Genomic DNA, 144,179 nt, shown 5'->3' with positions numbered 1-144,179 from the left:
ACTGGTTAGTAACTTTCACTTTACACCACTTCCTTTAACTCTGGCTGTTGTGGTTGGTGGTTTCCCTGGAGGCCAACATCACGATATGATACCAGGGGAGAGGGGTGTCACTACCTTTCCTCTGACACGCTGGCTGGAAACCCTTTTCCGACCAGGCAACTCTTGCATGGTAAGTCTAGTCCTGTGGTGATCGACGTAGTGCGCACGTCAGTTCATACAGACACTTACCAAATTCCCCAGAAACAAAGGTCAAAGTTCTTCCGTAGTGACTGGAAATAGAAATAGAAATAGAAAGTGGTGCTGGGGTTCCCAAACGCCTTCATGCTGAGAACGAGTCCCCACACATTCATGTGTGCGGTAAAATCCCCAACACGTACCAATTGCCATGCCAAAACCTACCAAGGCGCTCGTATACGTTTTTGACATTTTTGAATAAGTTTGCTCTGGTGTTAACCCCAGAATAATCCCTTTCACCCTAGTGGAGCTTTTGGCAGTCTCCCCAAAACCCCAGGGTTAGTTATGAATGATATGAAACCTTTGACAGGCTGCAGGTTTGAGACCCATGATCAAGAAAGCTATGAGTATTTGGCACTCTTCTTATGGAGGGCAAGGCACACAATGCAATGCAATGTGTTTGAATTACTAATAACTAAACTTGTCCTGGGGCCTCATTACAGAAACGTCCTAACTCTGAAATCCTATCCTAACTTAAGATAGGAAGTTTTTGGTATTACAGAAGGAGGTTTCCTAACTTAACTTAGGAAGAAATCCTATCTTATCTTAAGATAGGAATTTATCCATTACAGAACTATCCTAAGTTAGGTGGCCATACACCCTGTCCTAAATTCAAAATAACTGTCAATAACTGAAAGAAATGGCAGCAGCACTGCTAGTAGGTCTGCTTGACAATGAAGACGAGGATCAAAACAACAGAAACGTGATGTCTGAAAGGCTACCGAGGCTGCGTAATGATTTCTTAAATTTTCCTGACCATATTTTAATTTCATTTTATCGCCTGCACAGACATGAATTTGGTGGAAGAATTACTTTACTATTTTATAACTCCTCTTCTTGTTCCCTGTATCAATACCCGCCAAGGCGTCGTACTAGTGCAACTATCTTGCCGTTATTAACAAAGATCCTTTATCAACAGTCTCTGTTAATGTTCAAAGTAACTCGTTCTATCAATCACATGCACATTCTGAGTGCAGAAACTGACGATTGCAGATCGAAAATCTGATTTACAGAGCAGTTAGGATTACCTAAGTTAAGATAAGATAGGAGGCCAAAGATAAGATAGGAAACGGCAAACAGGCTAGGGACTGCTTTTGTAATAGGAAGTTAGGATTTTTCCTATCTTTGAGTCCCTAACTTAAGTTAGGATGAGAAGTTAGGATTTTTTCTGTAATGTGGCCCCTGGTTCATTAACCGATTTGACTATGCCCATTCCCAAAACCATTCTAGTGAAATGACGAGAGATCAGTGTAGACAGGACGATTACTACAGATGTAATTTATTGATTCATTCATAGTATGTTCAATAAAACAACATGTGCTGGGTTCACTTCCTGGTTCTGAGGTCACTTCCTGGTTCAGGGGTCACCTGTCCGGTGTGTCCAGAGGGATCTGAACCTGTCGGTGTGTTCTGAACACCTACTGGTGTTTGTGAATGAAACCACTCGCCATGATGACTACCACCGCCTTGCCCCTAGGCTACGACAGTAGCTGACCGTCCCCTCTACAATATGGTGACGTCAAACAGACGCTCCTCGGCAGCATGAGGAGGTCCTGGTGCTACTCCCGAACCTCCTCCCTTTGGGTCCTTCTGCTCCTCTCCTCCAGCCCGGGCTGGCTCCTTCTCGCCCGCCTCCTCCTGCTTACCCCCCCCACCGTGGCCTCCGCCTCCTCGCTCCTCCTCCTCAGCGTCCCCACGGAAGTGGAGCTCCAACAACTCCTCCATGTTGCCGACTCGGTCCGTCATCCGCGAGAGCGCCCCCCATAGGCGCGTGGGGGCGGAGCTGCACCTGTCGGACGGGCGACTGGCGCAGAACTCGTTGAAGATGCAGAGCAACAGCGCGAGCACGATGATACTGACCAGGATCGGCAGTAGGACAGCCTTCGACCCCGTTAACCCGGACTCCGCGCCTTTTGTGGAGGAGTTGTTGTTGGTTGAGGAGGAGGAGGAGGAGGAGGAGGAGGGGGGGACAGTGTGGGTGGAGGAGGTGGTGGAGGAGAGGGTGTTAGTGGAAGGCATGCTGGTGGGGTTTGGGGTTAGGGAGGAGTTGGGTGGAGTGGAGCTGGTTGCTAGGGAGGTGTTGGGTGGAGGGGAGCTGGTTGCTAGGGAGGAGTTGGGTGGAGGTGAGCTGGTTGCTAGGGAGGTGTTGGGTGGAGGGGAGCTGGTTGCTAGGGAGGAGTTGGGTTGAGTGGAGCTGGTTGTTAGGGAGGAGTTGGGTGGAGTGGAGCTGGTTGCTAGGGAGGTGTTGGGTGGAGGGGAGCTGGTTGCTAGGGAGGAGTTGGGCGGAGGGGAGTTGGTTGCTAGGGAGGAGTTGGGTGGAGGGGAGCTGGTTGCTAGGGAGGAGTTGGGTGGAGGGGAGCTGGTTGCTAGGGAGGAGTTGGGTGGAGGGGAGCTGGTTGCTAGGGAGGAGTTGGGTGGAGGGGAGCTGGTTGCTAGGGAGGAGTTGGGCGGAGGGGAGCTGGTTGCTAGGGAGGAGTTGGGTGGAGGGGAGCTGGTTGCTAGGGAGGAGTTGGGTGGAGGGGAGCTGGTTGCTAGGGAGGAGTTGGGTTGAGTGGAGCTGGTTGCTGGGGAGGATGTAGCAGGAGCCACCAGAGGAACCAGGCTGAAGGCTACGAGGAGGTGGAGCAGAGCCATCTTCCTCACCACTGTGGAAGGAGAACAGCAGGGGATGCATGAGAACAAGGGTCACATAAGAGCTGTCTACCAGAGCTGGCCTTCGAGTACTGTGTACAGCGCGTTCTCAATGCCTGCATTAGTGCTTCTACGTCACGTGAAGGGGGCAGTATTGTCATATAATCATGCAATGGAATCCTGAGACCGAGTCTGCCCCATTGAAAATATGTAAAAGAAAAATATGGAGTTAGAATCATGCCAAAACCCCACACACACGCAAAACGTGTTTTACTCACGCACAACGATTCACACACACACAAAACGTGTTTTACGAAAACTTTTCTTTCTTTTAAAGAAAGAAAGAAAGAAAGAAAGAAAGAAAGAAAGAAAGAAAGAAAGAAAGAAAGAAAGAAAGAAAGAAAGAAAGAAAAAAAGTAAGAAAGAAGGATGGATGGATGGATATATAGATAGATAGAGAGAGAAAATACCTGACCACTGTGACCTAAAGCCAAACTAAAACTAAGAAAATCTTTGACCAGGTGCAGACTTAAGTCCCGGATCAAGTTTAAAATCCTCCTACTCACCTACAAGTCCCTGCATGCTCTGGCCCCCCGTTACCTCTCTGACCTCCTCCATCCCTACACCCCCCTGCGGTCCCTCAGGTCCTCTGCTAAGGACCAGCTGGAAACCCCCCGCACCAGACTCAAGACCTTTGGGGACAGGGCCTTCTGCGCCTCTGCCCCCACTCTGTGGAATCTGCTCCCCATCCACATCCGCTGTGCCACTTCAGTGGAGTCATTCAAAAAGCTCCTGAAGGCACACCTCTTCTCAGAGGCCTATGGCCTTTAACCTGGCCCCCCCCCCCTGTGTACACCTCTTGTTAAGCGACCTTGGGTACCTTGAAAGGCGCTATATAAATTGAATTTATTATTATTATTATTATTATTAACAAACACAGCCTGCCTGAAAGACTGCCATCTCTGTTGAGAGAAATAAAACAATACAACACAACAACCTCAAACTTCCCATAAACAGCCTCATCCCACTGGACTTCAACTTCACTTTTCTGTCTGTTCACAATGATTGCACTATTGCCCACATCTTCCACATTGTAAATACTGTGTATGTCCAGTTTATCTTTAATTTATCTGTTTAAAGGAGATACTGGACCTGTTAAAGTATTCCACATTTTACTTTTTATGAGTATTTAATATTCTAATATTTTATATATATATTAGAATATATATATCTATAGAATCAATATTTATATACTGTTTTAAACGTTTGATAGTTGAACTTTGACCTACTACTTGTTGACCTGCTTTTGCCATGTTAAAGTTTGTTTCTCGTGCCCATGAAACTTTTTTGAATCAAATTTAATCAGAGACAGAGACCGAGACCAAGAGCGAGACAGAGACAGATAGACAGAGAGAGCAGATTTGCATGCAAGAGGATATAGAAGGGAAAATAACGACAGTATGAAGAAGCATTATAGTTATAGTTATGTATAATTATAGTTTGAACCTGATTGTCTTTGTGAGAGAGATACGTTTATGAGAAGTGAATATATGGACCAGTAAATAACGATAAGTATGTTAGACCCACTTGCCTGTTCAGGTGCTGGAGATGTTGAAACCGTGGTGTTCGAGAGGACACGATGGAGAATTAGGCAGGGAGGGGGGTGGGGCTGAGTATTTCAGAGCGAGAGAGAGACAGAAAGACAGAGAGACAGAGAAGCAAACTGCCCCAAACCTGATTCTGATGTTGTGTCACTAAAAATCAGAAATAAAATAAATCAAAAAATTCTGTGGTACCGTTGTGGAATAGTATTGTAGTATTAATCTATACCTAATACGAAATAAAGGAAAATATCTGATGGTACTTATTTGTTTTTAATAAGGTACAATTGTGCTGTCCTCTAGTGGTCAAAAGGGAGAATTGATCCGTTGCAAGGCGATACTAAAAACGTTACTTTCCCCAGTCCTTCAAAAACAAGAGGTGCCATTTGAGGTGTTAAATAATACATTTCCCTCCAAAGACTTTCGAAGTTTGCAGTTAAAGGTGACGATTGTCATTATTTCAAAGAAACGTTTTATTTATTTGGGAAGTTTTGGGAAGAGTATACTAATATAGACAATAACAGAAGGTTTTATTTTTCAGACTTCATGTAGATTTACAGTAAAAAAATAAAAATAATGTCAGGTCCAGTGAAACGTTTACTGGACGTCATGTCATAACACAACACATACTCTAACATGTTGAGAGTTTTGGCCTTTCAAGTTATACTCAAATACTACATAGATCTTGGTTTGAAGGTCAATTATCCTTCCCCCTTAATGTCTGGGAGACATTAAGGGACTCTCTTGATCAGTGGGGACGAGATTAAAGCAGAAATATTACCATCAAAACAGTCAAAAAAGATTTATAAGAATGATACACATCACACCAACACATTGTACAGTAATTACCACCCACGCTAAGGTCTGTAGTCTTTACATTAGCCTGTAATTATGTGAGGGGTAGGCTACTGAAACAAGGCTTTCTTCCTTCAAGCATAGGCCGACTGTGCCACCTGGTGGCAAGAGAACAAATCCGCCAGCAGTCATGGGATCTCTCTTTAAACTTGGCTTTGCAGGAGAGGAAAGACTGCATTATTTTCGATATAAGATCGGTAAACACATTGCAACTAACATACCCTTCATTCAAACTACCTCATACCAAAGAATGGATACAACTGAATACATTCAATTTGATTTTAAGATTAAAGATACTGGGTTCAGTTTGCAGAACCCGTTCTGTACCTTTGTCTATACCAAGGCTATGAGTCTGTACCTTTCTTTAGAGCAGTGGTTCCCAAACTTTTTGTGCCCAAGGCACACCAAAGGACAAATAAAAATTTCAAGGCACACCTATTGTGCAAAATAGCCTTATAACACGTGTTATCACTAATATCATCTGTTTATCTGTTAAGTTTATAATTATTTACTAATGCCAAATAAGATGTGACAAAGACAACTATTCTACTCATGAAATATTTATAAAAAAATACTTCACAAAAATATTTAAACTTGATCAAATTGGGCTTAATCAAACACACCCATTTCAACCAGACAGGTGAGGCAAATGAAACAGAAATTCAGCAGAGAACTGTCCATGAGAAAGCTGCATGGTCCTGAGTCTGACCCACAAATTATAACTAACATTTAGAATCAGGCTTTTTTTGTAAATATTCTGCCTACAAATAACAAATCAGTGGGAAACATGTGCCTGTCGGGGCGCACAGATTTTTTTAATCCTTGATGGCACGGAGGAGAGGGCCACTCGCAAGTCCTGCTCAACAGAGAGCCGTGACCTGGTCTTGTTCTTCATGTAAACAAGTGTGTCTCTCTCACAAGGTAGGTGGTGGGGAAATGAAGAAGTTGGTCGATAGTGTGGTGGGAGATGGTTGGATATTCTGATGCACAAGCCAACCAAAACTGATCGAGTGTGAGCTCACTAAATTTCAGTTTCAGCGTGAGATCCGCACGGAGCTCTGCGCTCTCCTCTCTCTCCTTCATAGTGAGCTTCTCGTTTGAGGACTCGGACTCCTGGTTGAATGGGTCTCGGATCCAGTCATTGTCCTCGATGTCCGCCACACGTGGAAAATAGCGCTCAAACCTCTCTTTTAAGGTCTGAAGGTGTTCGGCATATATAGCGCGCTTACTGGCTGCCTGTGGCGCAGCTGCATGGAGCCCTGTTCCAAAGCAACTGCGCGAACAGCGAAATGTGGGATCCTCTTTGAGGATTTTTTAAATAGTTTTTAGATAAAGAGTTTGCCTCTGTATTATGGAATGAGTACATTCAAAGTAGTATATAGTAAATTAAAATAATTATTTTTGTATTGTTGTATACTATATTGCAGTAGGCTATGGTTGTCACAAAATCCCACGGCACACTTGGACTTGCCTCACGGCACACCAGTGTGCCGCGGCACACAGTTTGGGAACCACTGCTTTAGAGCTATGAGTCTGTACCTTTCTCTAATGCTATGAGTCTGTACCTTTCTCTATAGCTATGAGTCTGTACCTTTCTTTATAGCTAAGTCTGTACCTTTCTTTAGAGCTATGAGTCTGTACCTTTCTCTATAGCAGTGGTTCCCAAACTGTGTGCCGCGGCACACTGGTGTGCCGTGAGGCAAGTCCAAGTGTGCCGTGGGATTTTGTGACAACCATAGCCTACTGCAATATAGTATACAACAATACAAAAATAATTATTTTAATTTACTATATACTACTTTGAATGTACTCATTCCATAATACAGAGGCAAACTCTTTATCTAAAAACTATTTAAAAAATCCTCAAAGAGGATCCCACATTTCGCTGTTCGCGCAGTTGCTTTGGAACAGGGCTCCATGCAGCTGCGCCACAGGCAGCCAGTAAGCGCGCTATATATGCCGAACACCTTCAGACCTTAAAAGAGAGGTTTGAGCGCTATTTTCCACGTGTGGCGGACATCGAGGACAATGACTGGATCCGAGACCCATTCAACCAGGAGTCCGAGTCCTCAAACGAGAAGCTCACTATGAAGGAGAGAGAGGAGAGCGCAGAGCTCCGTGCGGATCTCACGCTGAAACTGAAATTTAGTGAGCTCACACTCGATCAGTTTTGGTTGGCTTGTGCATCAGAATATCCAACCATCTCCCACCACACTATCGACCAACTTCTTCATTTCCCCACCACCTACCTTGTGAGAGAGACACACTTGTTTACATGAAGAACAAGACCAGGTCACGGCTCTCTGTTGAGCAGGACTTGCGAGTGGCCCTCTCCTCCGTGCCATCAAGGATTAAAAAAATCTGTGCGCCCCGACAGGCACATGTTTCCCACTGATTTGTTATTTGTAGGCAGAATATTTACAAAAAAAGCCTGATTCTAAATGTTAGTTATAATTTGTGGGTCAGACTCAGGACCATGCAGCTTTCTCATGGACAGTTCTCTGCTGAATTTCTGTTTCATTTGCCTCACCTGTCTGGTTGAAATGGGTGTGTTTGATTAAGCCCAATTTGATCAAGTTTAAATATTTTTGTGAAGTATTTTTTTATAAATATTTCATGAGTAGAATAGTTGTCTTTGTCACATCTTATTTGGCATTAGTAAATAATTATAAACTTAACAGATAAACAGATGATATTAGTGATAACACGTGTTATAAGGCTATTTTGCACAATAGGTGTGCCTTGAAATTTTTATTTGTCCTTTGGTGTGCCTTGGGCACAAAAAGTTTGGGAACCACTGCTCTATAGCTATGAGTCTGTACCTTTCTCTATAGCTATGAGTCTGTACCTTTCTCTATAGCTATGAGTCTGTACCTTTCTTTAGAGCTATGAGTCTGTACCTTTCTCTATAGCTATGAGTCAGTACCTTTCTCTATAGCTATGAGTCTGTACCTTTCTCCATAGCTATTAGTCTTTACCTTTCCCTACAGCCAGGCCATGAGTCTGTGCCTTACCCTACGAGTCTGTGCCACTTTTGGAAGACCATTTGTTCAACTAACTTATTCATGAACAGTTGCTCAAGGTTACAGATTTAAAGACTACATCGACTCAGCTAAAACACCCTGGACATGATTTGGTCCTGATTTGTCCCTTTATGAATTGTCATTTACTTTCATGTTTAAACATCTCTCAGAGTTAGAGGAAGAAAGACTAAGTGTGAAATAAACATTTCCCTCCTCCAAGGACTTTCAAAGTTTTCAGTTGAGGGTACCGATTGTCATTATTTCAAAGAAACGTTTTTTTAATTTGCAAAGTTTGGGGAAGAGTTGGACGAGTGTGTGTGTGGGTTTGTTAGAGTGAGTGAGAATGAGAATGAGAGAGAGAGCGCGAAAGAGAGCAAGCGCGTCTGTCGTCGGTCAGATTACAGGCGTGTGTAAATCCTGGTAAAATTACCAGGATTTACTCTTGTAGTTATATTTAATGCATACAATCTGCGATGTACTCTTTTCTGTCCCCCGCCTAGACTAAAGAGTTTGTCTCATTTGGCTTCCTCAAAAATAACCCCCACGCCACTGTTCACCATAAGAAATCACCATAGCGGACATGAGCCTCAGAGAAGGCACCACCCTCCTTTGTTCTGTTTGATGGAAATGTTCTCCGGAGGACTTCTCCTGATTTTAGGTAAACTTTTCCCCTTTTATAGATTATTTGTATATTTCATTGTTCGGCTTCTGCACAACAGGTCTGGTATTTATTTTCTTAAATGTAGCGAGGTCTTCTGTCCAAAACCGGAAGCGTTTATCCGATTTTATAACTTAATTTATTTTGTTCATTTATGTAAACACATTACTTAACGCCCGTTCATTTATGTAAACACATTACGTAACGCCCGATTTTTATTTTATTTTCCGATTTTTATTTGTTATTATCCGATTTCCGGCGTGTGGGTGGATGGTTCTGTCTGCAGCGGAAGTGCGTGTGGGTGGATGTCTGGAGCGTGTGGGTGGATGTCTGCAGCTAGACTCTCTTGTACAGTGGCGGTTTTAGTCACCGGTGAACGGGCGGCATTCTTTCATGAAACGTGGTGCCACGAGAAGTCCAAAAAATAAAAATCATCTGCGCCGCAAAGCGGTTTTCTATGATGCACAATATCATAACATTATGTGGGCATGGGGTATTGGTATATTGACGTCGTCTGCTGCCCAGGAAGTCAAGCAGAACCTGATCTCCACTGTGGGAGGAGAGGTCACCATACCTGAGCCGTGGATTTCTTGTGAAAGATAGACTTGTGATCGCTCTAGTGAGAGATAGGGTGTTGGAAATAGATGATGAAGGTTTCCTGGACAGAGTGTCCTGGGACGGAGACACTGGGCGGTTCACCATAAGAAGAATACAGAGCAACGATTCAGGGATTAAATTCTGTTAATCAAGGAGGAAAATCTGAATCATTCAAGCTGAGTGTTTGTGGTAGGTCTCATTAACTCTCTCATTGTGATGACCTTGCTCTTCTACTGTCTCCAGAAAATGCAAATTGTATATGTGTGGAAGGTAAGGACATGTCCCAGAGTGGTCAAGCTGTATACTAGAAGGTAGAGGTCATGTCTAGGAGTGCTCAAGCTGTATTCTAGAAGTAGCCAAAAGTAGCCGTAAAAAAGTATGTCATCTTTGGCAGCGTTAGCAAATACTTAACGGCGTCTATTCGCTTTTTTTATTTGAGCCGCTTGGGTAACTTTATTTCCTAACCCTTAATGTTATTTTTGCATTAGGCTTGTCTTGCTTCGTCTTTGCGTACTAAAAAAATGAAAAACGTTTTTTGAGCCTGTTTGGGGGCCCCCTACTATGGGGGCCCCAAGCGGCCGCCTACCTATGCCTCTATGTTAAGACCGCCACTGTGTGTAGTCGACCCTGGGCCATTGACATTCACATTGAAACATCCTTTGAAGGTAACATCCCAGTCAAAAGGTTGTCGGGGGGGGGGGGCGGTTTTGGAACAGAAAAATTGGGAGCTATCGGATAGAGAACACTGTAGATTGTCCTCTACATTGTCTGATAGAGTCACAGTGTGTGACACTGCAGTGTAGAGGACACTTTACACAGTGTGAAGCCCCAAAGGGCTTCCCAGACCATCTTCAACCTGTCTAAACACTTCTAACCTCCACCTGCTGAAGCCTATTGTGCAGCTGTGACTGAACATGACGGCTGAGCAAGGTGTGATAAACATTTGTAACCTTTTGGACAAAGCCGTGGGCTAGGGGAATATGTCAATTTATATTTAGTGTGTTTATCCGGTGCTGGATGTACTGTATAGTATAGTGTATTGTTATTGTGTATGTACTGCACTCTTTTTGTAGTTATATTGGTGTCTTGTAATCCTGTGTGGGATGGGCCACTTGTGTGCCATGACACGAAAATAAACATCGACCTCATCATCATATAGGACGTATATAAGACTTACATTTATTTAAAATATAAACTTCCATTAAATATCCAGAAACTTCCTGGGACACTGGTGAGCCTGGTGATGCTGTTCATTGGCTGATTCTGATCAGTGCAGTCCGCCTTCACTACAGGCTATGTACGAGGCTCGTGGAATAGGCTAATAATTTATTTGGCTAAATAAAGATTTCTGAAAAACATTCTCTTTAGAAAATGTTGCGGTTTCTGAATGGATAACCCAGAAACCCACCATTTAACAGGGGAGGCTTGAAAAAAACATCCCTTGAATTGCTAAAAGGCCCATAGAAATGCCCACATCTTACCAGCTAACACCCTGCGGGTGCTAACAGAGACAAGAGTACCAGTAGGATACTAAAGTATGGTACAACAATAATACAGTAGGAGACTTCAATTGTATAGTATGGTACTACAATCGTATAGTAGGGTAAAACAATACTACAGTAGGGTACTATAATACTACAGAGTAGGGTACTTCAGTATTGCAGAAGTTAACTACAGTACTACAGTAGGTTACTAGAGTATTTCATTAGGGTACTACAGTACGGTTACAGGGCTGTTTGACTGAGCGATGTCTCCTGATCTGTTACAGTGATGACGTCGTCTGCTGCCCAGGAAGTCAAGCAGAACCTGATCTCCACTGTGGGAGGAGAGGTCACCATACCTGTGCCTGTCAAGAGTCGTGGATTTCTTTTGAAAAAAGGACGTGTTATCGCTAGAGTGAAAGATAGTGTGTTGGAGATAGAAAATTATGATTTCCTGAACCGAACTTCCTGGGACCGAGCCACTGGCCTGTTCACTCTAAGAAGACTGCAGAGCAAGGATTCAGGGGATTATTCTGTTGATCTTATCGTGACTTTTGTATCATTCAAGCTGAGTGTTTATGGTAGGTAACATTGACTTCTTCTCATTATGATCAAGACCTCATCTACTGTATCCAGACAACGTGAGTTGTACACGTTTAGAGGGGCAAATGGTGAAGCTGTATACAAGAAGGTAGTGTACATGTGTATGATCAAGCTGTATACTAGAAGGTAGAGGTCATGTCTAGGAGGGGTCAAGCTGTATACTAGAAGCTAGAGGTCATGTCTAGGAGTGGTCAAGCTATATACTAGAAGGTGGAGGTCATGTCTAGGAGGGGTCAAGCTGTATACTAGAAGGTAGAGGTCATGTCTAGGAGGGGTCCAGCTGACCTTGTGGTCTTCTGTCCCCAGACGCCGTCCTGGAGCCCGGTGTCACCGTAACGTCTGTGAGCAGCGAGCGCTGCACCCTGCTGTGTGCTGTGGACCAACTGAGTGGAGGGACTCTCTCCTGGTATCAAGGAGAGGTCCTGGTGAACCAGAGCAGCACCCAGCGCTCTCTCCCTCTGACCGTGGACAGGCTGGGTCTCCGGTCCTCCTACCGCTGTGTGTCTGCCAACCCTGCTGGTAACCTCACCCGGTCGGTCGACGCTAAGACGTCCTGCACAGTACAGCAGCGCACTGGTAAGAAGTCCTCACACACCCTGAAAGCTCAAAGACACTGCTCATGTTGTGGAGCTTTTAATGACGTGAGTGTTGTTACTCTTATGTACAGGTGATGAAGATGAAGAGGAGTCTAACAGGCTGGTCCGGATTGTGATTCCGATCGTCTGTGGTGTTGCATTCATCCTATTCGTATCTGTCATCATATTCTTTGTTGACAGACATCTCCAAGGCAAGGCATTTTTTTTAACCAGCTACCTCATAGCAATCATTAATGAATAATGCATTAGTCTGGCATTACAAGCCATACTCATTGTTATACTGATTTCTGTCTGTTTAGTTTCTTCCGTCGTATTTTCTTCCTTACTCCTTCTACAGTTGTTGTGTGTCTACTTTATAGAGTGAATATTGTTTATTTAATTTTATCAATTTAAGTAATATTATTTATTATCTATCTATCACTCTTTATTTTCTATCACTATCTGTCAATATATCTCTATATCCAGATCTCTAGATCTCTATAGATATGTTAGTAATCAAAATAAGCATTAAAAAAATGAAGAAGATGTATTGAATCTCAATTTGTAGAAAAATACATTTAGAATTGCATATCATAGAACCAAGTTCTTGGCACTTCCAGCAACCTGAAGGGAAACTGTCTCTCACCTCATTCTAAAATCCGAGTATACTGCTTGATGCGTGTGAAAACATTGTGATCTGCAACTCCCACTCTCTGTCCCTGTAAAGGTGGCAGAAACGTTTCCGTCCCCAGTGGTTTGATGTGGAAAAATGACGTTAATTGTCCGCAATCTTTCACACTGACTGTGTTTTTCCCCAACGCACACATGAAGCAGCAGTCCCTCATGGTAGAAACAGCCATGGTGTCTGAGCTTCCCCTTATGGATATTCAATAGATTGAGTGTCTACATGCTTCCCATGGCGGTGTAGGCATCAGGAAGATAAATGAATGTGGAAATCCTCTCTGTACAGCAGACCCTTCTACTGCATGACTTATAGTGGTGCTGTTTTATTCATTAATTTTGGCCTTCTTCTGTTTGTAGCTTCAATCCAACAGAAGGGTGGCGTTACACAGCAGGTAGGTGCTCTGTGGGTGCATATGTTGTACAGTCTAGTCAATATCACTACAGCCCGTCATTATTACATTATTATTAGTCTCTATTTTAACTATAAGCGTCTATTTATGAATTAGCACTTTGCATTTATTGTATTTATTGCATTGTCATTATATCCTGTGTCCTTCCACTGCTGCTGGGCTGTTTTTGCAACAAACAAATTTTTCCTATGGGGGATTAATAAAGTTGTATCTTATCTTATCTTACACCACCCTCCAAACCAAAAGCCTCTGTGCTTGTTTGTGTGTGTGTGTGTGTGTGTGTGTGTGTGTGTGTGTGTGTGTGTGTGTGTGTGTGTGTGTGTGTGTGTGTGTGTGTGTGTGTGTGTGTGTGTGTGTGTGTGTGTGTACTATAGGAGGAGTTTGAACACGGCAGCTGCAACACGTACGTCAGATACAACCAGATACAAGGCAAAGAGAACTTAAAGGAATAAACGTTCTTGGATCAAACCATCGTAGCCGCCTCTCCTGGTGTGAGTAAAACATTTGTTACCAAAAATATTTGGCAGGATGACTCTGTTTGCAATTAGTGTGCACCCCCCGGCACGAATATAACAACAGCACAAATTTAGCAATATAGCACTTCAGTCTTTTGGACCCAAGTGATCAATGTGCTTCAGCCCATATGGACCCATCTAATGAATCACCCTACAATTATAGTGATCTCCCTGCAAGTTCAGTGAATCACCCTACCAGTAGAGTAGGGTAAATTTGAACATTGGCTTCCTGTAGGAAGACCTTCCTGAGACCAATCTATTATTTATCCCCAGAGTATACAAAAAACATGGGAAAGCAGGATTTAGTTATGCAACAAATAGCTGGAATAAACTCCCTGAGGATTTAAGACTTGCCCCAACTCTGACAACTTTTAAAACAATACCGAAGACTTTAATGTTTGCTTTAGCTTTCTGCTAATCTTAAATACATTGCACTTTAAAAAAAAAAATGAAAAAGGCCGTTTAAGCTTTACCTTTATTTTCTATTTTTACCAGAGAGATACATGATCTGAGAAAGGATAAGGGTTTGAGACCCGAGTTTTGTCTGGGTTTGAGTCCTAGAATCCGGGTTGGAGTCCCAGAATCTGGGTTGGAAACCCAGAGAAATACCCAGAGAAAGGACCAAGTTCCTTTAGGTCGGGTTGGAGTACCAGAGAGAATGTTGATCTGATCTTAAACACATTGCACTTTCTAAAATGCTTTTTTAACTTGGTCTTTATTTTCTTTCTCTATCCAACTAATTATTTGCATATGTTTTATTTTATTATTACATTTTATTGTATGACAATGTTTACATGTGAAGCACTTTGAGTCTGCCTTGTGTATGAAAAGTGCTATATAAATAAAGTTGCCTTGCCTTGCCTTGAATCACCATCAAGTAAAGTGAATATCTATGTAGGAGAACACTCTTGAGTGTTTGTGCAGATGGCTTGTTTAACCTGTGCCCACAGTGCGTTCAGTGGTCTGGCTATTGCCAGAGATTGAGCTTGGTCTGGGGAAGCTTCTGCCATTTTCTTCAGCACAAGAGGCTTGATCAACGGGCCTAGTTCAACTGACTCGGTACGCAATTGGCTGCATGCCGGAATTCTCCATGGTGGAGAAGAAAGAGAAAGATTGTTGCCGTATGCGGACTCCTGGAGAAGCGGCTCCGCCGCCCCCGGAGGAGTCCGCATACGTTGTTCCGAGTGGTCGGAGAAATGACATGGACCCAAAGTGACAGCGAGTGACAGCTGTCTACTGAAACATCTTTCTCGAAAGCCACGTTTGTTGTTGCTGGTGACGTAAAGAGGTCAGCCAGTGGCTCTATTACCACTAGTTGAAATGGGTACAGCGCCACCTATCGTACCGGGGTATGAAGTGCTTCAGCCAATGAATCGATTTTCTCACCGCCATGTATAATCGGACAATTGCATTTGTCCCATTGAGGAGTATAGTCGAACTATGGTTTTAATCGGATTAAGTTGTGCATGTAAACGTATACTCAATGGCAACAGGTGTGCAGCCTCACCCAGCTCCAGGGTCCAATCAGACTCGGCCAAGTGAGGTTTCTAAACCAGCCATCATCCACACACACTCCCACAGTAGGCTTATGGTGCTAAACTATTGTTTTCTACCATTACATAACAGGTTGATCTCTCCTCCATCCTCCTTACTGTTATAAAATCCAGCATCCAATAGTACAGGGGAACGGTTGATGCCTGTTTAAATCAGCCTCACCTGACCTGAGTCGGCCTGACTAGACTCGGGCTAGGGGAGGTAATTACTGGCTGCACACCTGTGCAGCCAGTAATTAAGGCGCACAGGTTAAACCAGCCATCACCACACACACGCACACGCACACACACACACACACACACACACACACACACACACACACACACACACACACACACACACACACACACACAGAGCTCCGACATGTCAGTATTCATCTCCGGCTCTGCATGCAACAAACCTGCCAACACTGCAATCAATTTTTTCTCCACACCCTCGAGAGCAGTGCCAACCGGACCCTGTTGCCGGAGGAGCCCATGAAATCAGGAACCCAGTTTGTGTAAGGCGGCAGCCAGTGCTGCAACAGGTATTTGTCATCCTCTCATAGTTCCACAAATGCTTTTAGCAAGGCTGACCAAGACAATTTATGTTGTCTAGGAAATTCACACAACACACCGTGGTGTCTGAGATGCTTGACCCTCTCTCACCCGTCCTCGATCATCCTCATGCTCCTTATTCGAAATTTGCTTTGACGTCACGTAAAGAACTGTCAGTAACATAGGATTCTAGACCAATTCTCTAAATGAGGCTTATTATCAGTGTGAGAATGGCATAGACGACTATGTTAAAAGACCATATAAGAAAAAACATTTTGGGTTCACCACCCCTTTTAATTAATTTTTTAATAACCTACAGTAAAACAAATGAGACGTTTCAACCACTAGTGAGTAGATCAAAAAGTCGCTGAGTTCTTAACTGTACAAATAACCATATCCGCCTTCAATTCTGAGAATGAAATGGAGCTTCTTTTATTTCTATTTTTAAGTCCGACCAGTTAAACAGGCCATTAAAGGAACTACATAGTCACTCTGTGTGTGTGTGTGTGTGTGTGTGTGTGTGTGTGTGTGTGTGTGTGTGTGTGTGTGTGTGTGTGTGTGTGTGTGTGTGTGTGTGTGTGTGTGTGTGTGTGTGTGTTTGTTAGAGTGAGAATGAGAATGAGAGAGAGAGCGCGAAAGAGCGAGCGCGTCTGTCGTGTCGGTCAGATTACAGGCGTGTGTAAATCCTGATAAAATTACCAGGATTTACTCTTGTAGTTATATTTAATGCATACAATCTGCGATGTAGGCTACTCTTTTCTGTCCCCCGCCTAGACTAAAGAGTTTGTCTCATTTGCAGGGCCGTCGATAAGGGGTGAAAGGTGATGACGATTCAGGGGGCCCACAAAAAAAAAAAAAAAAAAAAAGTTTTTATCCTAAATTATTATTATATCACCAGCCCATAGTACTTCCATAGTACACCCCCCCCCCCCCCCCCCCCGTCAACAATTGCTTTCCCCGGTCAACAATGTGCTCCTTCCACCCCCCCCCCCCCCCCCCCCGTCAACAATTGCTTTCCCCGGTGAACAATGTGCTCCTTCCCCCCCACCCCCCCGTCAACAATTCAGCGCAGGGGGGCCCATCAGTAAATCTTGTCTAGGGGCCCAGGAATTGTAGCAACGGCCCTGCTCATTTGGCTTCCTCAAAAATAACCCCCACGCCACTGTTCATCATAAGAAATCACCATAGCGGACATGAGGCTCAGAGAAAGCACCACCCTCCTTTGTTCTGTTTGATGGAAATGTTCTCCGGAGGACTTCTCCTGATTTTAGGTAAACTTTTCCCCTTTTATCGATTATTTGTATATTTCATTGTTCGGCTTCTGCACAACAGGTCTGGTATTTATTTTCTTAAATGTACTTGAGTATTCAGCAATATAACGGCGCTGTGTGTGTTGGATTGTGTCTGTGTGTGTATAAGTAGGCCAACTCTACGTTATGCTTGGTAATATATGTCGTTTATAGTTGGAATGTATTATTATTGCGTAATAATTTTGTAATAGTTGGCTATTAATCAAGCAATAAAAGCGGGTTTAGAACGGTTTGAAAAACAAACTATTTCTGCGTTTAAAAAGCGGGCGCAAGACCACAATACCCACTGATATTAATGGGTGAATAAACTGTTACAGAACTGGCAGGGATGTGTGGTCCTATCTGGGTGGAGAGCTCTAAAAAAACTTAACAAAAAGCTTAACTAGCCTACTGGTGAAGGAATGGTTACTATGGTAGCCTACTATTCACTCAAAAAGCTTAACTAGCCTACTGGTGAAGGAATGGTTACTATGGTACTATTCACTCAAAAAGCTTAACTATTGGTGAACGAATGGTTGGCAAAGAGTAACAACTCATTATGATACATTTACATGAAATGTGTCCTTCCCTATTACTTCGGCTAGGAAAGTGGAAACATGTTTATATTCTCAATATTTATTATTAATGATATGAAGTAAGCAATGAGTAAAAAAAAAAGCACTTATAAGACAGAGTGTTCATTTTAAGTAGGGGATACATATTTTGGCAGGTCGAAATTATACAATTGGACAAAATATGTGTCCCCCTATAACATTGTCTAGAGAAGAAGAATCATGTATATTCTTCCTTATTCCTCATTCCTTAAGGCACCATAAGGCCCTACTAATAATAATGGGTTCTTCAGTGATATAGCCTACAGTGGCGGTTTTAGTCACGGGTGAACGGGCGGCATTCTTTCATGAAACGTGGCGCCACGAGAAGTCCAAAAAATAAAAATCATCTGTGCCGCAAAGCGGTTTTCTATGATGCACAATATCCTAACATTATGTGGGCGGGGGTATTGGTATATTGACGTCGTCTGCTGCCCAGGAAGTCAAGCAGAACCTGATCTCCACTGTGGGAGGAGGGGTCACCATACCTGAGCCGTGGATTTCTTGTGAAAGATAGACTTGTGATCGCTTTAGTGAGATAGGGTGTTGGAAATAGATGATGAAGGTTTCCTGGACAGAGTGTCCTGGGACGGAGACACTGGGCGGTTCACCATAAGAAGACTGCAGAGCAACGATTCAGGGATTTATTCTGTTAATCAAGGAGGAAAATCTGAATCATTCAAGCTGAGTGTTTATGGTAGGTGTCATTAACTCTCTCCTTGTGATGACCTTGCTCTTCTACTGTCTCCAGAAAATGCAAATTGTATATGTGTGGAAGGTAAGGACATGTCTGAGTGGTCAAGCTGTATACTAGAAGGTAGAGGTCATGTCTAGGAGTGCTCAAGCTGTATTCTAGAAGTAGCCAAAAGTAGCCGTAAAAAAGTATGTCACCTTTGGCAGCGTTACCAAATACTTAACGGCGTCTATTCGCTTTTTTTTTTTTATATTTGAGCCGCTTGGGTAACTTTATTTCCTAACCCTTTTCCTAACCCTTAATGTTATTTTCGCGTTTAGACTTGTCTTGCTTCGTCTTTGCGTACTAAAAAAAAGAAAAACGTTTTTTGAGCCTGGTTGAGCCCGGCCGCCTACCTATGCCTCTATGTTAAGACCGCCACTGGTCGACCCTGGGCCATTGACATTCACATAGAAACATCCCAGTCAAAAGTTTGTCGGGGGGGGGGGGGGGGGGCGTTTTGGAACAGAAAAATTGGGAGCTATCGGACAGAGAACACTGTAGATTGTCCTCTACATTGTCTGATAGAGTCACAGTGTGTGACACTGCAGTGTAGAGGACACTTTACACAGTGTGAAGCCCCAAAGGGCTTCACAGACCATCTTCAACCTGTCTAAACACTTCTAACCTCCACCATAACTGCTGAAGCCTATTGTGCAGTTGTGACTGAACATGACGGCTGAGCAAGGTGTGATAAACATCTGTAACCTTTTGGACAAAGCCGTGGGCTAGGGGAATATGTCAATTTATATTTAGTGTGTTTATCCGGTGCTGGATGTACTGTATTGTATAGTGTATTGTTATTGTGCATGTACTGCACTCTTCTTGTAGTTATATTGGTGTCTTGTAATCCTGTGTGGGATGAGCCACTTGTGTGCCATGACACGAAAATAAACATCGACCTCCATATAGGACCTTTTATGAGACATAAAAGGTCTTAAAAAAGACTTACATTAATTTAAAATATAAACCTCCATTAAATATCCAGAAACTTCCTGGGACCCTGGTGAGCCTGGTGATGCTGTTCATTGGTTGATTCTGATCAGTGCAGTCCGCCTTCACTACAGGCTATGTACGAGGCTCGTGGAATAGGCTAATAATTTATTTGGCTAAATAAAGATTTCTGAAAAACAATCTTTAGAAAAAGTTGAAGTTTCTAAATGGATATCCCAGAAATTCACCATTTAACAGGGGAGGGTTGCAAAAACATCCCTTAAATTGCTAGAATGCCCATAGAAATTCCCACATCTTACCAGCTACAATAATACAACAACAATACAGTAGGGGACTTCAATTGTATAGTACGGTACTACAATAGTATAGTAGGGTACAACAATACTACAGTGGGGTACTATAATACTACAGAGTAGGGTACTTCAGTATTACAGAAGTTAACTACAGTACTACAGTAGGTTACAGTAGTATTTCATTAGGGTAGTACAGTACGGTTACAGGGCTGTTTGACTGAGCGATGTCTCCTGATCTGTTACAGTGATGACGTCATCTGCTGACCAGGAAGTCAAGCAGAACCTGATCTCCACTGTGGGAGGAGAGGTCACCATACCTGAGCCTGTCAAGAGTCGTGGATTTGTTTTGAAACAAGGACGTTTTATCGCTAGTGTGAAAGATAGTGTGTTTGAGATAGAAGATGATGATTTCCTGAACAGATTTTCCTGGGACCGAGCCTCTGGGCTGTTCAGTATAAGAAGACTGCAGAGCGAGGATTCAGGGGATTATTCTGTTGACGTTAACAAGACTGCTGTATCATTCAAGCTGAGTGTTTATGGTAGGTAACATTGACTTCTCCTCATTGTGATCAAGACCTCATCTACTGTATCCAGGCAATGTGAGTTGTACACGTTTAGAGGTGCAAATGGTCTAGGAGTGGTCCAGCTGTATACTAGAAGGTAGAGGTCATGTCTAGGAGTGGTCAAGCTGAATACTAGAAGGTAGAGGTCATGTCTAGGAGTGGTCAAGCTGACCTTGTGGTCTTCTGTCCCCAGACGCCGTCCTGGAGCCCGGTGTCACCGTAACGTCTGTGAGCAGCGAGCGCTGCACCCTGCTGTGTGCTGTGGACCAACTGAGTGGAGGGACTCTCTCCTGGTATCAAGGAGAGGTCCTGGTGAACCAGAGCAGCACCCAGTGCTCTCTCCCTCTGACCGTGGACAGGCTGGCTCTCCGGTCCTCCTACCGCTGTGTGTCTGCCAACCCTGCTGGTAACCTCACCCGGTCAGTCGACGCTAAGACGTCCTGCACAGTACAGCAGCGCACTGGTAAGAAGTCCTCACACACCCTGCCTCCACTTGGACTGCACAGAAAGCTCAAAGACACTGCTCATGTTGTGGAGCTTTTGGTGACGTGAGTGTTGTTACTCTTCTGTACAGGTGATGAAGAGGAACCCATATGGCTGTTCCGGATTGTGATTCCGATCGTCTGTGGTGTTACATTCATCCTGTTCCTATCTGTCATCATATTCTATGTTGAAGGCAAGGCAAGGCATTTTTTCTTACAAATGTTTTTGTTGGATAATGACAATGGTCTGGAGGCTTAACATATCATTGAGGCTAGATGTTTCCTGTGAGAGATGAATCCGATGTTGAATAGCAGCTTGTCCCCAGGGTTAGCCGCAGCCGAGCGGACCAGCTGTCCTCGGTACGGGGGTGTTCTCCTGTTATCGTTCTCCCTGCTGTGCTGCAGGTTGCACCAGCTACCTCATAGCAATCATTTATCAATAATGCATTAGTCTGGCATTACAAGCCACACTCATTGTTATTAGGATTTCTGTCTGTTTAGTTTCTTCCGTCGTATTTTCTTCCTTACTCCTTCTACAGTTGTGATGTGTCTACTTTATAGAGTGAATATTGTTTATTTTATTTTATCAATTTATATAATATTATTTATTATCTATCACTCTTTACTTCTATCACTATCTGTCAATATATCTCTATATCTAGATCTCTAGATCTCTATAGATATGTAAATATCTATACAGTTTCCCTTCAGCAGCCTGAAGGGAAACTGTCTCTCACCTCATTCTAAAATCCGAGTATACTGCTTGATGCGTGTGAAAACATAGTGATCGGCAACTCCCACTCTCTGTCCCTGTAAAGGTGGCAGAAACGTTTCTGTCCCCAGTGGTTTGATGTGGAAAAATGACGTTAATTGTCCGCAATCTTTTCACACTGACTGTGTTTTTTCCCCAACGCACACATGAAGCAGCAGTCCCTCGTGGTAGAAACAGCCATGGTGTCTGAGCTTCCCCTTATGGATATTCAATAGATTGAGTGTCCACAAGCTTCCCATGGCGGTGTAGGCAGCAGGAAGATAAATGAATGTGGAAATCCTCTCTGTACAACAGACCCTTTTAATGCATGACTTATAGTGGTGCTGTTTTATTCATTAACTTTGGCCTTCTTCTGTTTGTAGCTTCAATCAAACAGAAGGGTGGCTTCACACAGCAGGTAGGTGCTCTGTGGGTGCATATGTACAGTCTAGTCAATATCACTACAGCCCGTCATTATTACACCACCCTCCAATCATAAGCCTGTGTGTTCATGTTGTGTGTGTGTGTGTGTGTGTGTGTGTGTGTGTGTGTGTGTGTGTGTGTGTGTGTGTGTGTGTGTGTGTGTGTGTGTGTGTGTGTGTGTGTGTTTCTATTCCCTATAGGAGGAGCTTGAATACGGCCGCTGCAACACCCACGTCAGATACAACGAGATGCAAGCCAAAGAGAACTGAAGGGACTAAACGCTCTGGGAACAAACCATCGTAGCCGCCTCTCCTGGTGTCAGTAAAACATTTGTTACCAAAAACATTTGGCAGGATGACTCTGTTTGCATTTAGTGTGCGCCCCCCGGCACGAATATAACAACAGCACAAATTTAGCAATATAGCACTTGGGTCTTTTGGACCCAAGTGATCAATGTGCTTCAGCCCATATGGACCCATATAATGAATCACCCTACAATTACAGTGAATCTCCCCGCAAGTTCAGTGAGTCACCCTAGAGTAGGGTAAATTTGAACATTGGCTTCCTGTAGGAAGACCTTCCTGAGACCAATCTGTTATTTATCCCCAGAGTATACAAAAAACATGGGAAAGCAGGATTTAGTTATGCAACAAATATCTGGAATAAACTCCCTGAGGATTTAAGACTTGCCCCAACTCTGACAACTTTTAAAACAATACCGAAGACTTTAATGTTTGCTTTAGCTTTCTGCTAATCTTAAATACATTGCACTTTAAAAAAAATAATTAAAAAGGCCGTTTTAGCTTTACCTTTATTTACTATTTTTACCAGAGAGATACATGATCTGAGAAAGGATAAGGGTTTGAGACCCGAGTTTTGTCTGGGTTAGAGTCCTAGAATCCGGGTTGGAGTCCCAGAATTTGGGTTAGAAACCCAGAGAAATACCCAGAGAAAGGACCAAGTTCCTTTAGGTCGGGTTGGAGTACCAGAGAGAATGTTGATCTGATCTTAAACATATTGCACTTTCTAAAATGCTTTTTTAACTTTGCCTTTATTTTCTATTTTCTATATCTATTTTACTCATTTTTTGCATATGTTTTCTTTTCTATCATTTAATTTTATTGTATGACAAATGTTTATATGTGAAGCACTTGTGTATGAAAAGTGCTATATAAATAAAGTTGCCTTGCCTTGCCTTGAATCACCAAACAAGTAAAGTGAATATCTATGTAGGAGAACACTCCTGAGTGTATTTGCAGATGGCTTGTTTAACCTGTGCCCACAGTGCGTATTGCTCCGCCGCCGCCGGAGGAGTCCGCATACATTGTTCAGAGAGGTCGGAGAAATGACATGGACCCAAAGTGACAGCGAGTGACAGCTGTCTACTGAAAACATCTTTCTCGAAAGCAGCGTTTGTTGTTGCTGGTGACGTAAAGAGGTCAGCCAGTGGCTCTATTACCACTAGTTGAAATGGGTACAGCGCCACCTATCGTACCGGGGTATGAAGTGCTTCAGCTAATGAATCAATTTTCTCACCGCCATGTATAATCTCACAATTGCAGTTGTCCAATTGAGGAGCATAGTCGAACTATGGTTTGAATCGGATTAAGTTGTGCATGTAAACGTATACCAAGTGAGGTTTCTAAACCAGCCATCATCCACACACACTCCCACAGTAGGCTTATGGTGCTAAACTATTGTTTTCTACCATTACATAACAGGTTGATCTCTCCTCCATCCTCCTTACTGTTATAAAATCCAGCATCCAATAGTACAGGGGAACGGTTGATGCCTGGTTAAATCAGCCTCACCTGACCTGAGTCGGCCTGACTAGACTCGGGCTAGGGGAGGTAATTACTGGCTGCACACCTGTGCAGCCAGTAATTAAGGCGCACAGGTTAAACCAGCCATCACCACACACACGCACACACACAAACACCGAGCTCCGACATGTCAAGTAAATGTGGGGCTAGACTGTCTTCAGGAAGGTTAGTCTCTAGAAGACAAGATACGGTCACCAAATATTTATGCAAATTATGAATAAATAAAACACCACTACACACAAACCAAATGAAAACGGTTCCACAGAACCATAATGAAACTACTCAAGGCAAGCACGGGTGACTCAAACCATTCGTTAAAACACCCATACAAGATGCCTACTCTAGACTCTGCCTCATCTTATAGCCTCCAGCAGAAAGCCCCGCAAGAAAACAAGGCCTGTTCAATTGATTCATGAAAGGCCCATTGAAATCTAAGATATCTGGGACAAGCAGTTGTTGGCTCCCCTTGTCTTTGTCTAAAAACTTACTGAACTGGAACACCTGCCCATCCAACAGTTAAAGTTGGTGACTGCAGGTGAGTGGAATCTCTTTTTGTAAAGAAATCAAACACCAAACTAAGGCTAGCCTCAGCTGCTCTCTCCGGGGGTACAAGAATGGCCCAAGTGAGTGTTCCGCCCCTTTATAGATGTGATTTTTCACTTGTGTTTGTTACAACCCTTATAAATTGCTGCTTGGGCGCATGGGTGAGCCTGGCTCAGTCTCTACGGCAGCGACCCGGGTTCGACTCCTGCCCTTGGTCATTGTCTGCCTGTCCTTATGTCTCCCTTTCTCTCATACCTTCATGTCTAACTCTCGGTGTTTCTACATGAATATTGCGAAATAAATCTTTAAATAAAGAATATGCTGCTGGCCCCAGTCAGATCGATATCATCTTTGAAACATAATATAAATAGAGTAGATGGCATTTGAGTAAATTTCTGATTAAAAAAATTATTAAAAAGATCCTTTCATCATCAGTGGCGTTTTCTCCCGGAGGCCATTGGCTTCCCTGTTTTTTATGTCAATAAAAACATTTATATTAAAGGTCCCATGACATGCTATTTTATGTATTCTTTAATATAGGTATTAGTGGGCAACTAACACAGTATTCAAAGGCGTTCCTGAAATTCAGCCGTGGTGCAGAGTTACAGCCACTCCGAGCCAGTCGCACATTGAGCTTCCCCCAAATGCGCTGTTTCGGTGGGCGTGTCAAGGAGGAGGGTGGGGGTGTGGCCCTGAGCAGCTTGCAGCCACGTGCGGTACCATGGGCTCTGTTTACAGTGGATGTATCGCAATGGCGAGGCGCACACAGCCTTTAGCCGTGTTCTGTAAATATTCTAGAACACACGGGAGTCCTGGAGCTCTATATCTAAATATTATCATATAGCCTACACAGATATCTATATCATATAGCCTAATATATATTATCACGGCCAAAAGCTGTGTGAGCCGATATTATGAATCTCAAACGACCGCGTTGGGTTCTCCGACGTTCCTGGTTCTTCAACGTCCACATCAATGTGAATACACACACTGTAACGCAAGTGTTGTACACTTCCTTGTTATTTGGATAACCGTTCTGCTGTTGGTGTGATGGCGCATAACACGTCGGACTCTCGTCTCTGGTATTTCTACAACGAGACTCGTATTGGGGGTTATCTCAGCCAAAGTTGAGAATGAATTGGGGGGAAGGAACTTTGGCTTTGACTCCCTCAAGAACATGAACCACGACATGGAGGAGAAAGGGATTGTTGGCGGCGAATGTCTCCCGCTTGAGCCCGCTGAGGGACCACCGCCGGAGGCGGAGGTGCCTAAGCGCTGCCCGGCAAAGATCCCTTTCTCCTCCTTGTCGTGGTTCATGTTCTTGACTTGAGGGAGTCAAAGCCAAAGTTCTTTCCCCCCAATTCATTCTCAACCTTGGCTGAGATAACCCCCAATACGAGTCTCGTTGTAGAAATACCAGAGACGAGAGTCCGACGTGTTATGCGCCATCACACCAACAGCAGAACGGTTATCCAAATAACAAGGAAGTGTACAACACTTGCGTTACAGTCCTGGAGCTCTATATCTAAATAATATCATATCATACATAGATATCTATAACATATTGTGTGCGCCTCCAGACGATATTATGAATCACAAACGACTTTGTCGGGTTCTGCGACGTCTCTGGTTCTTCCACTTTCACATCAACCTGAAGTCGACTGAACCGCGCGCTGCCGGCTGCCCGCTGCCTGGCGATGGTGCCTCGCGGCAACCGGCGGCATGTCGCAGTTCATGTACTTCAGCGAGTCAAACCAAAGTTCCTTTCCCCCAATTCCTTCTCAACCATGGCTCAGATAACCCCCACGACAGTCTCGTTGTGGAAATACAAGACACGTCAAAGAACCGACAAGAAACACTTGCGTTACAGTGTGTGTATTCACACACACACACGTGGCGCTCGCACGGTCGAGTCTCATTGGCGGGCCAACGTCTCTGGGCGGGCCAGGCAGAGTAAGGGGAGGAGCTGAGATTCCTCATGACGTCATGAGCACAGACATTCCAAATCAGCGCGCTTGAGCCTCCGTTTTTTCAAAGGCGAGCAGAACAGCTAGTGCTCGTTTTACACCAAACGCAAGTTTTAGCCACTGGGGGACCATAGGCAGGCTAGGGGAACTCATATTTATGATAGAAAACCTCACAAAGTGAGATTTTCATGAGGCTACCGTCATGACACTGCCCTCCTGTGATTAGTCAGCAGGGTGCCAAGGGAAGCCACACCAATCAAATCAAAGCATCAACGTCAACGTAAACAAATAGCGGGAGATACGATTTTTTACCATATTATCGTATAGAGTAGGACTATTTGGTAACATTTAACCAAACTGCCACATGGGCAGCAACAAAAAAATAAATCTGACTGCCGGTCAAGCTTCAGCTGCTTGTGGAAAAAGAAGTGGTTATCGCACTTTCAATGAGGATAATTATGTCCGCACCGAGTTGCTAGCTGGTAGCGCTAAACTTCAGCTATTTTGCTGACCATGCCTTCTTTTTTACAAAGATTCATGCTCCCTGAACAATCCTTGGGTGACAGGGATCTTATTGACCTCTTCGCCACCATGAAAGACAGGAGAAAGGCCTTCCTCTACAATAGGGTGAGTAAAATACGCACCTCTCGGTGCGGCATTACTGTTCCCTGAGCAGTCCGTTTATTTTTTTTGTGTTCTTATATTTCTAATTGTGCCTTGATTGTCTGGAATAAGTTGCATTGGTCAATCAAATGAAGTTGTTGTTTTATCACGGTTGTTAACGCTGAGAATCAGCACCAGGGACAGAAGGACTCACCTGCACAGATGCAGCTGTGGTTGTTTATAGCCGCTTGTTCTGGGTTCTCTTGTGTTGTCTTTTAAGTATTGTTATAAAAGGGAAAACAATTAGGAGGGCTGTGTGTGTGTGTGTGTGTGTGTGTGTGTGTGTGTGTGTGTGTGTGTGTGTGTGTGTGTGTGTGTGTGTGTGTGTGTGTGTGTGTGTGTGTGTGTGTGTGTGTGTGTGAGAGAGAGTGAGAGTGGTCTGAGAGAGAGAGAGCGAGCGCGTATGTCGTGTAAAGGCGGCTGCATGCTTCAGCGTTGGTGTTACGTTGTTGCGCAAAATTTACTCAAAGCAATTCATGCTCCCTTTTAGGTTGCGCGTGTTGCCAAGCAATTTACCGCCAGAACAGTAGGTGGAGTAATATGTGGAGTAAAGTTTTTCGTTGAAGACGACCTCGAGAATGACGTCTTTGTCTGTGGGAGTCGTTGGTTTGTTTATGTGCCAAAGTTTGATGATCTCCTTTCGCGAGTCATCCGATATCTTCCCGACTCTCACCAAAACCGGCCCTTGTCAGGGAGCAGCTGGCAGATTATTTTTTGTCAGATGCTGGCGTGTTTCCCCACCAGTACTATTGGGTATGCGCACTGACCAATAGGCAAAATATATATATAAATATATATACATTGGTCACTTGGAAGCATGACTTTTGATTCATTAGTTATCATGTTACACAAGTTACCTAATTTGGTTTACGTCAAACTCATTAATTCATATCCATATAAAATGTTTATACAACAGCTACTGCCTTGACAGATGAATGAATTATTTAAGTGTAGGCCTATAGCCAAAGGCTTTAAGCTATAGCACATAATGTCCACATAAATTAGCAGCATTATTAGAGAAAAGGGGTTTATTTATCAAATACAGAAAATAGTCCCACCATACACGCACACATTTTTCATTCACTAAACACTCACGCTTTCAAATTTCATTCACTCAAAGAGGCTACTGAACTTATGTTTCACACAGAACATGAACACTTATGTTTCACATAGAACGTGAACACAAAACATTACGTAATTAATTCAAATAGGCTAACACTAAAACAAATAAGGCCAGTAGGCCTAATAGAACGAATATCGGGTGACAAGATCATTAAAATGGCTCACAATCCCGCATCAGCTGTTTGATGTCGCGCATCAAAATAGCACTTTGCCCCTGTGGAAGGGTTCGCATAAAGGGTTCGCATAATTATGTGCCAGATCGGGTGGTAGGTGGCGGTATGAAAACAGGAAATGTGATACTCCAGACAGGAAGTAGTAACCAGACGAGCAGACCAATCACAGCCTTGCAGGCTGCGCGGCTCGCGTAAAAGCTTACGTAAAAAATGACGCAAGTCTAGAAAAATCGCCCGACGCACGCAAGACGTGAGAAGTCGCGCAAGGGGTGCGCAAGGGCGCGCAAGGGCCTCTTGCGCTTGCGCTTACGCTTACGTAACTGAGCATAAATCGGCCTTAAGTCTGATTACAGGCGTGTGTAAATCCTGGTAAATTTACCAGTAGCAATAGCTCTTGTAGTGATATGTAATGCATACAAGCTACGACGTACCTACTCTTTTCTGTCCCCCACCTAAAAGCATGTAGAGGTTTTGTATCATGGCTTCCTCAAAAATAATCCTCACGCCACGCCGCTGTTCATCATAAGGAAATCACCATATAGGCCTACATATAATAGCGGACATTTGGCTAAGAGAATTTGGCTCAGAGAAAACCCTGTTCTGTTTGATGGAAATGTTCTCCGGAGGACTTCTCCTCATTTTAGGTAAACTTTTTCCCCTTTTATAGATTATTTGTATATTTCATTGTTCGGCTTCTCCACAACAGGTCTGGTATTTCTTTTCTTAAATGTATTCAGCAATAGAACGGCGCTGTGTGTGTTGGTTTGTGTCTGTGTGTGTATAAGTAGGCCAACTCTACGTTATGCTTGGTAATATATGTCGTTTATAGTTGGAATGCATTATTATTGCTGAATAATTTTGTAATAGTTGGCTATTAATCAAGCAATAAAAGCGGGTTTAGAACGGTTTGAAAAACAAACTATTTCCGCGTTTAAAAAGCGGGCGCAAGATACCACAATACCCACTAATATTAATGGGTGAATAAACTGTTATAGAACTGGCAGGGATGTGTGGTCCTCTCTGGGTGGAGAGCTCTGAAAAAAGCTTAACAAAAAGCTTAACTAGCCTACTGGTGAAGGAATGGTTAACTATTCACTCAAAAAGCTTAACTATTGGTGAACGAATGGTTGGCAAAGAGTAACAACTCATTATGATACATTTACATGAAATGTGTCTTTCCCTATTACTTCGGCTAGGAAAGAGGAAACATGTTTATATTCTCAATATTTATTATTAATGATCTGAAGTAAGCGATGAGTATAAAAAAAGCACTTGTAGGACAGTGTTCATTTTAAGTAGGGGATACATATTTTGGCAGGTCGAAATTATACAATCTGACAAAATATGTGTCCCCCTATAACATTGTCTAGAGAAGAAGAATCATGTATATTCTTCCTTATTCCTCATTCCTTAAGGCACAGTCCATAAGGCCCTACTAATAAGAATGGGTTCTTCAGTGATAGCCTACAGTGGCGGTTTTAGTCACGGGTGAACGGGTGGCATTCTTTCATGAAACGTGGCGCCACGAGAAGTCCAAAAAATAAAAATCCTCTGTGCCGCAAAGCGGTTTTCTATGATGCACAATATCATAACATTATGTGGGCGGGGGTATTGGTATATTGACGTTGTCTGCTGCCCAGGAAGTCAAGCAGAACCTGATCTCCACTGTGGGAGGAGAGGTCACCATACCTGAGCCGTGGATTTCTTGTGAAAGATAGACTTGTGATCGCTTTAGTGAGAGATAGGGTGTTGGAAATAGATGATGAAGGTTTCCTGGACAGAGAGTCCTGGGACGGAGACACTGGGCGGTTCACCATAAGAAGACTGCAGAGCAACGATTCAGGGATTAAATTCTGTTAATCAAGGAGGAAAATCTGAATCATTCAAGCTGAGTGTTTATGGTAGGGCACTAGGTCTCATTAACTCTCTCATTGTGATGACCTTGCTATTCTACTGACTCCAGAAAATGCAAATTGTATATGTGTGGAAGGTAAGGACATGTCTTAGAGTGGTCAAGCTGTATACTAGAAGGTATAGGACATGTCTAGGAGGGGTCAAGCTGTATACTAGAAGGTAGAGGTCATGTCTAGGAGTGGTCAAGCTGTATTCTAGAAGCAGCCAAAAGTAGCCGTAAAAAAGTATGTCATCTTTGGCAGCGTTGCCAAATACTTAACGGCGTCTATTCGCTTTTTATTTTATATTTAAGCCGCTTGGGTAACTTTATTTCCTAACCCTTAATGTTATTTTTGCATTAGGCTTGTCTTGCTTCGTCTTTGCGTACTAAAAAAAAGAAAAACGTATTTTTAGCCTGTTTGGGGGCCCCCTACTATGGGGGCCCCAAGCGGCCGCCTACCTATGCCTCTATGTTAAGACCGCCACTGTGTGTATTCGACCCTGGGCCATTGACATTCACATTTAAACATCCCAGTCAAAAGGTTGTCGGGGGGGGGGGTTTTGAAACAGAAAAATTGGGAGCTATCGGATAGAGAACACTGTAGATTGTCCTCTACATTGTCTGATAGAGTCACACTGTTTGACACTGCAGTGGTGAGGACACTTTACACAGTGTGAAGCCCCAAGCCCCATATTCAACCTGTCTAAACACTTCTAACCTCCACCATAACTGCTGAAGCCTATTGTGCAGCTGTAACTGAACATGCCAACTGAGCAAAGTGTGATAAACATCTGTAACCTTTTGGACAAAGCCGTGGGCTAGGGGAATATGTCAGTTTATATTTAGTGTGTTTATCCGGTGCTGGATGTACTGTATTGTATAGTGTATTGTTATTGTGTATGTACTGCACTCTTTTTGTAGTTATATTGGTGTCTTGTAATCCTGTTTGGGATGGGCCACTTGTGTGCCATGACAAAAAAAATAAACATCGACCTCATCATCATAGAGGACCTTTTATGAGACGTAAAAGGTCTTAATAAAGACTTACATTTATTTAAAATATAAACCTCCATTAAATATCCAGAAACTTCCTGAGACCCTGGTGATGCTGTTCATTGGTAGATTCTGATCAGTACAGTCCACCTTCACTACAGGCTATGTACGAGGCTCGTGGAAGAGGCTAATAATTTATTTGGCTAAATAAAGATTTCTGAAAAACATTCTCTTTAGAAAATGTTGCAGTTTCTAAATGGATAACCCAGAAACCCACCATAACAGGGGAGGCTTGAAAAAACGTCCTTTAAATTGCTAAAATGCCCATAGAAATGCCCACATCTTACCAGCTAACACCCTGCGGGTGCTAACAGACAAGAGTACCAGTAGGATACTAAAGTATGGTACAACAATAAAACAGTAGGAGACTTCAATTGTATAGTATGGTACTACAATAGTATAGTAGTGTCACAACCTTAACGAGAGGAGCCTAACGAGCTCATTGACAACACCTGAGCTGGGCTTATTTAAGTAGACCTGTGAGCCCAGTGTCGGGGTGGTACTCGTTTGGGTGACACCCCTTATTGTTTGTTCCTTTGGTCTTTTGGTTTAGTTGTATCCTGGGTATGTCTACACCTGACAACACTACACACATACACTTTAACGTACACCCACACTTACATCACTGACTAGATTAAATACACACGCCATACCTTATGTTATGTTATATTCACTTGATTATAATAAATCTCTTTTGTTAAACTCAGTCAATTGTGTGCGTCTCCCCTCTTTGCCACAACAGCCACGGTCGGCTTGTGACAAGTAGGGTACAACAATACTACAGTAGGGTACTATAATACTACAGAGTAGGGTACTTCAGTATTGCAGAAGTTAACTACAGTACTACAGTAGGTTACAGTAGTATTTCATTAGGGTACTAGTACAGTTACAGGGCTGTTTGACTGAGCGATGTCTCCTGATCTGTTACAGTGATGACGTCATCTGCTGACCAGGAAGTCAAGCAGAACCTGATCTCCACTGTGGGAGGAGAGGTCACCATACCTGAGCCTGTCAAGAGTCGTGGATTTGTTTTGAAACAAGGACGTCTTATCGCTAGTGTGAAAGATAGTGTGTTTGAGATAGAAAATGTGGATTTCCTGAACAGATTTTCCTGGGACCGAGCCTCTGGGCTGTTCACTTTAAGAAGACTGCAGAGCAAGGATTCAGGGGATTATTCTGTTGATGTTAACGAGACTCTTGTATCATTCAAGCTGAGTGTTTATGGTAGGTAACATTGACTTCTTCTCATTGTGATCAAGACCTCATCTACTGTATCCAGACAATGTGAGTTGTACACGTTTAGAGGGGCAAATGGTGAAGCTGTATACAAGAAGGTAGTGGACATGTGTATGATCAAGCTGTATACTAGAAGCTAGAGGTCATGTCTAGGAGTGGTCAGGGCTGTATACTAGAAGGTAGAGGTCATGTCTAGGAGGGGTCAGGCTGACCTTGTGGTCTTCTGTCCCCAGACGCCGTCCTGGAGCCCGTCGTCACCGTAGCGTCTGTGAGCAGCGAGCGCTGCACCCTGCTGTGTGCTGTGGACCAACTGAGTGGAGGGACTCTCTCCTGGTATCAAGGAGAGGTCCTGGTGAACCAGAGCAGCACCCAGCGCTCTCTCCCTCTGACCGTGGACAGGCTGGCTCTCCGGTCCTCCTACCGCTGTGTGTCTGCCAACCCTGCTGGGAACCCTGCTAGCGTCAGTCGACGCTAAGACGTCCTGCACAGTACAGCAGCGCACTGGTAAGAAGTCCTCACACACCCTGCATCCACTTGGACTGCACAGAAAGCTCAAAGACACTGCTCATGTTGTGGAGCTGTTAGTGACGTGAGTGTTGTGACTCTTCTGTACAGGTGATGAAGAGGAACCCATATGGCTGTTCCAGGTTGTGATTCCGATCGTCTGTGGTGTTACATTCATCCTATTCTTATCTGTCATCATATTCTATGTTGAAAGACATCTCCAAGGCAAGGCGTTTTTTCTTACGAATGTTTTTGTTGGATAATGACAATGGTCTCGAGGCTTAACATATCATTGAGGCTAGATGTTACCTGTGAGAGATGAATCCGATGTTGAATAGCAGCTTGTCCCCTGAAGGGAAACTGTCGCTCACCTCATTCTAAAATCAGAGTTTACTGCTTGATGCGTGTGAAAACATAGTGATCGGCAACTCCCACTCTCTGTCCCTGTAAAGGTGGCAGAAACGTTTCAGTCCCCAGTTGTTTGATGTGGAAAAATGACGTTAATTGTCCGCAATCTTTTCACACTGACTGTGATTTTTCCCCAATGCACACATGAAGCAGCAGTGTCTCATGGTAGAAACAGCCATGGTGTCTGAGCTTCCCCTTATGGATATTCAATAGATTGAGTGTCCACATGCTTCCCATGGCGGTGTAGGCAGCAGGAAGATAAATGAATGTGGAAATCCTCTCAGTACAGCAGACCCTTCTACTGCATGACTTATAGTGGTGCTGTTTTATTCATTAATTTTGGCCTTCTGTTTGTAGCTTCAATCGAACAGAAGGGTGGCTTCACACAGCAGGTAGGTGCTCTGTGGGTGCATATGTTGTACAGTCTATTCAATATCACCACAGCCCGTCATTATTACACCAGCCCTCCAACCATAAGCCTGTGTGTGTGTGTGTGTGTGTGTGTGTGTGTGTGTGTGTGTGTGTGTGTGTGTGTGTGTGTGTGTGTGTGTGTGTGTGTGTGTGTGTGTGTGTGTGTGTGTGTGTGTGTTTCTATTCCCTATAGGAGGAGCCTGAACACGGCCGCTGCAACACGCACGTCAGATACAACGAGATACAAGGCAAAGAGAACTTAAAGGAATAAACGCTCTGGGATCAAACCATCGTAGCCGCCTCTACTGGGGTCAGAAACATTTGGCAGGATGACTCTGTTTGCATTTAGTGTGCGCCCCCCGGCACGAATATAACAACAGCACAAATTTAGCAATATAGCACTTGAGTCTTTTGGAACCAAGTGATCAATGTGCTTCAGCCCATATGGACCCATATAACGAATCACCCTACAATTAGTGATCTCCCTGCAAGTTCAGTGAATCACCCTACCAGTAGAGTAGGGTAAATTTGAACATTGGCTTCCTGTTGGTCAGAGAATTGATTTTATTATTATTATTATTTATCTTTATTTCAGACTCATATAGGTCCATATACAAAACAGTACAAAACAACAACAAACAAATAAGAAACACAACTAAAAAACATACAGACACTCTCTCCATGCTTCCAGAGACTGGAAGTGTATCTGATGCTGCTTAACTTCGGCATGGTTAAAGTCATTATAATTTCATTTTTGGAGTCCATCAATCTCATCATAAAACTGTACATCAGATTCCTGAGCAATGCATTTAAAGTGGGAACACCACTGTTTACAAACAGTTGACTGGCACTTGTGCACCTTGGTAGCCTCAGCAGAATTCTTAGAGCATCATTATACGCCACTCTCAATTTGTTATATTTACTTTTACTGTATCTGCCCCACAAGTGGGCAGTATATAGTGGAGTACAATAAGCTTTAAAAAGGGCAATCTTAACATCGTCAGTACACATGAAATTTTCGTGACAACATGTTAGCTTGTGCATATAATTTACAGTATTGTCTCTTAACATCATCATCGTCACTGAGGTCGTCCCTAATGATGTGACCCAGATATCTGACCTTATCCACAACATTGAGCACCTTGTCAGCCAAAAGAAAAGAAGGGAATGTTGCATCCCTATCTTCCTTAGTTTTCATGATCATGACTACACTCTTTTTGGGATTAAACTTGATATCAAAGAGCTGTCCATAGTCAGAACACACTCTGAGCAACTGCTGAAGGCCAGCTGAACTGGGGGTCATAATGACCAGGTCATCAGCATACATTAAATGATTAAGTAGCCTTTCTCCCACCATGCATCCAGTCCTGCACATTGTGAGTCTTTTAGAGAGTCCGTTCATATACAGATTATATGGAGCTGTATATAGAGCTGTATATACAGATATACAGCTCTGATATAGAATCTCCCCATCTGACTTGCATGGTTTGATTGGAGTACCAAAAATGCAATACACGTACCAAGTATGAAGGAACACCTCTTTCTCTTAGTTTAGCAAATATTTTACCATGGTTTAGACGGTCAAAAGCTTTTGAAGCATCTAGGAAGCATGTGAACATGGTGGAATTATGATTACTGTACTTATGTACTGCCTCTTTTAAGGCATAGACACACATGTATTTTAAAATCATGTTGGTCACCTATGGATCCCTTCATGTTTTAGGGCCAAAATATTTAACTGATATGATTCCACTACATAACCCTTCTAGACCACTAAGATCTTCTGAGACCAATCTGTTATTTATCCCCAGAGTATACAAAAAACATAGGAAAGCAGGATTTAGTTATGCAACAAATAGCTGGAATAAACTCCCTGAGGATTTAAGACTTGCCCCGACTCTCACCACTTTTAAAACAAGACTGAAGACTTTAATGTTTGCTATAGCTTTCTGCTAATCTTAAATACATTGCACTTTAAAAAAAATAAATAAAAAGGCAGTTTTAGCTTTACCTTTATTTTCTATTTTTACCAGAGAGATAGATGATCTGAGAAAGGATAAGGGTTTGAGACCCGAGTTTTGTCTGGGTTAGAGTCCTAGAATCCGGCTTGGAGTCCCAGAATCTGGGTTGGAAACCCAGAGAAATACCCAGAGAAAGGACCAAGTTCCTTTAGGTCGGGTTGGAGTACCAGAGAGAATGTTGATCTGATCTTAAACACATTGCACTTTCTAAAATGCTTTTTTAACTTTGCCTTTATTTTCTATTTTCTATATCTATTTTACTCATTTTTTGCATGTTTTCTTTTCTATCATTTAATTTTATTGTATGACAATGTTTATATGTGAAGCACTTGTGTATGAAAAGTGCTATATAAATAAAGTTGCCTTGCCTTGCCTTGAATCACCAAACAAGTAAAGTGAATATCTATGTAGGAGAACACTCCTGAGTGTATTTGCAGATGGCTTGTTTAACCTGTGCCCACAGTGCGTATTGCTCCGCCGCCGCCGGAGGAGTCCGCATACATTGTTCAGAGAGGTCGGAGAAATGACATGGACCCAAAGTGACAGCGAGTGACAGCTGTCTACTGAAAACATCTTTCTCGAAAGCAGCGTTTGTTGTTGCTGGTGACGTAAAGAGGTCAGCCAGTGGCTCTATTACCACTAGTTGAAATGGGTACAGCGCCACCTATCGTACCGGGGTATGAAGTGCTTCAGCTAATGAATCAATTTTCTCACCGCCATGTATAATCTCACAATTGCAGTTGTCCAATTGAGGAGCATAGTCGAACTATGGTTTTAATCGGATTAAGTTGTGCATGTAAACGTATACCAAGTGAGGTTTCTAAACCAGCCATCATCCACACACACTCCCACAGTAGGCTTATGGTGCTAAACTATTGTTTTCTACCATTACATAACAGGTTGATCTCTCCTCCATCCTCCTTACTGTTATAAAATCCAGCATCCAATTGTACAGGGGAACGGTTGATGCCTGGTTAAATCAGCCTCACCTGACCTGAGTCGGCCTGACTAGACTCGGGCTAGGGGAGGTAATTACTGGCTGCACACCTGTGCAGCCAGTAATTAAGGCGCACAGGTTAAACCAGCCATCACCACACACACGCACACGCACACACACAAACACAGAGCTCCGACATGTCAAGTAAATGTGGGGCTAGACTGTCTTCAGGAAGGTTAGTCTCTAGAAGACAAGATACGGTCACCAAATATTTATGCAAATTATGAATAAATAAAACACCACTACACACAAACCAAATGAAAACGGTTCCACAGAACCATAATGAAACTACTCAAGGCAAGCACAGGTGACTCAAACCATTCGTTAAAACACCAAACCATACAAGATGCCTACTCTAGACTCTGCCTCATCTTATAGCCTCCAGCAGAAAGCCCCACAAGAAAACAAGGCCAGTTCAATTGATTCATGAAAGGCCCATTGAAATCTAAGATATCTGGGACAAGCAGTTGTTGGCTCCTCTTGTCTTTGTCTAAAAACTTGCTGAACTGGAACACCTGCCCATCCAACAGTTAAAGTCGGTGACTGCAGGTGAGTGGAATCTCTTTTTGTAAAGAAATCAAACACCAAACTAAGGCTAGCCTCAGCTGCTCTCTCCGGGGGTACAAGAATGGCCCAAGTGAGCGTTCCGCCCCTTTATAGATGTGCTTTTTCACTTGTGTCTCCCTTTCTCTCAAACCTTCATGTCTAACTCTCGGTGTTTCTACATGAATATTGCGAAATAAATCTTTAAATAAAGAATATGCTGCTGGCCCCAGTCAGATCGATATCATCTTTGAAACATAATATAAATAGAGTAGATGGCATTTGAGTAAATTTCTGATTAAAAAAATTATTAAAAAGATCCTTTCATCATCAGTGGCGTTTTCTCCCGGAGGCCATTGGCTTCCCTGTTTTTTATGTCAATAAAAACATTTATATTAAAGGTCCCATGACATGCTATTTTATGTATTCTTTAATATAGGTATTAGTGGGCAACTAACACAGTATTCAAAGGCGTTCCTGAAATTCAGCCGTGGTGCAGAGTTACAGCCACTCCGAGCCAGTCGCACATTGAGCTTCCCCCAAATGCGCTGTTTCGGTGGGCGTGTCAAGGAGGAGGGTGGGGGTGTGGCCCTGAGCAGCTTGCAGCCACGTGCGGTACCATGCGCTCTGTTTACAGTGGATGTATCGCAATGGCGAGGCGCACACAGCCTTTAGCCGTGTTCTGTAAATATTCTAGAACACAAGGGAGTCCTGGAGCTCTATATCTAAATATTATCATATAGCCTACACAGATATCTATATCATATAGCCTAATATATATTATCACGGCCAAAAGCTGTGTGAGCCGATATTATGAATCTCAAACGACCGCGTTGGGTTCTCCGACGTTCCTGGTTCTTCAACGTCCACATCAATGTGAATACACACACTGTAACGCAAGTGTTGTACACTTCCTTGTTATTTGGATAACCGTTCTGCTGTTGGTGTGATGGCGCATAACACGTCGGACTCTCGTCTCTGGTATTTCTACAACGAGACTCGTATTGGGGGTTATCTCAGCCAAAGTTGAGAATGAATTGGGGGGAAGGAACTTTGGCTTTGACTCCCTCAAGAACATGAACCACGACATGGAGGAGAAAGGGATTGTTGGCGGCGAATGTCTCCCGCTTGAGCCCCGCTGAGGGACCACCGCCGGAGGCGGAGGTGCCTAAGCGCTGCCCGGCAAAGATCCCTTTCTCCTCCTTGTCGTGGTTCATGTTCTTGACTTGAGGGAGTCAAAGCCAAAGTTCTTTCCCCCCAATTCATTCTCAACCTTGGCTGAGATAACCCCCAATACGAGTCTCGTTGTAGAAATACCAGAGACGAGAGTCCGACGTGTTATGCGCCATCACACCAACAGCAGAACGGTTATCCAAATAACAAGGAAGTGTACAACACTTGCGTTACAGTCCTGGAGCTCTATATCTAAATAATATCATATAATACATAGATATCTATAACATATTGTGTGCGCCTCCAGACGATATTATGAATCACAAACGACTTTGTCGGGTTCTGCGACGTCTCTGGTTCTTCCACTTTCACATCAACCTGAAGTCGACTGAACCGCGCGCTGCCGGCTGCCCGCTGCCGGGCGATGGTGCCTCGCGGCAACCGGCGGCATGTCGCAGTTCATGTACTTCAGCGAGTCAAACCAAAGTTCCTTTCCCCCAATTCCTTCTCAACCATGGCTCAGATAACCCCCACGACAGTCTCGTTGTGGAAATACAAGACACGTGAAAGAACCGACAAGAAACACTTGCGTTACAGTGCGTGTATTCACACACACACACACACACATGTGGCGCTCGCACGGTCGAGTCTCATTGGCGGGCCAACGTCTCTGGGCGGGCCAGGCAGAGTAAGGGGAGGAGCTGAGATTCCTCATGACGTCATGAGCACAGACATTCCAAATCAGCGCGCTTGAGCCTCCGTTTTTTCAAAGGCGAGCAGAACAGCTAGTGCTCGTTTTACACCAAACGCAAGTTTTAGCCACTGGGGGACCATAGGCAGGCTAGGGGAACTCATATTTATGATAGAAAACCTCACAAAGTGAGATTTTCATGAGGCTACCGTCATGACACTGCCCTCCTGTGATTAGTCAGCAGGGTGCCAAGGGAAGCCACACCAATCAAATCAAAGCATCAACGTCAACGTAAACAAATAGCGGGAGATACGATTTTTTACCATATTATCGTATAGAGTAGGACTATTTGGTAACATTTAACCAAACTGCCACATGGGCAGCAACAAAAAAAAAAATCTGACTGCCGGCCAAGCTTCAGCTGCTTGTGGAAAGAAAGAAGAGTGGTTATCGCACTTTCAATGAGGATAATTATGTCCGCACCGAGTTGCTAGCTGGTAGCGCTAAACTTCAGCTATTTTGCTGACCATGCCTTCTTTTTTACAAAGATTCATGCTCCCTGAACAATCCCTGGGTGACAGGGATCTTATTGACCTCTTCGCCACCATGAAAGACAGGAGAAAGGCCTTCCTCTACAATAGGGTGAGTAAAATACGCACCTCTCGGTGCGGCATTACTGTTCCCTGAGCTGTCCGTTTATTTTTTTTGTGTTCTTATATTTCTAATTGTGCCTTGATTGTCTGGAATAAGTTGCATTGGTCAATCAAATGAAGTTGTTGTTTTATCGCGGTTGTTAACGCTGAGAATCAGCACCAGGGACAGAAGGACTCACCTGAACAGATGCGGCTGTGGTTGTTTATAGCCGCTTGTTCTGGGTTCTCTTGTGTTGTCTTTTAAGTAGTGTTATAAAAGGGAAAACAATTAGGAGGGCTGTGTGTGTGTGTGTGTGTGTGTGTGTGTGTGTGTGTGTGTGTGTGTGTGTGTGTGTGTGTGTGTGTGTGTGTGTGTGTGTGTGTGTGTGTGTGTGTGTGTGTGTGAGTGGTCTGAGAGAGAGAGAGAGCGAGCGCGTATGTCGTGTAAAGGCGGCTGCATGCTTCAGCGTTGGTGTTACGTTGTTGCGCAAAATTTACTCAAAGCAATTCATGCTCCCTTTTAGGTTGCGCGTGTTGCGCGTGTTGCCAAGCAATTTACCGCCAGAACAGTAGGTGGAGTAATATGTAGAGTAAAGTTTTTCGTTGAAGACGACCTCGAGAATGACGTCTTTGTCTGTGGGAGTCGTTGGTTTGTTTATGTGCCAAAGTTTGATGATCTCCTTTCGCGAGTCATCCGATATCTTCCCGACTCTCACCAAAACCGGCCCTTGTCAGGGAGCAGCTGGCAGATTATTTTTTGTCAGATGCTGGCGTGTTTCCCCACCAGTACTATGTGCTACGATTGGGTATGCGCACTTACCAATAGGCAAAATATATATATAAATATATATACATTGGTCACTTGGAAGCATGACTTTTGATTCATTAGTTATCATGTTACACAAGTTACCTAATTTGGTTTACGTCAAACTCATTAATTCATATCCATATAAAATGTTTATACAACAGCTACTGCCTTGACAGATGAATGAATTATTTAAGTGTAGGCCTATAGCCAAAGGCTTTAAGCTATAGCACATAATGTCCACATAAATTAGCAGCATTATTAGAGAAAAGGGGTTTATTTATCAAATACAGAAAATAGTCCCACCATACACGCACACATTTTTCATTCACTACACACTCACGCTTTCAAATTTCATTCACTCAAAGAGGCTACTGAACTTATGTTTCACACAGAACATGAACACTTATGTTTCACATAGAACGTGAACACAAAACATTACGTAATTAATTCAAATAGGCTAACACTAAAACAAATAAGGCCAGTAGGCCTAATAGAACGAATATTGGGTGACAAGATCATTAAAATGGCTCACAATCCCGCATCAGCTGTTTGATGTCGCGCATCAAAATAGCACTTTTCCCCTGTGGAAGGGTTCGCATAAAGGGTTCGCATAATTATGTGCCAGATCGGGTGGTAGGTGGCGGTATGAAAACAGGAAATGTGATACTCCAGACAGGAAGTAGTAACCAGACGAGCAGACCAATCACAGCCTTGCAGGCTGCGCGGCTCGCGTAAAAGCTTACGTAAAAAATGACGCAAGTCTAGAAAAATCGCCCGACGCACGCAAGACGTGAGAAGTCGCGCAAGGGGTGCGCAAGGGCGCGCAAGGGCCTCTTGCGCTTGCGCTTACGCTTACGTAACTGAGCATAAATCGGCCTTAAGTCTGATTACAGGCGTGTGTAAATCCTGGTAAATTTACCAGTAGCAATAGCTCTTGTAGTGATATGTAATGCATACAAGCTACGACGTACCTACTCTTTTCTGTCCCCCACCTAAAAGCATGTAGAGGTTTTGTATCATGGCTTCCTCAAAAATAATCCTCACGCCACGCCGCTGTTCATCATAAGGAAATCACCATATAGGCCTACATATAATAGCGGACATTTGGCTAAGAGAATTTGGCTCAGAGAAAACCCTGTTCTGTTTGATGGAAATGTTCTCCGGAGGACTTCTCCTCATTTTAGGTAAACTTTTTCCCCTTTTATAGATTATTTGTATATTTCATTGTTCGGCTTCTCCACAACAGGTCTGGTATTTATTTTCTTAAATGTATTCAGCAATAGAACGGCGCTGTGTGTGTTGGTTTGTGTCTGTGTGTGTATAAGTAGGCCAACTCTACGTTATGCTTGGTAATATATGTCGTTTATAGTTGGAATGCATTATTATTGCTGAATAATTTTGTAATAGTTGGCTATTAATCAAGCAATAAAAGCGGGTTTAGAACGGTTTGAAAAACAAACTATTTCCGCGTTTAAAAAGCGGGCGCAAGATACCACAATACCCACTAATATTAATGGGTGAATAAACTGTTATAGAACTGGCAGGGATGTGTGGTCCTCTCTGGGTGGAGAGCTCTGAAAAAAGCTTAACAAAAAGCTTAACTAGCCTACTGGTGAAGGAATGGTTAACTATTCACTCAAAAAGCTTAACTATTGGTGAACGAATGGTTGGCAAAGAGTAACAACTCATTATGATACATTTACATGAAATGTGTCTTTCCCTATTACTTCGGCTAGGAAAGAGGAAACATGTTTATATTCTCAATATTTATTATTAATGATCTGAAGTAAGCGATGAGTATAAAAAAAGCACTTGTAGGACAGTGTTCATTTTAAGTAGGGGATACATATTTTGGCAGGTCGAAATTATACAATCTGACAAAATATGTGTCCCCCTATAACATTGTCTAGAGAAGAAGAATCATGTATATTCTTCCTTATTCCTCATTCCTTAAGGCACAGTCCATAAGGCCCTACTAATAAGAATGGGTTCTTCAGTGATAGCCTACAGTGGCGGTTTTAGTCACGGGTGAACGGGCGGCATTCTTTCATGAAACGTGGCGCCACGAGAAGTCCAAAAAATAAAAATCCTCTGTGCCGCAAAGCGGTTTTCTATGATGCACAATATCATAACATTATGTGGGCGGGGGTATTGGTATATTGACGTTGTCTGCTGCCCAGGAAGTCAAGCAGAACCTGATCTCCACTGTGGGAGGAGAGGTCACCATACCTGAGCCGTGGATTTCTTGTGAAAGATAGACTTGTGATCGCTTTAGTGAGAGATAGGGTGTTGGAAATAGATGATGAAGGTTTCCGGGACAGAGTGTCCTGGGACGGAGAAACCGGGCGGTTCACCATAAGAAGACTGCAGAGCAACAATTCAGGGATTAAATTCTGTTAATCAAGGAGGAAAATCTGAATCATTCAAGCTGAGTGTTTATGGTAGGGCACTAGGTCTCATTAACTCTCTCATTGTGATGACCTTGCTATTCTACTGACTCCAGAAAATGCAAATTGTATATGTGTGGAAGGTAAGGACATGTCTTAGAGTGGTCAAGCGGTATACTAGAAGGTAGAGGACATGTCTAGGAGGGGTCAAGCTGTATACTAGAAGTAGCCAAAAGTAGCCGTAAAAAAGTATGTCATCTTTGGCAGCGTTGCAAAATACTTAACGGCGTCTATTCGCTTTTTATTTTATATTTGAGCCCCTTGGGTAACTTTATTTTTATAACTTTATAACCCTTTATAACCCTTAATGTTATTTTTGCATCAGGCTTTACTTGCTTCGTCTTTGCGTACTAAAAAAAAGAAAAACGTTTTTTTAGCCTGTTTGGGGCCCCCTACTATGGGGGCCCCAAGCGGCCGCCTACCAATGCCTCTATGTTAAGACCGCCACTGTGTGTAGTCGACCCTGGGCCATTGACATTCACATTGAAACATCCCAGTCAAAAGGTTGTCGGGGGGGGGGTTTTGGAACAGAAAAATTGGGAGCAATCGGATAGTGAACACTGTAAATTGTCCTCTACATTGTCTGATAGAGTCACAGTGTGTGACACTGCAGTTTAGAGGACACTTTACACAGTGTGAAGCCCCAAGCCCCATCTTCAACCTGTCTAAACACTTCTAACCTCCACCATAACTGCTGAAGCCTATTGTGCAGCTGTAACTGAACATGACAGCTGAGCAAAGTGTGATAAACATCTGTAACCTTTTGGACAAAGCCGTGGGCTAGGGGAATATGTCAGTTTATATTTAGTGTGTTTATCCGGTGCTGGATGTACTGTATTGTATAGTGTATTGTTATTGTGTATGTACTGCACTCTTTTTGTAGTTATATTGGTGTCTTGTAATCCTGTGTGGGATGGGCCACTTGTGTGCCATGACACGAAAATAAACATCGACCTCATCATCATATACAACCTTTTATGAGACATAAAAGGTCTTAAAAAAGACTTACATTTATTTAAAATATAAACCTCTCTTAAATATCCACAAACGTCCATTCCGCCTTCACTACAGGCTATGTACGAGGCTTGTGGAATAGGCTAATAATCTTTTTGGCTAAATAAAGATTTCTGATAAACATTCTCTTTAGAAAATGTTGCAGTTTCTAAATGGATAACCCAGAAATCCACCATTTAACAGGGGAGGCAGAGACAGGAGCACCAGTAGGATACTAAAGTATGGTACAACAATAATACAGTAGGAGACTTCAATTGTATAGTATGGTACTACAATAGTATAGTAGGGTACAACAATACTACAGTAGGGTACTATAATACCACAGAGTAGGGTACTTCAGTATTGCAGAATTTAACTACAGTACTACAGTAGGTTACTAGAGTATTTCATTAGGGTACTACAGTACAGTTACAGGGCTGTTTGACTGAGCGATGTCTCCTGATCTGTTACAGTGATGATGTCATCTGCTGACCAGGAATTCAAGCAGAACCTGATCTCCACTGTGGGAGGAGAGGTCATCATACCTGAGCCTGACAAGGGTCCTTGGTTTCTTCTGAAAGATAGATTTATAATCGCTTCAGTGACCAGTGATAGAATAATAACAATATTAAAAAATCGTTTCCTTGGCCGACTGTCCTTGCACCAAGACACTCAGCAATTCACCATACGAAGACTGCAGAGCAACGATTCAGGGATTTATTCTGTTTCTCAAGGAGACGCATCTGAATCATTCAAGCTGAGCGTTTATGGTAGGTCACTAGGTCTCATTAACTCTATCCTTGTGATGACCTTGTTCTTCTACTGTCTCCCGAGAATGCAAATTGTATATGTGTGGAAGGTAAGGACATGTCTTAGAGTGGTCAAGCTGTATACTAGAAGGTAGAGGTCATGTCTAGGAGGGGTCAAGCTGACCTTGTGGTCTTCTGTCCCCAGATGCCGTCCTGGAGCCCGGTGTCACCGTAACGTCTGTGAGCAGCGAGGGCTGCACCCTGCTGTGTGCTGTGGACCAACTGAGTGGAGGGACTCTCTCCTGGTATCAAGGAGAGGTCCTGGTGAACCAGAGCAGCACCCAGCGCTCTCTCCCTCTGACCGTGGACAGGCTGGGTCTCCGGTCCTCCTACCGCTGTGTGTCTGCCAACCCTGCTGGTAACCTCACCCGGTCAGTCGACGCTAAGACGTCCTGCCCAGTAGAACAGCTCACTGGTAAGAAGTCCTCACACACCCTGCCTCCACCTGGACTGCACAGAAAGCTCAAAGACGCTGCTCATGTTGTGGAGCTTTTAGTGACGTGAGTGTTGTTATTCTTCTGTACAGGTGATGAAGAGGAACCCATATGGCTGTTCCGGGTTGTGATTCCGATCGTCTGTGGTGTTACATTCATCCTATTCTTATCTGTCATCATATTCTATGTTGAAAGACATCTCCAAGGCAAGGCGTTTTTTCTTACAATTGTTTTTGTTGGATAATGACAATGGTCTCGAGGCTTAACATATCATTGAGGCTAGATGTGTCCTGTGAGAGATGAATCCGATGTTGAATAGCAGCTTGTCCCCAGGGTTAGCCGCAGCCGAGCGGACCAGCTGTCCTCGGTACGGGGGTGGTCTCCTGTTATCGTTCTCCCTGCTGTGCTGCAGGTTGCACCAGCTACCTCATAACAATCATTTATCAATAATGCATTAGTCTGGCATTACAAGCCACACTCATTGTTATTAGGATTTCTGTCTGTTTAGTTTCTTCCGTCGTATTTTTCTTCCTTACTTCCTTCTACAGTTGTGGTGTGTGTACTTTATAGAGTGAATATTGTTTATTTTATTTTATCAATTTATATAATATTATTTATTATCTATCTATCACTCTTTACTTCTATCACTCTCTGTCAATATATCTCTATATCTAGATCTCTAGATCTCTATAGATATGTAAGTAATCAAAATAAGCATTCAAAAGATGAAGAAGATGTATTGAATCTCAATTTGTAGAAAAATACATTTAGAATTGCATCATAGAACCAAGTTCTTGGCACTTCCAGCAGCCTGAAGGGAAACTGTCGCTCACCTCATTCTAAAATCAGAGTTTACTGCTTGATGCGTGTGAAAACATAGTGATCGGCAACTCCCACTCTCTGTCCCTGTAAAGGTGGCAGAAACGTTTCAGTCCCCAGTGGTTTGATGTGGAAAAATGTCGTTAATTGTCCGCAATCTTTTCACACTGGCTGAGTTTTTTCCCCAACGCACACATGAAGCAGAAGTGTCTCATGGTAGAAACAGCCATGGTGTCTGAGCTTCCCCTTATGGATATTCAATAGATTGAGTGTCCACATGCTTCCCATGGCGGTGTAGGCATCAGGAAGATAAATGAATGTGGAAATCCTCTCTGTACAGCAGACCCTTCTACTGCATGACTTATAGTGGTGCTGTTTTACTCATTAATGTTGGCCTTCTTCTGTTTGTAGCTTCAATCCAGCGGGAACGTTGCGTTACACAGCAGGTAGGTGCCCTGTGGGTGCATATGTTGTACAGTCTAGTCAATATCACTACAGCCCGTCATTATTACATTATTATTAGTCCCTATTTTAACTATAAGCGTCTATTTATGAATTAGCACTTTGTATTTATTGCATTGTCATTTTATCCTGTGTCCTTCCACTGCTGCTGGGCTGTTTTTGCAACAAACAAATTTATCCTATGGGGGATTAATAAAGTTGTATCTTATCTTATCTTAAACCACCTCCAAACCAGAAGCCTCTGTGTTTGTTTATGTGTTCATGATCTGTGTGTGTGTGTGTGTGTGTGTGTGTGTGTGTGTGTGTGTGTGTGTGTGTGTGTGTGTGTGTGTGTGTGTGTGTGTGTGTGTGTGTGTGTGTGTGTGTGTGTGTGTGTGTGTGTGTGTTTGTGTTCACTATAGGAGGAGTTTGAACACGGCAGCTGCAACACGTACGTCAGATACAACCAGATACAAGGCAAAGAGAACTTAAAGGAATAAACGCTCTTGGATCAAACCATCATAGCCGCCTCTCCTGGTGTCAGTAAAACATTTGTTACCAAAAACATTTGGCAGGATGACTCTGTTTGCATTTAGTGTGCACCCCCCGGCACGAATATAACAACAGCACAAATTTAGCAATATAGCACTTGAGTCTTTTGGACCCAAGTGATCAATGTGCCTCAGCCCATATGGACCCATATAATGAATCACCCGACAATTACAGTGATCTCCCTGCAAGTTCAGTGAATCACCCTACCAGTAGAGTAGGGTAAATTTGAACATTGGCTTCCTGTAGGAAGACCTTCCTGAGACCAATCTGTTATTTATCCCCAGAGTATACAAAAAAACATGGGAAAGCAGGATTTAGTTATGCAACAAATAGCTGGAATAAACTCCCTGAGGATTTAAGACTTGCCCCAACTCTGACAACTTTTAAAACAATACCGAAGACTTTAATGTTTGCTTTAGCTTTCTGCTATCTTAAATACATTGCACTTTAAAAAAATAATTAAAAAGGCCGTTTTAGCTTTACCTTTATTTTCTATTTTTACCAGAGAGATACATGATCTGAGAAAGGATAAGGGTCTGAGACCCGAGTTTTGTCTGGGTTAGAGTCCTAGAATCAGGGTTGGAGTCCCAGAATCTGGGTTGGAAACCCAGAGAAAGACCCAGAGAAGGGACCAAGTTCCTTTTGGTCGGGTTGGAGTACCAGAGAGAATGTTGATCTGATCTTAAACACATTGCACTTTCTAAAATGCTTTTTTAACTTTGCCTTTATTTTCTATCTATTTTACTCATTTTTTGCATATGTTTTCTTTTCTATTATTTAATTTTATTGTATGACAATGTTTATATGTGAAGCACTTTGAGTCGGCCTTGTGTATGAAAAGTGCTATATTATATTAATAAAATTAAGTTGCCTTGCCTTGCCTTGAATCACCAAACAAGTAAAGTGAATATATATGAAGGAGAACACTCCTGAGTGTGTGTGCAGATGGCTTGTTTAACCTGTGCCCACAGTGCGTTTAGTAGTTATGTTGGGTGTGTAGTAATAACCAACACAAACGCGTTACTTTCCAGCCAACTCTAACTCCGTTCTTGTATCAACATACATTACATCTTTCTTCTCCTCCTCTCGCCTCTATCTGTCTGCATTACTACGCCACCTAGAGGCTGTACAATTCAACTGACATAACTATGAGTAACTCAATGCAGTAGTGAACACAACAGTAGTCTGGCTATTGCCAGAGATTGAGCTTTGTCTGGGGAAGCTGCTGCCATTTTCTTCAGCACAAGAGGCGTGATCAACGGGCCTAGTTCAACTGACTCGGTAGGCAATTGGCTGCATGCTGGAATTCTCCATGGTGGAGAAGAAAGAGAAAGGGATTGTTGCCGTATGCGGACTCCCGGAGAAGCTGCTCCGCCGCCGCTGGAGGAGAAGCTCCGCCGCCGCCGGAGGAGTCCGCATACATTGTTCCGAGAGGTCGGAGAAATTACATGGACCCAAAGTGACAGCGAGTGACAGCTGTCTACTGAAAACATCTTTCTCGAAAGCAGCGTTTGTTGTTGCTGGTGACGTAAAGAGGTCAGCCAGTGGCTCTAGTACCACTAGTTGAAATGGATACAGTGCCACCTATCGTACCGGGGTATGAAGTGCTTCAGCAAATGAATCGAGTTTCACACCTCCATGTATAATCGGATAATTGCCGTTGTCCAATTGAGGAGTATAGTCGAACTATGGTTTTAAACGGATTAAGTTGTGCATGTAAACGTATACTCAATGGCAACAGGTGTGCAGCCTCACCCAGCCCCAGGGTCCAATCAGACTCGGCCAAGTGAGGTTTCTAAACCAGCCATCATCCACACACACTCCCACAGTAGGCTTATGGTTCTAAACTATTGTTTTCTACCATTACATAACAGGTTGATCTCTCCTCCATCCTCCTTACTTTTATAAAATCCAGCCCAATTGTTCAGCATCCAATAATATCTTGGAACGGTTGATGGCTGAGTCGGCCTGACTCGGGCTAGGGGAGGCTGCACACCTGTGCAGCCAGTAATTAAGGCATACAGGTTAAACCAGCCATCACCACACACACACACACACACACACACACACACACACACACACACACACACACACACACACACACACACAGCTCCGACATGTCAGCATTCATCTCCGGCTCTGCATGCAACAAACCTGCCAACACTGCAATAAACTTTTTCTCCACACCCTCGAGAGCAGTGCCAACCGGACCCTGTTGCCGGAGGAGCCCATGAAATCAGGAACCCAGTTTGTGTAAGACAGCAGCCAGTGCTGCAACAGATATTTGTCATCCTCTCATAGTTCCACAAATGCTTTTAGCAAGGCTGACCAAGACATTTTATGTTGTCTATGAAATTCACACGACACACTGTGGTGTCTGAGATGCTTGACCCTCTCTCAGACACGGCCACAAACAAGCCACAAGCAAGCCCTCTCGTCCTCGATCATCCTCATGCTCCTTATTCGAAATTTGCTTTGACGTCACGTAAAGAACTGGCAGTAACATAGGATTCTAGACCAATTCTCTAAATGAGGCTTATTATCAGTGTGAGAATGGCATAGACGACTATGTTAAAAGACCATATAAGAAAAAACATTTTGGGTTCACCACCCCTTTTAATCAATTTTTTAATAACCTAAAACAAATGAGACCTTTCAACCACATAATGGGTGGATCAAAAAGTCGCTGAGTTCTTAACTGTACAAATAACCATATCCGCCTTCAATTCTGAGAATGAAATGGAGCTTCTTTTATTTCTATTTTCGACCAGTTAAACAGGCCATTAAAGGAACTACATAGTCACTCTGTGTGTGTGTGTGTGTGTGTGTGTGTGTGTGTGTGTGTGTGTGTGTGTGTGTGTGTGTGTGTGTGCGTGTGCGTGTGCGTGTGCGTGTGTCTGTGTCTGGCTCTGTGTCTGGCTCTGTGTCTGGCTCTGTGTGTGTGTGTGTGGGAAAGCTATGGTGAGTTGACTTCTGTAAAGGAGGAAAATCGTCACCTCACGCCCGTGTCTCTATCTCAAAGTATGTTGTTGTCATGTGCTATTATTTAAACAATATGAGGCTTAAAATGCTCACGATAATGTAAATTCTGACATTTAAAATATTTTTGTAGCATATGTCTGGATCATAAACACCAGAGTTGTTGTTGTAACCTTAGGTTTATATCAGTTGCATCTTGAGAAATATCTGATTTCAAAAGTGTTGTTATTGAGAGATTTGCAGTCTTTGTCTAAAAACTTGAGTCTATCGTAACATTTATGTTACAATAGACTCAAACCTATCGTAACATAAATGTTACGATAGATCCACCCCAGTGAGAAACACTTCCCTGTGAATGGGTTCCCGTCCGCGCCCGTTGTAACTCTTAACATCATACTTTCAGGGTTCATTTCTAGTTTGATACTTGAGAAATCTCTTATGGATCTGATCGGTTACCCAAACCACGATGAAGAGTGGCAGCGAGTAATGATTCATTCAGGCCAACCGTGCAGCTTCTAGAAAAGTAAATGTGGGGCTAGACTGTCTTCAGGAAGGTTAGTCTCTAGAAGACAAGATACGGTCACCAAATATTTATGCAAATTATGAATAAATAAAACACCACTACACACAAACCAAATGAAAACTGTTCTACAGAACCATAATGCAACTACTCAAGGCAAGCACGGGTGACTCAAACCATTCGTTAAAACACCCATACAAGATGCCTACTCTAGACTCTGCCTCATCTTATAGCCTCCAGCAGAAAGCCCCACAAGAAAACAAGGCCTGTTCAATAGATTCATGAAAGGCCCATTGAAATCTAAGATATCTGGGACAAGCAGTTGTTGGCTCCTCTTGTCTTTGTCTAAAAACTCGCTGAACTGGAACACCTTCCCATCCAACAGTTAAAGTCGGTGACTGCAGGTGAGTGGAATCTCTTTTTGTAAAGAAATCAAACACCAAACTAAGGCTAGCCTCAGCTGCTCTCTCTGGGGGTACAGGAAGAATGGCCCAAGTGAGCGTTCCGCCCCTTTATAGATGTGCTTTTTCATTTGTGTTTGTTACAACCCTTATAAATTGCTGCTTGGGCGCATGGGGGAGCCTGGCTCAGTCTTTACGGCAGCGACCCGGGTTCGACTCCTGCCCTTGGTCACTGTCTGCGTGTCCTTATGTCTCCCTTTCTCTCATACCTTCATGTCTAACTCTCAGTGTTTCTGCATGAATATTGCGAAATAAATCTTTAAATAAAGAATATGCTGCTGGCCGCAGTCAGATCTATATAATTTACGAAATATAATATAAATAGATTAGATGGCATTTGAGTACATTTCTGATTAAAAAAATAATTAAAAAGATCCTTTCATCATCAGTGGCGTTTTCTCCCGGAGGCCATTGGCTTCCCTGTTTTTTAGACATCCAATAAAAACATTTATATTAACAGTTTCGGTTACTCTTTGGTGCTGTGTTGGTGTCATTTCTTCCACATTTTCTCGCCTCATTGAGCATTTTAAAATGCACCAAACTGCGCCCCTCTAAATACTAAATACGCGGTAAAACACGACATGGCACACAGTACGTCCACGAGCAATCCAGCCCGAGATGGTATCCCTTGGTGAGAAAAAAAAGAGAAGGATTAACCAATCAGGCGAGGCTACAGTCATGACACTGCCCTCCTGTGATTAGTCAGCAGGGTGCCAAGGGAAGTCACCAGGCGGGCCCTTGGCTTCACACCAATCAAATCAAAGAATCAACGTCAACGTAAACAAATAGCGGGAGATAAGATTTTTACCATATTATCGTATAAGCAAGTGCAGTTTTGGAGGATGGAGATTTAGAGTAGGACAATTTGGTAACATTTAACCAAACTGCCACATGGGCAGCAACAAAAAAATAAATCTGACGGCAGGCCAATGCCGAAGCTTCAGCTGCTTGTGGAGAGAAAGAAGAGTGGTTATCGCACTTTCAATGAGGATAACTATGTCCGGACCGAGTTGCTAGCTGGTAGCGCTAAACTTCAGCTATTTTGCTGACCATGCCTTCTTTTTTTTTACCAAGATTCATGCTCCCTGAACAATCCCTGGGTGACAGGGATCTTATTGACCTCTTCGCCACCATGAAAGACAGGAGAAAGGCCTTCCTCTACAAATAGGGTGAGTAAAATACGCACCTCATTACTGTTCCCTGAGCTGTCCGTTTATCTTATTTTTTTTGTGTTATTATATTTCCAATTGTGCCTTGTTTGTCTGGAATAAGTTGCATTGGTCAATCAAATTAAGCTGAGAATCGGAACCAGGGACAGATCTATGCGGCTGTGGTTGTTTATAGCTGCTTGTTCTGGGTTGTCTTGTGTTGTCTTTTAAAGGTTGGGTATGCGATTTGCGAAACGCCAGCAGATTTTGAAAATACACAACTCAAATGGTCCTACCCCCTCTCCTTCAACGCTGACTCTGACTCCACCCATTCCAAGTACCTGGACGCGCAATCATGCACGAGCGCGAACAGAGATGCGCGAGAGCGAGCCAGGCTATCGTAGGTTTTCGTTTAACAACATGGCACTACATTCAGCTGTAAGTTGCACCCAGTACCGCGGGAAGTAGGGGTGCTGGGGGTGCTGCAACACCCCCTGTCCGAGGCCCTGTCTTATCACAGAAAACGATCATTTCTAAAAAACTCCGGCCAAAGTGGAGATTTCTGAAAACGCCGGTTATGTGTTGTCGTGTCAACGGGGAGAAACGGGATTTTCGGTTCTGAAGCGTCACATTATGCACCAGGAAATGCTGAACGTCATGTGAGCGCCCGCTGTACCGTATTGGTCCGAATATAAACACAAACCCCATTGTAAGAAGACCTATATTTAGAAAAAAGATTTGAAGACCAGATCTTGTTTTTATGAATAAATAAATTGTATTCATTGAAATAATATACGAAAATAAAAAGCCATAGAATAAAACACTGCATTGCCACTAAACATTAGTGCAAATAGGCCGTACTGATGTGTACACCACAGACTATTCCTGACACTCCTCTGCCCCGCTGTGTTCGCTCTGGCTGTGGTCGCTCCGAACTGTTTCGGCCCGTGGCAAAGCGAGTCATCTTCGCTGCTGTCCAATGCATTTTGAGACGCAGCATTTATTTAATGCTCATATGACCTAGTGCTGAAAAAAGGTTAGATGAAAAAGTGCGAGGGTAGCGGTGGTGCGCTAAACTTGTTCTGTGAGCAGCTGGATGTGAACCATGGTGTGAAGGAAGCGGACACAACGATCGATTTTCAACTGTGCGCGCATGCACTGGTGTAATTGAGCTGCGCTGCTATATATCTTTTTTATCAATGTAACGAGTTGCGAGTCTAGTGCAGGCTGAGTTTTTTTTTTCCAGCACCCCCTGCTGAGAATACGTTCTCACGGCTATGGTTGCACCAGATGTTATAAACATTAAACGGTCACATAAATCATTACTATTTTTAGAAAATGTATGTTTGTTTCATATAATTGTATTGGAAGTCCTGGTTTTCACTAGGGTTGCCGCGGTGTGGACATTTTCGCACCGATTAATACACTCGTCTCAACACCGGTATTACCGAGTATAAACGGTATAAACTTTGAAACTAGGTCAACCGCCACACAAGCATCGGTTTTTAGACCCTTCTCGTCCTTCAGTTGCCACCAACGTTCGAAAGCAGCGCCTAGGATTATTCTTGATTTCAGTTTTTCTCTTTCAGCGTTTTTATTATCAATTACTCTCTGAAAAAGAGTTTTCCTTCTCTTTGCTGGTGGTGGTGGTGGTGGTGGGGATGGTGGCCTTGTCTGCCATGGAAATTGTCTTCTACTGCTAGGTCCAAATGTGGATTAACTAGTTCCAGTAGCTACCGCAGGATAACAACAAACAGGAGCGTGCTCTGGGTCACGAGCTCTGGGTCACGAGTACTGCACGAAGGGGTCGCGCGCGGGGCGCGGGGGGGGGGAGTGCAGTACGACCGTTTGATTGACGTACTTACTGTCCAATGCAACTCGGTGGCAATGGAAATGATTGGCTGGAGTTTTTCGAGCCCTGCCCGTTCCACAGATGATTGACTTGTTTAATCTTCATGTCAGTACTTCTAACTCAGTGGCTGTAAGCGGGTTATGATAAGGATTTCAAGTAATTTTGCAAAAATGGCCAAAAAAGCGAATTCCATACCCAACCTTTAAGTAGTGCTATATAAGGAAAAAAAATTGGGAGGGCTGTGTGTGTGTGTGTGTGTGTGTGTGTGTGTGTGTGTGTGTGTGTGTGTGTGTGTGTGTGTGTGTGTGTGTGTGTGTGTGTGTGTGTGTGTGTGTGTGTGTGTGTGTGTGTGTGTGTGTGTGTTTGAGAGAGAGAGAGAGCGAGCGCGTATGTCGTGTCGGTCAGATTACAGGCGTGTGTAAATCCTGGTAAATTTACCAGTAGCAATAGCTCTTGGAGAAATATGTAATGCATACAAGATACGACGTAGGCCTACTCTTTTCTGTCCTAAAAGCATGTAGGGCCTAGAGGTTTTGTAACATTGCTTCCTCAAAAATAATCCCCACGCCCCGCCACTGTTCATCATAAGGAAATCACCATCGGCCTACATATAATAACGGAAAACCCTGTTCTGTTTGATGGAAATGTTCTCCGGAGGACTTCTCCTCGTTTTAGGTGAACTTTTTCCCCTTTCTTCGATTATTTGTATATTTCATTGTTCGGCTTCTCCACAACAAGTTTGGTATTTATTTTCTTAAATGTAGCCTACTTGAGTATTCAGCAATAGAACGGCGCTGTGTGTGTTGGTTTGTGTCTGTGTGTATAAATAGGCCAACTCTACGTTATGCTTGGTAATATATGTCGTTTATAGTTGGAATGTATTATTATTGCGTAATAATTTTGTAATAGTTGGCTATTAATCAAACAATAAAAGCGGGTTTAGAACGGTTTGAAAACCAAACTATTTCTGCGTTTAAAAAGCGGGCGCAAGATACCACAATCCCCACTGATATTAATGGGTGAATAAACTGTTATAGAACTGGCAGGGATGTGTGGTCCTATCTGGGTGGAGAGCTCTAAAAAGAACTTGACAAAAATCTTAACTAGCCTACTGGTGAAGGAATGGTTACTATGGTACTATTCACTCAAAAAGCTTAACTATTGGTGAACGAATGGTTGGCAAAGAGTAACAACTCATTATGATACATTTACATGAAATGTGTATTTCCCTATTACTTCGGCTAGGAAAGAGGAAACATGTTTATATTCTCAATATTTATTATTAATGATGTGAAGTAAGCGATGAGTAAAAAAAAAGCACTTATAAGACAGAGGGTTCATTTTAAGTAGGGGATACATATTTTGGCAGGTCCTAATTATACAATCGGACAAAATATGTGTCCCCCTAAAACATTGTCTAGAGAAGAAGAATAATTTATATTCTTCCTTATTCCTCATTCCTTAAGGCACCATAAGGCCCTACTAATAATAATGGGTTCTTCAGTGATTAATAGCCTACAGTGGCTATTAGTGGTTTTAGTCACGGGTGAACGGGCGGCATTCTTTCATGAAACGTGGTGCCACGAGAAGTCCAAAAAATAAAAATCATCTGTGCCGCAAAGCGGTTTTCTATGATGCACAATATCATAACATTATGTGGGCGGGGGTATTGGTATATTGACGTCGTCAGCTGCCCAGGAAGTCAAGCAGAACCTGATCTCCACTGTGGGAGGAGAGGTCACCATACCTGAGCCGTGGATTTCTTGTGAAAGATAGACTTGTGATCGCTTTAGTGAGAGATAGGGTGTTGGAGATAGATGATGAAGGTTTCCGGGACAGAGTGTCCTGGGACGGAGACACCGGGCGGTTCACCATAAGAAGACTGCAGAGCAACGATTCAGGGATTAAATTCTGTTAATCAAGGAGGAAAATCTGAATCATTCAAGCTGAGTGTTTATGGTAGGGCACTAGGTCTCATTAACTCTCTCATTGTGATGACCTTGCTATTCTACTGACTCCAGAAAATGCAAATTGTATATGTGTGGAAGGTAAGGACATGTCTTAGAGTGGTCAAGCTGTATACTAGAAGGTAGAGGTCATGTCTAGGAGGGGTCAAGCTGACCTTGTGGTCTTCTGTCCCCAGATGCCGTCCTGGAGCCCGGTGTCACCGTAACGTCTGTGAGCAGCGAGGGCTGCACCCTGCTGTGTGCTGTGGACCAACTGAGTGGAGGGACTCTCTCCTGGTATCAAGGAGAGGTCCTGGTGAACCAGAGCAGCACCCAGCGCTCTCTCCCTCTGACCGTGGACAGGCTGGGTCTCCGGTCCTCCTACCGCTGTGTGTCTGCCAACCCTGCTGGTAACCTCACCCGGTCAGTCGACGCTAAGACGTCCTGCCCAGTAGAACAGCTCACTGGTAAGAAGTCCTCACACACCCTGCCTCCACCTGGACTGCACAGAAAGCTCAAAGACGCTGCTCATGTTGTGGAGCTTTTAGTGACGTGAGTGTTGTTATTCTTCTGTACAGGTGATGAAGAGGAACCCATATGGCTGTTCCGGGTTGTGATTCCGATCGTCTGTGGTGTTACATTCATCCTATTCTTATCTGTCATCATATTCTATGTTGAAAGACATCTCCAAGGCAAGGCGTTTTTTCTTACAATTGTTTTTGTTGGATAATGACAATGGTCTCGAGGCTTAACATATCATTGAGGCTAGATGTGTCCTGTGAGAGATGAATCCGATGTTGAATAGCAGCTTGTCCCCAGGGTTAGCCGCAGCCGAGCGGACCAGCTGTCCTCGGTACGGGGGTGGTCTCCTGTTATCGTTCTCCCTGCTGTGCTGCAGGTTGCACCAGCTACCTCATAACAATCATTTATCAATAATGCATTAGTCTGGCATTACAAGCCACACTCATTGTTATTAGGATTTCTGTCTGTTTAGTTTCTTCCGTCGTATTTTTCTTCCTTACTTCCTTCTACAGTTGTGGTGTGTGTACTTTATAGAGTGAATATTGTTTATTTTATTTTATCAATTTATATAATATTATTTATTATCTATCTATCACTCTTTACTTCTATCACTCTCTGTCAATATATCTCTATATCTAGATCTCTAGATCTCTATAGATATGTAAGTAATCAAAATAAGCATTCAAAAGATGAAGAAGATGTATTGAATCTCAATTTGTAGAAAAATACATTTAGAATTGCATCATAGAACCAAGTTCTTGGCACTTCCAGCAGCCTGAAGGGAAACTGTCGCTCACCTCATTCTAAAATCAGAGTTTACTGCTTGATGCGTGTGAAAACATAGTGATCGGCAACTCCCACTCTCTGTCCCTGTAAAGGTGGCAGAAACGTTTCAGTCCCCAGTGGTTTGATGTGGAAAAATGTCGTTAATTGTCCGCAATCTTTTCACACTGGCTGAGTTTTTTCCCCAACGCACACATGAAGCAGAAGTGTCTCATGGTAGAAACAGCCATGGTGTCTGAGCTTCCCCTTATGGATATTCAATAGATTGAGTGTCCACATGCTTCCCATGGCGGTGTAGGCATCAGGAAGATAAATGAATGTGGAAATCCTCTCTGTACAGCAGACCCTTCTACTGCATGACTTATAGTGGTGCTGTTTTACTCATTAATGTTGGCCTTCTTCTGTTTGTAGCTTCAATCCAGCGGGAACGTTGCGTTACACAGCAGGTAGGTGCCCTGTGGGTGCATATGTTGTACAGTCTAGTCAATATCACTACAGCCCGTCATTATTACATTATTATTAGTCCCTATTTTAACTATAAGCGTCTATTTATGAATTAGCACTTTGTATTTATTGCATTGTCATTTTATCCTGTGTCCTTCCACTGCTGCTGGGCTGTTTTTGCAACAAACAAATTTATCCTATGGGGGATTAATAAAGTTGTATCTTATCTTATCTTAAACCACCTCCAAACCAGAAGCCTCTGTGTTTGTTTATGTGTTCATGATCTGTGTGTGTGTGTGTGTGTGTGTGTGTGTGTGTGTGTGTGTGTGTGTGTGTGTGTGTGTGTGTGTGTGTGTGTGTGTGTGTGTGTGTGTGTGTGTGTGTGTGTGTGTGTGTGTGTGTGTGTTTGTGTTCACTATAGGAGGAGTTTGAACACGGCAGCTGCAACACGTACGTCAGATACAACCAGATACAAGGCAAAGAGAACTTAAAGGAATAAACGCTCTTGGATCAAACCATCATAGCCGCCTCTCCTGGTGTCAGTAAAACATTTGTTACCAAAAACATTTGGCAGGATGACTCTGTTTGCATTTAGTGTGCACCCCCCGGCACGAATATAACAACAGCACAAATTTAGCAATATAGCACTTGAGTCTTTTGGACCCAAGTGATCAATGTGCCTCAGCCCATATGGACCCATATAATGAATCACCCGACAATTACAGTGATCTCCCTGCAAGTTCAGTGAATCACCCTACCAGTAGAGTAGGGTAAATTTGAACATTGGCTTCCTGTAGGAAGACCTTCCTGAGACCAATCTGTTATTTATCCCCAGAGTATACAAAAAAACATGGGAAAGCAGGATTTAGTTATGCAACAAATAGCTGGAATAAACTCCCTGAGGATTTAAGACTTGCCCCAACTCTGACAACTTTTAAAACAATACCGAAGACTTTAATGTTTGCTTTAGCTTTCTGCTATCTTAAATACATTGCACTTTAAAAAAATAATTAAAAAGGCCGTTTTAGCTTTACCTTTATTTTCTATTTTTACCAGAGAGATACATGATCTGAGAAAGGATAAGGGTCTGAGACCCGAGTTTTGTCTGGGTTAGAGTCCTAGAATCAGGGTTGGAGTCCCAGAATCTGGGTTGGAAACCCAGAGAAAGACCCAGAGAAGGGACCAAGTTCCTTTTGGTCGGGTTGGAGTACCAGAGAGAATGTTGATCTGATCTTAAACACATTGCACTTTCTAAAATGCTTTTTTAACTTTGCCTTTATTTTCTATCTATTTTACTCATTTTTTGCATATGTTTTCTTTTCTATTATTTAATTTTATTGTATGACAATGTTTATATGTGAAGCACTTTGAGTCGGCCTTGTGTATGAAAAGTGCTATATTATATTAATAAAATTAAGTTGCCTTGCCTTGCCTTGAATCACCAAACAAGTAAAGTGAATATATATGAAGGAGAACACTCCTGAGTGTGTGTGCAGATGGCTTGTTTAACCTGTGCCCACAGTGCGTTTAGTAGTTATGTTGGGTGTGTAGTAATAACCAACACAAACGCGTTACTTTCCAGCCAACTCTAACTCCGTTCTTGTATCAACATACATTACATCTTTCTTCTCCTCCTCTCGCCTCTATCTGTCTGCATTACTACGCCACCTAGAGGCTGTACAATTCAACTGACATAACTATGAGTAACTCAATGCAGTAGTGAACACAACAGTAGTCTGGCTATTGCCAGAGATTGAGCTTTGTCTGGGGAAGCTGCTGCCATTTTCTTCAGCACAAGAGGCGTGATCAACGGGCCTAGTTCAACTGACTCGGTAGGCAATTGGCTGCATGCTGGAATTCTCCATGGTGGAGAAGAAAGAGAAAGGGATTGTTGCCGTATGCGGACTCCCGGAGAAGCTGCTCCGCCGCCGCTGGAGGAGAAGCTCCGCCGCCGCCGGAGGAGTCCGCATACATTGTTCCGAGAGGTCGGAGAAATTACATGGACCCAAAGTGACAGCGAGTGACAGCTGTCTACTGAAAACATCTTTCTCGAAAGCAGCGTTTGTTGTTGCTGGTGACGTAAAGAGGTCAGCCAGTGGCTCTAGTACCACTAGTTGAAATGGATACAGTGCCACCTATCGTACCGGGGTATGAAGTGCTTCAGCAAATGAATCGAGTTTCACACCTCCATGTATAATCGGATAATTGCCGTTGTCCAATTGAGGAGTATAGTCGAACTATGGTTTTAAACGGATTAAGTTGTGCATGTAAACGTATACTCAATGGCAACAGGTGTGCAGCCTCACCCAGCCCCAGGGTCCAATCAGACTCGGCCAAGTGAGGTTTCTAAACCAGCCATCATCCACACACACTCCCACAGTAGGCTTATGGTTCTAAACTATTGTTTTCTACCATTACATAACAGGTTGATCTCTCCTCCATCCTCCTTACTTTTATAAAATCCAGCCCAATTGTTCAGCATCCAATAATATCTTGGAACGGTTGATGGCTGAGTCGGCCTGACTCGGGCTAGGGGAGGCTGCACACCTGTGCAGCCAGTAATTAAGGCATACAGGTTAAACCAGCCATCACCACACACACACACACACACACACACACACACACACACACACACACACACACACACACACACACACACAGCTCCGACATGTCAGCATTCATCTCCGGCTCTGCATGCAACAAACCTGCCAACACTGCAATAAACTTTTTCTCCACACCCTCGAGAGCAGTGCCAACCGGACCCTGTTGCCGGAGGAGCCCATGAAATCAGGAACCCAGTTTGTGTAAGACAGCAGCCAGTGCTGCAACAGATATTTGTCATCCTCTCATAGTTCCACAAATGCTTTTAGCAAGGCTGACCAAGACATTTTATGTTGTCTATGAAATTCACACGACACACTGTGGTGTCTGAGATGCTTGACCCTCTCTCAGACACGGCCACAAACAAGCCACAAGCAAGCCCTCTCGTCCTCGATCATCCTCATGCTCCTTATTCGAAATTTGCTTTGACGTCACGTAAAGAACTGGCAGTAACATAGGATTCTAGACCAATTCTCTAAATGAGGCTTATTATCAGTGTGAGAATGGCATAGACGACTATGTTAAAAGACCATATAAGAAAAAACATTTTGGGTTCACCACCCCTTTTAATCAATTTTTTAATAACCTAAAACAAATGAGACCTTTCAACCACATAATGGGTGGATCAAAAAGTCGCTGAGTTCTTAACTGTACAAATAACCATATCCGCCTTCAATTCTGAGAATGAAATGGGGCTTCTTTTATTTCTATTTTCGACCAGTTAAACAGGCCATTAAAGGAACTACATAGTCACTCTGTGTGTGTGTGTGTGTGTGTGTGTGTGTGTGTGTGTGTGTGTGTGTGTGTGTGTGTGTGTGCGTGTGCGTGTGCGTGTGTTTGTGTCTGGCTCTGTGTCTGGCTCTGTGTGTGTGTGTGGGAAAGCTATGGTGAGTTGACTTCCGTAAAGGAGGAAAATCGTCACCTCACGCCCGTGTCTCTATCTCAAAGTATGTTGTTGTCATGTGCTATTATTTAAACAATATGAGGCTTAAAATGCTCACGATAATGTAAATTCTGACATTTAAAATATTTTTGTAGCATATGTCTGGATCATAAACACCAGAGTTGTTGTTGTAACCTTAGGTTTATATCAGTTGCATCTTGAGAAATATCTGATTTCAAAAGTGTTGTTATTGAGAGATTTGCAGTCTTTCTCTAAAAACTTGAGTCTATCGTAACATTTATGTTACAATAGACTCAAACCTATCGTAACATAAATGTTACGATAGATCCACCACAGTGAGAAACACTTCCCTGTGAATGGGTTCCCGTCCGCGCCCGTTGTAACTCTTAACATACTTTCAGGGTTAATTTCTAGTTTGATACTTGAGAAATCTCTTATGGATCTGATCGGTTACCCAAACCATGATGAAGAGTGGCAGCGAGTAATGATTCATTCAGGCCAACCGTGCAGCTCCTAGAAAAGTAAATGTGGGGCTAGACTGTCTTCAGGAAGGTTAGTCTCTAGAAGACAAGATACGGTCACCAAATATTTATGCAAATTATGAATAAATAAAACACCACTACACACAAACCAGATGAAAACGGTTCTACAGAACCATAATGCAACTACTCAAGGCAGGCACGGGTGACTCAAACCATTCGTTAAAACACCCATACAAGATGCCTACTCTAGACTCTGCCTCTTCTTATAGCCTCCAGCAGAAAGCCCCACAAGAAAGGCCTGTTCAATTGATTCATGAAAGGTCCATTGAAATCTAAGATATCTGGGACAAGCAGTTGTTGGCTCCTCTTGTCTTTGTCAAAAAAAACTTGCTGAACTGGAACACCTGCCCATCCAACAGTTAAAGTCGGTGACTGCAGGTGCCTGAATCTCTTTTTGTAAAGAAATCAAACACCAAACTAAGGCTAGCCTCAGCTGCTCTCTCCGGGGGTACAGGAAGAATGGCCCAAGTGAGCGTTCCGCCCCTTTATAGATGTGCTTTTTCATTTGTGTTTGTTACAACCCTTATAAATTGCTGCTTAGGCGCATGGGTGAGCCTGGCTCAGTCTTTACGGCAGCGACCCGGGTTCGACTCCTGCCCTTGGTCACTGTCTGCGTGTCCTTATGTCTCCCTTTCTCTCATACCTTCATGTCTAACTCTCGGTGTTTCTGCATGAATATTGCGAAATAAATCTTTAAATAAAGAATATGCTGCTGGCCCCAGTCAGATCGATATCATCCATGAAATATAATATAAATAGAATAGATGGCATTTGAGTAAATTACGTGTTTAGTTGTAGCAATGAGAGTGATGAAAGACATGCTAGTTTACATTGTAATTTCTGATGGAGGCAGTGGGCACGAACGAGGTACCTCGTGCCCACTGCATCCGTCCGTTGACTGATCCCCATTGATTTTGAATGGGGACGGACGCGCAATGCATTGTGGATCCGTCCGTTCCGTTGGTTCCGTTGACGCCGTCAAAAAGTTGAACAATTTTCAACTTTTTTCGGCAGCGACGGATCCGTCATCCAATCAGATCGCGTATGCAAATTTAAGCCCCCCCATCCGTCAGCCATGCCTTCCGACGTCCTTTGACGGACGGTGCAGTGGGCTATGTTTCCGGTCTTGTGTGTTCCAACGGTTTATTAGGTAGGCCTATCTAATAAATCTATGTCTATTCAATACTTCATTCACTGCCTCTTCCGTGGTCATTACAATATTATGAATATACTGCGTCGGGTCCTCCGACGTCTCTCCCTCTTCCACAAAAGGTAAAGACATGCAATGGTGGATATCTTGTTGTGGCGCGACAAATTCGACAAAACTTGCACAGCGACAGATTTTGATGTGTGGCGCGACAAAACTTCGGCGACAACGCAAACGGGCGAAAAATTTCGCGTTTGGTGTGAACACAGTAAGGGTGAGTCAAATGACGCGATAAAAGCCCCTTTTATGTGAATGCGCATTGAACATAAAGCGGAAAACCTGGTTCAACTAATTGAATCTAAAGTGAGCGTCGTGCTACCATTTAACTCTGATTGCGAGTTGCGTCTCTGTCGAGCCGGATTTTCCCAAGAAACCCTTGGTATGTTCAGCGAGGTTCGTGGTATACCCCCCTGGGCTCACCTGAACAGAAGCGACTGTGGTTGTTTATAGCCGCTGGTTCTGGGTAGTCTTGTGTTGTCTTTTAAGTAGTGTTGTAAGGAACATTGTTTAGGAGGACTGTGTGTGTGTGTGTGTGTGTGTGTGTGTGTGTGTGTGTGTGTGTGTGTGTGTGTGTGTGTGTGTGTGTGTGTGTGTGTGTGAGTGTGTGAGAGAGAGAGAGAGAGAGAGAGAGAGAGAGAGAGAGAGAGAGAGAGAGAGAGAGAGAGAGAGAGAGAGAGAGAGAGAGAGAGAGAGAGAGAGAGAGAGAGAGAGAGAGAGAGAGAGAGAGAGAGTGAGTGAGTGAGTGAGTGAGTGAGTGAGTGAGTGAGTGAGTGAGTGTGTGTGTGTGAATGCACACTTAGTATACTACGAGTCGATAATAAAGACAGACTCCGATTACGTTGTTGTACGAGCCTCATTATAATAATAACTCGACAGTGACACCCACTAATTCTATATTAAAGCATCCATAAAGTAGCATGCCATGGGACCTTTAACATCTCGCATCACATACTAAAGGGAGGCGCCACCCAGTGGCGCTTTATAGCGCTGTTACAATAAGGAAGCAACACATGGCTGTGGAGACAAGAGCCAACGGCATCATCCTTTGTTCGGTTTGATGGAAATGATCCCTGCACTTCTGCTCCTTCTAGGTAAACTTTTCCCCGTTCATCGAGTAGTTGTATTTTTCATAGCTCGGCTTCAGCACAATAGGTCTTGTATTTATTTTCTTCATTTTACTTGAGTATTCAGCAATATAACGGCGGTGTGTGTGTTAGTTTTTGTCTGTGTGTGTAATAGTAGGCTTACTCTGCGTTATGATTGGTAATATACGTCGTTTATAGTTGGAATGTATCATGGTGTAATAATTGCGTAAATGTTGGCTATTATTCAAGCACAATAGCGTGCGGTGCCCCTTCATTTCGGTGGGGCAGAAACTACTGGCGTATGACCACACCCACAATATATATTTTTTTTTACATATATATTTTGAGCTACATTAAAACATGTTAACTAAACTAATTGTGACTAATTAGTTTAAAAATAAACTAATAGCCTAATGTTACTGCACGCTGAAGTGCCATCCGCCACAATCGTCATATGTTGCCCCTTATAGGGAAGTTATTTCTTCCATATTTTATTTTAACAACAGGCGAGTGCATTGCAAATACATGAAAAGTGGAAATACAAGTCATCAATCAAGCAGACATTCGATTTGGAACTTGGGCCGACGATGTGTGCAAATCTCTCAATAACAACTCTTTTGAAATCAGATATTTCTCAGTAACAGCTGTTTAAATCAGGTATGAAATCAGGTATGCAATTTGAATACCTGCTGAAATAAATAAATGAATAAATAGTCTTCAATGACGAAAGATACAGGCGGAGTAATTCGATTTTAAAAAACAACAGTCCTAGAATATGACCTTGGGGCAGACTACTTTACGACCATATGGGCGTCGTATAGCGCTGATTGCAATTCTTATTGCAGCCTGCAGGGTTATGCGAGAAACATACGGAGGGACGCGGTCGTTGAGCTCCGTCGCCCCACATTGCATGACACGTTAAACTCAACTAGAATCGCCACCATCAATTTGATATCAACAGACCAAAAACAGTCGGAAAGCCTACAGAAACTATAGATAGTTAATGTGACAATCACATTATCAAAAATAAACTTGGAGCAATGATTTACTGAGGAACTTTTTTTTTTGGGAGCATGCTTTTGCAGGGAGTTCGCCGCCCCACCTGCCCATATGGACGGCACATTAAAAGCGTGTTAGAACGGTTGGAAAAACGAACTATTTCCGCATTTAGAAAACGGGTAAAAGTCACCATAAGGCCCTACTAATAATAATGGGTTCTTCAGTGAACCCATTATTATTACTTATTATTACTTATAGAACAGGGATGTGTTGTCCTCTCCGGGTGGAGAGCAGAGCGCTGTCCTCTCAGCCCTGTTCTGCCGTGCAGCTTCATCACCACTTTTCACCATGCTCACACCAGCCATTTGCTTTATTATAATTAGAAGTTGCACTACTCGCGTATATGGCAGCGGTCTTTCTTCGGAACATTGAAGCCCTTCTGTATAAAAGTCGGTCCTGGGCCCATGAGTGGATCTGAAAGCCACTGGATTCATGCAGCAGCAACCGTGATATAGGATTTTGACATTTTTGCGTTATTAAAACCTTACTAGATTACTAGAAAGATTAGACACTATAAAATAATCGCACCCCTATCCTAGCGAGCCGGACCCCCTTCAACCTGCCCCCACCTCTGGAACAGAGAAGCGTGGGAACAGGGGCCAGGGGCTGAAAAATACACATATCGGTAACATTTGAGGTGACAAAGTCTAGTTAAGATTTTTGTAATACTCCATGCCTGAGGGACATATTTTGGTATGAAGACTTTTAAGTTGTAGATTTCTTGTATTTTTCCTGGCCTTTATATCGATACCCAGTAATTCAAGCAATACGCCCTATGTTCATGTATTGTTGCCTGAGGGGATGTAGGAAGATGGAACATGTCTTAATATGATATCACATCTACATTACATATTAGAAAATATACAGTTTAGGTGGGTGATTTAGCTTTCCATTAATGATACTGGCCAAAAATGTATCAGCTGTACACTTTTTCATCTATTTAATACAGGGTTATGTATTTATTTTCTTAATTTTACTTGACTATATTCAGCAATAGAACGGCAGTGTGTGTGTGTGTGTGTGTGTGTGTGTGTGTGTGTGTGTGTGTGTGTGTGTGTGTGTGTGTGTGTGTGTGTGTGTGTGTGTGTGTGTGTGTGTGTGTTTTTGTCTGTGTCTGTATGTGTAGTAGTAGGCCTAGTCTACGTTATGCTTGATGATATATGTAGTTTATAGTTTGAATGTATCATGGTGTAATAATTGTGTAAAAGTTTGCTATTATTCAAGCATTAAAAGATGTGCTGTCCTCTCCGGTTGGAGAGCCCTGTCCTGCCGATTAGCTTCATCACCACTTTGCACCATGCTCACACCAGCCATTTGCTTTATTATATTTAGAAGTAGTACTACTCTCGTATGGCAGCGGTCTGTCTTCGGAACATTCACCCCCTTCTGTATAAAAGTCGGTCCCGGACCCGTGAGTGGATCTGAAAGCCACTGGCTTAACGCAGCAACCGTGATGGACAAAGCCGTGGGCTAGGGGAATATGTCAATTTATATTTAGTGTGTTTATCCGGTGCTGGATGTACTGTATAGTGTATTCTTATTGTGTATGTACTGCACTCTTTTTGTAGTTATATTGGTGTCTTGTAATGCTGTGTGGGATGGGCCACTTGTGTGCCATGACACGAAAATAAACATCGACCAAATCATCATATAGGACCTTTTATGAGACTTAAAAGGTCTTAAAAAAGACTTACATTAATTTAAAATATAAACCTCCATTAAATATCCAGAAACTTCCTGGGACCCTGGTGAGTCTAGTGATGCTGTTCATTGGTTGATTCTGATCAGTGCAGTCCGCCTTCACTACAGGCTATGTACGAGGCTTGTGGAATAGGCTAATAATTTATTTGGCTAAATAAAGATTTCTGAAAAACATTCTCTTTATAAAATGTTGCAGTTTCTTAATGGATAACCCAGAAATCCACCATTTAACAGGGGAGGCAGAGACAGGAGCACCAGTAGTATACTAAAGTATGGTACAACAATAATACAGTAGGAGACTTCAATTGTATAGTATGGTACTACAAAGTAGGGTACAACAATACTACAGTATGGTACTATAATACTACAGAGTAGGGTACTTCATTATTGCAGAAGTTAACTACAGTACTACAGTAGGTTACAGTAGTATTTCATTAGGGTACTACAGTACGGTTACAGGGCTGTTTGTCTGAGCGATGTCTCCTGATCTGTTACAGTGATGACGTCGTCTGCTGACCAGGAAGTCAAGCAGAACCTGATCTCCACTGTGGGGGGAGAGGTCACCATACCTGTGCCTGTCAAGAGTCATGGATCTCTTGTGAAACAAGGAGATGTTATCGCTAGAGTGAAAGATAGTGTGTTTTTGATAGAAAATTATGATTTCCTGAACCGAACTTCCTGGGACCGAGCCACTGGCCTGTTCACTTTAAGAAGACTGCAGAGCAAGGATTCAGGGGATTATTCTGTTGATGTTATCGTGACTCTTGTATCATTCAAGCTGAGTGTTTATGGTAGGTAACATTGACTTCTTCTCATTGTGATCAAGACCTCATCTACTGTATCCAGACAATGTGAGTTGTACACGTTTAGAGGGGCAAATGGTGAAGCTGTATACAAGAAGGTAGTGGACATGTGTATGATCAAGCTGTATACTAGAAGGTAGTGGACATGTGTATGATCAAGCTGTATACTAGAAGCTAGAGGTCATGTCTAGGAGTGGTGAAGCTGTATACTAGAAGGTAGAGGTCATGTCTAGGAGTGGTCAAGCTGTATACTAGAAGGTAGAGGTCATGTCTAGGAGGGGTCAAGCTGACCTTGTGGTCTTCTGTCCCCAGATGCCGTCCTGGAGCCCAGTGTCACCGTAGCGTCTGTGAGCAGCGAGGCCTGCACCCTGCTGTGTGCTGTGGACCAACTGAGTGGAGGGACTCTCTCCTGGTATCAAGGAGAGGACCTGGTGGACCAGAGCAGCACCCAGCGCTCTCTCCCTCTGACCGTGGACAGGCTGGGTCTCCGGTCCTCCTACCGCTGTGTGTCTGCCAACCCTGCTGGTAACCTCACCCGGTCAGTCGACGCTAAGACGTCCTGCACAGTAGAACAGCTCACTGGTAAGAAGTCCTCACACACCCTGCCTCCACCTGGACTGCACAGAAAGCTCAAAGACTGCTCATGTTGTGGAGCTTTTAGTGACGTGAGTGTTGTTATTCTTCTGTACAGGTGATGAAGAGGAACCCATATGGCTGTTCCGGATTGTGATTCCGATCGTCTGTGGTGTTACATTCATCCTATTCTTATCTGTCATCATATTCTATGTTGAAAGACATCTCCAAGGCAAGGCGTTTTTTCTTACAATTGTTTTTGTTGGATAATGACAATGGTCTGGAGGCTTAACATATCATTGAGGCTAGATGTTTCCTGTGAGAGATGAATCCGATGTTGAATAGCAGCTTGTCCCCAGGGTTAGCCGCAGCCGAGCGGACCAGCTGTCCTCGGTACGGGGGTGGTCTCCTGCTATCGTTCTCCCTGCTGTGCTGCAGGTTGCACCAGCTACCTCATAACAATCATTTATGAATAATGCATTAGTCTGGCATTACAAGCCACACTCATTGTTATTAGGATTTCTCTCTGTTTAGTTTCCTCCGTCGTATTTTCTTCCTGAAGGCCGATTTAGGGTCGTTTTAGACGCAGAGACGTAAGCACGTAATTTGCACAAGGGACTTGTTTTAGACAAGTTTTGATTTACGGTTCCTTTAAGGTTCCTTAAGGATTGCGCGTGTTGCAAGGGGATTCTCCGCCAGAAAAGTAGGGGGAGCAATGAACGAATCTGTGGGCGTGGAAGTGGAAATCGCTGGCTTGTTTATATTTATAATTATCATAATTCGTTCTTGTGTTTTCTTCTTCTCCTTCTTCAAAATTCTTCATTCGCTTCTGTAACGGCCTTTTAAAAATGGCACTATTATGCTGTAAAACCGGAAATGTGAGACTCCTGAAAGGATGTGGTTAGCTGGCCAATCACAGTCTTTGCGAGCTGCGTAGGGCCGTAGTGTTTTAGTCGCATAGTCAGGAATTTTGGCCGACGCACTTAAGCACGTAAGGGGGGATATTTTACCGCGCAAGGGGGGGTTATGTATCTTACGTGCTTACGCGTTACGTCTAAAACAGAGCATATATCGGCCTTTACTCCTTCTACAGTTGTTGTGTGTCTACTTTATAGAGTGAATATTGTTTTTTATTTTATCAATTTATATAATATTATTTATTATCTATCACTCTTTACTTCTATCACTATCTGTCAATATATCTCTATATCTAGATCTCTATAGATATGTAAGTAATCAAAATAAGCATTAAAAAGATGAAGAAGATTGCATATCATAGAACCAAGTTCTTGGCACTTCCAGCAGCCTGAAGGGAAACTGTCTCTCACCTCATTCTAAAATCCGAGTATACTGCTTGATGTGTGTGAAAACATAGTGATCGGCAACTCCCACTCTCTGTCCCTGTAAAGGTGGCAGAAATGTTTCTGTCCCCAATGGTTTGATGTGGAAAAATGACGTTAATTGTCCGCAATCTTTTCACACTGACTGTGTTTTTTCCCCAACGCACACATGAAGCAGCAGTCCCTCATGGTAGAAACAGCCAATGTGTCTGAGCTTCCCCTTATGGATATTCAATAGATTGAGTGTCCACATGCTTCCCATGGCGGTGTAGGCAGCAGGAAGATAAATGAATGTGGAAATCCTCTCTGTACAGCAGACCCTTCTACTGCATGACTTATAGTGGTGCTGTTTTATTCATTAATTTTGGCCTTCTGTTTGTAGCTTCAATCCAACAGAAGGGTGGCGTTACACAGCAGGTAGGTGCTCTGTGGGTGCATATGTTGTACAGTCTAGTCAATATCACTACAGCCCGTCATTATTACACCAGCCCTCCAACCATAAGCCTGTGTGTGTGTGTGTGTGTGTGTGTGTGTGTGTGTGTGTGTGTGTGTGTGTGTGTGTGTGTGTGTGTGTGTGTGTGTGTGTGTGTGTGTGTGTGTGTGTGTGTGTGTGTGTGTGTGTGTGTGTTTCTATTCCCTATAGGAGGACCCTGAACACGGCCGCTGCAACACACACGTCAGATACAACGAGATACAAGCCAAAGAGAACTGAAGGAATAAACGCTCTGGGATCAAACCATCGTAGCCGCCTCTCCTGGGGTCAGAAACATTTGGCAGGATGACTCTGTTTGCATTTAGTGTGCGCCCCCCGGCACGAATATAACAACAGCACAAATTTAGCAATATAGCACTTGAGTCTTTTGGAACCAAGTGATCAATGTGCTTCAGCCCATATGGACCCATATAATGAATCACCCTACAATTACAGTGATCTCCCTGCAAGTTCAGTGAATCACCCTACCAGTAGAGTAGGGTAAATTTGAACATTGGCTTCCTGTTGGTCAGAGAATTGATTTTATTATTATTATTATTTATCTTTATTTCAGACTCATATAGGTCCATATACAAAACAGTACAACAGACAAAACAACAACAAACAAATAAGAAACACAACTAAAAAACATACAGACACTCTCTCCAATGCTTCCAGAGACTGGAAGTGTATCTGATGCTGCTTAACTTCGGCATGGTAAAAGTCATTATAATTTCATTTTTGGAGTCCATCAATCTCATCATAAAACTGTACATCAGATTCCTGAGCAATGCATTTAAAGTGGGAACACCACTGTTTACAAACAGTTGACTGGCACTTGTGCACCTTGGTAGCCTCAGCAGAATTCTTAGAGCATCATTATACGCCACTCTCAATTTGTTATATTTACTTTTACTGTATCTGCACCACAAGTGGGCAGTATATAGTGGAGTACAATAAGCTTTAAAAAGGGCAATCTTAACATCATCAGTACACATGAAATTTTCGTGACAACATGTTAGCTTGTGCATATAATTTACAGTATTGTCTCTTAACATCATCATCGTCACTGAGGTCGTCCCTAATGATGTGACCCAGATATCTGACCTTATCCACAACATTGAGCACCTTGTCAGCCAAAAGAAAAGAAGGGAATGTTGCATCCCTATCTTCCTTAGTTTTCATGATCATGACTACACTCTTTTTGGGATTAAACTTGATATCAAAGAGCTGTCCATAGTCAGAACACACTCTGAGCAACTGCTGAAGGCCAGCTGAACTGGGGGTCATAATGACCAGGTCATCAGCATACATTAAATGATTAAGTAGCCTTTCTCCCACCATGTATCCAGTCCTGCACATTGTGAGTCTTTTAGAGAGTCCGTTCATATACAGATTATATGGAGCTGTATATAGAGCTGTATATACAGATATACAGCTCTGATATAGAATCTCCCCATCTGACTTGCATGGTTTGATTGGAGTACCAAAAATGCAATACACGTACCAAGTATGAAGGAACACCTCTTTCCCTTAGTTTAGCAAATATTTTACCATGGTTTAGACGGTCAAAAGCTTTTGAAGCATCTAGGAAGCATGTGAACATGGTGGAATTATGATTACTGTACTTATGTACTGCCTCTTTTAAGGCATAGACACACATGTATTTTAAAATCATGTTGGTCACCTATGGATCCCTACATGTTTTAGGGCCAAAATATTTAACTGATATGATTCCACTACATAACCCTTCTAGACCACTAAGATCTTCTGAGACCAATCTGTTATTTATCCCCAGAGTATACAAAAAACATAGGAAAGCAGGATTTAGTTATGCAACAAATAGCTGGAATAAACTCCCTGAGGATTTAAGACTTGCCCCGACTCTCACCACTTTTAAAACAAGACTGAAGACTTTAATGTTTGCTTTAGCTTTCTGCTAATCTTAAATACATTGCACTTTAAAAAAAATAATTAAAAAGGCAGTTTTAGCTTTACCTTTATTTTCTATTTTTACCAGAGAGATACATGATCTGAGAAAGGATAAGGGTTTGAGACCCGAGTTTTGTCTGGGTTAGAGTCCTAGAATCCGGCTTGGAGTCCCAGAATCTGGGTTGGAAACCCAGAGAAATACCCAGAGAAAGGACCAAGTTCCTTTAGGTCGGGTTGGAGTACCAGAGAGAATGTTGATCTGATCTTAAACACATTGCACTTTCTAAAATGCTTTTTTAACTTTGCCTTTATTTTCTATTTTCTATATCTATTTTACTCATTTTTTGCATATGTTTTCTTTTCTATCATTTAATTTTATTGTATGACAATGTTTATATGTGAAGCACTTGTGTATGAAAAGTGCTATATAAATAAAGTTGCCTTGCCTTGCCTTGAATCACCAAACAAGTAAAGTGAATATCTATGTAGGAGAACACTCCTGAGTGTATTTGCAGATGGCTTGTTTAACCTGTGCCCACAGTGCGTATTGCTCCGCCGCCGCCGGAGGAGTCCGCATACATTGTTCAGAGAGGTCGGAGAAATGACATGGACCCAAAGTGACAGCGAGTGACAGCTGTCTACTGAAAACATCTTTCTCGAAAGCAGCGTTTGTTGTTGCTGGTGACGTAAAGAGGTCAGCCAGTGGCTCTATTACCACTAGTTGAAATGGGTACAGCGCCACCTATCGTACCGGGGTATGAAGTGCTTCAGCTAATGAATCAATTTTCTCACCGCCATGTATAATCTCACAATTGCAGTTGTCCAATTGAGGAGCATAGTCGAACTATGGTTTTAATCGGATTAAGTTGTGCATGTAAACGTATACCAAGTGAGGTTTCTAAACCAGCCATCATCCACACACACTCCCACAGTAGGCTTATGGTGCTAAACTATTGTTTTCTACCATTACATAACAGGTTGATCTCTCCTCCATCCTCCTTACTGTTATAAAATCCAGCATCCAATAGTACAGGGGAACGGTTGATGCCTGGTTAAATCAGCCTCACCTGACCTGAGTCGGCCTGACTAGACTCGGGCTAGGGGAGGTAATTACTGGCTGCACACCTGTGCAGCCAGTAATTAAGGCGCACAGGTTAAACCAGCCATCACCACACACACGCACACGCACACACACAAACACAGAGCTCCGACATGTCAAGTAAATGTGGGGCTAGACTGTCTTCAGGAAGGTTAGTCTCTAGAAGACAAGATACGGTCACCAAATATTTATGCAAATTATGAATAAATAAAACACCACTACACACAAACCAAATGAAAACGGTTCCACAGAACCATAATGCAACTACTCAAGGCAAGCACGGGTGACTCAAACCATTCGTTAAAACACCCATACAAGATGCCTACTCTAGACTCTGCCTCTTCTTATAGCCTCCAGCAGAAAGCCCCACAAGAAAACAAGGCCTGTTCAATTGATTCATGAAAGGCCCATTGAAATCTAAGATATCCGGGACAAGCAGTTGTTGGCTCCTCTTGTCTTTGTCTAAAAACTTGCTGAACTGGAACACCTGCCCATCCAACAGTTAAAGTCGGTGACTGCAGGTGCCTGAATCTCTTTTTGTAAAGAAATCAAACACCAAACTAAGGCTAGCCTCAGCTGCTCTCTCCGGGGGTACAGGAAGAATGGCCCAAGTGAGCGTTCCGCCCCTTTATAGATGTGCTTTTTCATTTGCGTTTGTTACAACCCTTAAATTGCTGCTTGGGCGCATGGGTGAGCCTGGCTCAGTCTTTACGGCAGCGACCCGGGTTCGACTCCTGCCCTTGGTCACTGTCTGCGTGTCCTTATGTCTCCCTTTCTCTCATACCTTCATGTCTAACTCTGTGTTTCTGCATGAATATTGCGAAATAAATCTTTGAATAAAGAATATGCTGCTGGCCGCAGTCAGATCTATATAATTTACGAAATATAATATAAATAGATTAGATGGCATTTGAGTACATTTCTGATTAAAAAAATAATTAAAAAGATCCTTTCATCATCAGTGGCGTTTTCTCCCGGAGGCCATTGGCTTCCCTGTTTTTTAGACATCCAATAAAAACATTTATATTAACAGTTTCGGTTACTCTTTGGTGCTGTGTTGGTGTCATTTCTTCCACATTTTCTCGCCTCATTGAGCATTTTAAAATGCACCAAACTGCGCCCCTCTAAATACTAAATACGCGGTAAAACACGACATGGCACACAGTACGTCCACGAGCAATCCAGCCCGAGATGGTATCCCTTGGTGAGAAAAAAAAGAGAAGGATTAACCAATCAGGCGAGGCTACAGTCATGACACTGCCCTCCTGTGATTAGTCAGCAGGGTGCCAAGGGAAGTCACCAGGCGGGCCCTTGGCTTCACACCAATCAAATCAAAGAATCAACGTCAACGTAAACAAATAGCGGGAGATAAGATTTTTACCATATTATCGTATAAGCAAGTGCAGTTTTGGAGGATGGAGATTTAGAGTAGGACAATTTGGTAACATTTAACCAAACTGCCACATGGGCAGCAACAAAAAAATAAATCTGACGGCAGGCCAATGCCGAAGCTTCAGCTGCTTGTGGAGAGAAAGAAGAGTGGTTATCGCACTTTCAATGAGGATAACTATGTCCGGACCGAGTTGCTAGCTGGTAGCGCTAAACTTCAGCTATTTTGCTGACCATGCCTTCTTTTTTTTTACCAAGATTCATGCTCCCTGAACAATCCCTGGGTGACAGGGATCTTATTGACCTCTTCGCCACCATGAAAGACAGGAGAAAGGCCTTCCTCTACAAATAGGGTGAGTAAAATACGCACCTCATTACTGTTCCCTGAGCTGTCCGTTTATCTTATTTTTTTTGTGTTATTATATTTCCAATTGTGCCTTGTTTGTCTGGAATAAGTTGCATTGGTCAATCAAATTAAGCTGAGAATCGGAACCAGGGACAGATCTATGCGGCTGTGGTTGTTTATAGCTGCTTGTTCTGGGTTGTCTTGTGTTGTCTTTTAAAGGTTGGGTATGCGATTTGCGAAACGCCAGCAGATTTTGAAAATACACAACTCAAATGGTCCTACCCCCTCTCCTTCAACGCTGACTCTGACTCCACCCATTCCAAGTACCTGGACGCGCAATCATGCACGAGCGCGAACAGAGATGCGCGAGAGCGAGCCAGGCTAGCGTAGGTTTTCGTTTAACAACATGGCACTACATTCAGCTGTAAGTTGCACCCAGTACCGCGGGAAGTAGGGGTGCTGGGGGTGCTGCAACACCCCCTGTCCGAGGCCCTGTCTTATCACAGAAAACGATCATTTCTAAAAAAAACTCCGGCCAAAGTGGAGATTTCTGAAAACGCCGGTTATGTGTTGTCGTGTCAACGGGGAGAAACGGGATTTTCGGTTCTGAAGCGTCACATTATGCACCAGGAAATGCTGAACGTCATGTGAGCGCCCGCTGTACCGTATTGGTCCGAATATAAACACAAACCCCATTGTAAGAAGACCTATATTTAGAAAAAAGATTTGAAGACCAGATCTTGTTTTTATGAATAAATAAATTGTATTCATTGAAATAATATACGAAAATAAAAAGCCATAGAATAAAACACTGCATTGCCACTAAACATTAGTGCAAATAGGCCGTACTGATGTGTACACCACAGACTATTCCTGACACTCCTCTGCCCCGCTGTGTTCGCTCTGGCTGTGGTCGCTCCGAACTGTTTCGGCCCGTGGCAAAGCGAGTCATCTTCGCTGCTGTCCAATGCATTTTGAGACGCAGCATTTATTTAATGCTCATATGACCTAGTGCTGAAAAAAGGTTAGATGAAAAAGTGCGAGGGTAGCGGTGGTGCGCTAAACTTGTTCTGTGAGCAGCTGGATGTGAACCATGGTGTGAAGGAAGCGGACACAACGATCGATTTTCAACTGTGCGCGCATGCACTGGTGTAATTGAGCTGCGCTGCTATATATCTTTTTTATCAATGTAACGAGTTGCGAGTCTAGTGCAGGCTGAGTTTTTTTTTTCCAGCACCCCCTGCTGAGAATACGTTCTCACGGCTATGGTTGCACCAGATGTTATAAACATTAAACGGTCACATAAATCATTACTATTTTTAGAAAATGTATGTTTGTTTCATATAATTGTATTGGAAGTCCTGGTTTTCACTAGGGTTGCCGCGGTGTGGACATTTTCGCACCGATTAATACACTCGTCTCAACACCGGTATTACCGAGTATAAACGGTATAAACTTTGAAACTAGGTCAACCGCCACACAAGCATCGGTTTTTTTTTTTTGGTTTTTTTTATACTTTATTGTAGGATCATGAGTTATTTTTACATTGACATCTTCCTACAAACATTTTTTTTTTTTTTTTTTTTTTAATATATATATTTATTTAAATGTAAACAATATAAATAAATAGATAAGTAACAAAATAAAATAAAAAAAATAGGTAAATAAATAGAAAAAATAAATAAATAAACAAAACAAATCAATACTACATATAAAAAAAGAAAATAATAATAATAAGATAATAATAAAATAAAAACACATACAGTATATATATACACAAGTCAACTCTTCCAGCTCTTCACGACTATCTTCAGAATATTAATAATAGTTTAATTATAATCCATATATGTTAACCATTTATTACATCGTTTCAAAAACTCAATTTCTAGATTCCTAGTTATATAGGTTATTCTTTCCATTTCTAAAATATTATTTATATTTGACTTCCAGTTTTTAAAAGATGGTGGAGTAGGTTTTAGCCAGTTCCTTGTTATTTGTTTCATTGCTGCTATCCTAAGTATCCTAAATAAGTATTTGTCTCTTTCTGATATGAGTTCATCCGGTGTTACACCTAGAATGAAACATTTTGGTTCAGGTACCTGGTTAATTTGGAAAATATTCGAAATAGAATTTGTAATCAGTTTCCAGAAGGTATTTAGTGATGGGCAAAAGTAGAAAACATGTGAATGGTCTGCATTATTTTCCCCACAGTTTCTCCAACACTCTGATGAGTTTGATGTCTTAAACTTTGATTGTATTTTTGGTGTGATAAAGAATCTTGTGTATATTTTCCATGCATACTCCCTCCAAAACCTAGAGTTTGTTGTTTTATGTATTGTTCCATAAATGTTTTCCCAGTCCTCTTCTTTTAACTGTCCCTCTAATTCTAAGTTCCACTTCAATGCCACAGTGTCTTGTGTTTCATTGTTTTCTTGTAGTATTTTATATATTTTAGAAAGTGTATTCTTGATGTCAATATTATAGTTTTTAATCATAAATTGTACTAAGGGATGCTGCTCATGAGTGCCTGCTCTTTTTTGAAAGGTTTTTATATAGTTTCTAAGTTGTAAATATTTGTAGAAATTTGACTGGACTAGATCATATTTCTTTAAAATAACATCAAAGGGATTTACTTCATACTTAGTTATTATTTGTGAATATATTTGTAGTCCTTTTAAGGACCAGACTTTTAAGACATTGTCCATTTTGTTTGGTTTGAAATCTGGATCCCATGCCATTTCTCTAAGATAGAATAATTCCTTATTTATATCATGTTTTTTACAAATTTGTTTCCAAGTACATAAAGTATTGTTAATCCATCTATTTTGTCCTTTCAGTTGTGTCATATCTTTTCTATCAATGAATGGTAATGTTTTTATTGAAAATGGAGTTTGTTCCTTTTCTATCGGAAGCCACTTTGCTTTAATATTATCATTAGTCCATTTCATTATGTTATTTATTTGTGTGGCATGAAAATAGGTTTGGAGGTCTGGAAGTGCTAGTCCACCATGTTCTTTCGATTTTATTAATGTTTTGAATTTGACCCTTTTCCTTTTGTTATTCCAGATAAAATTAGTTATTATGCCATTCCATCTTTTAAAACTTTGAGAAGGAATTGATGTTGGCAGGTTCTGAAAAAGGAAAAGGAATTGTGGAAGTACCATCATTTTAATTGTGTCTACTCTACTAAAAAGAGAGTTCGGTATAGTTTTCCACCTGTTCAGATCCTGTTTGATTTTGTTCTCTAGATTCTGATAATTAACTTCGTGAACTTTACTTAAATCTTTATGGATTATTATTCCTAAATATTTCAGTTTATCTTGGTTCCACTTAAATCTGAGGTTTCCTTTAGAGTAATCTGTCAATTGTTTACCAATGCATATAGACTCACATTTATTTTCATTAATTTTGTATCCTGAATGGTCACTGTATTCTTTTATTGTTTCCATTAGTTCTGGGAGTGAGTGTTCAGGGGAAGTAAGATATACAATAATGTCATCTGCATACAATGCTAATTTATGACATTCTTGCCCTATAGTTAATCCCTTTATGTTGTCTTGTTGCCTGATTGCTTCAGCAAGAGGTTCCATACACATAGCAAATATCAGCGCTGACATTGGGTCCCCTTGTCTAGTTCCCTTATGAATTTGAAAGCGTCTTGATAGGGTGCCATTGACTCTCACTTGAGCAACTGGGTTTTTGTATATTAATTCTAACCATGAGATGAACTTGCTGTGAAATCCAAATGCTTTTGCTGTTTTGAAAATATATGGCCACAGTACTCTATCAAAAGCTTTTTCCGCATCTAGTGTTAATAGTAGTAAATCCTTATTATATTTTTGGGAAAAGTCAATTATGTCAAGAGTACGTCTTACATTGTCAGATAGGAATCTATTACAGATAAAACCAGTTTGGTCACTATCAATTAAGTCTGGCAGGATGTCCTTAAGTCTATTTGCTATGATAGAAGTTAATATTTTTTGGTCTGTGTTTAATAATGATATTGGTCTATAAGAGGATGTATCCATTTTTTCTTTCCCGTCTTTATAAATAACTGTGATCACAGATGAGTTCCATGTTGATGCCCACACACCTGATTCTAAGGCAAAGTTATAGGCGTTTAGTAATAGAGGTACCAATAATTCTCTGAACTCTTTATAAAATTCATTGGTGTACCCATCGTCTCCTGGAGCCTTGTCTGTTTTTAGTTTCTTAATTTGTTGTGATATTTCCTCTTCCGTTATTCTTATTATGAGATTAGTGTTTTGCAGTGATGAGACTTGTTTTAAATTTAGTTTCTCAAGATATAATTCAGTTCTTGCTGAGTTTGTTTTGTCCGTTTCATCTTTGTACAGTTTTTCATAGTATGTTGCAAATGTTTCTGCAATTTCATTTTTGTCTGTTATAACTTTAGATGTGTCATCCTTTAATTGAGTTATATAAGATTTACTTTTTTGATTCTTAAGTCTAAAAGCTAACATTTTGATTGATTTTGGTCCTCCATCATAGTGTTTCTGTTTCGTAAGAAGTATTGATTTCTCTACATCCTGTGTCAACAATTTGTCTAATTCACCACGTTTCTTCTTTAGCAGTTTGTTTAATTTCATATCAAGTGATTTTTTATGTTTATCTTCAAGAGCTTTTATTTGTATTTCAAGTTCTGTTTTAAGTTGTTCTCTTTGTTTTTTCTTTAAAGAGGAGTATCGTATTAGTTCACCCCTTAAAACGGCTTTTGCTCCTTCCCATAGAATTATACTGTTAATGTCTTCCGTGTCATTAAATTCCAAATATTCCTTTAAGGTTTTTTTGACTGTATCTTTTAGGTCTCCATTTTGTAGGAGCGAGTTATTCATTCTCCATAAGTATTTCCCTTTGTTTGAATTCAAGTTCACTTTTAAGGTGAGCTTTGCATGATCTGATAGTGTAATTGTGCCAATAGTGCATTTAGTGATATTTATCATATCTTTTTTAAACATGAGGAAATAGTCCAGTCTATTATATGTAGAGTGTCTATTAGAGTAGTACGTATAATCCTTTGTTCTTGGATGAAGAGTTCTCCAAACATCTATCATTCCCAACTCTTTACAAGCTCTTCTCAAAATATTTGCATTTTTCTCAGATTTATGTTTAATTCCTGCTGTTGAGTCCACGTTAGGATTTAACACAAGATTCAAGTCACCTCCAATAATAACCATGCCTTTGCCTTGGATTACTATTAAATCAATCATTTCATTCATAAATTGAGCTTTCTCATCTGGTGGGTAATAAATATTTGTAAGAGTTATTTCAACGTTTTCTATCTTGCCCAACACCAAAACAAATCGTCCTTCTTTATCCACTATGGTTTTTGTCTGCTGAAATGGTACATGTTTTTTTATAATTGTTGCTACACCTCTCCTTGATGACGTATATGAGGATGAATAAATTTGTGCATTTGCAATTCTGCCCAGTTTCTTATGTTCCTCTTGCGTTAAATGAGTTTCTTGAAGAAACAATATATCTCCTTTTTCTTTTTCCAGCTGTTGAAGGATCTTCCTCCTCTTTATATAATTATTAAGACCATTTACGTTTTGAGCATCGGTTTTTAGACCCTTCTCGTCCTTCAGTTGCCACCAACGTTCGAAAGCAGCGCCTAGGATTATTCTTGATTTCAGTTTTTCTCTTTCAGCGTTTTTATTATCAATTACTCTCTGAAAAAGAGTTTTCCTTCTCTTTGCTGGTGGTGGTGGTGGTGGTGGGGATGGTGGCCTTGTCTGCCATGGAAATTGTCTTCTACTGCTAGGTCCAAATGTGGATTAACTAGTTCCAGTAGCTACCGCAGGATAACAACAAACAGGAGCGTGCTCTGGGTCACGAGCTCTGGGTCACGAGTACTGCACGAAGGGGTCGCGCGCGGGGCGCGGGGGGGGGGGGGAGTGCAGTACGACCGTTTGATTGACGTACTTACTGTCCAATGCAACTCGGTGGCAATGGAAATGATTGGCTGGAGTTTTTCGAGCCCTGCCCGTTCCACAGATGATTGACTTGTTTAATCTTCATGTCAGTACTTCTAACTCAGTGGCTGTAAGCGGGTTATGATAAGGATTTCAAGTAATTTTGCAAAAATGGCCAAAAAAGCGATTTCCATACCCAACCTTTAAGTAGTGCTATATAAGGAAAAAAAATTGGGAGGGCTGTGTGTGTGTGTGTGTGTGTGTGTGTGTGTGTGTGTGTGTGTGTGTGTGTGTGTGTGTGTGTGTGTGTGTGTGTGTGTGTGTGTGTGTGTGTGTGTGTGTGTGTGTGTTTGAGAGAGAGAGAGAGCGAGCGCGTATGTCGTGTCGGTCAGATTACAGGCGTGTGTAAATCCTGGTAAATTTACCAGTAGCAATAGCTCTTGGAGAAATATGTAATGCATACAAGATACGACGTAGGCCTACTCTTTTCTGTCCTAAAAGCATGTAGGGCCTAGAGGTTTTGTAACATTGCTTCCTCAAAAATAATCCCCACGCCCCGCCACTGTTCATCATAAGGAAATCACCATCGGCCTACATATAATAACGGAAAACCCTGTTCTGTTTGATGGAAATGTTCTCCGGAGGACTTCTCCTCGTTTTAGGTGAACTTTTTCCCCTTTCTTCGATTATTTGTATATTTCATTGTTCGGCTTCTCCACAACAAGTTTGGTATTTATTTTCTTAAATGTAGCCTACTTGAGTATTCAGCAATAGAACGGCGCTGTGTGTGTTGGTTTGTGTCTGTGTGTATAAATAGGCCAACTCTACGTTATGCTTGGTAATATATGTCGTTTATAGTTGGAATGTATTATTATTGCGTAATAATTTTGTAATAGTTGGCTATTAATCAAACAATAAAAGCGGGTTTAGAACGGTTTGAAAACCAAACTATTTCTGCGTTTAAAAAGCGGGCGCAAGATACCACAATCCCCACTGATATTAATGGGTGAATAAACTTTTATAGAACTGGCAGGGATGTGTGGTCCTATCTGGGTGGAGAGCTCTAAAAAAAACTTGACAAAAATCTTAACTAGCCTACTGGTGAAGGAATGGTTACTATGGTACTATTCACTCAAAAAGCTTAACTATTGTTGAACGAATGGTTGGCAAAGAGTAACAACTCATTATGATACATTTACATGAAATGTGTATTTCCCTATTACTTCGGCTAGGAAAGAGGAAACATGTTTATATTCTCAATATTTATTATTAATGATGTGAAGTAAGCGATGAGTAAAAAAAAAGCACTTATAAGACAGAGTGTTTATTTTAAGTAGGGGATACATATTTTGGCAGGTCCTAATTATACAATAGGACAAAATATGTGTCCCCCTATAACATTGTCTAGAGAAGAAGAATCATTTATATTCTTCCTTATTCCTCATTCCTTAAGGCACCATAAGGCCCTACTAATAATAATGGGTTCTTCAGTGATTAATAGCCTACAGTGGCTATTAGTGGTTTTAGTCACGGGTGAACGGGCGGCATTCTTTCATGAAACGTGGCGCCACGAGAAGTCCAAAAAATAAAAAATCATCTGTGCCGCAAAGCGGTTTTCTATGATGCACAATATCATAACATTATGTGGGCGGGGGTATTGGTATATTGACGTCGTCTGCTGCCCAGGAAGTCAAGCAGAACCTGATCTCCACTGTGGGAGGAGAGGTCACCATACCTGAGCCGTGCATTTCTTGTGAAAGATAGACTTGTGATCGCTCTAGTGAGAGATAGGGTGTTGGAAATAGATGATGAAGGTTTCCGGGACAGAGTGTCCTGGGACAGAGACACCGGGCGGTTCACCATAAGAAGACTGCAGAGCAACGATTTAGGGATTAAATTCTGTTAATCAAGGAGGAAAATCTGAATCATTCAAGCTGAGTGTTTATGGTAGGGCACTAGGTCTCATTAACTCTCTCATTGTGATGACCTTGCTATTCTACTGACTCCAGAAAATGCAAATTGTATATGTGTGGAAGGTAAGGACATGTCTTAGAGTGGTCAAGCTGTATACTAGAAGGTGGAGGTCATGTCTAGGAGGGGTCAAGCTGTATACTAGAAGGTAGAGGTCATGTCTAGGAGGGGTCAAGCTGTATACTAGAAGGTAGAGGACATGTCTAGGAGGGGTCAAGCTGTATACTAGAAGGTAGAGGACATGTCTTAGAGTGGTCAAGCTGTATACTAGAAGGTAGAGGTCATGTCTAGGAGGGGTCAAGCTGTATACTAGAAGGTAGAGGTCATGTCTAGGAGTGGTCAAGCTGTATTCTAGAAGCAGCCAAAAGTAGCCGTAAAAATGTATGTCATCTTTGGCAGCGTTGCAAAATACTTAACGGCGTCTATTCGCTTTTTATTTTATATTTGAGCCGCTTGGGTAACTTTATTTTTATAACTTTATAACCCTTTATAACCCTTAATGTTATTTTTGCATTAGGCTTGTCTTGCTTCGTCTTTGCGTACTAAAAGAAAGTTTTTTGAGCCTGTTTGGGGGCCCCCTACTATGGGGGCCCCAAGCGGCCGCCTACCTATGCCTCTATGTTAAGACCGCCACTGTGTGTAGTCGACCCTGGGCCATTGACATTCACATTGAAACATCCCAGTCAAAAGGTTGTCGGGGGGGGGGGGTTTTGGAACAGAAAAATTGGGAGCTATCGGATAGTGAACACTGTAAATTGTCCTCTACATTGTCTGATAGAGTCACAGTGTGTGACACTGCAGTGTAGAGGACACTTTATACAGTGTGAAGCCCCAAGCCCCATCTTCAACCTGTCTAAACACTTCTAACCTCCACCATAACTGCTGAAGCCTATTGTGCAGCTGTAACTGAACATGACAGCTGAGCAAAGTGTGATAAACATCTGTAACCTTTTGGACAAAGCCGTGGGCTAGGGGAATATGTCAATTTATATTTAGTGTGTTTATCCGGTGCCGGAGGTACTGTATTGTATAGTGTATTGTTATTGTGTATGTACTGCACTCTTTTTGTAGTTATATTGGTGTCTTGTAATCCTGTGTGGGATGGGCCACTTGTGTGCCATGACAAAAAAAATAAACATCGACCTCATCATCATAGAGGACCTTTTATGAGACATAAAAGGTCTTAAAAAAGACTTACATTTATTTAAAATATAAACCTCCATTAAATATCCAGAAACTTCCTGAGACCCTGGTGAGCCTGGTGATGCTGTTCATTGGCTGATTCTGATCAGTACAGTCCGCCTTCACTACAGGCTATGTACGAGGCTCTCGGAATAGGCTCATAATTTATTTGGCTAAATAAAGATTTCTGAAAAACATTCTCTTTAGAAAATGTTGCAGTTTCTAAAAGGATAACCCAGAAATCCACCATTTAACAGGGGAGGCAGAGACAGGAGCCCCAGAAGGATACTAAAGTATTGTACAACAATAATACAGTAGGAGACTTCAATTGTATAGTATGGTACTACAAAGTAGGGTACAACAATGCTATAATACTACAGAGTAGGGTACTTCAGTATTACAGAAGTTAACTGCAGTACTACAGTAGGTTACAGTAGTATTTCATTAGGGTACTACAGTACGGTTACAGGGCTATTTGACTGAGCGATGTCTCCTGATCTGTTACAGTGATGACGTCGTCTGCTGACCAGGAAGTCAAGCAGAACCTGATCTCCACTGTGGGGGGAGAGGTCACCATACCTGAGCCTGTCAAGGGTCCTGGATTTCTTCTGAAAGAAAGAACTGTAATCGCTACAGTGACCAGTGATAGAATAATAACAAAATCAAATAATCGTTTCCTTGGCCGACTGTCCTTGAACCGAGTCACTGGGCAGTACACCATAAGAAGTCTGCAGAACAACGATTCAGGGTTTTATACTGTTGATCAAGAAGACACATATAAATCTGAATCATTCAAGCTGAGTGTTTATGGTAGGTCTCATTAACTCTCTCATTGTGATGACCTTGTTCTTCTACTATCTCCCGAAAATGCAAATTGTATATGTGTGGAAGGTAAGGACATGTCTTAGAGTGGTCAAGCTGTATACTAGAAGGTAGAGGTCATGTCTAGGAGTGGTCAAGCTGTATTCTAGAAGGTAGAGGTCATGTCTAGGAGGGGTCAAGCTGACCTTGTGGTCTTCTGTCCCCAGACGCCGTCCTGGAGCCCGGTGTCACCGTAGCGTCTGTGAGCAGCGAGCGCTGCACCCTGCTGTGTGCTGTGGACCAACTGAGTGGAGGGACTCTCTCCTGGTATCAAGGAGAGGTCCTGGTGAACCAGAGCAGCACCCAGCGCTCTCTCCCTCTGACCGTGGTCAGGCTGGGTCTCCGGTCCTCCTACCGCTGTGTGTCTGCCAACCCTGCTGGGAACCTCACCCGGTCAGTCGACGCTAAGACGTCCTGCACAGTACAGCAGCGCACTGGTAAGAAGTCCTCACACACCCTGCCTCCACTTGGACTGCACAGAAAGCTCAAAGACGCTGCTCATGTTGTGGAGCTTTTAGTGACGTGAGTGAGGTGACTCTTCTGTACAGGTGATGAAGATGAAGAGGAGTCTAACAGGCTGGTCCGGATTGTGATTCCGATCATCTGTGGTGTTACATTCATCCTATTCGTATCTGTCATCATATTCTTTGTTGACAGACATCTCCAAGGCAAGGCATTTTTTTTGACAAGCTACCTCATAGCAATCATTAATGAATAATGCATTAGTCTGGCATTACAAGCCACACTCATTGTTATACTGATTTCTGTCTGTTTAGTTTCTTCCGTCGTATTTTCTTCCTTACTCCTTCTACAGTTGTTGTGTGTCTACTTTATAGAGTGAATTAGAATTTTATCAATTTATGTAATATTATTTATTATCTATCTATCACTCTTTATTTTCTATCACTATCTGTCAATATATCTCTATATCTAGATCTCTAGATCTCTATAGATATGTTAGTAATCAAAATAAGCATTAAAAAAATGAAGAAGATGTATTGAATCTCAATTTTTAGAAAAATACATTTAGAATTGCATATCATAGAACCAAGTTCTCGGCACTTCCAGCAGCCTGAAGGGAAACTGTCTCTCACCTCATTCAAAAATCATAGTTTACTGCTTGATGCGTGTGAAAACATTGTGATCTGCAACTCCCACTCTCTGTCCCTGTAAAGGTGTCAGAAACGTTTCTGTCCCCAGTGGTTTGATGTGGAAAAATTACGTTAATTGTCCGCAATCTTTCACACTGACTGTGTTTTTTCCCCAACGCACACATGAAGCAGCAGTCTCTCATAGTAGAAACAGCCATGGTGTCTGAGCTTCCCCTCATGGATATTAAATAGATTGAGTGTCCACATGCTTCCCATGGCGGTGTAGGCATCAGGAAGATAAATGAATGTGGAAATCCTCTCTGTACAGCAGACCCTTCTACTGCATGACTTATAGTGGTGCTGTTTTATTCATTAATTTTGGCCTTCTTCTGTTTGTAGCTTCAATCCAGCGGGAACGTTGCGTTACACAGCAGGTAGGTGCTCTGTGGGTGCATATGTTGTACAGTCTAGTCAATATCACTACAGCCCGTCATTATTACATTATTATTAGTCCCTATTTTAACTATTAGCGTCTATTTATGAATTAACACTTTGTATTTATTGCATTGTCATTTTATCCTGTGTCCTTCCACTGCTGCTGGGCTTTTTTTGCAACAAACAAATTTCTCCTATGGGGGATTAATAAAGTTGTATCTTATCTTATCTTACACCACCCTCCAAACCAGAAGCCTCTGTGCTTGTTTATGTGTGTGTGTGTGTGTGTGTGTGTGTGTGTGTGTGTGTGTGTGTGTGTGTGTGTGTGTGTGTGTGTGTGTGTGTGTGTGTGTGTGTGTGTGTGTGTGTGTTTCTGTTCACTATAGGAGGAGCTGCAACACGTACGTCAGATACAACCAGATACAAGGCAAAGAGAACTTAAAGGAATAATCGTTCTTGGATCAAACCATCCTAGCCGCCTGGTGTCAGTAAAACATTTGTTACCAAAAAAAGGATGACTCTGTTTGCATTTAGTGTGCGCCCCCCGGCACGAATATAACAACAGCACAAATTGAGCAATATAGCACTTGGGTCTTTTGGACCCAAGTGATCAATGTGCTTCAGCCCATATGGATCCATATAATGAATCACCCTACAATTACAGTGAATCTCCCTGCACGTTCAGTGAATCACCCTACCAGTAGAGTAGGGTAAATCTGAACATTGGCTTCCTGTTGGAAGACCTTCCTGAGACCAATCTGTTATTTATTCCCAGAGTATACAAAAAACATGGGAAAGCAGGATTTAGTTATGCAACAAATAGCTGGAATAAACTCCCTGAGGATTTAAGACTTGCCCCAACTCTGACAACTTTTAAAACAATATCGAAGACTTTAATGTTTGCTTTAGCTTTCTGCTAATCTTAAATACATTGCACTTTAAAAAAATAATTAAAAGGGCCGTTTTAGCTTTACCTTTATTTTCTATTTTTACCAGAGAGATAGATTATCTGAGAAAGGATAAGGGTCTGAGACCCGAGTTTTGTCTGGGTTAGAGTCCTAGAATCAGGGTTGGAGTCCCAGAATCTGGGTTGGAAACCCAGAGAAAGACCCAGAGAAGGGACCAAGTTCCTTTAGGTCGGGTTGGAGTACCAGAGAGAATGTTGATCTGATCTTAAACACATTGCACTTTCTAAAATGCTTTTTTAACTTTGCCTTTATTTTCTATTTTCTATATCTATTTTACTCATTTTTTGCATGTTTTCTTTTCTATTATTTAATTTTATTGTATGACAATGTTTATATGTGAAGCACTTTGAGTCGGCCTTGTGTATGAAAAGTGCTATATTATATTAATAAAATTAAGTTGCCTTGCCTTGAATCACCAAACAAGTAAAGTGAATATATATGAAGGAGAACACTCCTGAGTGTGTGTGCAGATGGCTTGTTTAACCTGTGCCCACAGTGCGTTTAGTAGTTATGTTGGGTGTGTAGTAATAACCAACATAAACGCGTTACTTACGCTCTAACTCCGTTCTTGTATCAACATACATTACATCTTTCTTCTCCTCCTCTCGCCTCTATCTGTCTGCATTACTACGCCACCTAGAGGCTGTACAATTCAACTGACATAACTGAGTAACTCAATGCAGTAGTGAACACAACAGTAGTCTGGCTATTGCCAGAGATTGAGCTTGGTCTGGGGAAGCTGCTGCCATTTTCTTCAGCACAAGAGGCGTGATCAACGGGCCTAGTTCAACTGACTCGGTAGGCAATTGGCTGCATGCTGGAATTCTCCATGGTGGAGAAGAAAGAGAAAGGGATTGTTGCCGTATGCGGACTCCCGGAGAAGCTGCTCCGCCGCCGCTGGAGGAGAAGCTCCGCCTTACATTACATTACATTACATTACACTTTGGGTCCATTACATGGACCCAAAGTGACAGCGAGTGACAGCTGTCTACTGAAAACATCTTTCTCGAAAGCAGCGTTTGTTGTTGCTGGTGACGTAAAGAGGTCAGCCAGTGGCTCTATTACCACCAGTTGAAATGGATACAGTGCCACCTATCGTACCGGGGTATGAAGTGCTTCAGCCAATGAATCGAGTTTCACACCGCCATGTATAATCGGACAATTGCAGTTGTCCAATTGAGGAGTATAGTCGAACTATGGTTTTAAACGGATTAAGTTGTGCATGTAAACGTATACTCAATGGCAACAGGTGTGCAGTCTCACCCAGCCCCAGGGTCCAATCAGACTCGGCCAAGTGAGGTTTCTAAACCAGCCATCATCCACACACACCCCCACAGTAGGCTTATGGTTCTAAACTATTGTTTTCTACCATTACATAACAGGTTGTTCACTCCTCCATCCTCCTTACTTTTAAAAATTACAGCCCAATTGTTCAGCATCCAATAATATCGTCGCGGTTGATGGCTGGTTAAATCAGCCTCACCTGACCCACCTGAGTCGGCCTGACTCGGGCTAGGGGAGGCTGCACACCTGTGCAGCCAGTAATTAAGGCATACAGGTTAAACCAGCCATCACCACACACACACACACACACACACACACACACACACACACACACACACACACACACACACACACAGAGCTACGACATGTCAGTATTCATCTCCGGCTCTGCATGGCAACAAACCTGCCAACACTGCAATCAACTTTTTCTCTACACCCTCGAGAGCAGTGCCAACCGGACCCTGTTGCCGGAGGAGCCCATGAAATCAGGAAACCAGTTTGTGTAAGGCAGCAGCCAGTGCTGCAACAGATATTTGTCATCCTCTCATAGTTCCACAAATGCTTTTAGCAAGGCTGACCCAGACATTTTATGCTGTCTATGAAATTCACACGACACGCCGTGGTGTCTGAGATGCTTGACCCTCTCTCAGACACGGCCACAAACACCGCTAGCAAGCCCTCTCGCCTCGATCATCCTTACGCTCCGTATTCGAAATTTGCTTGGACGTCACGTAAAGAACTGGCAGTAACATAGGATTCTGGACCAATTCTCTAAATGAGGCTTATTATTAGTTCGAGAATGGCATAGACGACTATGTTAAAAGACCATATAAGAAAAAACATTTTGGGTTCACCACCCCTTTTAATTAATTTTTTAATAACCTAAAACAAATGAGACCTTTCAACCACATAATGGGTAGATCAAAAAGTCGCTGAGTACTTAACTGTACAAATAACCATATCCGCCTTGAATTCTGAGAATGAAATAGAGCTTCTTTTATTTATATTTTTAAGTCCGACCAGTTGAACAGGCCATTAAAGGAGCTACATAGTCACTCTGTGTGTGTGTGTGTGTGTGTGTGTGTGTGTGTGTGTGTGTGTGTGTGTGTGTGTGTGTGTGTGTGTGTGTGTGTGTGTGTGTGTTTGTGAGAGAGTGAGAATGAGAATGAGAGAGAGAGAGAGAGCGCGAAAGAGAGCGAGCGTCATTGATTTGTTGTATTTGAAAGAAAGAGAAAGAGATTGAAATGTGATTGTTAAATTGTTCTGCTCTACTGTTTACATTTACCTGAAACCTGAGAGTTTAAGTTTTGAGAACACAGCCTGCTAAAGTAATAGTTCACAGTATGGTAAGGTGTAAGTTATTTTATTTGTATTTTTTATGCTTGAAACAGGGACAGATCAGGGACAGGTCTTCCAGCAAAAGGGCAGAATAAACCCCTTAAGACCTGCAGAGACAAAGGTAGTCCATCCTTTATTCTCAAAGAAAGGGAGATGTGGTATTATGGAATAATAGTGTAAGGAAAGCCTTTACTTTGTAGTAACCTGATGGACGTCGATACCGAGGGCGGGGTTAGCTGGAGTCCCGTGCATGCACACTTACTATACTACTGCTGAGTCGATAATAAAGACAAACTTCGATTACGTCGTTGTACGAGCCTCATTATAATAATAACTCGACAGTGACACCCACTAATTCTATATTAAAGCATCCATAAAGTAGCATGCCATGGGACCTTTAACATCTCGCATCACATACTAAAGGGAGGCGCCACCCAGTGGCGCTTTATAGAGCTGACTGTTACAATAAGGAAGCAACACATGGCTGTGGAGACAAGAGCCAACGGCATCATCCTTTGTTCGGTTTGATGGAAATGATCTCTTCACTTCTGCTCCTTCTAGGTAAACTTTTCCCCGTTCATCGAGTAGTTGTATTTTTCATAGCTCGGCTTCAGCACAATAGGTCTTGTATTTATTTTCTTCATTTTACTTGAGTATTCAGCAATATAACGGCGGTGTGTGTGTTTGTTTTTGTCTGAGTGTGTAATAGTAGGCTCTCTGCGTTATGATTGGTAATATACGTCGTTCATAGTTGGAATGTATCATGGTGTAATAATTGCGTAAATGTTGGCTATTATTCAAGCACAATAGCGTCCGGTGCCCCTTCATTTCGGTGGGGCAGAAACTACTGGGACTCTCTAAATCGACGCCACTTCGACCTTGGCCGGACTTTACGTCCTACGTCACTCGCTATGGGTTTGCATGTGTGCGCGTAGCCGTTCAGGGATCTGAAAAAAAAGAAAGCGTTGTTGTCATAGTAGTTCATGACAGTGGACTAGACCTAGTGAGCCTACAACGTTAACACGATGGAAGAAAAAAAACAGAAGTTACCACTGCCACCGTTACTTGCCCCGGTTCATCCTTTTAAAAAGGCAAGAAAAAGAAAGACAGAAAATGAAAAGGCAGCAACAAAAAAAAAGTTGGAGAATGCTCGAGGAAAAACGAGAATAAATATTGGATTCGCTTTTCAGCGATGGCGACAGCTGAGGGAGTTGAATGGCCTGAAAAGTGACGCAATGGTTGCCGTTGAAGTAAGCCGTAAGCAGCATTAGCGCTCGTGCATGGCTCTGTGTCGAGGGGTTGGGGCAGGGAGTCCTGAAGGGTGGGGGAGGAGTTAAACGGAACTCCGAAAAGAAGAGAATTTCAAATCATGCTAGCTCTCTCACATCGTACAGTATAGCTTTAACTAAACAAATTGTGACTAATTAGTTTAAAAATAAACTAATAGCCTAATGTTACTGCACGCTGAAGTGCCATCCGCCACAATCGTCATATGTTGCCCCTTATAGGGAAGTCATTTTATTTTAACAACAGGCTTAGCGAGTGCATTGCAAATACATGAAAAGTGGAAATACAAGTCATCAATCAAGCAGACCTTCGATTTGGAACTTGGGCCGACGATGTGTGCAAATCTCTCAATAACAACTCTTTTGAAATCAGATATTTCTCAATAACAGCTGTTTAAATCAGGTATGAAATCAGGTATGCAATTTGAATACCTGCTGAAATAAATAAGTAAATAAATAGTCTTCAATGCCGAAAGATACAGGCGGAGTAATTCGATTTTAAACAACAGTCCTAGAATATGACCATGGGGCAGACTACTTTACGACAATATGGGCGTCTTATAGCGCGGATTGCAATTCTTATTGCAGCCTGCAGGGTTATGCGAGAAACATACGGAGGGGCGCGGTCGTTGAGCTCCGTCGCCCCACATTGCATGACACGTTAAACTCAACTAGAATCGCCACCATCAATTTGATATCAACAGACCAAAAATAGTCGGAAAGCCTACAGAAACTATAGATGGTTAATGTGACAATCACATTATCAAAAATAAACTTGGAGCAATGATTTACTGGGGAACCTTTTTTTTTGGGAGCGCTTTTGCGGAGCCTGCCCGTAATTCCAACGCCTCAGAAACGGTTGAAAAAACGGGTAACATTTAGAAAACGGGTAAAAGTCACCATAAGGCCCTATTAATAATAATGGGTTCTTCAGTGAATAAACCTTTATAGAACTGGCAGGGATGTGTTGTCCTCTCCGGGTGGAGAGCAGAGCGCTGTCCTCTCAGCCCTGTTCTGCCGTGCAGCTTCATCACCACTTTTCACCATGCTCACACCAGCCATTTGCTTTATTATAATTAGAAGTTGGAATACTCGCGTATATGGCAGCGGTCTTTCTTCGGAACATTGAAGCCCTTCTGTATAAAAGTCGGTCCTGGGCCCATGAGTGGATCTGAAAGCCACTGGATTCATGCAGCAGCAACCGTGATATAGGATTTTGACTTTTTTGGGTTATTAAAACCTTACTAGATTACTAGAAAGATTAGACACTATAAAATAATCGCACTCCTATCCTAGCGAGCCGGACCCCCTTCTCCCTGCCCCCGCCTCTGGAACAGAGAAGCGTGGGAACAAACATCTTGTTTAACGAAAGGAGGGTGTAGTCCATGGGCCAGGGGCTGAAAAATACACGTATCGGTAACATTTGAGGTGACAAAGTCTAGTTAAGATTTTTGTAATACTCCATGCCTGAGGGACATATTTTGGTATGAAGACTTAAGTTGTAGATTTCTTGTATTTTTCCTGGCCTTTATACCCAGTAATTCAAGCAATACGCCCCTATGTGCATGTATTGTTGCCTGAGGGGATGTAGGAAGATGGAACATGTCTTAATATGATATCACATCTACATGACATATTAGAAAATATACAGTTTAGGTGGGTGATTTAGCTTTCCATTAATGATTCTGGCCAAAAATGTATCAGCTGTACACTTTTTCATCTATTTAATACAGGGTTATGTACAGATAAAAAAAATCAAGGAGGGTGGATCAAGTCCCAACTGTTAGGGGAGCTGGAGGTGCAGGCAGGCAGGTAGGACCCAAACGCAGACGGTATTGAGGGAAACGGCACTTTAATCAAACCTAAAGGCTAAGGCACAGGAATCAGGGAACTCGGGAGACAACAGGGAACTCGAGAGGGAACACGGAACACGCAGGACTAACAACCAACACTAACCACAGCAAACCACAATGACAGCACCACGAACAAAGGAAAGACGAGGGCTTAAATAACAAACACAACGAGGAACAGCTGAGACACATTAGGGGAGGGAACAGTAATCAACACAGGAGGGAAACACAGGGAGACACCCACACCCTGACAGTACCCCCCCCTTAAGGGTCGACTCCCAGGCGACCCACGACAAGCAAAAAACAAAGAAAGTCAAACCCAAAACGGGTGGGTGGAGGGGCGCCAGGAGGGGGGAATCAAAAAAAATGGACTGCGGCAGAGCCGAGGGACGTCAGGCGGGCGTCCAGAATACTGCCCCAGGGCATGGCAGGGAGCCTCAGGCGGACGGCCTGGGGGGCAAGCAGAGGCAGAGTGAAGGCGGAACCCTTCAGGAGGCCGGCGGCAAGGACGATGAGGGCTCAGTCCCTCAGGAGACCTGCAGTGGCACAGAACCCCCTCAGAAGGCCGGCAGCGGTGAAGGCGGAACCCTTCAGGAGGCCGGCGAAGGCGAGGTAGAGGGCGGGTCCCCTCAAGAGGAAGGCCAGGTAGGGGGCGGGTCCCCTCAGGAGGAAGGCCAGGTAGAGGGCGGGTCCCCTCAGGAGGAAGGCCAGGTAGAGGGCGGGTCCCCTCAGGAGGAAGGCCAGGCAGAGGGCGGGTCCCCTCAGGAGGAGGGCCAGGCAGAGGGCGGGTCCCCTCTGGTGGAAGGCCAGGTAGGGGGCGGGTCCCCTCTGGTGGACAGGGTAGAGGGCGGGTCCCCTCTGGTGGAAGGCCAGGCAGAGGGCGGGTCCCCTCTGGTGGAAGGCCAGGCAGAGGGCGGGTCCCCTCTGGTGGAAGGCCAGGCAGAGGGCGGGTCCCCTCTGGTGGACAGGGTAGAGGGCGGGTCCCCTCTGGTGGAAGGCCAGGTAGAGGGCGTGCCTCCCCTGGACGGTCTGGAGGGCGGACCCCCTCCGGTGGAAGGCCAGGTAGAGGGCGGGTCCCCTCTGGTGGAAGGCCAGGTAGAGGGCGGGTCCCCTCTGGTGGAAGGCCAGGTAGAGGGCGGGTCCCCTCTGGTGGACAGGGTAGAGGGCGGGTCCCCTCTGGTGGAAGGCCAGGTAGAGGGCGTGCCTCCCCTGGACGGTCTGGAGGGCGGACCCCCTCCGGTGGAAGCAGAGGCCGGTACCCCTCTGGAAGGAGCAGGGGGCGGGCCCCCTCAGGCAGGAGCGGAGGACGGACCACCTCAAGCAGGCGACGAGGCCGGTACCACTCTGGAAGGCGAGGAGTGGGCTCAGGAACCGGACAGGGCTCGGGGACCGGAGTCAGTGCGGGAGCTGGAGTACCAGGAGGAACCGGGTGGTTCCCCAAACCCTCCCAGCGCTCCATTGTCTTATTTATTCTGGCTAGTAAATCCTCCAACTTACGGCTAAATTGAGCGTCCGCTGGGTCCAATCGTGGTGCTGTCATTCTGTTAAGGGAGCTGGAGGTGCAAGCAGGCAGGTAGGACCCAAACGCAGACGGTATTGAGGGAAACGGCACTTTAATCAAACCTAAAGGCTAAGGCACAGGAATCAGGGAACTCGGGAGACAACAGGGAACTCGAGAGGGAACACGGAACACGCAGGACTAACAACCAACACTAACCACAGCAAAGTGCCTTATTTCTGATAGATGGGGTCATTTATCATTTTACTGTACCCAAGACAAAGGTTCAGGACATCTGTATCCTCACTTACAATAATTAAAGTTTGAAAGCCATTTTGGCTGTCATGATTTGCATGTAGGGGTATACGCGTATCTGCCTCCGCTTGGGAACATCTGGGCTCCTCAACAATATCCCAGGCTGCTTGGCTCAGACAATAGCATGTCTGTCCACAGATTGCAAATAGCTTCCTGTCCCGAAGCTTTGCCCGGCTCTCTGGTAGTTTCCGCTGTTCCACAATGAATATTATAAGGGCTGCTTTGCTGTCTGTATTACTTAACAGCTTTCTCCACTGGACAACATTGTGTCCGGGGGCAATGTTCTTCCACTGATTACTACTTGCTGAACCACGCCCACACCACTCAGCATTTTTGATTGACATCTTCCAGCACACATCAAATACCAAATCTATCCACTTGCTATTTCTTCCTTCATATATTGCTTGGTTCAGCAGTGTTGCAAATCTCTCCAAATGTTTTGCCATCACCTTTTACTTTCTGTACCAGGCTCATTCCATCAATAATGCATGCAGTGTGTTCTCCAATATCTTCAATTACTGGTGCTGATTCCTCCAACTCTCTTGCAAGAGCAGCCTTATTAGTTTTCCGCAATGAGCCATCTGGATTGAGAGGGCCCAAGGCAAAGGACCATGTAGATGAGCCAGGACATCTTTAATGTGACGATTTCTACTTTGTAAAGCCATTATCATTCGGCCAAAGAGATTTTTATCAGCTTTCAAGATCACCTCCTTTGTGCATGCTTCACTCGAGCACTCGTCTTAATGCTTGTGAATATCTTCAGCCTCTGTTTTCTCATTTTGTCATTGAACTTAGTTATTATGGGTGACTCTTTCTCCAAACGTTCACTTCTGAACCTCTGATATGCCTGCTCTTCTGTCTGGTGAGCTTGCAGAAGATCACTAGCTATATCTGGTGACAGCAATTCCAGTGGAAAGACTTATGATGTCTGACTCAGTCGAGTTTCCGGTGAATCGATTCACCAGAAACTCGACTGAACTGGGAGGAGTCGTTCGCGAATCAGCCTAGTTTCCGGTAGCGGTGAATCGTATCATGGAATGCATGCCACTGCACGGTTCTCAGCTGAGTCAGTCAGACTCAGTGGAGTCAGTGCTACCGGAAACTCGTTCGTTCGTTCTGTCGAGTTTCCGGTGAATCGAATGGTGAACGAGACGAACAAGAGAAACGAACCGGTTCGGTTCGTTCGTCCTAAAGACTCGTTCATTCGAACCGGTTCGCGAACGAACGAGTCAACACTAGTGCGCAGAGCTTTTGGCCGCGATATTATCTATATTATTATATTATACTATTATATAGAACGTTATAAGACGCTGTCACCGAGAATTGGCGCACTGCCAGCTGCTGTCAACGAGTGTGAGAGGAGAGTTGACAGAGAAGATGGCGGTTGACCTAGTTTCAAAATTTATACCGTTTATACTCGGTAATACCGGTGTTGACACGAGTGTATTACTCGGTGTGAAAATGTCCACAACACGGCAACCCTGGTACTATTGCATTTATGGCTTTGACTGTGTACTACTGTACTTGACTTTCTCAGAAACATTGAAAAACGTCCACACCGCAGACATATTGGCACTTATCCAGACAAGCGTGTGCTGGCCGCGCTTATTGTTTGCGTCATCACAAATTTCTGTTTCGGCCATGTTGTTTCGGTGATAAAAGTATTTCGGCCGAAAACCGAAAATGCGCTTTTGGGCCATTTTCAGCCGAAAAATTTCGGTGGCCGAAAATTCAGTGCATCCCCAGTATTATTGCTCTGATTGCAGCAAGATGCAACATCCATTTTCCCTCTCTTGATGCTCGAATAAGACTAAGTAAGATCTCAACCATATCCACATACAACATCCAAAAGGCAGAAAGTCGACCATTGTTTTCTTTGAGGTAGCTGAGGATCTCACTGAATCGTGCCAGGTTTGAATCATCATTTGAACAGTGTATTAAAGACTCCCTTTGTGTAGAACTTCTTCTTTCCTCTGCCATACTTCTCTATTCTGTGGATGTACATCACTTTGAAAGTAACAGAGATATATCAAGATTAATGAAGATGAAGATGGTGTGCTATAACAAGCCTTTTTCAATGATACTTGCTCCTAGTCTCTCCCTCCCACATCAAAGTCTCTCCAACCCTCTCTTCTTTCAAATCTGCCCTCAAAACATACATTTTCACACTAGCCTTCCCCACCTAACTCCCACCTTATTCTTCATGTTTAACCTCTGTTTTTCTTTTATTCCTAGTCTGTCTTACATATTTTTGATAGGGCAATATGTAAAGCGTCTTAGAGTACCATATTAAGCGCTATAAACATTTCATTTATTATTATTATTATTATTATTATTATAGTCTATGTAACACTGTATTAAGAATGGGTTTGTCTGTGCAAAAAACGTTTTTTCTCAACATGAAGGCTAATATCAAACATTTACATCTAATATCATATTAAATTATGGTAAATCTGAATAGCCCTGATTGTCATAAAAAGAACAACATATAGCATGTATGGTTACCTCTGGAAATAAAAACATCACACAATGGGACAAAAACCTACTGTGCAGACCTGTAGGACGATTATAGCAAAAACAATGACTGTTAAAAAAATTGTTAAAGCTACTCATCTGAGATGTCTATCATACCTCTTAGTATTATATGGACCCTACAAACAAATTAGTACAAGTGAGATTTTGTCACCTTTCATGTTACCAAATTATGCTCTGGCCCATGGACTAGACACTAGAGGATGAGTTGGAGGACGAAATATTTGGGCGGACTGCGGTTGTGACAAATAAAGCCTGTAAGTCTAACGTTTAGCGAGTTCAAACCACACTGTACATTTAGTTTTGTTTGGTCTAACTAATATAACTCCTACCTGATGTCATCACTGGTCTCATCTCTACGTGATGCCATCGCCGACCTCATGTCTGTCTCATTCACTCCTTGCCTGTGTTCTTCTCCACTAAGACATATTGTCAAACAAACATTATGTAATAGCTTTTCCATATTCGTTTTTCCATATTAATAATATTAAGAAATGAATCTGTTGGTATCAAGTGGCTCCCCCTGTACTTCCAACTAATGTTAGACCTACCAGTTGCCTTCCCCTGTCTTTCCTGATCCTACAGCTCATATCTCTCTTGCGCGCATGTTTACTGGGACCCACGGCGGCGAGAGACATCTGCGTTCCAATTGGCTGAGGCTCATTTACAGCCAAAACGCTATTAGCTCATTTGCATTGTTTTCAACTCTCATTTACAGCTTTACAGCTTTAAAGCTATCGCTCAAGCGTTTTACCGCTCCTATCGCTTTATCGCGCATGTCTAATAGAAAGTGAATGGGTGTTTATCGCTCAAAACTCTTTATAGCTTTTGGTGTGAACGTAGGCCTTCATGTAGCCTGTATGTCTGATGGCCCAGCTAACATGAACAGCTAACGGTAGCACAACATCTATTAAGGATTCCATGGTGATCAAGAGTTATTGCATAAGTTATGTCTTCCAGCTTCTTGTCATTTATTTTGCATGCTACCTTATTTAACAGTTGTTTTACCTTGATACAATTGAGATGTGTCATGCATGGGATTGGTACCGTTGGGTTTAACCAAAATCTAAATTTAGCTATCAGCAACATTGGTTTGCCTTTCACCATCCACTTATTTAACTGCTGACGCATCCTTTGACACGCCATCTCCTTTGCCCTCTTTCTTTTTCTATTTTTAGCCCAAGACGGCTTTTTTACTTCATCCATCTTTATCCACAGACAACTCACTAATACTAGTAACTGCTCGCTCAGCACTCACCGCGCCCCCACTCCCCTATGTCAAAATTCCATGATGGAATCTTATGAGATAGGGCGCCTACTCTAGCCAACAACATTGGCTAGAGTAGGCTAGATATAATAAATGTGGGCCGACCAGGGTTCCCGTTAGCCGGCTATAGCCGGACATTGGCCGATTACACGCACGCATGGCCGGTATAATAAAATGTAAACGGCCCACATGTCCGAGAATAAAAAGAAAGAAGTTCGCATTTATTTATGAATTAATCAGTAGCATATGAAAACCAGTAGCGGTTCGTGGCCGAGCTCACCAGGGAGGCAAACACGAACGTGCATTCATGAACGTGCGCAGTGCATCCGCACTTGCATACACACGTCACTCAGTGGCCACGCTGTTGAACACTGATTGGCTGTCATCACGCGAAATTCGCGTCAAAGTTGAAATTTTTCAACTCGAGCGAATTTGTCGCGGCACAAATCCTCGTGAAGTCGCTCGCCTGTGCACGGCGAAAGTGTGGCGCGACCGGTTTTTTCTCTCGTGAAGAATTCGCCCGATACGCGTCTCTACGTTCACTTTGTATGAGATCTTGTCGCCCCGTCGCGTTTGGTGTGAACGCATAAATCTTTCCCGACTGGCAAAGCTGGCCAAAATCGCCAGTACAATCCCCGTGTCCGGTGTTCCGCCGGAACGAGCCTTTTCTCTCCAAAACAGGATTAAAACATCTATCAGAAACCAGCCTAGCTGGGGAAAAGATGAGGCTGATGCGCATATCGAGCCTTGGGCCGGGGTTGAAAGACTTAAACTTTTTGCGAGCAGCAGAGCACTTCCATGCCATGAAGTTGCGCCGAAAGTAGCCTGCAAGAATTGCAATTATCGAATTAAAAATTTTATACCCGTTTACCATTTTTGCAGAGAATGGCTGTTATGTTTTTTTGCCTAGGCTAATTTAATAAATGGCATTTATTGAAGCAACTTAGTTTGTGACGTTTGTCGTTTAAATGTGGACTTTTGGTGATTATTTAATTATTAGTGAATAACGTCCGGAAGATATTCCAAATGTCCGATATTCTGGAATAGTGTTGGACATTTGTCCGCCCAAGAAAAAGTCTAGCGTGAACGCTGGGGCTGACTCAAGGCGATGATGCGGTACAGCCGTTAGTGTTGATGCTTTGTGTTTTTATACAAACACAGTAAAACTGCTTTGGCTGCAGCTGTAACCTAATTCCTTTGGCATTCACTTTGTTTGTATACACATAGTTCACTGGTGACCTCTCAGATGCTTAGTTTTTTTTTAGTTAGGAGCAGCATTCTGTAACTCGGTTTGCGCAGGCCGAGGCCCAGTTTTCTCTTCAAAGAATCATCGTAGATGACACGAAATACTACTACCAGAGATGTGGACTCGAGCCACATGACTTGGACTCGAGTCAGACTCGACTCATGATTTTGATGACTTCAGACTCGACTTAGACTTGACTCAGAATAACTCAACATGTCTTGAGTCAAAAACAACTATTATTTTAGATATCTAATATATTTCTGGCCTGGAGGGCTAGATACCTACGACGCATTCAATTCCGTGAAGATGAAAAAAAACAGCGAGCAAATCTACATTTGTGTCTTCCATAATATCAAAACAAAATATCATTTATGGTTTCTTCAGAATCACAGTTAAGGTTTCATATCGGCTTTGTTTCAGTTGGTCTCATTGATTTACGTTGATGCTGGAGGTGAGGTTGTTCAGCAGTGTTGCCAGATTGGGCAGTTTCTACCTCCCAACGCTGTTGCTTTAACCAATCAGATTTCGAGTTGGCAACACCGAGGCCATCTAGCAGGCGTCCAGTGACGTTGGCATTTTCACGTCCTTTGATTTGATGGTCAGAGAGGTACTAATCAGAGCCAGCAAAGCATCGATAGCTACCGGCACAAAATAAAATACAGCAAATAATAAATAAATAAATAAAGCGATACCCTGAAGCAAATTAAAACTTACTCCAGAAACACGACTGGACAGACTCGACTTTCAGCATTAGCCTCCATGGCGATAGAAAGGTGAGCAATACATTTTATTCAAACGTTTTAATATTTTTGTCATTTAATTAGGTTAATATTGATGTTTCTGCTACAGATGATGTATGTATGGCAGCTATGGCTACAGTGAAAATAGACTTGTTGAATTGTCCTAATTGGGTTTCTTGCTTTGGTAATGGCCTTCTTTCTTGCTGCATGAGATACCTGTCTGTGATGCAGCGCCCTGTTGTACTGCATTTCTGTCTGATATTGATTGTTTCTAAAGCCGTGGAGGCATAATGATGGCATTAAGAGGTGGATTAGTTCATGTAGGACTCCAGTGAAGGCCTAGGTGTGAAATGCACGGCCCAGGGCAGGGGCTTTCTGTCACATTTGGGTTTAGACAGCTATTGTCACATCTCGCCCTGCTCCTCAAGTTATGCATTATTTGTGTCATTCATTTTGTCATTGTTTTCTGTTACATTATATTACTCTCATCTCCTCTTGTTTCAGATGTGTCTCTCCTGCCCTGTGTTCCCTGTTCTTGTGTTTCATGTGGCCTGTGACTGTCCTCCCTCACCTTGGTTGCCTTCACCTGTCCCTCATTATTGTACTACTTGTGTATTGAGCCAGTGTGTTTCCCTCAATCTGGGACTGTTCCTCTTAGTACCTTTGTGTCAAGCATCCCAGCATTAACAAATTTGTGATCTCCTGAAAACCTCCCGTTTGATTCCGTACCCCTTTGTTCGTCTTTCGTTTTGTACCTCTGCCCTGATTGCTACTGTATTCCCGTGTACCGAACCATTGCCTCCAGTAAAGGCCACTCTCTGATTCTCCCTGCTTGTCTTATGAGTCGTGCCTTTGAGTCGAACACCTGTTTGCACCAACGTTATAATTATTTAGATCCTGCGATAAGAATCCAACTATATTGGTGGTATAAACATTCAAGGCCTGTGTGTGTGTGTGTGTGTGTGTGTGTGTGTGTGTGTGTGTGTGTGTGTGTGTGTGTGTGTGTGTGTGTGTGTGTGTGTGTGTGTGTGTGTGTGCGTGTGTGACTTAACACACTGTTCTATATTGGACACTGCATTGTAGAGGACCCTTTACACAGTCTTCTATATCGGACAATGTAGACCACACTTTACACAGTGTTTTGAATCGGACACTAGAGGACCCTTTACACAGCATCTGCAGATTAGAGACAGTTTGGCCAATGGGATGCATGAGGTCTTTGGGTTGAGGTACTCCGTAAGAATCAGAAACTCCTGCTGGAGCTTGTGTATTGAGAGCACTGGAGTGTGTGACAAGAACTAACATAAACTAACATTAGCTATAGCAGGGGTCACCAACCTTTTTCAACCTGAGAGCTACTTCATGGGTACTGAGTCATACGAAGGGCACCCAGTTTGATACACTCTTCTGAAATAACCAATTTGCTCAGTTTGCCTTTAGTTATATATTATTATAAATGATTAATGATACTCATCTATGTGAAGACACTGATCATGTTAATGATTTCTCACAATAATTATCAACAATGACTTACAAAAGGTGAGAAAGAGTGGTTCAAGAATGAGATCCGCGCCCTGGTGCCCGCGGGCACTATGTAGGTGACCCCTGAGCTATAGCCATCACTCATCAAAGAAAATCCACTGGTTTGATGCTTAAAGCTCTCAATCTATCTCAATCTAAGCCCCCAAAGGGCTTCACAGACCAGCTGCAACCTGTCTGAACACATCTTACCTCCACCATAACTGCTGAAGCATATTGTGCAGCTGTTACTGAACACGACAGTTGAGCAAACAACTAGGAACCATCTGCTTCAGTGATAAACTTCATTGATTAACGTATCTAAAAGCCTTTCTATCCCAGGTCCAAGAGATACAGTACATTTAAGCAGAGACTTTGCACTGATTTTACAAATGCTTTCCATTGCTGGCTTTACCTGGCAGATATTTGGGAAGATTTTTTTAAGGCTGGTGTACAAGCAGAATGTAGTTGGCGTCTGTAGTATTAGTCCACTAAGTGATTAGTAGTTCTTCACAAAGTGATTTTCAGGAGTTGAGTAAGTGGTTAGTGGTAGTTTGCACGAGCAGTGTTGGGAGTAACGCGTTACAAACTTGTCTTTGTTTAAAAACTTGCTGGCACACCAACACTGTCCCCCAGTTAAAGACATGCAGGTGACTGGAATCTCTTTTTGTAAAGAAATGAAACACCCAACTAAGGCTAGCCTCAGCTTCTCTTTCCAGGGGTACTGTACAGGAAGAATGGCCCATCCCTTTATAGATGTGTTTATTTCAGCTAGAAGGTGCTAGATATCCCTTACCCCCTTATGCATTCTTTGTTCTTTCTTAAATAAATAAATAAAGTGCTGCTGGCACCAGTCAGATCGATATCATCTGTGTAATATAATATATCATAAAAATACATGGCAGTACATGGCATTTGAGTAAATTACGTGTCTAGTTGTAGCAATGTAGCAAAAAATATTTTAAAAGTCCTCCTTTCATCATAAGGAAGCGCCGACATGTGGCTGTGGTGGAGAGTCAGAGAAACTGTCTAATTCTTTGTTCTGTTTCATGGAAATGATCTCTGGAGGACTTCTGCTCATTTTAGGTAAACTTTTCCCCTCTTATTGATGAGTTGTATTTTTCATAACTCGGCTTCTGCACAAGAGGTCTGATATTTATTTTCCTCATTTTACTTGACTATATTCAGCAATTGAACGGCGGTGTTTGTCTGTGTCTGTATGTGTAGTAGGCTTACACGTATATATTCATTTGAAAACGTTGCGAGATACCACACAAAGGCTGTTTAGAGTAAAGGCGCACGAAGATTTTGTGTGACGGCTGGCTTAACCGTGGATGAACGAATGACGGCTCACTTGACCGCAGTAGGCCTATTCTTAGGTATGACTCGGAGAGCGGTAAATGTTCAGCACGTGGTTTATTCAAACAGAGACACAAAGTAAACGAACAGTTATGAAACTACTCATAACTGTGGTTAGCTTGAAATATTTCATCAGAAATAACATAGACTAAAATAATTTACATCAACAGTTTCTAGTAATTTAGTCAGGTTCTAATAACGCAAAAAGTCAAACTCCTATATCACGGTTGCTGCGTTAAGCCAGTGGCTTTCATATCCACTCACGGGTCCGGGACCGACTTTTATACGGAAGGGGGTGAATGTTCCGAAGACAGACCGCTGCCATACGAGAGTAGTACTACTTCTAAATATAATAAAGCAAATGGCTGGTGTGACCATGGTGCAAAGTGGTGATGAATCTAATCGGCAGGACAGGGCTCTCCAACCGGAGAGGACAGCACATCTTTTAATGCTTGAAAAATAGCAAACTTTTACACAATTATTACACCATGATACATTCAAACTATAAACGACATATATTATCAAGCACAACGTAGACTAGGCCTACTAGCCTACTTCTTTCTAATAATGCATCCTGGGATTCGTGGCAAGCCCATCTTCCTTCCCATCTGGCCCCTGGCTCTGGAACAGAGCAGCGTGGCAACAAACAGATCTTGTTTTAATGAAAGGAGAGAGGATGAGTTGGAGGCAGAAATATTTGGGCTGACTGCGGTTGTGACCAATAAAACCTGTAAGTCAAACGCCTGGCGAGTTTAATACAATTGAGATGTGTCATGCATGGGATTGGTACCGTTGGGTTTAACCAAAATCTAAATTTAGCTATCAGCAACATTGGTTTGCATTAGGCTAGCCTTAAACCCTGAGCTGCTATGTACCCACTGTCAGAAAACACTAGCTAGTCTGAGAAAAGTCTGTTAACATGAATGGTTGCGAACCTCCAAGCACAGATGTCACACTTTAAGTCCTACCTGTTGCCTTCCACCATCCACTTATTTAACTGCCATCGCATCCCTTGCCATTTCCTTTCCCCTTTTACTTTTACGATCTTTAGCCCCAGACGGCTTTTTTGCTTTATCCATCTTTATCCACAGACAACTCACTAATGCTAGTAACTGCTCGCTCAGCACTCACCGCGCCCCCACTCCCCTATGTCAAAACTCCATGAGGGAATCTTATGAGATAGGGCGCCTACTCTAGCCAACAACATTAAGGAAGTTCAGAAATGATTTAGAACCTTACCACAGCAGGTAAATCTATAAAATACAAAAAAAATAATACATTATACATATTATTTATAATACCATCGCTTTGGTGTCCCCTAGTGCGGCACCCCATGCCCCGCATATAGTGCATACCCCCTTTTTACGCCACTGGCGAGCAGTACAGCATGTCAGGGGTGGTTTTTTTTACGTTTCATAAACATCCGGGGCTTAGCCCAGAGGGAAAATGAAAACGCCAAAGAAAATTGTATGCTTTATTGTGCATGTAAATTTCATAATGCTTTACCTAAATAAACAAAATACGCAGTTTATTATAGCTTTAAATAGCAACCTGACTGCTGTGCTGCTCATCCCAAACATCTAAAGTTCCATTAAAGTTATTTCAGAGTAAAATGAATACAAGTGAGACAGACCATATATATGTATGGATCTGACTGGGAATAGGATAGGTTAATTCACTTGAGGTGGTAATCATTCTGGTTATGTTTTTGAACTGTTTTTTCTCTTGCCAAAAGGACTATCTAGAACAGGGGTCTCAAACTCAAATTACCTGGGGGCCGCTGGAGGTAGAGTCTGGGTAAGGCTGGGCCGTGTCAAGTATTCCACAAAAAAGTAAAAATATCCAGTCTTCTCAAGCTTTAGTATTAACAGTTCTGCAACATGAATGCTTTTTTGAACATGAATGGCTCTTTTGAACATGAACGGCTCTTTAAAACATGAACCTTCTTCAGAACAGGAACTGTCCTTCTGAACATATGGCTTTTCTTGCCTACTCATCCTGATCAATGCTGCTCTTCATCTGTTCATAATTTTAACACGGGAAGAAAAAAAAAGAAAAAAGCCCGTCTTCGTCTTTGCGTACTAAAAAAAAGAAAAACGTTTTTTGAGCCTGGTTGAGCCCGGCCGCTTGGGGCCCCCCTACTATGGGGGCCCCATGCGGCCGCCTACCTATGCCTCTATGTTAAGACCGCCACTGTGTGTAGTCGACCCTGGGCCATCGACATTCACATAGAAACATCGCAGTCAAAAGGTTGTCGGGGGGGCGTTTTGGAACAGAAACATTGGGAGCTTTCGGACAGAGAACACTGTAAATTGTCCTCTACATTGTCTGATAGTGTCACAGTGTGTGACACTGCAGTGTAGAGGACACTTTACACAGTGTGAAGCCCCAAGCCCCATCTTCAACCTGTCTAAACACTTCTAACCTCCACCATAACTGCTGAAGCCTATTGTGCAGCTGTGACTGAACATGACGGCTGAGCAAAGTGTGATAAACATCTGTAACCTTTTGGACAAAGTCAATTTGTCAATTTATATTTAGTGTGTTTATCCGGTGCTGGATGTACTGTATTGTATCGTGTATTGTTATTGTGTATGTACTGCACTCTTTTTGTAGTTATATTGGTGTCTTGTAATCCTGTGTGGGATGGGCCACTTGTGTGCCATGACACGAAAAATAAACATTGACCTCATCATCATATAGGACCTTTTATGAGACTTAAAAGGTCTTAAAAAAGACTTACATTTATTTAAAATATAAACCTCCATTAAATATCCAGAAACTTCCTGTGACCCTCGTGAGCCTGGTGATGCTGTTCATTGGCTGATTCTTATCAGTGCAATCCGCCTTCACTACAGGCTATGCACGAGGCTCGTGGAATAGGCTAATCATTTATTTGGTTAAATAAAGATTTCTGAAAAACATTCTCTTTAGAAAATGTTGCAGTTTCTAAATGGATAACCCCGAAATCCACCATTTAACAGGGGAGGCTTGAAAAAACATCCCTTAAATTGCTAGAATGCCCATAGAAATGCCCACATCTTACCAGCTACAATAATACAACAACAATACAGTAGGGGACTTCAATTGTATAGTATGGTACTACAATAGTATAGTAGGGTGCAACAATATTACAGTAAGGTACTACTACTAACAGAGTAGGGTACTTCAGTATTAAAGAAGTTAACTACAGTACTACAGTAGGTTACAGTAGTATTTCATTAGGATACTGCAGTACAGTTACAGGGCTGTTTGACTGAACGATGTCTCCTGATCTGTTACAGTGACCAGGAAGTCAAGCAGAACCTGATCTCCACTGTGGGGGGAGAGGTCACCATACCTGAGCCTGTCAAGAGTCGTGGATTTCTTTTGAAAAAAGGAGTTATTATCGCTGAAGTGAAAGATAGCGTGTTGGAGTTAAAAAATGATGATTTCCTGAACAGAATTTCCTGGGACGGAGCCACTGGGCTGTTCACTATAAGAAGACTGCAGAGCAACGATTCAGGGGATTATGCTGTTAATGTTATTGTGAATTTTGTATCATTCAAGCTGAGTGTTTATGGTAGGTAACATTGACTTCTTCTCATTGTGATCAAGACCTCATCTACTGTATCCAGACAATGTGAGTTGTACACGTTTAGAGGGGCAAATGGTGAAGCTGTATACAAGAAGGTAGTGGACATGTGTATGATCAAGCTGTATACTAGAAGGTAGTGGACATGTCTAGGAGTGGTCAAACTGCATACTAGAAGGTAGAGGACATGTCTAGGAGGGGTCAAGCTGACCTTGTGGTCTTCTGTCCCCAGACGCCGTCCTGGAGCCCGGTGTCACCGTAACGTCTGTGAGCAGCGAGCGCTGCACCCTGCTGTGTGCTGTGGACCAACTGAGTGGAGGGACTCTCTCCTGGTATCAAGGAGAGGTCCTGGTGATCCAGAGCAGCACCCAGCGCTCTCTCCCTCTGACCGTGGACAGGCTGGGTCTCCGGTCCTCCTACCGCTGTGTGTCTGCCAACCCTGCTGGGAACCTCACCACGTCAGTCGACGCTAAGACGTCCTGCCCAGTAGAACAGCTCACTGGTAAGAAGTCCTCACACACCCTGCCTCCACTTGGACTGCACAGAAAGCTCAAAGACGCTGCTCATGTTGTGGAGCTGTTAGTGACGTGAGTGTTGTGACTCTTCTGTACAGGTGATGAAGAGGAACCCATATGGCTGTTCCGGGTTGTGATTCCGATCGTCTGTGGTGTTACATTCATCCTATTCTTATCTGTCATCATATTCTATGTTGAAAGACATCTCCAAGGCAAGGCGTTTTTTCTTACGAATGTTTTTGTTGGATAATGACAATGGTCTGGAGGCTTAACATATCATTGAGGCTAGATGTTACCTGTGAGAGATGAATCCGATGTTGAATAGCAGCTTGTCCCCAGGGTTAGCCGCAGCCGAGCGGACCAGCTGTCCTCGGTACGGGGGTGGTCTCCTGTTATCGTTCTCCCTGCTGTGCTGCAGGTTGCACCAGCTACCTCATAACAATCATTTATCAATAATGCATTAGTCTGGCATTACAAGCAAAGCTCATTGTTATTAGGATTTCTGTCTGTTTAGTTTCTTCCGTCGTATTTTCTTCCTTACTCCTTCTACATTTGTTGTGTGTCTACTTTATAGAGTGAATATTGTTTTTTATTTCATCAATTTATATAATATTATTTATTATCTATCACTCTTTACTTCTATCACTATCTGTCAATATATCTCTACATCTAGATCTCTAGATCTCTATAGATATGTAAGTAATCAAAATAAGCATTAAAAAGATGAAGAAGATTGCATATCATAGAACCAAGGGCACTTCCAGCAGCCTGAAGGGAAACTGTCTCTCACCTCATTCTAAAATCTGAGTATACTGCTTGATGTGTGTGAAAACATAGTGATCGGCAACTCCCACTCTCTGTCCCTGTAAAGGTGGCAGAAACGTTTCTGTACCCAGTTCTTTGATGTGGAAAAATGACGTTAATTGTCCGCAATCTTTTCACACTGACTGTGATTTTTCCCCAATGCACACATGAAGCAGCAGTGTCTCATGGTAGAAACAGCCATGGTGTCTGAGCTTCCCCTTATGGATATTCAATAGATTGAGTGTCCACATGCTTCCCATGGCGGTGTAGGCAGCAGGAAGATAAATGAATGTGGAAATCCTCTCTGTACAGCAGACCCTTCTACTGCATGACTTATAGTGGTGCTGTTTTATTCATTAACTTTGGCCTTCTTCTGTTTGTAGCTTCAATCCAACAGAAGGGTGGCTTCACACAGCAGGTAGGTGCTCTGTGGGTGCATATGTTGTACAGTCTATTCAATATCACTACAGCCCGTCATTATTACACCAGCCCTCCAACCATAAGCCTGTGTGTGTGTGTGTGTGTGTGTGTGTGTGTGTGTGTGTGTGTGTGTGTGTGTGTGTGTGTGTGTGTGTGTGTGTGTGTGTGTGTGTGTGTGTGTGTGTGTGTGTGTGTGTGTGTGTTTCTATTCCCTATAGGAGGAGCCTGAACACGGCCGCTGCAACACGCACGTCAGATACAACGAGATACAAGCCAAAGAGAACTTAAAGGAATAAACGCTCTGGGATCAAACCATCGTAGCCGCCTCTACTGGGGTCAGAAACATTTGGCAGGATGACTCTGTTTGCATTTAGTGTGCGCCCCCCGGCACGAATACAACAACAGCACAAATTTAGCAATATATTACTTGGGTCTTTTGGATCCAAGTGATCAATGTGCTTCAGCCCATATGGACCCATATAATGAATCACCCTACAATTACAGTGATCTCCCTGCAAGTTCAGTGAATCACCCTACCAGTAGAGTAGGGTAAATTTGAACATTGGCTTCCTGTTGGTCAGAGAATTGATTTTATTATTATTTATCTTTATTTCAGACTCATATAGGTCCATATACAAAACAGTACAACAGACAAAACAACAACAAACAAATAAGAAACACAACTAAAAAACATACAGACACTCTCTCCAATGCTTCCAGAGACTGGAAGTGTATCTGATGCTGCTTAACTTCGGCATGGTTAAAGTCATTATAATTTCATTTTTGGAGTCCATCAATCTCATCATAAAACTGTACATCAGATTCCTGAGCAATGCATTTAAAGTGGGAACACCACTGTTTACAAACAGTTGACTGGCACTTGTGCACCTTGGTAGCCTCAGCAGAATTCTTAGAGCATCATTATACGCCACTCTCAATTTGTTATATTTACTTTTACTGTATCTGCACCACAAGTGGGCAGTATATAGTGGAGTACAATAAGCTTTAAAAAGGGCAATCTTAACATCATCAGTACACATGAAATTTTCGTGACAACATGTTAGCTTGTGCATATAATTTACAGTATTGTCTCTTAACATCATCATCGTCACTGAGGTCGTCCCTAATGATGTGACCCAGATATCTGACCTTATCCACAACATTGAGCACCTTCTCAGCCAAAAGAAAAGAAGGGAATGTTGCATCCCTATCTTCCTTAGTTTTCATGATCATGACTACACTCTTTTTGGGATTAAACTTGATATCAAAGAGCTGTCCATAGTCAGAACAAACTCTGAGCAACTGCTGAAGGCCAGCTGAACTGGGGGTCATAATGACCAGGTCATCAGCATACATTAAATGATTAAGTAGCCTTTCTCCCACCATGCATCCAGTCCTGCACATTGTGAGTCTTTTAGAGAGTCCGTTCATATACAGATTATATGGAGCTGTATATAGAGCTGTATATACAGATATACAGCTCTGATATAGAATCTCCCCATCTGACTTGCATGGTTTGATTGGAGTACCAAAAATGCAATACACGTACCAAGTATGAAGGAACACCTCTTTCTCTTAGTTTAGCAAATATTTTACCATGGTTTAGACGGTCAAAAGCTTTTGAAGCATCTAGGAAGCATGTGAACATGGTGGAATTATGATTACTGTACTTATGTACTGCCTCTTTTAAGGCATAGACACACATGTATTTTAAAATCATGTTGGTCACCTATGGATCCCTACATGTTTTAGGGCCAAAATATTTAACTGATATGATTCCACTACATAACCCTTCTAGACCACTAAGATCTTCTGAGACCAATCTGTTATTTATCCCCAGAGTATACAAAAAACATAGGAAAGCAGGATTTAGTTATGCAACAAATAGCTGGAATAAACTCCCTGAGGATTTAAGACTTGCCCCGACTCTCACCACTTTTAAAACAAGACTGAAGACTTTAATGTTTGCTTTAGCTTTCTGCTAATCTTAAATACATTGCACTTTAAAAAAAAAAATTAAAAAGGCAGTTTTAGCTTTACCTTTATTTTCTATTTTTACCAGAGAGATACATGATCTAAGAAAGGATAAGGGTTTGAGACCCGAGTTTTGTCTGGGTTAGAGTCCTAGAATCCGGCTTGGAGTCCCAGAATCTGGGTTGGAAACCCAGAGAAATACCCAGAGAAAGGACCAAGTTCCTTTAGGTCGGGTTGGAGTACCAGAGAGAATGTTGATCTGATCTTAAACACATTGCACTTTCTAAAATGCTTTTTTAACTTTGCCTTTATTTTCTATTTTCTATATCTATTTTACTCATTTTTTGCATATGTTTTCTTTTCTATCATTTAATTTTATTGTATGACAATGTTTATATGTGAAGCACTTGTGTATGAAAAGTGCTATATAAATAAAGTTGCCTTGCCTTGCCTTGAATCACCAAACAAGTAAAGTGAATATCTATGTAGGAGAACACTCCTGAGTGTATTTGCAGATGGCTTGTTTAACCTGTGCCCACAGTGCGTATTGCTCCGCCGCCGCCGGAGGAGTCCGCATACATTGTTCAGAGAGGTCGGAGAAATGACATGGACCCAAAGTGACAGCGAGTGACAGCTGTCTACTGAAAACATCTTTCTCGAAAGCAGCGTTTGTTGTTGCTGGTGACGTAAAGAGGTCAGCCAGTGGCTCTATTACCACTAGTTGAAATGGGTACAGCGCCACCTATCGTACCGGGGTATGAAGTGCTTCAGCTAATGAATCAATTTTCTCACCGCCATGTATAATCTCACAATTGCAGTTGTCCAATTGAGGAGCATAGTCGAACTATGGTTTTAATCGGATTAAGTTGTGCATGTAAACGTATACCAAGTGAGGTTTCTAAACCAGCCATCATCCACACACACTCCCACAGTAGGCTTATGGTGCTAAACTATTGTTTTCTACCATTACATAACAGGTTGATCTCTCCTCCATCCTCCTTACTGTTATAAAATCCAGCATCCAATAGTACAGGGGAACGGTTGATGCCTGGTTAAATCAGCCTCACCTGACCTGAGTCGGCCTGACTAGACTCGGGCTAGGGGAGGTAATTACTGGCTGCACACCTGTGCAGCCAGTAATTAAGGCGCACAGGTTAAACCAGCCATCACCACACACACGCACACGCACACACACAAACACAGAGCTCCGACATGTCAAGTAAATGTGGGGCTAGACTGTCTTCAGGAAGGTTAGTCTCTAGAAGACAAGATACGGTCACCAAATATTTATGCAAATTATGAATAAATAAAACACCACTACACACAAACCAAATGAAAACGGTTCCACAGAACCATAATGCAACTACTCAAGGCAAGCACGGGTGACTCAAACCATTCGTTAAAACACCCGTACAAGATGCCTACTCTAGACTCTGCCTCTTCTTATAGCCTCCAGCAGAAAGCCCCACAAGAAAACAAGGCCTGTTCAATTGATTCATGAAAGGCCCATTGAAATCTAAGATATCCGGGACAAGCAGTTGTTGGCTCCTCTTGTCTTTGTCTAAAAACTTGCTGAACTGGAACACCTGCCCATCCAACAGTTAAAGTCGGTGACTGCAGGTGCCTGAATCTCTTTTTGTAAAGAAATCAAACACCAAACTAAGGCTAGCCTCAGCTGCTCTCTCCGGGGGTACAGGAAGAATGGCCCAAGTGAGCGTTCCGCCCCTTTATAGATGTGCTTTTTCATTTGCGTTTGTTACAACCCTTAAATTGCTGCTTGGGCGCATGGGTGAGCCTGGCTCAGTCTTTACGGCAGCGACCCGGGTTCGACTCCTGCCCTTGGTCACTGTCTGCGTGTCCTTATGTCTCCCTTTCTCTCATACCTTCATGTCTAACTCTGTGTTTCTGCATGAATATTGCGAAATAAATCTTTGAATAAAGAATATGCTGCTGGCCGCAGTCAGATCTATATAATTTACGAAATATAATATAAATAGATTAGATGGCATTTGAGTACATTTCTGATTAAAAAAATAATTAAAAAGATCCTTTCATCATCAGTGGCGTTTTCTCCCGGAGGCCATTGGCTTCCCTGTTTTTTAGACATCCAATAAAAACATTTATATTAACAGTTTCGGTTACTCTTTGGTGCTGTGTTGGTGTCATTTCTTCCACATTTTCTCGCCTCATTGAGCATTTTAAAATGCACCAAACTGCGCCCCTCTAAATACTAAATACGCGGTAAAACACGACATGGCACACAGTACGTCCACGAGCAATCCAGCCCGAGATGGTATCCCTTGGTGAGAAAAAAAAGAGAAGGATTAACCAATCAGGCGAGGCTACAGTCATGACACTGCCCTCCTGTGATTAGTCAGCAGGGTGCCAAGGGAAGTCACCAGGCGGGCCCTTGGCTTCACACCAATCAAATCAAAGAATCAACGTCAACGTAAACAAATAGCGGGAGATAAGATTTTTACCATATTATCGTATAAGCAAGTGCAGTTTTGGAGGATGGAGATTTAGAGTAGGACAATTTGGTAACATTTAACCAAACTGCCACATGGGCAGCAACAAAAAAATAAATCTGACGGCAGGCCAATGCCGAAGCTTCAGCTGCTTGTGGAGAGAAAGAAGAGTGGTTATCGCACTTTCAATGAGGATAACTATGTCCGGACCGAGTTGCTAGCTGGTAGCGCTAAACTTCAGCTATTTTGCTGACCATGCCTTCTTTTTTTTTACCAAGATTCATGCTCCCTGAACAATCCCTGGGTGACAGGGATCTTATTGACCTCTTCGCCACCATGAAAGACAGGAGAAAGGCCTTCCTCTACAAATAGGGTGAGTAAAATACGCACCTCATTACTGTTCCCTGAGCTGTCCGTTTATCTTATTTTTTTTGTGTTATTATATTTCCAATTGTGCCTTGTTTGTCTGGAATAAGTTGCATTGGTCAATCAAATTAAGCTGAGAATCGGAACCAGGGACAGATCTATGCGGCTGTGGTTGTTTATAGCTGCTTGTTCTGGGTTGTCTTGTGTTGTCTTTTAAAGGTTGGGTATGCGATTTGCGAAACGCCAGCAGATTTTGAAAATACACAACTCAAATGGTCCTACCCCCTCTCCTTCAACGCTGACTCTGACTCCACCCATTCCAAGTACCTGGACGCGCAATCATGCACGAGCGCGAACAGAGATGCGCGAGAGCGAGCCAGGCTAGCGTAGGTTTTCGTTTAACAACATGGCACTACATTCAGCTGTAAGTTGCACCCAGTACCGCGGGAAGTAGGGGTGCTGGGGGTGCTGCAACACCCCCTGTCCGAGGCCCTGTCTTATCACAGAAAACGATCATTTCTAAAAAAACTCCGGCCAAAGTGGAGATTTCTGAAAACGCCGGTTATGTGTTGTCGTGTCAACGGGGAGAAACGGGATTTTCGGTTCTGAAGCGTCACATTATGCACCAGGAAATGCTGAACGTCATGTGAGCGCCCGCTGTACCGTATTGGTCCGAATATAAACACAAACCCCATTGTAAGAAGACCTATATTTAGAAAAAAGATTTGAAGACCAGATCTTGTTTTTATGAATAAATAAATTGTATTCATTGAAATAATATACGAAAATAAAAAGCCATAGAATAAAACACTGCATTGCCACTAAACATTAGTGCAAATAGGCCGTACTGATGTGTACACCACAGACTATTCCTGACACTCCTCTGCCCCGCTGTGTTCGCTCTGGCTGTGGTCGCTCCGAACTGTTTCGGCCCGTGGCAAAGCGAGTCATCTTCGCTGCTGTCCAATGCATTTTGAGACGCAGCATTTATTTAATGCTCATATGACCTAGTGCTGAAAAAAGGTTAGATGAAAAAGTGCGAGGGTAGCGGTGGTGCGCTAAACTTGTTCTGTGAGCAGCTGGATGTGAACCATGGTGTGAAGGAAGCGGACACAACGATCGATTTTCAACTGTGCGCGCATGCACTGGTGTAATTGAGCTGCGCTGCTATATATCTTTTTTATCAATGTAACGAGTTGCGAGTCTAGTGCAGGCTGAGTTTTTTTTTTCCAGCACCCCCTGCTGAGAATACGTTCTCACGGCTATGGTTGCACCAGATGTTATAAACATTAAACGGTCACATAAATCATTACTATTTTTAGAAAATGTATGTTTGTTTCATATAATTGTATTGGAAGTCCTGGTTTTCACTAGGGTTGCCGCGGTGTGGACATTTTCGCACCGATTAATACACTCGTCTCAACACCGGTATTACCGAGTATAAACGGTATAAACTTTGAAACTAGGTCAACCGCCACACAAGCATCGGTTTTTTTTTTTTGGTTTTTTTTATACTTTATTGTAGGATCATGAGTTATTTTTACATTGACATCTTCCTACAAACATTTTTTTTTTTTTTTTTTTTTTAATATATATATTTATTTAAATGTAAACAATATAAATAAATAGATAAGTAACAAAATAAAATAAAAAAAATAGGTAAATAAATAGAAAAAATAAATAAATAAACAAAACAAATCAATACTACATATAAAAAAAGATAATAATAATAATAAGATAATAATAAAATAAAAACACATACAGTATATATATACACAAGTCAACTCTTCCAGCTCTTCACGACTATCTTCAGAATATTAATAATAGTTTAATTATAATCCATATATGTTAACCATTTATTACATCGTTTCAAAAACTCAATTTCTAGATTTCTAGTTATATAGGTTATTCTTTCCATTTCTAAAATATTATTTATATTTGACTTCCAGTTTTTAAAAGATGGTGGAGTAGGTTTTAGCCAGTTCCTTGTTATTTGTTTCATTGCTGCTATCCTAAGTATCCTAAATAAGTATTTGTCTCTTTCTGATATGAGTTCATCCGGTGTTACACCTAGAATGAAACATTTTGGTTCAGGTACCTGGTTAATTTGGAAAATATTCGAAATAGAATTTGTAATCAGTTTCCAGAAGGTATTTAGTGATGGGCAAAAGTAGAAAACATGTGAATGGTCTGCATTATTTTCCCCACAGTTTCTCCAACACTCTGATGAGTTTGATGTCTTAAACTTTGATTGTATTTTTGGTGTGATAAAGAATCTTGTGTATATTTTCCATGCATACTCCCTCCAAAACCTAGAGTTTGTTGTTTTATGTATTGTTCCATAAATGTTTTCCCAGTCCTCTTCTTTTAACTGTCCCTCTAATTCTAAGTTCCACTTCAATGCCACAGTGTCTTGTGTTTCATTGTTTTCTTGTAGTATTTTATATATTTTAGAAAGTGTATTCTTGATGTCAATATTATAGTTTTTAATCATAAATTGTACTAAGGGATGCTGCTCATGAGTGCCTGCTCTTTTTTGAAAGGTTTTTATATAGTTTCTAAGTTGTAAATATTTGTAGAAATTTGACTGGACTAGATCATATTTCTTTAAAATAACATCAAAGGGATTTACTTCATACTTAGTTATTATTTGTGAATATATTTGTAGTCCTTTTAAGGACCAGACTTTTAAGACATTGTCCATTTTGTTTGGTTTGAAATCTGGATCCCATGCCATTTCTCTAAGATAGAATAATTCCTTATTTATATCATGTTTTTTACAAATTTGTTTCCAAGTACATAAAGTATTGTTAATCCATCTATTTTGTCCTTTCAGTTGTGTCATATCTTTTCTATCAATGAATGGTAATGTTTTTATTGAAAATGGAGTTTGTTCCTTTTCTATCGGAAGCCACTTTGCTTTAATATTATCATTAGTCCATTTCATTATGTTATTTATTTGTGTGGCATGAAAATAGGTTTGGAGGTCTGGAAGTGCTAGTCCACCATGTTCTTTCGATTTTATTAATGTTTTGAATTTGACCCTTTTCCTTTTGTTATTCCAGATAAAATTAGTTATTATGCCATTCCATCTTTTAAAACTTTGAGAAGGAATTGATGTTGGCAGGTTCTGAAAAAGGAAAAGGAATTGTGGAAGTACCATCATTTTAATTGTGTCTACTCTACTAAAAAGAGAGTTCGGTATAGTTTTCCACCTGTTCAGATCCTGTTTGATTTTGTTCTCTAGATTCTGATAATTAACTTCGTGAACTTTACTTAAATCTTTATGGATTATTATTCCTAAATATTTCAGTTTATCTTGGTTCCACTTAAATCTGAGGTTTCCTTTAGAGTAATCTGTCAATTGTTTACCAATGCATATAGACTCACATTTATTTTCATTAATTTTGTATCCTGAATGGTCACTGTATTCTTTTATTGTTTCCATTAGTTCTGGGAGTGAGTGTTCAGGGGAAGTAAGATATACAATAATGTCATCTGCATACAATGCTAATTTATGACATTCTTGCCCTATAGTTAATCCCTTTATGTTGTCTTGTTGCCTGATTGCTTCAGCAAGAGGTTCCATACACATAGCAAATATCAGCGCTGACATTGGGTCCCCTTGTCTAGTTCCCTTATGAATTTGAAAGCGTCTTGATAGGGTGCCATTGACTCTCACTTGAGCAACTGGGTTTTTGTATATTAATTCTAACCATGAGATGAACTTGCTGTGAAATCCAAATGCTTTTGCTGTTTTGAAAATATATGGCCACAGTACTCTATCAAAAGCTTTTTCCGCATCTAGTGTTAATAGTAGTAAATCCTTATTATATTTTTGGGAAAAGTCAATTATGTCAAGAGTACGTCTTACATTGTCAGATAGGAATCTATTACAGATAAAACCAGTTTGGTCACTATCAATTAAGTCTGGCAGGATGTCCTTAAGTCTATTTGCTATGATAGAAGTTAATATTTTTTGGTCTGTGTTTAATAATGATATTGGTCTATAAGAGGATGTATCCATTTTTTCTTTCCCGTCTTTATAAATAACTGTGATCACAGATGAGTTCCATGTTGATGCCCACACACCTGATTCTAAGGCAAAGTTATAGGCGTTTAGTAATAGAGGTACCAATAATTCTCTGAACTCTTTATAAAATTCATTGGTGTACCCATCGTCTCCTGGAGCCTTGTCTGTTTTTAGTTTCTTAATTTGTTGTGATATTTCCTCTTCCGTTATTCTTATTATGAGATTAGTGTTTTGCAGTGATGAGACTTGTTTTAAATTTAGTTTCTCAAGATATAATTCAGTTCTTGCTGAGTTTGTTTTGTCCGTTTCATCTTTGTACAGTTTTTCATAGTATGTTGCAAATGTTTCTGCAATTTCATTTTTGTCTGTTATAACTTTAGATGTGTCATCCTTTAATTGAGTTATATAAGATTTACTTTTTTGATTCTTAAGTCTAAAAGCTAACATTTTGATTGATTTTGGTCCTCCATCATAGTGTTTCTGTTTCGTAAGAAGTATTGATTTCTCTACATCCTGTGTCAACAATTTGTCTAATTCACCACGTTTCTTCTTTAGCAGTTTGTTTAATTTCATATCAAGTGATTTTTTATGTTTATCTTCAAGAGCTTTTATTTGTATTTCAAGTTCTGTTTTAAGTTGTTCTCTTTGTTTTTTCTTTAAAGAGGAGTATCGTATTAGTTCACCCCTTAAAACGGCTTTTGCTCCTTCCCATAGAATTATACTGTTAATGTCTTCCGTGTCATTAAATTCCAAATATTCCTTTAAGGTTTTTTTGACTGTATCTTTTAGGTCTCCATTTTGTAGGAGCGAGTTATTCATTCTCCATAAGTATTTCCCTTTGTTTGAATTCAAGTTCACTTTTAAGGTGAGCTTTGCATGATCTGATAGTGTAATTGTGCCAATAGTGCATTTAGTGATATTTATCATATCTTTTTTAAACATGAGGAAATAGTCCAGTCTATTATATGTAGAGTGTCTATTAGAGTAGTACGTATAATCCTTTGTTCTTGGATGAAGAGTTCTCCAAACATCTATCATTCCCAACTCTTTACAAGCTCTTCTCAAAATATTTGCATTTTTCTCAGATTTATGTTTAATTCCTGCTGTTGAGTCCACGTTAGGATTTAACACAAGATTCAAGTCACCTCCAATAATAACCATGCCTTTGCCTTGGATTACTATTAAATCAATCATTTCATTCATAAATTGAGCTTTCTCATCTGGTGGGTAATAAATATTTGTAAGAGTTATTTCAACGTTTTCTATCTTGCCCAACACCAAAACAAATCGTCCTTCTTTATCCACTATGGTTTTTGTCTGCTGAAATGGTACATGTTTTTTTATAATTGTTGCTACACCTCTCCTTGATGACGTATATGAGGATGAATAAATTTGTGCATTTGCAATTCTGCCCAGTTTCTTATGTTCCTCTTGCGTTAAATGAGTTTCTTGAAGAAACAATATATCTCCTTTTTCTTTTTCCAGCTGTTGAAGGATCTTCCTCCTCTTTATATAATTATTAAGACCATTTACGTTTTGAGCATCGGTTTTTAGACCCTTCTCGTCCTTCAGTTGCCACCAACGTTCGAAAGCAGCGCCTAGGATTATTCTTGATTTCAGTTTTTCTCTTTCAGCGTTTTTATTATCAATTACTCTCTGAAAAAGAGTTTTCCTTCTCTTTGCTGGTGGTGGTGGTGGTGCTGGGGATGGTGGCCTTGTCTGCCATGGAAATTGTCTTCTACTGCTAGGTCCAAATGTGGATTAACTAGTTCCAGTAGCTACCGCAGGATAACAACAAACAGGAGCGTGCTCTGGGTCACGAGCTCTGGGTCACGAGTACTGCACGAAGGGGTCGCGCGCGGGGCGCGGGGGGGGGGGGGAGTGCAGTACGACCGTTTGATTGACGTACTTACTGTCCAATGCAACTCGGTGGCAATGGAAATGATTGGCTGGAGTTTTTCGAGCCCTGCCCGTTCCACAGATGATTGACTTGTTTAATCTTCATGTCAGTACTTCTAACTCAGTGGCTGTAAGCGGGTTATGATAAGGATTTCAAGTAATTTTGCAAAAATGGCCAAAAAAGCGATTTCCATACCCAACCTTTAAGTAGTGCTATATAAGGAAAAAAAATTGGGAGGGCTGTGTGTGTGCGTGTGTGTGTGTGTGTGTGTGTGTGTGTGTGTGTGTGTGTGTGTGTGTGTGTGTGTGTGTGTGTGTGTGTGTGTGTGTGTGTGTGTGTGTGTGTGTGTGTGTGTGTGTGTGTGTGTGTTTGAGAGAGAGAGAGAGCGAGCGCGTATGTCGTGTCGGTCAGATTACAGGCGTGTGTAAATCCTGGTAAATTTACCAGTAGCAATAGCTCTTGGAGAAATATGTAATGCATACAAGATACGACGTAGGCCTACTCTTTTCTGTCCTAAAAGCATGTAGGGCCTAGAGGTTTTGTAACATTGCTTCCTCAAAAATAATCCCCACGCCCCGCCACTGTTCATCATAAGGAAATCACCATCGGCCTACATATAATAACGGAAAACCCTGTTCTGTTTGATGGAAATGTTCTCCGGAGGACTTCTCCTCGTTTTAGGTGAACTTTTTCCCCTTTCTTCGATTATTTGTATATTTCATTGTTCGGCTTCTCCACAACAAGTTTGGTATTTATTTTCTTAAATGTAGCCTACTTGAGTATTCAGCAATAGAACGGCGCTGTGTGTGTTGGTTTGTGTCTGTGTGTATAAATAGGCCAACTCTACGTTATGCTTGGTAATATATGTCGTTTATAGTTGGAATGTATTATTATTGCGTAATAATTTTGTAATAGTTGGCTATTAATCAAACAATAAAAGCGGGTTTAGAACGGTTTGAAAACCAAACTATTTCTGCGTTTAAAAAGCGGGCGCAAGATACCACAATCCCCACTGATATTAATGGGTGAATAAACTTTTATAGAACTGGCAGGGATGTGTGGTCCTATCTGGGTGGAGAGCTCTAAAAAAAACTTGACAAAAATCTTAACTAGCCTACTGGTGAAGGAATGGTTACTATGGTACTATTCACTCAAAAAGCTTAACTATTGTTGAACGAATGGTTGGCAAAGAGTAACAACTCATTATGATACATTTACATGAAATGTGTATTTCCCTATTACTTCGGCTAGGAAAGAGGAAACATGTTTATATTCTCAATATTTATTATTAATGATGTGAAGTAAGCGATGAGTAAAAAAAAAGCACTTATAAGACAGAGTGTTTATTTTAAGTAGGGGATACATATTTTGGCAGGTCCTAATTATACAATAGGACAAAATATGTGTCCCCCTATAACATTGTCTAGAGAAGAAGAATCATTTATATTCTTCCTTATTCCTCATTCCTTAAGGCACCATAAGGCCCTACTAATAATAATGGGTTCTTCAGTGATTAATAGCCTACAGTGGCTATTAGTGGTTTTAGTCACGGGTGAACGGGCGGCATTCTTTCATGAAACGTGGCGCCACGAGAAGTCCAAAAAATAAAAAATCATCTGTGCCGCAAAGCGGTTTTCTATGATGCACAATATCATAACATTATGTGGGCGGGGGTATTGGTATATTGACGTCGTCTGCTGCCCAGGAAGTCAAGCAGAACCTGATCTCCACTGTGGGAGGAGAGGTCACCATACCTGAGCCGTGCATTTCTTGTGAAAGATAGACTTGTGATCGCTCTAGTGAGAGATAGGGTGTTGGAAATAGATGATGAAGGTTTCCGGGACAGAGTGTCCTGGGACAGAGACACCGGGCGGTTCACCATAAGAAGACTGCAGAGCAATGATTTAGGGATTAAATTCTGTTAATCAAGGAGGAAAATCTGAATCATTCAAGCTGAGTGTTTATGGTAGGGCACTAGGTCTCATTAACTCTCTCATTGTGATGACCTTGCTATTCTACTGACTCCAGAAAATGCAAATTGTATATGTGTGGAAGGTAAGGACATGTCTTAGAGTGGTCAAGCTGTATACTAGAAGGTGGAGGTCATGTCTAGGAGGGGTCAAGCTGTATACTAGAAGGTAGAGGTCATGTCTAGGAGGGGTCAAGCTGTATACTAGAAGGTAGAGGACATGTCTAGGAGGGGTCAAGCTGTATACTAGAAGGTAGAGGACATGTCTTAGAGTGGTCAAGCTGTATACTAGAAGGTAGAGGTCATGTCTAGGAGGGGTCAAGCTGTATACTAGAAGGTAGAGGTCATGTCTAGGAGTGGTCAAGCTGTATTCTAGAAGCAGCCAAAAGTAGCCGTAAAAATGTATGTCATCTTTGGCAGCGTTGCAAAATACTTAACGGCGTCTATTCGCTTTTTATTTTATATTTGAGCCGCTTGGGTAACTTTATTTTTATAACTTTATAACCCTTTATAACCCTTAATGTTATTTTTGCATTAGGCTTGTCTTGCTTCGTCTTTGCGTACTAAAAGAAAGTTTTTTGAGCCTGTTTGGGGGCCCCCTACTATGGGGGCCCCAAGCGGCCGCCTACCTATGCCTCTATGTTAAGACCGCCACTGTGTGTAGTCGACCCTGGGCCATTGACATTCACATTGAAACATCCCAGTCAAAAGGTTGTCGGGGGGGGGGGGGTTTTGGAACAGAAAAATTGGGAGCTATCGGATAGTGAACACTGTAAATTGTCCTCTACATTGTCTGATAGAGTCACAGTGTGTGACACTGCAGTGTAGAGGACACTTTATACAGTGTGAAGCCCCAAGCCCCATCTTCAACCTGTCTAAACACTTCTAACCTCCACCATAACTGCTGAAGCCTATTGTGCAGCTGTAACTGAACATGACAGCTGAGCAAAGTGTGATAAACATCTGTAACCTTTTGGACAAAGCCGTGGGCTAGGGGAATATGTCAATTTATATTTAGTGTGTTTATCCGGTGCCGGAGGTACTGTATTGTATAGTGTATTGTTATTGTGTATGTACTGCACTCTTTTTGTAGTTATATTGGTGTCTTGTAATCCTGTGTGGGATGGGCCACTTGTGTGCCATGACAAAAAAAATAAACATCGACCTCATCATCATAGAGGACCTTTTATGAGACATAAAAGGTCTTAAAAAAGACTTACATTTATTTAAAATATAAACCTCCATTAAATATCCAGAAACTTCCTGAGACCCTGGTGAGCCTGGTGATGCTGTTCATTGGCTGATTCTGATCAGTACAGTCCGCCTTCACTACAGGCTATGTACGAGGCTCTCGGAATAGGCTCATAATTTATTTGGCTAAATAAAGATTTCTGAAAAACATTCTCTTTAGAAAATGTTGCAGTTTCTAAAAGGATAACCCAGAAATCCACCATTTAACAGGGGAGGCAGAGACAGGAGCCCCAGAAGGATACTAAAGTATTGTACAACAATAATACAGTAGGAGACTTCAATTGTATAGTATGGTACTACAAAGTAGGGTACAACAATGCTATAATACTACAGAGTAGGGTACTTCAGTATTACAGAAGTTAACTGCAGTACTACAGTAGGTTACAGTAGTATTTCATTAGGGTACTACAGTACGGTTACAGGGCTATTTGACTGAGCGATGTCTCCTGATCTGTTACAGTGATGACGTCGTCTGCTGACCAGGAAGTCAAGCAGAACCTGATCTCCACTGTGGGGGGAGAGGTCACCATACCTGAGCCTGTCAAGGGTCCTGGATTTCTTCTGAAAGAAAGAACTGTAATCGCTACAGTGACCAGTGATAGAATAATAACAAAATCAAATAATCGTTTCCTTGGCCGACTGTCCTTGAACCGAGTCACTGGGCAGTACACCATAAGAAGTCTGCAGAACAACGATTCAGGGTTTTATACTGTTGATCAAGAAGACACATATAAATCTGAATCATTCAAGCTGAGTGTTTATGGTAGGTCTCATTAACTCTCTCATTGTGATGACCTTGTTCTTCTACTATCTCCCGAAAATGCAAATTGTATATGTGTGGAAGGTAAGGACATGTCTTAGAGTGGTCAAGCTGTATACTAGAAGGTAGAGGTCATGTCTAGGAGTGGTCAAGCTGTATTCTAGAAGGTAGAGGTCATGTCTAGGAGGGGTCAAGCTGACCTTGTGGTCTTCTGTCCCCAGACGCCGTCCTGGAGCCCGGTGTCACCGTAGCGTCTGTGAGCAGCGAGCGCTGCACCCTGCTGTGTGCTGTGGACCAACTGAGTGGAGGGACTCTCTCCTGGTATCAAGGAGAGGTCCTGGTGAACCAGAGCAGCACCCAGCGCTCTCTCCCTCTGACCGTGGTCAGGCTGGGTCTCCGGTCCTCCTACCGCTGTGTGTCTGCCAACCCTGCTGGGAACCTCACCCGGTCAGTCGACGCTAAGACGTCCTGCACAGTACAGCAGCGCACTGGTAAGAAGTCCTCACACACCCTGCCTCCACTTGGACTGCACAGAAAGCTCAAAGACGCTGCTCATGTTGTGGAGCTTTTAGTGACGTGAGTGAGGTGACTCTTCTGTACAGGTGATGAAGATGAAGAGGAGTCTAACAGGCTGGTCCGGATTGTGATTCCGATCATCTGTGGTGTTACATTCATCCTATTCGTATCTGTCATCATATTCTTTGTTGACAGACATCTCCAAGGCAAGGCATTTTTTTTGACAAGCTACCTCATAGCAATCATTAATGAATAATGCATTAGTCTGGCATTACAAGCCACACTCATTGTTATACTGATTTCTGTCTGTTTAGTTTCTTCCGTCGTATTTTCTTCCTTACTCCTTCTACAGTTGTTGTGTGTCTACTTTATAGAGTGAATTAGAATTTTATCAATTTATGTAATATTATTTATTATCTATCTATCACTCTTTATTTTCTATCACTATCTGTCAATATATCTCTATATCTAGATCTCTAGATCTCTATAGATATGTTAGTAATCAAAATAAGCATTAAAAAAATGAAGAAGATGTATTGAATCTCAATTTTTAGAAAAATACATTTAGAATTGCATATCATAGAACCAAGTTCTCGGCACTTCCAGCAGCCTGAAGGGAAACTGTCTCTCACCTCATTCAAAAATCATAGTTTACTGCTTGATGCGTGTGAAAACATTGTGATCTGCAACTCCCACTCTCTGTCCCTGTAAAGGTGTCAGAAACGTTTCTGTCCCCAGTGGTTTGATGTGGAAAAATTACGTTAATTGTCCGCAATCTTTCACACTGACTGTGTTTTTTCCCCAACGCACACATGAAGCAGCAGTCTCTCATAGTAGAAACAGCCATGGTGTCTGAGCTTCCCCTCATGGATATTAAATAGATTGAGTGTCCACATGCTTCCCATGGCGGTGTAGGCATCAGGAAGATAAATGAATGTGGAAATCCTCTCTGTACAGCAGACCCTTCGACTGCATGACTTATAGTGGTGCTGTTTTATTCATTAATTTTGGCCTTCTTCTGTTTGTAGCTTCAATCCAGCGGGAACGTTGCGTTACACAGCAGGTAGGTGCTCTGTGGGTGCATATGTTGTACAGTCTAGTCAATATCACTACAGCCCGTCATTATTACATTATTATTAGTCCCTATTTTAACTATTAGCGTCTATTTATGAATTAACACTTTGTATTTATTGCATTGTCATTTTATCCTGTGTCCTTCCACTGCTGCTGGGCTTTTTTTGCAACAAACAAATTTCTCCTATGGGGGATTAATAAAGTTGTATCTTATCTTATCTTACACCACCCTCCAAACCAGAAGCCTCTGTGCTTGTTTATGTGTGTGTGTGTGTGTGTGTGTGTGTGTGTGTGTGTGTGTGTGTGTGTGTGTGTGTGTGTGTGTGTGTGTGTGTGTGTGTGTGTGTGTGTGTGTGTGTTTCTGTTCACTATAGGAGGAGCTGCAACACGTACGTCAGATACAACCAGATACAAGGCAAAGAGAACTTAAAGGAATAATCGTTCTTGGATCAAACCATCCTAGCCGCCTGGTGTCAGTAAAACATTTGTTACCAAAAAAAGGATGACTCTGTTTGCATTTAGTGTGCGCCCCCCGGCACGAATATAACAACAGCACAAATTGAGCAATATAGCACTTGGGTCTTTTGGACCCAAGTGATCAATGTGCTTCAGCCCATATGGATCCATATAATGAATCACCCTACAATTACAGTGAATCTCCCTGCACGTTCAGTGAATCACCCTACCAGTAGAGTAGGGTAAATCTGAACATTGGCTTCCTGTTGGAAGACCTTCCTGAGACCAATCTGTTATTTATTCCCAGAGTATACAAAAAACATGGGAAAGCAGGATTTAGTTATGCAACAAATAGCTGGAATAAACTCCCTGAGGATTTAAGACTTGCCCCAACTCTGACAACTTTTAAAACAATATCGAAGACTTTAATGTTTGCTTTAGCTTTCTGCTAATCTTAAATACATTGCACTTTAAAAAAATAATTAAAAGGGCCGTTTTAGCTTTACCTTTATTTTCTATTTTTACCAGAGAGATAGATTATCTGAGAAAGGATAAGGGTCTGAGACCCGAGTTTTGTCTGGGTTAGAGTCCTAGAATCAGGGTTGGAGTCCCAGAATCTGGGTTGGAAACCCAGAGAAAGACCCAGAGAAGGGACCAAGTTCCTTTAGGTCGGGTTGGAGTACCAGAGAGAATGTTGATCTGATCTTAAACACATTGCACTTTCTAAAATGCTTTTTTAACTTTGCCTTTATTTTCTATTTTCTATATCTATTTTACTCATTTTTTGCATGTTTTCTTTTCTATTATTTAATTTTATTGTATGACAATGTTTATATGTGAAGCACTTTGAGTCGGCCTTGTGTATGAAAAGTGCTATATTATATTAATAAAATTAAGTTGCCTTGCCTTGAATCACCAAACAAGTAAAGTGAATATATATGAAGGAGAACACTCCTGAGTGTGTGTGCAGATGGCTTGTTTAACCTGTGCCCACAGTGCGTTTAGTAGTTATGTTGGGTGTGTAGTAATAACCAACATAAACGCGTTACTTACGCTCTAACTCCGTTCTTGTATCAACATACATTACATCTTTCTTCTCCTCCTCTCGCCTCTATCTGTCTGCATTACTACGCCACCTAGAGGCTGTACAATTCAACTGACATAACTGAGTAACTCAATGCAGTAGTGAACACAACAGTAGTCTGGCTATTGCCAGAGATTGAGCTTGGTCTGGGGAAGCTGCTGCCATTTTCTTCAGCACAAGAGGCGTGATCAACGGGCCTAGTTCAACTGACTCGGTAGGCAATTGGCTGCATGCTGGAATTCTCCATGGTGGAGAAGAAAGAGAAAGGGATTGTTGCCGTATGCGGACTCCCGGAGAAGCTGCTCCGCCGCCGCTGGAGGAGAAGCTCCGCCTTACATTACATTACATTACATTACACTTTGGGTCCATTACATGGACCCAAAGTGACAGCGAGTGACAGCTGTCTACTGAAAACATCTTTCTCGAAAGCAGCGTTTGTTGTTGCTGGTGACGTAAAGAGGTCAGCCAGTGGCTCTATTACCACCAGTTGAAATGGATACAGTGCCACCTATCGTACCGGGGTATGAAGTGCTTCAGCCAATGAATCGAGTTTCACACCGCCATGTATAATCGGACAATTGCAGTTGTCCAATTGAGGAGTATAGTCGAACTATGGTTTTAAACGGATTAAGTTGTGCATGTAAACGTATACTCAATGGCAACAGGTGTGCAGTCTCACCCAGCCCCAGGGTCCAATCAGACTCGGCCAAGTGAGGTTTCTAAACCAGCCATCATCCACACACACCCCCACAGTAGGCTTATGGTTCTAAACTATTGTTTTCTACCATTACATAACAGGTTGTTCACTCCTCCATCCTCCTTACTTTTAAAAATTACAGCCCAATTGTTCAGCATCCAATAATATCGTCGCGGTTGATGGCTGGTTAAATCAGCCTCACCTGACCCACCTGAGTCGGCCTGACTCGGGCTAGGGGAGGCTGCACACCTGTGCAGCCAGTAATTAAGGCATACAGGTTAAACCAGCCATCACCACACACACACACACACACACACACACACACACACACACACACACACACACACACACACACACACACACAGAGCTACGACATGTCAGTATTCATCTCCGGCTCTGCATGGCAACAAACCTGCCAACACTGCAATCAACTTTTTCTCTACACCCTCGAGAGCAGTGCCAACCGGACCCTGTTGCCGGAGGAGCCCATGAAATCAGGAAACCAGTTTGTGTAAGGCAGCAGCCAGTGCTGCAACAGATATTTGTCATCCTCTCATAGTTCCACAAATGCTTTTAGCAAGGCTGACCCAGACATTTTATGCTGTCTATGAAATTCACACGACACGCCGTGGTGTCTGAGATGCTTGACCCTCTCTCAGACACGGCCACAAACACCGCTAGCAAGCCCTCTCGCCTCGATCATCCTTACGCTCCGTATTCGAAATTTGCTTGGACGTCACGTAAAGAACTGGCAGTAACATAGGATTCTGGACCAATTCTCTAAATGAGGCTTATTATTAGTTCGAGAATGGCATAGACGACTATGTTAAAAGACCATATAAGAAAAAACATTTTGGGTTCACCACCCCTTTTAATTAATTTTTTAATAACCTAAAACAAATGAGACCTTTCAACCACATAATGGGTAGATCAAAAAGTCGCTGAGTACTTAACTGTACAAATAACCATATCCGCCTTGAATTCTGAGAATGAAATAGAGCTTCTTTTATTTATATTTTTAAGTCCGACCAGTTGAACAGGCCATTAAAGGAGCTACATAGTCACTCTGTGTGTGTGTGTGTGTGTGTGTGTGTGTGTGTGTGTGTGTGTGTGTGTGTGTGTGTGTGTGTGTGTGTGTGTGTGTGTGTGTGTGTGTGTGTGTGTTTGTGAGAGAGTGAGAATGAGAATGAGAGAGAGAGAGAGAGCGCGAAAGAGAGCGAGCGTCATTGATTTGTTGTATTTGAAAGAAAGAGAAAGAGATTGAAATGTGATTGTTAAATTGTTCTGCTCTACTGTTTACATTTACCTGAAACCTGAGAGTTTAAGTTTTGAGAACACAGCCTGCTAAAGTAATAGTTCACAGTATGGTAAGGTGTAAGTTATTTTATTTGTATTTTTTATGCTTGAAACAGGGACAGATCAGGGACAGGTCTTCCAGCAAAAGGGCAGAATAAACCCCTTAAGACCTGCAGAGACAAAGGTAGTCCATCCTTTATTCTCAAAGAAAGGGAGATGTGGTATTATGGAATAATAGTGTAAGGAAAGCCTTTACTTTGTAGTAACCTGATGGACGTCGATACCGAGGGCGGGGTTAGCTGGAGTCCCGTGCATGCACACTTACTATACTACTGCTGAGTCGATAATAAAGACAAACTTCGATTACGTCGTTGTACGAGCCTCATTATAATAATAACTCGACAGTGACACCCACTAATTCTATATTAAAGCATCCATAAAGTAGCATGCCATGGGACCTTTAACATCTCGCATCACATACTAAAGGGAGGCGCCACCCAGTGGCGCTTTATAGAGCTGACTGTTACAATAAGGAAGCAACAGATGGCTGTGGAGACAAGAGCCAACGGCATCATCCTTTGTTCGGTTTGATGGAAATGATCTCTTCACTTCTGCTCCTTCTAGGTAAACTTTTCCCCGTTCATCGAGTAGTTGTATTTTTCATAGCTCGGCTTCAGCACAATAGGTCTTGTATTTATTTTCTTCATTTTACTTGAGTATTCAGCAATATAACGGCGGTGTGTGTGTTTGTTTTTGTCTGAGTGTGTAATAGTAGGCTCTCTGCGTTATGATTGGTAATATACGTCGTTCATAGTTGGAATGTATCATGGTGTAATAATTGCGTAAATGTTGGCTATTATTCAAGCACAATAGCGTCCGGTGCCCCTTCATTTCGGTGGGGCAGAAACTACTGGGACTCTCTAAATCGACGCCACTTCGACCTTGGCCGGACTTTACGTCCTACGTCACTCGCTATGGGTTTGCATGTGTGCGCGTAGCCGTTCAGGGATCTGAAAAAAAAGAAAGCGTTGTTGTCATAGTAGTTCATGACAGTGGACTAGACCTAGTGAGCCTACAACGTTAACACGATGGAAGAAAAAAAACAGAAGTTACCACTGCCACCGTTACTTGCCCCGGTTCATCCTTTTAAAAAGGCAAGAAAAAGAAAGACAGAAAATGAAAAGGCAGCAACAAAAAAAAAGTTGGAGAATGCTCGAGGAAAAACGAGAATAAATATTGGATTCGCTTTTCAGCGATGGCGACAGCTGAGGGAGTTGAATGGCCTGAAAAGTGACGCAATGGTTGCCGTTGAAGTAAGCCGTAAGCAGCATTAGCGCTCGTGCATGGCTCTGTGTCGAGGGGTTGGGGCAGGGAGTCCTGAAGGGTGGGGGAGGAGTTAAACGGAACTCCGAAAAGAAGAGAATTTCAAATCATGCTAGCTCTCTCACATCGTACAGTATAGCTTTAACTAAACAAATTGTGACTAATTAGTTTAAAAATAAACTAATAGCCTAATGTTACTGCACGCTGAAGTGCCATCCGCCACAATCGTCATATGTTGCCCCTTATAGGGAAGTCATTTTATTTTAACAACAGGCTTAGCGAGTGCATTGCAAATACATGAAAAGTGGAAATACAAGTCATCAATCAAGCAGACCTTCGATTTGGAACTTGGGCCGACGATGTGTGCAAATCTCTCAATAACAACTCTTTTGAAATCAGATATTTCTCAATAACACAGGGTGTCCGCGGAGGTCTTAAAAGTCTTAAAAAGTCTTAAATTCATTTTTCTAAATTTAAGGCCTTAAAAAGCCTTAAATTCGTCAAAAATGTCATATGCTGGTCTTAAATTTATAACTCGGAGGTCTTAAATTTATAACTCGGAGGTCTTAAATTTGTCGGGGCAGGGTTATTTAATTTTTTATTTTTCTCGCGGGACTTTTCGGGAAGGAGATGTACGAGGGGCTACTTTCTTGCTAGCTGCATATATAAACGGATGTCTGCACGCTTGCTAGCTAGTCTGCAACAATGGGTAAATGCAAGTTCAACGTCAGTTGGCTGGAAGACGTCCGTTTCCGAGGTTGGCTAGCGTCCGTTGCCAACCCACAACAGGCCAGATGCATTCCGTGCAAAAGTAGCCTACATTCAAGCTCGGCACCATGGGGATTAAGGCTATCGTCAACCATATGCAGAGCCAAAAACATAAAACCTCTGCCAGGAGCCACACACAGACCCCAGCCATTTCTACGTTTTGCATCTCTGCCCCGGCGCCACCGCCGCAGACGGTCCGCGCTGCTAGCACTGACCTGAGGGTAGCATTTGGTGCGACACCAACACTGAAAGCGGAGGTGTTGTGGATTCTAAACACAGTGGTCAAGCACCAGTCCTACAACTCGAATGAGGGGATAGGAGATCTCTTCGGTTTGATGTTCCCTGACTCTCAAATCGCGAGCACCTTTACTGCTGGAAGGGACAAAACGGCGTATATAACTCGCTTCGGACCAGCGCCTTTCATCCGAAACGAGCGAATCTGCAGCGTCTACAAGGCTTTTGTTTTGATATTTGAGACGTTGAACCACGCCACTAAAAGCAAGCAACTTGACGTGCACGTCCGATATTGGGTCGGAGATCGAGTGCATTCCCGGTACTTGGGCTCGCAATTCATGGGGCCCCACATATATGGGGGTAAAAGGGATGATGATACATAATATTTTTTAGACAATATGCAGAATCTTTACACTTACGAATTAACACGGTCGGCTATTTTTGCCAGCACGCCACCCTAGTCATATTATGGGCAACCGTGTTCCCCTTGGCTGTGATTTGAACTTTGAATTCCTCGTAGGAGTTCATAATAATACATTGCTTGCCTTGGATGAAATACACCGCTCTTGCGCGATTTATTTTGCATAAGGGTGAGTCAAATGACGCGAGAAACGCCCCTTTTATCTGAACGCGCATTGAACCTAAAGCGGAAAACCTGGTTCAACTAATTGAATCTAAAGTGAGCGTCGTGGTACCATTTAACTGTGATTGCGAGTTGCGGCTCTGTCGAGCCAGGTTTTCCCAAGAAAGCCTGGGTATGTTCAACGAGGTTCGTGGTATACCCCCCAGGTCTTACTGAAGGCATTTATTTTATGGTGAAAATATTATTAATCAGTGGCGTAAATATCGACGGTGCAACTGGTGCAGCTGCCCGGGGGCCCAGACGCTGTCACCCCCCTCTCAACAACTTACAACTTGGGTGCACCATGAATACGTGCTGGTGCACCCAAATTAAAAATTTAGGAGCACCAGTGCACCCAAGGAAAAAGTTAGTCTGGAGCCCTGGAGTATCACTTTATGTTCAATAAACAGACAGAAAGTAAACTTGAATGAGTCTCATTGAGTGACGCACATGCTATGCTTGGGTTGTAATACAGCGGAATCCCCCCCATCATCGCGGGTTTAAGGTCTTAAATTTCATTCAAGGTGGTATTAAAAAGGTCTTAAAAAGTCTTAAATTTGACTTGCTGAAACCTGCAGATACCCTGTAACAGCTGTTTAAATCAGGTATGAAATCAGGTATGCAATTTGAATACCTGCTGAAATAAATAAGTAAATAAATAGTCTTCAATGCCGAAAGATACAGGCGGAGTAATTCGATTTTAAACAACAGTCCTAGAATATGACCATGGGGCAGACTACTTTACGACAATATGGGCGTCTTATAGCGCGGATTGCAATTCTTATTGCAGCCTGCAGGGTTATGCGAGAAACATACGGAGGGGCGCGGTCGTTGAGCTCCGTCGCCCCACATTGCATGACACGTTAAACTCAACTAGAATCGCCACCATCAATTTGATATCAACAGACCAAAAATAGTCGGAAAGCCTACAGAAACTATAGATGGTTAATGTGACAATCACATTATCAAAAATAAACTTGGAGCAATGATTTACTGGGGAACCTTTTTTTTTGGGAGCGCTTTTGCGGAGCCTGCCCGTAATTCCAACGCCTCAGAAACGGTTGAAAAAACGGGTAACATTTAGAAAACGGGTAAAAGTCACCATAAGGCCCTATTAATAATAATGGGTTCTTCAGTGAATAAACCTTTATAGAACTGGCAGGGATGTGTTGTCCTCTCCGGGTGGAGAGCAGAGCGCTGTCCTCTCAGCCCTGTTCTGCCGTGCAGCTTCATCACCACTTTTCACCATGCTCACACCAGCCATTTGCTTTATTATAATTAGAAGTTGGAATACTCGCGTATATGGCAGCGGTCTTTCTTCGGAACATTGAAGCCCTTCTGTATAAAAGTCGGTCCTGGGCCCATGAGTGGATCTGAAAGCCACTGGATTCATGCAGCAGCAACCGTGATATAGGATTTTGACTTTTTTGGGTTATTAAAACCTTACTAGATTACTAGAAAGATTAGACACTATAAAATAATCGCACTCCTATCCTAGCGAGCCGGACCCCCTTCTCCCTGCCCCCGCCTCTGGAACAGAGAAGCGTGGGAACAAACATCTTGTTTAACGAAAGGAGGGTGTAGTCCATGGGCCAGGGGCTGAAAAATACACGTATCGGTAACATTTGAGGTGACAAAGTCTAGTTAAGATTTTTGTAATACTCCATGCCTGAGGGACATATTTTGGTATGAAGACTTAAGTTGTAGATTTCTTGTATTTTTCCTGGCCTTTATACCCAGTAATTCAAGCAATACGCCCCTATGTGCATGTATTGTTGCCTGAGGGGATGTAGGAAGATGGAACATGTCTTAATATGATATCACATCTACATGACATATTAGAAAATATACAGTTTAGGTGGGTGATTTAGCTTTCCATTAATGATTCTGGCCAAAAATGTATCAGCTGTACACTTTTTCATCTATTTAATACAGGGTTATGTACAGATAAAAAAAATCAAGGAGGGTGGATCAAGTCCCAACTGTTAGGGGAGCTGGAGGTGCAGGCAGGCAGGTAGGACCCAAACGCAGACGGTATTGAGGGAAACGGCACTTTAATCAAACCTAAAGGCTAAGGCACAGGAATCAGGGAACTCGGGAGACAACAGGGAACTCGAGAGGGAACACGGAACACGCAGGACTAACAACCAACACTAACCACAGCAAACCACAATGACAGCACCACGAACAAAGGAAAGACGAGGGCTTAAATAACAAACACAACGAGGAACAGCTGAGACACATTAGGGGAGGGAACAGTAATCAACACAGGAGGGAAACACAGGGAGACACCCACACCCTGACAGTACCCCCCCCTTAAGGGTCGACTCCCAGGCGACCCACGACAAGCAAAAAACAAAGAAAGTCAAACCCAAAACGGGTGGGTGGAGGGGCGCCAGGAGGGGGGAATCAAAAAAAATGGACTGCGGCAGAGCCGAGGGACGTCAGGCGGGCGTCCAGAATACTGCCCCAGGGCATGGCAGGGAGCCTCAGGCGGACGGCCTGGGGGGCAAGCAGAGGCAGAGTGAAGGCGGAACCCTTCAGGAGGCCGGCGGCAAGGACGATGAGGGCTCAGTCCCTCAGGAGACCTGCAGTGGCACAGAACCCCCTCAGAAGGCCGGCAGCGGTGAAGGCGGAACCCTTCAGGAGGCCGGCGAAGGCGAGGTAGAGGGCGGGTCCCCTCAAGAGGAAGGCCAGGTAGGGGGCGGGTCCCCTCAGGAGGAAGGCCAGGTAGAGGGCGGGTCCCCTCAGGAGGAAGGCCAGGTAGAGGGCGGGTCCCCTCAGGAGGAAGGCCAGGCAGAGGGCGGGTCCCCTCAGGAGGAGGGCCAGGCAGAGGGCGGGTCCCCTCTGGTGGAAGGCCAGGTAGGGGGCGGGTCCCCTCTGGTGGAAGGCCAGGCAGAGGGCGGGTCCCCTCTGGTGGAAGGCCAGGCAGAGGGCGGGTCCCCTCTGGTGGAAGGCCAGGCAGAGGGCGGGTCCCCTCTGGTGGAAGGCCAGGCAGAGGGCGGGTCCCCTCTGGTGGACAGGGTAGAGGGCGGGTCCCCTCTGGTGGAAGGCCAGGTAGAGGGCGTGCCTCCCCTGGACGGTCTGGAGGGCGGACCCCCTCCGGTGGAAGGCCAGGTAGAGGGCGGGTCCCCTCTGGTGGAAGGCCAGGTAGAGGGCGGGTCCCCTCTGGTGGAAGGCCAGGTAGAGGGCGGGTCCCCTCTGGTGGACAGGGTAGAGGGCGGGTCCCCTCTGGTGGAAGGCCAGGTAGAGGGCGTGCCTCCCCTGGACGGTCTGGAGGGCGGACCCCCTCCGGTGGAAGCAGAGGCCGGTACCCCTCTGGAAGGAGCAGGGGGCGGGCCCCCTCAGGCAGGAGCGGAGGACGGACCACCTCAAGCAGGCGACGAGGCCGGTACCACTCTGGAAGGCGAGGAGTGGGCTCAGGAACCGGACAGGGCTCGGGGACCGGAGTCAGTGCGGGAGCTGGAGTACCAGGAGGAACCGGGTGGTTCCCCAAACCCTCCCAGCGCTCCATTGTCTTATTTATTCTGGCTAGTAAATCCTCCAACTTACGGCTAAATTGAGCGTCCGCTGGGTCCAATCGTGGTGCTGTCATTCTGTTAAGGGAGCTGGAGGTGCAAGCAGGCAGGTAGGACCCAAACGCAGACGGTATTGAGGGAAACGGCACTTTAATCAAACCTAAAGGCTAAGGCACAGGAATCAGGGAACTCGGGAGACAACAGGGAACTCGAGAGGGAACACGGAACACGCAGGACTAACAACCAACACTAACCACAGCAAACCACAATGACAGCACCACGAACAAAGGAAAGACGAGGGCTTAAATAACAAACACAACGAGGAACAGCTGAGACACATTAGGGGAGGGAACAGTAATCAACACAGGAGGGAAACACAGGGAGACACCCACACCCTGACACCAACTTATGTTATATATCACATCTGGAGAATAGAAAATATATAGGTTAGGTGGTTGAATATAGGTTGGTTGATAAAAAAATCAAGGAGGGTGGATCAAGTCCCAACTTATGTTATATCACATCTGGAGAATAGAAAATATATAGGTTAGGTGGTTGAATATAGGGCTGCAACTAACGATTATTTTAATAATCGATTAATCAGTCAATTTTTTTTTCGACCAATCGATGAATCGGATAAAAAGAGTGCTGCATCTTGATTCAAAAACTGAACATTACATCAAATTTACAGTGCAGACTGAAGTGTAAAAACACCAGGTTATTGCTCCAACGTCCCGGAACTATCAAATGTAATATTAAATGATAAAAAAAAAAAAAAACATAAATGGGATAACACAAAAAAAACATACAATGTAGGATATACAGGATGGTTGCTGATAAGATTATCATAGCTCAAGATAGGACATTAAACAGGTCATAATTCCGTCTTTACTATCTATTTTATATAGCTGGGAAAACAAGTTTTCGCCAAAATCTAAAACATTTCATTTTTTGTGTTGCATTTGAACACATCAGTCATATTACTGAGCCCACTTCAACCCTTTTCGCACAGAATAAAAAGTAGGCCTAACGCAGATCATTGACGTCACATACACTGGATGATGGTGCGTACATTCTGCAGACAAATGACTCCATTTGATGTACCGTGTTAGATTCTGAGTGCCTTATTTCTGATAGATGGGGTCATTTATCATTATACTGTACCCAAGACAAAGGTTCAGGACATCTGTATCCTCACTTACAATAATTAAAGTTTGAAAGCCATTTTGGCTGTCATGATTTGCATGTAGGGGTATACGCGTATCTGCCTCCGCTTGGGAACATCTGGGCTCCTCAACAATATCCCAGGCTGCTTGGCTCAGACAATAGCATGTCTGTCCACAGATTGCAAATAGCTTCCTGTCCCGAAGCTTTGCCCGGCTCTCTGGTAGTTTCCGCTGTTCCACAATGAATATTATAAGGGCTGCTTTGCTGTCTGTATTACTTAACAGCTTTCTCCACTGGACAACATTGTGTCCGGGGGCAATGTTCTTCCACTGATTACTACTTGCTGAACCACGCCCACACCACTCAGCATTTTTGATTGACATCTTCCAGCACACATCAAATACCAAATCTATCCACTTGCTATTTCTTCCTTCATATATTGCTTGGTTCAGCAGTGTTGCAAATCTCTCCAAATGTTTTGCCATCACCTTTTACTTTCTGTACCAGGCTCATTCCATCAATAATGCATGCAGTGTGTTCTCCAATATCTTCAATTACTGGTGCTGATTCCTCCAACTCTCTTGCAAGAGCAGCCTTATTAGTTTTCCGCAATGAGCCATCTGGATTGAGAGGGCCCAAGGCAAAGGACCATGTAGATGAGCCAGGACATCTTTAATGTGACGATTTCTACTTTGTAAAGCCATTATCATTCGGCCAAAGAGATTTTTATCAGCTTTCAAGATCACCTCCTTTGTGCATGCTTCACTCGAGCACTCGTCTTAATGCTTGTGAATATCTTCAGCCTCTGTTTTCTCATTTTGTCATTGAACTTAGTTATTATGGGTGACTCTTTCTCCAAACGTTCACTTCTGAACCTCTGATATGCCTGCTCTTCTGTCTGGTGAGCTTGCAGAAGATCACTAGCTATATCTGGTGACAGCAATTCCAGTGGAAAGACTTATGATGTCTGACTCAGTCGAGTTTCCGGTGAATCGATTCACCAGAAACTCGACTGAACTGGGAGGAGTCGTTCGCGAATCAGCCTAGTTTCCGGTAGCGGTGAATCGTATCATGGAATGCATGCCACTGCACGGTTCTCAGCTGAGTCAGTCAGACTCAGTGGAGTCAGTGCTACCGGAAACTCGTTCGTTCGTTCTGTCGAGTTTCCGGTGAATCGAATGGTGAACGAGACGAACAAGAGAAACGAACCGGTTCGGTTCGTTCGTCCTAAAGACTCGTTCATTCGAACCGGTTCGCGAACGAACGAGTCAACACTAGTGCGCAGAGCTTTTGGCCGCGATATTATCTATATTATTATATTATACTATTATATAGAACGTTATAAGACGCTGTCACCGAGAATTGGCGCACTGCCAGCTGCTGTCAACGAGTGTGAGAGGAGAGTTGACAGAGAAGATGGCGGTTGACCTAGTTTCAAAATTTATACCGTTTATACTCGGTAATACCGGTGTTGACACGAGTGTATTACTCGGTGTGAAAATGTCCACAACACGGCAACCCTGGTACTATTGCATTTATGGCTTTGACTGTGTACTACTGTACTTGACTTTCTCAGAAACATTGAAAAACGTCCACACCGCAGACATATTGGCACTTATCCAGACAAGCGTGTGCTGGCCGCGCTTATTGTTTGCGTCATCACAAATTTCTGTTTCGGCCATGTTGTTTCGGTGATAAAAGTATTTCGGCCGAAAACCGAAAATGCGCTTTTGGGCCATTTTCAGCCGAAAAATTTCGGTGGCCGAAAATTCAGTGCATCCCCAGTATTATTGCTCTGATTGCAGCAAGATGCAACATCCATTTTCCCTCTCTTGATGCTCGAATAAGACTAAGTAAGATCTCAACCATATCCACATACAACATCCAAAAGGCAGAAAGTCGACCATTGTTTTCTTTGAGGTAGCTGAGGATCTCACTGAATCGTGCCAGGTTTGAATCATCATTTGAACAGTGTATTAAAGACTCCCTTTGTGTAGAACTTCTTCTTTCCTCTGCCATACTTCTCTATTCTGTGGATGTACATCACTTTGAAAGTAACAGAGATATATCAAGATTAATGAAGATGAAGATGGTGTGCTATAACAAGCCTTTTTCAATGATACTTGCTCCTAGTCTCTCCCTCCCACATCAAAGTCTCTCCAACCCTCTCTTCTTTCAAATCTGCCCTCAAAACATACATTTTCACACTAGCCTTCCCCACCTAACTCCCACCTTATTCTTCATGTTTAACCTCTGTTTTTCTTTTATTCCTAGTCTGTCTTACATATTTTTGATAGGGCAATATGTAAAGCGTCTTAGAGTACCATATTAAGCGCTATAAACATTTCATTTATTATTATTATTATTATTATTATTATAGTCTATGTAACACTGTATTAAGAATGGGTTTGTCTGTGCAAAAAACCTGTAGGACGATTATAGCAAAAACAATGACTGTTAAAAAAATTGTTAAAGCTACTCATCTGAGATGTCTATCATACCTCTTAGTATTATATGGACCCTACAAACAAATTAGTACAAGTGAGATTTTGTCACCTTTCATGTTACCAAATTATGCTCTGGCCCATGGACTAGACACTAGAGGATGAGTTGGAGGACGAAATATTTGGGCGGACTGCGGTTGTGACAAATAAAGCCTGTAAGTCTAACGTTTAGCGAGTTCAAACCACACTGTACATTTAGTTTTGTTTGGTCTAACTAATATAACTCCTACCTGATGTCATCACTGGTCTCATCTCTACGTGATGCCATCGCCGACCTCATGTCTGTCTCATTCACTCCTTGCCTGTGTTCTTCTCCACTAAGACATATTGTCAAACAAACATTATGTAATAGCTTTTCCATATTCGTTTTTCCATATTAATAATATTAAGAAATGAATCTGTTGGTATCAAGTGGCTCCCCCTGTACTTCCAACTAATGTTAGACCTACCAGTTGCCTTCCCCTGTCTTTCCTGATCCTACAGCTCATATCTCTCTTGCGCGTATGTTTACTGGGACCCACGGCGGCGAGAGACATCTGCATTCCAATTGGCTGAGGCTCATTTACAGCCAAAACGCTATTAGCTCATTTGCATTGTTTTCAACTCTCATTTACAGCTTTACAGCTTTAAAGCTATCGCTCAAGCGTTTTACCGCTCCTATCGCTTTATCGCGCATGTCTAATAGAAAGTGAATGGGTGTTTATCGCTCAAAACTCTTTATAGCTTTTGGTGTGAACGTAGGCCTTCATGTAGCCTGTATGTCTGATGGCCCAGCTAACATGAACAGCTAACGGTAGCACAACATCTATTAAGGATTCCATGGTGATCAAGAGTTATTGCATAAGTTATGTCTTCCAGCTTCTTGTCATTTATTTTGCATGCTACCTTATTTAACAGTTGTTGTTTTACCTTGATACAATTGAGATGTGTCATGCATGGGATTGGTACCGTTGGGTTTAACCAAAATCTAAATTTAGCTATCAGCAACATTGGTTTGCCTTTCACCATCCACTTATTTAACTGCTGACGCATCCTTTGACACGCCATCTCCTTTGCCCTCTTTCTTTTTCTATTTTTAGCCCAAGACGGCTTTTTTACTTCATCCATCTTTATCCACAGACAACTCACTAATACTAGTAACTGCTCGCTCAGCACTCACCGCGCCCCCACTCCCCTATGTCAAAATTCCATGATGGAATCTTATGAGATAGGGCGCCTACTCTAGCCAACAACATTGGCTAGAGTAGGCTAGATATAATAAATGTGGGCCGACCAGGGTTCCCGTTAGCCGGCTATAGCCGGACATTGGCCGATTACACGCACGCATGGCCGGTATAATAAAATGTAAACGGCCCACATGTCCGAGAATAAAAAGAAAGAAGTTCGCATTTATTTATGAATTAATCAGTAGCATATGAAAACCAGTAGCGGTTCGTGGCCGAGCTCACCAGGGAGGCAAACACGAACGTGCATTCATGAACGTGCGCAGTGCATCCGCACTTGCATACACACGTCACTCAGTGGCCACGCTGTTGAACACTGATTGGCTGTCATCACGCGAAATTCGCGTCAAAGTTGAAATTTTTCAACTCGAGCGAATTTGTCGCGGCACAAATCCTCGTGAAGTCGCTCGCCTGTGCACGGCGAAAGTGTGGCGCGACCGGTTTTTTCTCTCGTGAAGAATTCGCCCGATACGCGTCTCTACGTTCACTTTGTATGAGATCTTGTCGCCCCGTCGCGTTTGGTGTGAACGCATAAATCTTTCCCGACTGGCAAAGCTGGCCAAAATCGCCAGTACAATCCCCGTGTCCGGTGTTCCGCCGGAACGAGCCTTTTCTCTCCAAAACAGGATTAAAACATCTATCAGAAACCAGCCTAGCTGGGGAAAAGATGAGGCTGATGCGCATATCGAGCCTTGGGCCGGGGTTGAAAGACTTAAACTTTTTGCGAGCAGCAGAGCACTTCCATGCCATGAAGTTGCGCCGAAAGTAGCCTGCAAGAATTGCAATTATCGAATTAAAAATTTTATACCCGTTTACCATTTTTGCAGAGAATGGCTGTTATGTTTTTTTGCCTAGGCTAATTTAATAAATGGCATTTATTGAAGCAACTTAGTTTGTGACGTTTGTCGTTTAAATGTGGACTTTTGGTGATTATTTAATTATTAGTGAATAACGTCCGGAAGATATTCCAAATGTCCGATATTCTGGAATAGTGTTGGACATTTGTCCGCCCAAGAAAAAGTCTAGCGTGAACGCTGGGGCTGACTCAAGGCGATGATGCGGTACAGCCGTTAGTGTTGATGCTTTGTGTTTTTATACAAACACAGTAAAACTGCTTTGGCTGCAGCTGTAACCTAATTCCTTTGGCATTCACTTTGTTTGTATACACATAGTTCACTGGTGACCTCTCAGATGCTTAGTTTTTTTTTAGTTAGGAGCAGCATTCTGTAACTCGGTTTGCGCAGGCCGAGGCCCAGTTTTCTCTTCAAAGAATCATCGTAGATGACACGAAATACTACTACCAGAGATGTGGACTCGAGCCACATGACTTGGACTCGAGTCAGACTCGACTCATGATTTTGATGACTTCAGACTCGACTTAGACTTGACTCAGAATAACTCAACATGTCTTGAGTCAAAAACAACTATTATTTTAGATATCTAATATATTTCTGGCCTGGAGGGCTAGATACCTACGACGCATTCAATTCCGTGAAGATGAAAAAAAACAGCGAGCAAATCTACATTTGTGTCTTCCATAATATCAAAACAAAATATCATTTATGGTTTCTTCAGAATCACAGTTAAGGTTTCATATCGGCTTTGTTTCAGTTGGTCTCATTGATTTACGTTGATGCTGGAGGTGAGGTTGTTCAGCAGTGTTGCCAGATTGGGCAGTTTCTACCTCCCAACGCTGTTGCTTTAACCAATCAGATTTCGAGTTGGCAACACCGAGGCCATCTAGCAGGCGTCCAGTGACGTTGGCATTTTCACGTCCTTTGATTTGATGGTCAGAGAGGTACTAATCAGAGCCAGCAAAGCATCGATAGCTACCGGCACAAAATAAAATACAGCAAATAATAAATAAATAAATAAAGCGATACCCTGAAGCAAATTAAAACTTACTCCAGAAACACGACTGGACAGACTCGACTTTCAGCATTAGCCTCCATGGCGATAGAAAGGTGAGCAATACATTTTATTCAAACGTTTTAATATTTTTGTCATTTAATTAGGTTAATATTGATGTTTCTGCTACAGATGATGTATGTATGGCAGCTATGGCTACAGTGAAAATAGACTTGTTGAATTGTCCTAATTGGGTTTCTTGCTTTGGTAATGGCCTTCTTTCTTGCTGCATGAGATACCTGTCTGTGATGCAGCGCCCTGTTGTACTGCATTTCTGTCTGATATTGATTGTTTCTAAAGCCGTGGAGGCATAATGATGGCATTAAGAGGTGGATTAGTTCATGTAGGACTCCAGTGAAGGCCTAGGTGTGAAATGCACGGCCCAGGGCAGGGGCTTTCTGTCACATTTGGGTTTAGACAGCTATTGTCACATCTCGCCCTGCTCCTCAAGTTATGCATTATTTGTGTCATTCATTTTGTCATTGTTTTCTGTTACATTATATTACTCTCATCTCCTCTTGTTTCAGATGTGTCTCTCCTGCCCTGTGTTCCCTGTTCTTGTGTTTCATGTGGCCTGTGACTGTCCTCCCTCACCTTGGTTGCCTTCACCTGTCCCTCATTATTGTACTACTTGTGTATTGAGCCAGTGTGTTTCCCTCAATCTGGGACTGTTCCTCTTAGTACCTTTGTGTCAAGCATCCCAGCATTAACAAATTTGTGATCTCCTGAAAACCTCCCGTTTGATTCCGTACCCCTTTGTTCGTCTTTCGTTTTGTACCTCTGCCCTGATTGCTACTGTATTCCCGTGTACCGAACCATTGCCTCCAGTAAAGGCCACTCTCTGATTCTCCCTGCTTGTCTTATGAGTCGTGCCTTTGAGTCGAACACCTGTTTGCACCAACGTTATAATTATTTAGATCCTGCGATAAGAATCCAACTATATTGGTGGTATAAACATTCAAGGCCTGTGTGTGTGTGTGTGTGTGTGTGTGTGTGTGTGTGTGTGTGTGTGTGTGTGTGTGTGTGTGTGTGTGTGTGTGTGTGTGTGTGTGTGTGCGTGTGTGACTTAACACACTGTTCTATATTGGACACTGCATTGTAGAGGACCCTTTACACAGTCTTCTATATCGGACAATGTAGACCACACTTTACACAGTGTTTTGAATCGGACACTAGAGGACCCTTTACACAGCATCTGCAGATTAGAGACAGTTTGGCCAATGGGATGCATGAGGTCTTTGGGTTGAGGTACTCCGTAAGAATCAGAAACTCCTGCTGGAGCTTGTGTATTGAGAGCACTGGAGTGTGTGACAAGAACTAACATAAACTAACATTAGCTATAGCAGGGGTCACCAACCTTTTTCAACCTGAGAGCTACTTCATGGGTACTGAGTCATACGAAGGGCACCCAGTTTGATACACTCTTCTGAAATAACCAATTTGCTCAGTTTGCCTTTAGTTATATATTATTATAAATGATTAATGATACTCATCTATGTGAAGACACTGATCATGTTAATGATTTCTCACAATAATTATCAACAATGACTTACAAAAGGTGAGAAAGAGTGGTTCAAGAATGAGATCCGCGCCCTGGTGCCCGCGGGCACTATGTAGGTGACCCCTGAGCTATAGCCATCACTCATCAAAGAAAATCCACTGGTTTGATGCTTAAAGCTCTCAATCTATCTCAATCTAAGCCCCCAAAGGGCTTCACAGACCAGCTGCAACCTGTCTGAACACATCTTACCTCCACCATAACTGCTGAAGCATATTGTGCAGCTGTTACTGAACACGACAGTTGAGCAAACAACTAGGAACCATCTGCTTCAGTGATAAACTTCATTGATTAACGTATCTAAAAGCCTTTCTATCCCAGGTCCAAGAGATACAGTACATTTAAGCAGAGACTTTGCACTGATTTTACAAATGCTTTCCATTGCTGGCTTTACCTGGCAGATATTTGGGAAGATTTTTTTAAGGCTGGTGTACAAGCAGAATGTAGTTGGCGTCTGTAGTATTAGTCCACTAAGTGATTAGTAGTTCTTCACAAAGTGATTTTCAGGAGTTGAGTAAGTGGTTAGTGGTAGTTTGCACGAGCAGTGTTGGGAGTAACGCGTTACAAACTTGTCTTTGTTTAAAAACTTGCTGGCACACCAA

At 42.6% G+C, this 144,179-nt stretch overlaps 6 protein-coding genes, 2 long non-coding RNA genes and 1 pseudogene across 15 annotated transcripts; 8 read left to right on the top strand and 1 right to left on the bottom strand.

Moving 5' to 3' along the window:
* Positions 1-1,496: 1,496 nt before the first annotated feature.
* LOC115541022 (putative protein TPRXL) lies at positions 1,497-4,495 on the bottom strand. Its single transcript, XM_030352730.1, has 2 exons — positions 4,453-4,495; positions 1,497-2,879 (listed from the first exon to the last, which is right to left on the bottom strand). Coding segments are annotated over exons 1-2 (1,143 nt in total). The 5' UTR covers positions 4,454-4,495; the 3' UTR covers positions 1,497-1,737.
* A 4,223-nt stretch (positions 4,496-8,718) lies between these two features.
* LOC115540364 (uncharacterized) lies at positions 8,719-14,317 on the top strand. Its single transcript, XM_030351571.1, has 6 exons — positions 8,719-9,002; positions 11,368-11,661; positions 11,990-12,259; positions 12,351-12,470; positions 13,300-13,335; positions 13,728-14,317. Exons 1-6 carry the CDS (start codon positions 8,966-8,968, stop codon positions 13,802-13,804), a joined length of 834 nt encoding a protein of 277 aa, XP_030207431.1. The 5' UTR covers positions 8,719-8,965; the 3' UTR covers positions 13,805-14,317.
* A 2,773-nt stretch (positions 14,318-17,090) lies between these two features.
* Positions 17,091-34,153, top strand: LOC115540366 (uncharacterized). 6 transcript variants are annotated; one of them, XM_030351576.1, is made up of 7 exons: positions 17,091-17,228; positions 20,083-20,376; positions 20,594-20,863; positions 20,975-21,035; positions 33,207-33,259; positions 33,800-33,834; positions 34,047-34,153. In XM_030351576.1, exons 1-7 carry the CDS (start codon positions 17,192-17,194, stop codon positions 34,122-34,124), a joined length of 828 nt encoding a protein of 275 aa, XP_030207436.1. In that variant the 5' UTR covers positions 17,091-17,191; the 3' UTR covers positions 34,125-34,153. The 6 variants fall into 6 exon arrangements, with proteins under 6 accessions (XP_030207436.1, XP_030207435.1, XP_030207437.1 ...); XM_030351575.1 differs by lacking the exon at positions 20,975-21,035 and having other exon boundaries at positions 33,146-33,259; XM_030351577.1 differs by lacking the exon at positions 20,975-21,035 and having other exon boundaries at positions 33,146-33,259; positions 34,050-34,151.
* Positions 34,154-41,546: 7,393 nt separating this feature from the next.
* Positions 41,547-71,097, top strand: LOC115540365 (uncharacterized). 3 transcript variants are annotated; one of them, XM_030351574.1, is made up of 6 exons: positions 41,547-41,902; positions 67,465-67,758; positions 68,083-68,352; positions 68,462-68,575; positions 70,066-70,100; positions 70,330-71,097. In XM_030351574.1, exons 1-6 carry the CDS (start codon positions 41,866-41,868, stop codon positions 70,393-70,395), a joined length of 816 nt encoding a protein of 271 aa, XP_030207434.1. In that variant the 5' UTR covers positions 41,547-41,865; the 3' UTR covers positions 70,396-71,097. The 3 variants fall into 3 exon arrangements, with proteins under 3 accessions (XP_030207434.1, XP_030207433.1, XP_030207432.1); XM_030351573.1 differs by having other exon boundaries at positions 70,327-71,097; XM_030351572.1 differs by lacking the exons at positions 67,465-67,758; positions 68,083-68,352; positions 68,462-68,575; positions 70,066-70,100; positions 70,330-71,097 and adding exons at positions 44,632-44,928; positions 45,113-45,382; positions 45,494-45,607; positions 46,632-46,666; positions 47,084-47,183 and having other exon boundaries at positions 41,561-41,902.
* On the top strand, positions 50,580-50,670 carry LOC115541143 (uncharacterized; annotated as a pseudogene).
* Positions 55,997-56,811, top strand: LOC115540368 (uncharacterized). The gene is made up of 3 exons (XR_003976162.1): positions 55,997-56,132; positions 56,317-56,586; positions 56,698-56,811. It is a non-coding gene; the product is annotated as an uncharacterized LOC115540368 (long non-coding RNA).
* On the top strand, positions 57,833-58,389 carry LOC115540369 (uncharacterized). The gene is made up of 2 exons (XR_003976163.1): positions 57,833-57,870; positions 58,290-58,389. It is a non-coding gene; the product is annotated as an uncharacterized LOC115540369 (long non-coding RNA).
* A 2,780-nt stretch (positions 71,098-73,877) lies between the features above and the next one.
* LOC115540362 (uncharacterized) lies at positions 73,878-87,276 on the top strand. The gene is made up of 6 exons (XM_030351568.1): positions 73,878-74,928; positions 84,515-84,817; positions 85,036-85,305; positions 85,417-85,536; positions 86,359-86,393; positions 86,781-87,276. Exons 2-6 carry the CDS (start codon positions 84,517-84,519, stop codon positions 86,910-86,912), a joined length of 858 nt encoding a protein of 285 aa, XP_030207428.1. The 5' UTR covers positions 73,878-74,928; positions 84,515-84,516; the 3' UTR covers positions 86,913-87,276.
* LOC115540805 (uncharacterized) lies at positions 81,964-126,091 on the top strand. Its single transcript, XM_030352381.1, has 6 exons — positions 81,964-81,975; positions 82,744-82,801; positions 107,402-107,671; positions 124,232-124,351; positions 125,174-125,208; positions 125,594-126,091. The coding sequence occupies exons 1-6, from the start codon at positions 81,964-81,966 to the stop codon at positions 125,723-125,725; spliced, it is 627 nt and encodes a 208-aa protein (XP_030208241.1). The 3' UTR covers positions 125,726-126,091.
* Positions 126,092-144,179: the final 18,088 nt, after the last annotated feature.

The sequence above is a fragment of the Gadus morhua genome, chromosome 3, assembly GCF_902167405.1.
Source record: "Gadus morhua chromosome 3, gadMor3.0, whole genome shotgun sequence".
Lineage (NCBI taxonomy): Eukaryota > Metazoa > Chordata > Actinopteri > Gadiformes > Gadidae > Gadus > Gadus morhua.
The sequence above is the reverse complement of the archived record's forward strand: the minus strand, read 5'-3'. Positions and strand labels throughout refer to the sequence as shown.

What these genes read in the sequence shown, in the direction of transcription:
- LOC115540364 (XM_030351571.1), top strand. Translation starts at nt 8,966, where the DNA reads ATGGAAATGTTCTCCGGAGGACTTCTCCTGATTTTAG. An exon ending in CACAGTACAGCAGCGCACTG is followed by an intron (nt 12,260 to 12,350) that starts GTAAGAAGTCCT and finishes TCTTATGTACAG; the next exon opens with GTGATGAAGATGAAGAGGAG. An exon ending in GGGTGGCGTTACACAGCAGG is followed by an intron (nt 13,336 to 13,727) that starts TAGGTGCTCTGT and finishes GTGTACTATAGG; the next exon opens with AGGAGTTTGAACACGGCAGC.
- LOC115540366 (XM_030351575.1), top strand. Translation starts at nt 17,192, where the DNA reads ATGGAAATGTTCTCCGGAGGACTTCTCCTGATTTTAG. An exon ending in AGGACTTCTCCTGATTTTAG is followed by an intron (nt 17,229 to 20,082) that starts GTAAACTTTTCC and finishes GATCTGTTACAG; the next exon opens with TGATGACGTCATCTGCTGAC. An exon ending in ATTCAAGCTGAGTGTTTATG is followed by an intron (nt 20,377 to 20,593) that starts GTAGGTAACATT and finishes TTCTGTCCCCAG; the next exon opens with ACGCCGTCCTGGAGCCCGGT.
- LOC115540365 (XM_030351572.1), top strand. Translation starts at nt 41,866, where the DNA reads ATGGAAATGTTCTCCGGAGGACTTCTCCTCATTTTAG. An exon ending in AGGACTTCTCCTCATTTTAG is followed by an intron (nt 41,903 to 44,631) that starts GTAAACTTTTTC and finishes GATCTGTTACAG; the next exon opens with TGATGATGTCATCTGCTGAC. An exon ending in CCCAGTAGAACAGCTCACTG is followed by an intron (nt 45,383 to 45,493) that starts GTAAGAAGTCCT and finishes TCTTCTGTACAG; the next exon opens with GTGATGAAGAGGAACCCATA.
- LOC115540805 (XM_030352381.1), top strand. An exon ending in ATTCAAGCTGAGTGTTTATG is followed by an intron (nt 82,802 to 107,401) that starts GTAGGGCACTAG and finishes TTCTGTCCCCAG; the next exon opens with ACGCCGTCCTGGAGCCCGGT. An exon ending in CCCAGTAGAACAGCTCACTG is followed by an intron (nt 107,672 to 124,231) that starts GTAAGAAGTCCT and finishes TCTTCTGTACAG; the next exon opens with GTGATGAAGATGAAGAGGAG.
- LOC115540362 (XM_030351568.1), top strand. Translation starts at nt 84,517, where the DNA reads ATGACGTCGTCTGCTGACCAGGAAGTCAAGCAGAACCTGATCTCCACT. An exon ending in CACAGTACAGCAGCGCACTG is followed by an intron (nt 85,306 to 85,416) that starts GTAAGAAGTCCT and finishes TCTTCTGTACAG; the next exon opens with GTGATGAAGATGAAGAGGAG. An exon ending in TGTTGACAGACATCTCCAAG is followed by an intron (nt 85,537 to 86,358) that starts GCAAGGCATTTT and finishes TTCTGTTTGTAG; the next exon opens with CTTCAATCCAGCGGGAACGT.